The sequence below is a fragment of the Emydura macquarii genome, unplaced genomic scaffold (genome assembly GCF_026122565.2).
Source record: "Emydura macquarii macquarii isolate MOO-44397 ecotype Brisbane River unplaced genomic scaffold, CSIRO-AGI_Emac_v2 contig_67, whole genome shotgun sequence".
Lineage (NCBI taxonomy): Eukaryota > Metazoa > Chordata > Testudines > Chelidae > Emydura > Emydura macquarii.
In genome coordinates, this window is record NW_027130204.1 from 3691429 (window position 1) to 3835607 (window position 144179).

General features: G+C 45.0%; 2 protein-coding genes across 4 annotated transcripts; one reads left to right on the top strand and one right to left on the bottom strand.

Annotated features, from left to right (window-relative positions):
• Positions 1-31186: 31186 nt before the first annotated feature.
• LOC137146906 (uncharacterized) lies at positions 31187-102654 on the top strand. 2 transcript variants are annotated; one of them, XM_067538556.1, is made up of 8 exons: positions 31187-31368; positions 47016-47842; positions 60461-60622; positions 65151-65337; positions 67568-67722; positions 70847-70965; positions 74958-75077; positions 102505-102654. In XM_067538556.1, the coding sequence occupies exons 1-7, from the start codon at positions 31320-31322 to the stop codon at positions 75052-75054; spliced, it is 1596 nt and encodes a 531-aa protein (XP_067394657.1). In that variant the 5' UTR covers positions 31187-31319; the 3' UTR covers positions 75055-75077; positions 102505-102654. The 2 variants fall into 2 exon arrangements, with proteins under 2 accessions (XP_067394657.1, XP_067394647.1); XM_067538546.1 differs by lacking the exon at positions 102505-102654 and adding an exon at positions 76198-78770.
• PLAU (plasminogen activator, urokinase) lies at positions 98577-110256 on the bottom strand. Of its 2 annotated transcripts, none has more exons than XM_067538577.1 (11): positions 110159-110256; positions 108375-108494; positions 107517-107574; positions 107211-107315; positions 106387-106561; positions 105852-105949; positions 105192-105387; positions 104061-104206; positions 103025-103165; positions 101457-101605; positions 98577-99993 (listed from the first exon to the last, which is right to left on the bottom strand). In XM_067538577.1, exons 2-11 carry the CDS (start codon positions 108432-108434, stop codon positions 99805-99807), a joined length of 1317 nt encoding a protein of 438 aa, XP_067394678.1. In that variant the 5' UTR covers positions 108435-108494; positions 110159-110256; the 3' UTR covers positions 98577-99804. The 2 variants fall into 2 exon arrangements, with proteins under 2 accessions (XP_067394678.1, XP_067394671.1); XM_067538570.1 differs by having other exon boundaries at positions 108336-108494.
• Positions 110257-144179: the final 33923 nt, after the last annotated feature.

The following is a 144179-nucleotide window of genomic DNA, read 5'->3' on the forward strand; positions in this document are numbered from 1 at the left end:
GAGCAAGTCTGATTCCATAGAGCAGAGGGTAGAAATATACCCACACGTGCTGTCTCACCCTCAAATAGCAATCATAATAATGACCTATCAAGAATGAGTTTCTCCTTGAGTGAGGTGTAGTTGCATGAGTTCAATTCAATAGTCATGCTAATTTATACAAATTATTGGCCTCACACAAACAGATATCTGAGTTGTAAAAAAAAAAAACAATGTCCATGCATCAAGAACGATAGAATTAATGACCTTTAGTGCAAGAAAAAGGCCTTTGTTATTGGCGCTAAAGCAGGAGCTTTGAAAACTCACACTTTAGGCCAACTGCCAGCATATGGAAAAACTACAACCTGATAAAAGTTTGAGCCATTTCAGAGAGGGCCAGGGGTGCAAAAAATTAGGTCTGTACATTAGTTATGCACTAAATATCTGAACCTGTGGGAGCTTGTGGATAGCGCATAGGGCTGGGAGTCAAGAACTTGAGTTCTAATCCCGGCTCTAACACACACTTGGAACCTGACCTAAGGCCCATTGAAGTCATGGACTTTGGATCAAGGTCTTCTTTTGTCGCCCAGGGAATAGGTTTCTGTTAATCATTACAACCCTTTCAGTCCATAGGAGAGTTGGTTTACATCAACTGCTAAAGTCTTTTTGTAGTTGCTTCGAAAGGGGAAGAATTAATATTGTCTAGATTAAATAATAGAAGGTAGATCTATACACCCTCACTTTATATGTTTCTTTGCCCACTGATTGTTTTTACAAACATTTCCCATTAGAGTTGGCAATGTTTGGAAATGTCGATGCCTTAGGGGACCATGATTTAACCCTGATAAATAGCTAGAGACTGATTCTCATTTACACTAAGGTCCCTTTATATCACTCACTTGAAGACCCCTTTACACTATGAGAGCAGCCTAAAGGGGCCTTAAGGAGAATCAGGTTCCTAGGCTATAACTTTGTTCTCTAACACACTTTTTCTGGCAAAAGAGGAAACGATAAGCCACATGATTTTTGATAAGCTAGAGAGGACCTAAAATTCACCTGTTTCACACAAATAGGAAGCTAATAAAGGCGAGCCACCACCTGTTTAAAATTCCATTCATTTTGATCCCTCCCTCCTAGCATTTTAGTGATTCACAGGGGTTCAACACTCCAAGAATCAGATACGCTTCCATCCAGCAATGCAGTTCACAGAGAAGAGAGCCAAATTCCCTGGCCTGCTAATACTCCTTTGTGTCACCAAAGTGGCGGCATGGGATCAGTCGGAGAGGAGGTTGGGTGGGGAGAGAATCCAGCCCATAATATAGAAATTTTTTTCAAAATCTTCTGACGAATGAAACTTGTATCCCTCACACTCACCTCAGCACGAAGGCACTTTGAACTCTGAGAATGGTATGCAAAAAAGCAAGCTCTTTTCTAATCATAAGAAAAAATGAGGAATGCAATGTATCTGGTCTGTTGGGCTCCAAGGGGGAGATGATTAACTACCAAAGAGGGAGTGACTGAAAAGTGCAAGTCAGCATTTCTGGATATTTTGTTTTTGTTCTCTCTTTTTAAGAGAATCTTTCTTGGCTCAGATTCTACTGTAAACAATTCCAAGAGCTTTGGAATCTTATCCAAAGTCAAGGGCTCCCACCTTCTCTATCAGCGTTCAGATACCACACGTAGAAGTGCCTTCCTTCAAGACTGGACAAAGAGCGCTGCTGTCCACGAGTCATGTGGGACAAACCTCAAAAGGCTTGGAGGTTCCAGCAAGCACTCAAAAGTTCTGGGCTGATATCCTGGCCCCATTATACTCATTGACTCCAGCCAGGGAGTCCAGGATTTCACCTCAGGTATTTATCTCAATCTCTGGGGCCTGCCGTTTTGTAATGGAAGCTTCTGCTGTAATCCTGTCCGATTGCACAAGCCAAGCATGACTGAGATGGGTAGGTATGTGCATGGAAGACAACTAAAGCTGTGTACTACAGCAACTGATGTTGGTAGTAACTCGGTGGCAGTCTTCTCTGTGAGTCAGTATTGAGATAATTGTCCTAAGCTGTGCTGTGCTGCTGGAATTTAAATGTAATCCTGAAGCCCTAAAACACTCATAGTCACTAAGGGTCTGGTGGTATTTATTGGAAGGGTAGAGATGTTAACCTTGGCATCCTGGCCAAATTCCATCTCAGGTTACTTACTACCTTCTGCCTTCCTAAACATGCCCTGTAGTTTCAATTGGATACAAAGTTCTTCCTTTCCTGTCCTAATCTATTGACTGGTATTGATGTATGCTGTTAAAAAGCTGCTGCGTTTGATCCAAGAGCCGCATGGCTTGTAAAGCACTTTGGGATAGCAGGAAAGGTGTGCTACAGATGTGAAATACTAAATCTCCCAAGATTCCCAACACTTTCTGCTTCTAGTGAGGCCAGAAAAAAATTTCTCTCCAGTTAGTTGGTGCTTCCCCTTCTGTCCTGACCTCCAAAAAAGGAAAGTTCAGCTTTTAAGAACAGCTCAGGTTTAGTTCACACTTTGGGTGAGCGTTTTGGTCTGGGTCTTATATTATTAAAACAGTTTTTTATATTATCTACAACTGTCTCTAGAGTAAAATATCTCCTCTCAACTTTTTTTATTGATTCCTCATTCAGCTCTCCCAATTAGAGCTGTGCAAATAGTGGATTTTTGCGTTCACTAGCAATTCTGGGGAAAACAAACAAACAAACAAACAAACAAACAAACCCTCCATTTCAGGTTGACATAAAAATGGTAATTTTTCAAAATTTTTGAGGAATCAAAAAGTTGGGGAAAAAATCACTTTGGATCAAACTAAATGTTTTGTTCAACCTGAAACAAAATGTTTCATTTAGATTAAGCATTGTTTTAACATTTTTTGTTTAAAAAAAAATAAAATTAAAAGAAATTTTGAAACGGAAGGTATTTTGAATAGAAAAATGTAAATGTTTTAAAATGTCAAAAATAAACATTTCAATTAGTTAGTGTTTCAGTTTTGGTTTTCAACTGAAACAATTCAGCAAAATTGACACAAATTTCTAAAGTGTTTCAGTTGACCAACTGCATTTTTCACTGAAAAATGTTTTGGTCGAAAAATGTTGCCCAGCTCTACTACCAACAGCATCCACACAAATTCCTTGCATGGACTGAGCATAGAACTTGCTGTAGAGAGCTACAGCATGGAGAAGAGATTCCCTAGTACAGATCAAAGTAAATGTCTAAGTGTATATGTTGTAACGAACTTGCAGCTACCTAGGATTTTGCAGTTGCAACTATACTGCACTGCTACTGGGAACACAGTAACTATAGGGCTAGAACTCAGTTCCTGCTGCTGCAGAAGGAGAGACCTCCATCCCATGAGCTGAAAAAGAATTGCCTTCAGCTAGCACCAGTATAGCATCTATAGCACACAACTGAGCGGTCTTGTTAGCTCTGGCTTAGAGCAGAAGCCAGGGAATTCTGATCATTGTGGCCAAACCTGTTTAGGCCCAGACAGGACAAAGTGTACAGAATATTTGTAAAAACACGTTCCTGGAATTCGGAGCCCTTAAATAACATTTCTTAGAAGGTTATTCCATATCTTCGCTAAGGGCTGGCAGGGAATTAAAATAAGCAGACCAGAAAGGAGCTTAGGCACATTCCAATTTGGGGAGGAGAAAGAGGCTGTAAAGACATCTCCAGCTGACTTATTATAGTTTCTTTATGGTACTTTTGCTTCACCCAGAGGGTAGAGAAAGAATGAAAACAAAGTGATTCCTTTCTCTGACAATGGTTCAGACATGAAACTCTTTCCTGCTCTGAAATGCTCCGGGAAAGGTGTCTTGAGCTAGATTGACACTAGCCAGAGGGTATTCTAGCAATTGCTCATATCACAGGGTAGTGACATTTATGTGAAGCAATCAGATCATTTTAAGCTTTGGTGAAAACGAGTCACAACAAAGTGGAAGATGTTCAGGTTTGCACAAAGGTATCTATGTTTGCTTTATCCATATTTGCCCGGTCAGTCCAGGGTAAGATCTGGGCTCCCACATGGGGGGCGGAAAGGGCACACTTTACCGGGGCCTGGAGGCTCTGGAGGGCCTGACCCAGGCTGCAACCCCCATGATATGTGTGGGATGGGGTCCATGTTACAAGTTTGTACTGGGCCCAAAAAAATTGTGTTTGGGCCCTGGGTAAAATGTCATCACTTCTATGAAGCAAAGAATAGAAGACTGAGGTCTACAGATGTTCCCTTCATGATCCTATATAGAGGCTTTAAACTGCTCGCTGTAAAAGGAAATTGATCCTGACAAGGGATATGCTCAGGGCCCAAGTATAATTTTTTCGGGCCAAGTACCAACTTGTAACATGGGCCCCCTCCCACACACATACCACAATCCTTCATCCCATACATACAATCTCATGAGCCATGAACATTTTTTTCCTCGTGGTAATGGGGGTTGCAGCCTGGGCTGGGCCCCCCAGGGCCTCCAGGCCCCGGTAAAGTGTACTCTTCCCCCCACCATGTGAGTCCCTGGATATGCTCATCAGCTCCTAATGCACCTTTCTCAATAGCTACAGAAAAAGGAACAACAATCTCCTCTCTGTGCCCCTCCCCCAAACACTCTTTGCTCAAATTCAAGGGCTCATCTAATATCCAATAGAGAAAAAGTTCATGCAACCCCATATTCAGTGATCAGTTTAATTGTGTGCATGTGAACTGGGTCCATTTTCATTCTTGAATCAATTCTGACAATGGGGGTGTTAACCTGTGAATTCAGCCCGGTTTATAATAATTAAATCCTGCCTTCCTAAAATGTCCCCAGTCATATGAATTAGCTGTACTGGGGTGATCTTTCTGTGCTAAACTGTTACATGCTGTTCCTGCCCACTGTTGAACAGCTGCTGTGTTCCACCCCATAATCAGCTGCATTTCACTGAAGCCTTCATATAGTTCCGTATCTTTTGTTAGGAAAGGTACTATATCAATGTTTATTATTAGATTACTCCCCATGGGGGTAGAGAATTGCAAACACCAAGCAGGTGCTGGGCAAACAGGCCCAGCCATGCATTTAATCAAAACATGGTTTTGTTCTCTTTATAATTATTTCCATCCAATGCACAAATATTTTTGAGGGTGAAACCAGACAATCACTACACTCTTGAATGAACTCAGACAGAAAATTGATGAGAGACAAAAACACTCTATCACCTCTGCATGAACGCTTTCCGCAAACCGATAGCTCCATATCTGGCTCTCAGTCCTCATCTGCGAAAGGAAACCTGCACAACACCTTCAAAAGATGAGCCTGGAAGCTTCAATTCATAACTTTGCTAGACACTAAAAATCATGGACCCAATAAAAACTGGATTTATGGCTAATTACAACAATCTGTAACCCATTAACCCTCCCTTTGTCCGAAGAGGTGTTAACTACCCACTTTACCTTGAACTGTCTCTTACAATGTGTTAATTCCTATTGCTAAACAATCTGTTCCACTTTAGCTGTGACACCAGGAGTACCTTTCGCAGACCTGAGGAAGATCTCTTGGTAAACTCAAAAGGTTGCCTCCCTCACCAACAGAAGCTGGTCCAGTAAAAGATATTACTTCACCCACCTTGTCTTGCTAAAGATTTTAATAGTAATAGTGGCAAAAAACTGAGAATTCTTGTCAGTTTTCTTGCCCCCAACTCTCACACACACAAAATACCTCCACATTTCCGCCGAGAAACTGCCCTATTTTCACAGTCTTGTGTTGCAACATTATTCTATTTGTACTCTGGTAGTCAGGGATTGGGTCCGATTGTAGTAGGTACTGTGCATATGTATAATGCTGCCATCTACGAAAAATCTAGAAAAAAACCAAACCACCAACTTCATTTTCTCACACGATTGATTTTATTAGCAGCCTAGATTGAGGCAGTGTGAGGAGAGACCACTAGACTGAGACCCATGTTCTACTCCCAGCTCTGGCGCTGACCTGAGCTACCTTGAGGAAATCATTTCACCTCTGTTGTAAAACATTTATCCGCTGCTGTAAAATGGGAATTATAACACCAACTTCCTTTGTAAAGTACTTTGAGATCTACTGATGAAAAGTGCTAAGTAACAGCTGGGTATTGTTATTTATTTGCCAGTTTCATCAGTCACGAGAGACTTTTCCCCTACAGCTCTCTGAAGACAGCAGAAACCACAATTGTGCTTTCCCTGATAGATTATGCCAAACATTCTCTCCAAGTGTGATACCAATCAGCTGGGCTTTTCATTACCTAGCAAAGTGCTTAGAGCTAGTCTACCCTTAACACTTACAGCGGCACAGCTGTATCAGTACAGCTGTGCCGCTGTAAGAGCGCTTGTGTGGCCACATCATGTCGACGAGACAGAGCTCTCTGATGACATAATAAAACCACGAAGCTATGTCGGCGGGAGAGTGTCTCCCTCCAGCAAAGTGCTGTCTACACAAGTGCTTATGCTGGCAAAACTTATGTCGCTCAGGGGTGTGTTATTTTCATACCCCTGAGCCACAAAAGTTTTGCCAGCATAAGTGGTAGTGTAAACAAGACTATAGTTTATGTGCCTAGTTTGCAGAAAGGTGCTCACAACTGCAGGATTCTTTACTTGAAAGAAAATCGCTGTCTTCTGCACAGTTTCCATGTAAATTACACTTGCTGATAATAACAACTTGGTGCCTCTTTGATTCACTGAAACAGGCACATTCTCAGACCTTACAGCAGTGGGCAATTTCAAAAGATGTGAGAGTCTACCAAAAACATCAATTAATGTTGGCCCATGTCCATTGCCCGCTCCAATTCAAAAATGATCACACAGAGACCCACGTACTGGCCATTGAACCTTAAACCAGTTAGAAAAAGTGACGGCTTTAATGACAAGATCAAGACACCATCATTGCCATCCAGTTGTGCAGCCCTGAGCCACTGTGTAAAAGTGCACAGTAACTCAGGCTCCCTGTTGTCATGGAACCAGTGGGCCACAGTACATGGGGGGGCCCAAGTCCTGCCCACGTTACTAGAATGGGGTCACAGCCTTATCCTGAGACATGCAAGCTAACTACTGCTGGGAGGGGGCCAGACCCCAGCATAGACACTAGCTCACTCATCCCTGTGCCAAGATGACATTATAGGCTCCCTGGCTCTCCAGACATCTCCCCACCATACAGTCTTTGAGCTAAAGACAGTGACTCCTCTAGCAATTCTAGCAATACATGGAGCTTCTGCGTTTTAGCTATGCCACACCTATCTGCCCCACCTCCACATATACATTCAGTCTGGCCTTGCACAGAACCTATGCCTCCTCTGGAGCTTTCAATAGTACCTAGAGATGGGTCTGAGTTATAAGGTTTCGATCTGGATCCATACTTCCCCAAAATTCAGGGTGTCCACATCTAGGGCTTTGGTTCAGTTAATCTACAGGAGCTACCAGATTATTAGACTCACTGATTTGGAGAAAACAAGTGAGTCACTAAGGCTACTCCCATACCTGCAGCTCAGTGGGTTTTCCTTTATTGGTTCCCATCCAAGTGCTCAGCAGGCTTATAAACACGCTTAGTTTATAAGATTTGAAGATGCCAGCCATTGCAGACTTGTTTTTATATAGCCAGAGAGATTACAGCCAGAAGAGGTATTCATCCATACAGCACATCAAACCAACCAGAGCAATTCGAATACAGGAGTGAGAAGCCGTGAAGGTTCAGTATCAAAGGACATTTTCACTCTCTTTAAAATACACAGATGAACATATAAATGCACCTGTGAAGCTTGTGGTTAAGGAGGGAAATTCACACTGGGTGAAACTCGGCTAGTCTTTGGCTGTCTTTGGCTAGCTGGAATTTAGGAATATTGGTGCCTATAATTTTTTATGCTTAATGTTTTTGGGCTGTTTTAAAAGAGCTTGTGGTTGGGGGGAGGTGGGTGCCTCCCTGAATCGGAGTCTCGTACGGGACTCATGTAGGGTCTAGAATTGGGTCACTGAAAACATTGTTTAACGTTAAGAATCCATCCTAGCTCCAAAGAGCAGCCCTTGTCCCATGTGCGTATTGAATATCACCATCAGGGCAGATTTTCAATAGCACCCACATGCTGAGGTCGCTTGAACATGTGGCCCTTGTTTAGATGCCTAAATGGGAACAATGCTCTAGTGGCCATGGCGCACGGATACTTCATGTCCTTGACGCAGCAGCGACGTCTGACCCTTGCTGTTTTCTTTTCACTCCCAGGTTTGCAGATGATTCTTTTGCCCTTTAGTTGCAAAGTGTGCTCCCCGAGAGCTTTGGGTTGGGTGAGAACAGTGTTAGGACAGATGAGGGAGTGCTAGCTCGCACGTTTCAGCCTGGCTGTTACAGCAAGAAGTTACATTTTTACAGCTTTGTTGCTCAGACAAGGTCATTTAAGGAGATCCCAAAAATAAACAAATACAGCCATACCATCTCCATCTTCACAGAGATTACGGACACAGACCGTCGCTAATACAGTCGGTGGCAGAATCTGGTGGAGTGATGCGTTCAGAAGACAATTGGCTCTAAAGAATTTATGACTTAGCTTCTCCCAAGAAACAAGGATTTGTCATACAATATCCAGTGTAGCCATTAGCCCAGGGATGCTGGGTCTCCTGATGCTTAGCACATAGTTATGACATATTTGGTACGTCTTTGTATTGCTGACATTTTAAGTTCTTCCTCCCATCTCTGCTCAGACCTGGCAACCTAAAACACAAGGAAGCCCACAATCAGTGGCAACGTAAGTGGTAGCTGGTGCCCAAGATAAGTGGCGGGACTGCTGGTAGCAGGCTCTTTTTTCATCCCTTCCCTGCAGATTGATCTTTTCAGAGTGAAAGACAGGGGCACTGTAGTGGAAGTTGTCACAGGGTCCTGTTTGGTTGGGGGGTGGGTCCTTCTTCTCCTTTCAAAATGCAAAAGTGGGTCATTTGACTGTGAAAGATCTTTACCCATTTGTGGCCCTTTTATAGTTCTCTCCAGTTCCCACCCTCTACCACTGCAAGTTAGCTCTGACCCTACCATCCCTTCCCTGTTTTCTGATGCACAAACTTCAGCTAACCAGTAGCCTCCACTGAGTATGTCTCCCCCACCACCCACTCCCTGCCCCTAATAAATAGAGATGGAGGAAAAGGAGGATGAAGACAAGGGAAACTACTGCCCTCCCCACATTTCATCCTCATATCCTCCCACATCAGTGCTGATCCTTGTTCCTTTCTCTTCTTCCTCCTCCTCTCTCTCTAAATCCCTCCTCTCTCTCCCATTTCTTGTAACATTTTATTCATTCCTCAGATTGCCTATTGTACTTTGAGTCTCTTCTGAAAGCACAGGCCAGGTCAGGAATTCCACACAAGCTCCTAGTCATGCTTATCAGTTTTGAGTGAGCCCCAGTTACCACATCTAAGACAACTGGTTCCAGGACAGCTGCCACTAAACTGATCTGGGGAAGTACACACCCCAACAGCCACAGAGCTGCCTGGGATATCTGTAAATACTCTACTTGATTCCTTGTACCAGATGTAACACAATCATTTCCTTAAATGCACCTGCATTTATTCCCCCATTGTTTTTTGTTTTGTGATCATTTTTATTTCACTCAACAACTGCAAACTGACATCCTCAGCTGCTACCATATTTACATGGAATAAGGGTCAGGGTTTCAAAACAGCTCAGCAGCCACAACTGGGCCCAGATTTTTGAAAATGCTAAAATCTTATTTGGGCATCAAAATGAGTGGACAGATTTTTCCAGAGAGCTCGGCATGTTGGGTGCTGAGCTGCTCTGAAAATCTGGCCAAAAGCATAATGGGAATTGCTGTTTGCTGGTCACTTTTGAAAATCTGACTATTATTTAGATGCCTAACTGGGAACTGATAGCATTTGAAAATCTGCCCCACAATTGTTTAGAGAGATTTTCCCCTCCATCTAAACCCACACAGATTTGGGTTGTTGGGACCAAATGAAGTCTCGATCCAAGCTAATCCTGATTTTGAAAAACCAAAGCCCCAACTTCCAAGGTTTTGCAAAACCAAACCCATGTTCATCCTATTTTGTGCTGTCCTTTGTATTACAACTAAAGAACTGGGAGTGAGGAAATGGTGCAAATGCAATTGTAAATAGTTGAAATTCAAAGCTGGGTCATTTGCAGGTCAATATTTTCTCTCTCTTTTTTTAAAGCACTGCCAGGAATTGTTTTGGAAGGCACCAAAGGAAGCTGACTTGATGCAAATCCAGTTGAAAATGCCACATATTTCAATTGCTCTTTGTTTATTTTTTAAGTTGATACAGGAAAAGTGGTTGCCTCTAACACAGCAGTTATCTTATTGCATTGCCATTGAATTTGGGTCACCTTGTAGGATTAATCTGTCACGCTGACTGTGTTTGTGTGCTAGAGTGTCGTAACATTTTGTCTATGTATCGCAAGGCAACTGCTGCTTGTTCTTTTGGGATGGGTAAGTATCTCACCAGCTGTGCGTGTAAAGTGCGGATTTGGCATGAGTCACCTGGGATGAGCCCAGAACAATCAGGATGAGTGCAGCCTTAAATTAATAAGCACCATTAAGTTTAAACTAGAATAGCACAAACTGTCCCATTGTTCTTACAGGAAAGGGAATTCCAAACCAAATTGCACGCTGGTTTTATAAATAGAAGTTCAGCAACACTATTAAGATGAAAAACCAGACAGGTCCAGATTCTAAAGCCTCTGAAGTCAATGTGAGTCTTTCCATTGCATCCTTGGGCTTTGCATCAGGCCCGAATTGAGGGCAATCACTGCTGATGCTAAGCTGAGCCTGGTCCCTGAGAAGCCCCAGATGGTGAAAGCCATAATGTCACTTGCTGATGAGCTAGTCAAGTTCCTGTTACATTGCTACGTGACAGCATTCCCAACGCGTTGTTGAGTTCAGGCCCCCGTACCTTATTTACTGTATAATATCAACCCATGTTTTTTTAATAGTGCGTATACAACAGTATATATGCCCCAACTTGGGAGGCAGTAAGTAGTTATTCAAGTTCTGAAAGTAGGAGAAAAACTAGTCCTATTAGGGTGAACTCTTAGCCCCGTTGGGAGTTTTATCATTAATTTAGGTTTCACTCTGAGTCTCAGATGATCAGTTATTCCATTTAATAATGCTTCACGGAAAAAACATGTTCTTCAAACAAGCGCTAGGACAATCTCTTACTGTCATGATCCCACATTCAGGAAATGTTTAGTTTACTCAATTCTAGTTAAATTGCTACACAAGAAAAATATTTAGTTTTACTGATCTGTGTCCATGAGCTCAAGGGACAGCAATGCAAACTGGCCATGAGCTCATTAATTGGCATTTGTGCTGCTTATTGGGTTATGCCCTGATGATGTACTCAGCTCTAGCGTATCTGTCTGCACCAGACCTAGTCTCTCTTCTCCAAAAGGCTAGGTGAAACATGGAAAAGAAGGTTCCCAAATAGAAGTGGCATAATCTGTAATGGGACAATTGAAGGAAAGGTTGCCAAATCCTCAGCAATCATTAAGTCTTAAATGGCATTTCCAAGAAAACTATGATTGACATTTCCTAGCAGTAAAAACCATACGATCCCAGCATAAAAGATGCACCCAGATATTTAGGCCTGGTCTACACTTACAGTGTAGGTCGACGTAATATGACTTCCGTTGACCACATAAAGTATGCGTCTCCACTGGCATGTCAGTTCTGCCGAACTAAATCGCGGTAAAATTCAACTGACTAAAACCACCTCTGCAAGTGGCAGAGTGCTGAAGTTAAATTTCTGTGGATGAGCATCAGTATAGGCAGAGCGCAATGTAAATTGATGTCATTGGCCACTGGGAGAAATCCCATAATGCTTTGTTGTGACTGCTCTGCATATTCGCAGTCCTGCTTACGACACTGTTGCTATGGGCCTTGGGCATCCGCAAACAGACATGTGACAGCCTGCAGCAAATGGGAATTGTTTTGTTCTATGGCTTGTAGCAAGGCAGCCTCTGTAACATTGCAATTTTCAGCGCTGCAGTCCCTGTCTCATCCCTGAAAATACTGCAGAATAAGTTGTGAGGTGTTTGAGATGCTCCCAATAATAGTGCAGAGCTGAGCGTGCTCCATTTCTCTCAGGCAATGGCATGCGTGCGGCAGAGGGTGAAAGGTTTGAAAAAATGGTGCAAAAAGGCAATTGTCTATTTCTTTGGACTGGGACAAGAGGGGAGGGGGAAGGGAGCACGTTGCATCATGGGAGGACGACAACCTTCCCGAAAGCCTCTATGGCTAGTTGCACTGTGGGATAGCTACTCACGGTGCACTGCTTTGATTGTCAACCCAAGCACAGCTAATGGAGACGCTCTCCTCCGATGCAATGAGCGTGGTGTGATCACGCTCCTCCGACTTCTAAAATTCGGCGGGTGAAAGTCAATTTAAAATAAATCGACTTCACTCTGCAGTGTAGACATACTCTTATATACTCTAACTTCTGTCTGCTTGCAAGGAACCTATTGAAATGTACAAGTCAGACTCCACCCATCACCTTTCGCCAGTGCTGCAACCTCATTAAACAAGTCGGGGAATTGAAGAGTGGGAGAGAAACCAGGAGACTACATTAACCCTCTATAGGTGGGATGGTCTAGTGGCTAGAGAAGTGAGCTAGCACGCAGGACGCCTTAGTTCTAATACCTGCCACTGACCTGCTGTGTGATCCTGAACAAGTCACTTTGGCTCTGTTTCCCTCCCCTCTCATCTCCCTTTGCTAATTAGCTCATATACCCTTTGGGGCAGGGAGTGTCTCTCTTAACATGTGTTAGGGCAGCATCTAGTACCATGGTCTAGGACAGGACTTCTTGGCACTACTGTAATAACGCAGGCACAGTGAAGGAAACAGAAACGGGAGAGCGCAGAGTATATTTTTGGGGGGGTAGATCAGGCAGGCCTATTCCCCCAGCCACCACTACACAAGTCATTTTAAATAATTCCTTCCTCTCAGGTACTGATAGACAGTTATTATAGTTCCTGTGTCATCTTTTCCCTAGCTAAGGCATAGCATACTCCCTTACACACACCTCACACCCTCCGACCCTTTCGGCATTTTGTTTTAGCCTTTGGATTCCCGTCTCCTTTCACCAGCCTCCTGTTAACAATGCTGAGTCACACAGAAAAATATCATATCTCCAGCATGGCCCAGCCAAGGCCCCGTAGAGCGGAATTATTATTTCTCCTTCTTAACACCTGATGCTGTCTTAACACCTGATGCTGAGGCTTTTCTACTGTGCCCTCACATGGTACCTGAGCACCTTCCACCTTGCAACTGCATAGGTAAGTTCCAGTGCAACAAATCACTCTTCTTGCAAAAATCTGAAATGTAAGACGCAGTCGCATTTATTCTTTCAGGGTGGAGTTTTCGAAAGAGGCCTGGGAGAGTTAGGTTCCGAGCTGCCGTTGCATTTCAAGGGGGGGTTGGGCATCCACTCTGGTAGGTCCCTTTTGAAAATTCCAGCCTTGTTTTATACCGCGCCTGTCTCTCAAATGCCAAGGGCAGCAGCAATTTACTCTTTAAGAACATTTTCCAGAGCAATTTGCGCTGACCCCGGTCAATCCGCCAAGCTCCACTGCAGCCTACAAACACGATGTGAGTCCTCCTCCCCGACCCCCAGCCCCTAGCTCAGGCCTCCTCTCAGAAATAGCTTTGGTGGGGAATTGGACTTTAATGGTGTATCTGTCCGATGATAAAAACATGCGGCACCATGTCTCAGAACCCGAGTCCACTGACCTGGGCCAGCTGCAGCTGTGCCGGGGTCTTTTGGTGCAGTGTAGACGTACCCTTCCACACTCTGAAGTTGCCAGACCCAGTCTGTGTCTAACCCCAATGCACATAACCAAACCCTGGTGTAGAGTGCGAGCCTGGGCTACTAGTATACATTGCAGCTGTAGACTGCAGAGGCTAGGCTTAATTTTGCCTTACGGCCTGTTTTGCTTTCAGGGTAGCTGCTACTACACTTTGATTGGGATTCAGAGCAGAGCAGGGCAGGGTGGTTTCTGCAGCTCTGGTGTGTTTCACATTTTCTGCTGCTGATACTGGCTGTCAGGAGATAACGGCAACGCTTTTCATAAATTGCCTAATACTCACCCACAGCAAGGATTCCTCTGGCCAGAGAGCCAGACACTGCTATTGCTTGTGGGGCTAGGATTTCCCTAGGATTAGCAGTCTGCCTGTTGTGTCTTTACCCATGAGGATTAATAAGAGGACAACTCAAGGGAAAATTCTCCCTCCGTTAGGCCCAAAGTCCACCCTCAGTATCAGTGGGGCTCTGAAGAGGGACATGGGAGATGGGTTAGGGGTTAGTGGTGTGCTGGAGGAGAGTTAGGATGTAATGGAGACCCGTTGTCTAAGCCTAAGAGACTGGGGTTGTTCACATGGAGTAAGTGCATAGCATATGTGTGAAGGATGGAGTAGTGTCCCTTTGTTTACTGTGTTAAGTTCTGTTTGACCTAAGCAATGAGTATGACCAGCTCATTTCCTGCTAACCTGGAGCATCACCACAACTACATGTTATAATTAAAGCTGTGGAAGGCACCTCCCTAAAGCAAAAAGCTAAAGAGCTTAAAAGAAAAAATTAGCCATTTGTCTGAATAAGAACCGCTGCTGTCACATGAGCGAGGGTAGCATTCTAAGGGCTATCAGGCTCGGGGTTCATAGTTCAATCAGGGTCAGAAATAGAGCTGCGGCGGAGAACAGAAATTCCATTTCAGGGATAGTTTCCACATTTTATTTTTATTCCAAAATGAACAAAAGAAAATTCCAGAAAAGAAAATTAATTTCGGGTTGATCAAAATGTTTCGTTTCGACATCAATGTTTCATTTGAATTTCAGCTCTTTTATTTTCTATGTTATAATACAAAACCAAAACCATTTTGAAACGAAAAGTTGTTTCAAAACCAACATCTGGGCTGAAAATGTCGACATTTCCACATTGTCTCAGGCACTTTTGAAGACTCCACTAAATGTCTAACTGCTTTTAAAACTTTAAAAATCTGGCCCCAAGTCCTGGTTTCCTTGATTTCGATGGCAGAACTCTCATCAACTTCAACAGGGGCAGGAGCTGGCCTCTTCTGAAGGAAGATCATGTCATGGACAAGAAAGGGGAGGGCTTGGGTCAGAGGACACCTGCTGAAGAATAATCCATGCATTACCAAGTACTTTAATACCAGAAACGGGGAGAAAACTGGTGAAAACCTGGAGCAGAACAAAAGGGGAAAATGAAAGTCTTGAGGAACTGATTGTTGAGAAAAGAGTAAAAGAGCAAAATATGTGCAGTTGTGATGAAGTGGAGATATTCTTCGTGTTTTCTCTGGGTGCTGTGTGTGTGCCTCAGTTTCCCCCATATGTTACTCATGTATTTTGGTGATGGGATCCGGGTGTGTGATCATTGCAGAGGCCACTAGAGGGCAGATGGGTCTTCCCCAGTCACAGGTACACAAACAATGGCCAGGACAACCAGTTGCAACAGGTTGTGACAGGTTGTGGCAAGCAGAGACAAGGAAGGGGTACACACCTTGCCTGGGAAGGAGACAAAGCCTGGGGAGGGGCAAGGGGCCAGCTCTGGGGGGTGGCTGGCTGGAAGGGAGTCCTCCGTAAGGGGGCTCGGGAGCAGGGCCTGAGAATGGGCTCTGAGGCTCCCTAGTTGGTGGCTGCTGCTGTAACTTCTAATTAATCGCCTAACAAAGTCTTTCTATGCTGTGATCCTGAGAACTGATAAACCCTTCTGATTCCCACGCTGGCTGTGATCGCTTCTGACTGCACTGTGGGATGCACGGCCCTTTTGGGGGCATGTAGGAGATTTCCAGAGGGACTCACAGGGGGAGCTCAGGCGGAGCAGGGGAGCTGAATGATCTAAGGCCAGATTCTGGAGGCGGCTGCACTGGTGTGTGGAGACTCGGGGGTAGACTCTGAGCACTAGAGTCCTGACAGGCTGTGCCCGAGTGGCTCCAGAGCACTATTCCTGTGGGACTCCATCACAGCAGTGTAGCGGGGTGGGGGTGGGGGGATGAAGGTATTGCAAAGGAACAATAACTGTTCTCCCATATTTGAAAGATGCAAACCGCCAATTTTAAATTAATCCCAGAGAAGGCAATCAAGCTATGCTGTAGGCCAATACAAATCAACAGGGAGTTATAGAGGTATACAGATGACCTGATTCCCTTCCAACTCTAATCTTCTATGATTCTATGACGTCTGGTGGGATGGAGTGGAGAATCAAACCCTAGGTTTTTTGACCAACATAACCAACTAAGCACTTCTCTGCATCCTGCATTTATTTCCAGGTCAAATGTTCCTGAAAACTCAAATGTGATCAAATTTGCTGGCAACTCTAAAATTGCTTGTGGTAGCAAATGCACAGAAAGACAGAACAAAGTGACCTGGAGAGAATACAGCTAAAGGACACAGGCCGGTGAGAGGAACTTCAGCCCTAATAAATGTATAATCCTACACTCAAGAGGAAATAAACATTACATATACAAAACACAGGGGCTTCAACCATAGCCAACACTGCTGGCTACAGAAGAAGGCCTTCAGACCATAATGGATCTGACTGTTACAGTTTACCATGTGGATGGAAAATTCCTTCCTGACCCCCAGGCAGGAGTCAGCTAAAGCCCTGAAGCATCATGGTGGAGATCCTTTGTAGTTTTTATCCTAGCTAATATAACTGCATATAATACAGGTATTCTCATCCCTTTCATGTCTCTTAAATCATCAAATATGTTCAGGAAATGTGTCACTCTTGGATCCAAACAGCAACTGGTATGTCTTGACCTACCTCTTATTGGAATGGCTGTTTTATATTATAGTGACTAGGAATAGGGAATTATTTCTTTTAGTAGTTTGTGAGCCCTCTGGTGGTGCTCACTATGTTCTATGTTCCAGAAACCAGCCAGAGCAGCAGTGTATATAGATAGCTAAGTCTTGTATGTTGTGTATATTTAGTGAGCACGGTTCTTTGGATCTCTTGTATCATCATGTATTGACTGACACATGTAGAAATTAAGGCTTTACAGCTACCAGACTTGAGATATGCACAGAAATTCCAGGAGTCTATATTTTGCACTGCCATTGGTTTGTACTAGAACAAACCTTCATCTAGACACACTATACACACGAGGGCCACTGCCAAGTTAGCAAGAGAACCAGTCCACAGGAAACCAATGTCTTCCGGAAACCTTTTGTTTACAGGAATGAATTCTCATTTTATTTCCTCTTTATGATTTTTTTTTGGAAGTTGACCTCTGAGAGAGGCCACAACATGTCCCAGCTCTGATGAGCTCAGTTGTCAGCTGTTGATACTTACAGTCATCCTGAGCTTTTTCTCCTAAATGCCCAATGGAGATTGCAGCCCCATTGCATGGGGCACTGTACATACACATCAGTGACAGACAGTCCTTGCTCCACAGAGATCACTTGCTAAATAGACAAGCCAGACAAAAGGTGGGAGAGAATATGGGCACAGAGAGGGGAAGTGACTTGCCCAAGATCAGCTGCAGAGCAAGCAAAAAAACCAAAGTCTTCTCCATCCCTCTTCAGAGCCCCATCCATTGGACTACTCTTCCTCTCTAGATGTATCATCGGTTCCTCACACTGAATATACTCAAAGAGTAGTTATCAGTGGTTCACTGTCAATCTGGAAAGACATATCTAAGGGGGTCCCACAGCGGTCATTCCTGGGTCTGGTACTAGTCAATGTTTTCATTAATGACTTGGATAATGGAGTGGAGAGAATGCTTACTCAAGTTGCAGGTGACAGCAAGCTGGGAGCGGGTGGTCTGAAATCTACACACTGAAATTAAATAAAGACAGGTGCAAAGTATTACACTTGGGAAAGAAAAATCAAATGCACAACTACAAAATAGGGACTGATTGGCTAGGTGGTAGTACTGCTGAAAAGAATCTGGGGTTAAAGTGGATCACAAATTGAATTTAGCCAACAATGTGATGCAGTTGTGAAAAAAGCGCCTGTCATTCTGGGGTGTAACAACAGGAGTGTTGTACGGTGAGGCCTAGTCTACACTGCAGTGTTATGGCCACATAAGACAGTGTACATGCTGCAGGCTTACGCCCACGGATGTAAGTGCCCTACTACAGCAACAGCATAACTGCACCTCCATGCTTCTGTGGGTGGAGTTAGGGTGGTGCCGTGTCCATGTGCACACTGCAATTGGCTCTCATTCTTGTCAATCTCCTGGCTCCATGCTCCCTGCTGGCCGCTACCCAGGGTCCCCGCTTGGAGCTGGGCTGCCCCTGGGGTTCTGGCTCCCCGCTCCCAATTGGGCTGTTGCCTGGACTCTCTGCTCCCCACTGGGAGCCCGGCTTCCCCGAGGCTCCCCTGAGGCTTCAGACTCTCCACTACCCCGAGGCTCTCGGCTTCCTGCTCCCTGCCAGGAACCAGGGGCTGCCCCCTGGGATCTTGGCTGCCCGCTTCCCACAGGGTGCACGGTAGCTGTCCAACCAAGAGCCTGGGGGGGGGGGGGGCCGTGGTGCTCCCAGCGGGGAGTGGGAAGCCGAGAGCTGTTGGGAGGCAGCCCAGCTACGAGTCAGAAACCTGGGCAACTGTCCGGTTGGGAAGGGGAGGCCGAGCGGGTGCAGCCAGACTCTGAGTGGGGAGCCTTCTGGAAGCACCCAAGCTCCCAGCGGGGAGTCAAGAGCTGTGAGTAGCCTCAGCCCAGGCCCCAGTGGAGATCCCAGGCTCTGAGCCCCTCCCTCTATTCCTCCCAAGGCGGCGGAAACGCTGCTGGTGAGGACACACGTCATCGATGGAAGGAGGGTCGTGTGGACATGAACCACCGCAATAAGTCGACTTAACATAGGTCGACTTCAGTTTTTAGACAGGCCCTAAGACGGGGAAGTAACTGCTCTTCTCAGCACGGAGGAGGTCTCAGCTGGAGTCCTGTGTCCGGTTCTGGGCACCACACTTCAGGAACGATGTGCACAAACTGGAGGGAATCCACAGGAGAGCATCAAAAATGACAAAAGGTTTAGAAAACCTGACCTTGAGAAAAGGTTAAAAACACTGGACATGTTTAGTCTTGAAAAAAAAGAAAACCGAGGGGGACCTGATCACTGACTTCAGATATGTTCAGAGCTGTTCTAAAGAGGACAGTGATCAATTGTGCTTCTTGTCCACCGACTGTAGGACAAGAAGCAATCAGCTTAATCTGCAGCAAGGGAGATTTAGGTTGGATATTAGGAAACACTTTTTAACTCTCAGGGTTGTTAAGCTCTGGAATAGGCTTCCCAGAGGGGCTGTAGAACCCCCACCACTGGAGGGGGTTTTTAAGGACAGGTTGGACAAACACTAGTTTGGGATGGGCTAGGTTTCCTCACTGCGACCTCAGTGCAAGGGCCTGGACTTGGTGACCTCTCTCTTCCATCCCTACATTTCTCTGATTTCAACGTCCCTGCCACGGCTGCATTCCCCACACAAATCAATGAGCCATTATTGGCATGAAAAGCTGTATGGATGTTGTCAAGATGTAAGAAAGAGACTGACCCCATCCGGTATTTGTCAGAGTCAGGTACAGCTGGCCCATGATGGAGTTACACAGTGTTTGATCTGTGTCTGTCTGTCATAACCGTCCATTCCTGGTCCGGTGACAGGTTGCTACACAGTGTGAGGTTGTCTTTGCCTCTCTCGGGTCAGGCAACACACTGATCCAAATCTAGCAGGCTCATATAGTCCACAGCTTTGCCAGGGGAAGAGGTTTTCATGCGGAATGGTGACAACATAAATACAAGTCAAAGATGTACTGTGTGACGGATATACTGCCCTGAGCCCTCTCCCTGTCTCAGTCAGACCTTTACAGTGCCCTGGCCCAGCACCACCTGGGCTGGCCACAAAACTCTTTCAAAATAAAATGACTTCAAACACAAACACTTGATAGCAAAAGTCCTTTCTGCCCGTCTTCTTCCAAGGGGTAAGGGAGTTCCAGCCCTCTGTCACAGCCTGGGAAGGGGCTCCCGGTCACTCTTTCCGTCCCAAGCTTCACTGGCAAACTATTCTTCCTGCTCTCCTGGCAGAGTGTGTGAACAGGGAGATTGTTGTCCTGTTTTCCCCCCAAGGATTTTTTCTTGATTGATTGATTGATTGATTGATTGATTGATTGGCCAAGGCTTCCGTCTCTCCCAGCTTGGCCCCAGGCTCCTTAAAGAAACAGTCATCTCTTCTCCATGAGACAAGTCTTCCCCCAGGCCTCTCTCTCCCCACACCTGGTGGAGTAAAAAACCCCAGCAGCAATGGCTCTCGGGGAATGCCCCTGCCTAGCTCCTCTGGTACCCACAACAGAGCTCAGCTCCAGTGTAGAGGTGAACCAGGTGCTAAGGCCCACCAAGAGAAGGGTGCAGCAGCTGTGCAAGCTGCCCATAAATCCTATTTTGCTGGATAAACTATGGTAAGGAAAGGTTACGTGATGTGCCCAAGTGACATGCACAGAGCGTGGCGGCTGTGGAAGCCTTGTTCTAACCCTTATAGCGCATACTAGAAATGCTATGAAAATATGGGTTTCCTACCATTACTATACAACAGGCCCCGGCGGCTTTTTCAAAGTGTGGATCACATTTTAATTCAGAGATTGTCCTGGACCTCCTGCCCTCATGTTTACAACTACATAGCAGCCCTGTGGCAACTGCAGCAATTGCTGCTTGCCTAGAAAAGCCCAGGAAAGCAGTCAGCCATCCTACTGCAGTTTAGTAGCTGGCGCCTGCAGCATGGCCTGCGTTTTCCAAAGTGGACACCAAATTTAGATGCTAATTTTTTACGTGCCCAGCTTGCGACACCTTGGCCCTGATTTTCAGGCGTGCTGAGCACCCAAAAGGCCTATTAAAGCCAGCCAGAGCTGCAGGAGCTCCTGGCACCTCTGAAAATGAGTCCCAAGATCTCCAAATGGGGCATCCAAAACCCAAGGCACCCCAAATTATAGGCCATGTGTGAAAACCTGGGTCTATGTGACTAGCCAGCTCTTTGCAAGAATGTCAGCTAATGCTCCAGGGAGCACAGTCTGTGAATCTCTGCCGCAGAATGTGTTTTATTTCAGTCGACACGTTTTGACTTTGGGGATGTCTGCTCTTGTGCTTGCTTCGTACCTGCTCCAAGACACACAAAGGTGAAGAGAACAAGAGGATGCAGCTGTATACCCATGGGATCCAGGAACACAACCATTTTCTGGGTTCAGTGGCTTCTCTGGGTGGAGGGGTTTCCCATAGCAGAGGAAACTGATGCATTCATCAGAAGTGCAGCAGGAGCTGACTAAGATTTTTCCTCTTCCTGTTACAGCCTATAAGATCTAAGAGTGAATTTCCTGCCTGCTGTGGCATTTACAGAATTCATCACACAGCAAGAGCCCAGAGGTTATGAAAGGAAAATATTTCAGGCTCAAGACCTGCCCTGACTAGTAAGAGCTCATTGGGACTGGGTAAAAAAGAGTAGTGAGTTTCCCCCTGGTATGTTCTAGTAACCACAGCATGCTCTCTAGGTGGCTGGAAACCTGACCATGTTCCTTAACCAAGTTGTCACCATCTTGGGGCCATCAACTGAGGTACCTGGGTCCCCCTGATAGCGCTTTCTTGAGCAATCACTACATTCTCTTACCCTAGCACACCAATATGCAGTTATGTTTACTTGCAGTACATGACTTTACCACTAGATGTCACTGCATGGTGTGAAGAGTTCCAGGTGCAGTGTGGTACCTGGCCAACAAAGAAGACCAAGCTGGGATTCAAAACATGTGGGAACCTGTTTGCATATATAGTTGTAGCTGTGTCCTTCAATAAACACCTCAACTTCTGGAGATCTGTGATTCCACATATCATGACACTATGTGACCCAGGGTACCAGCAGGCCCCAAATATGATGGCCTGACTTACCTTATATTTGAAAAATTTGTTTCTGTTATATGAAGTGGCATCAAAGTATGGGAATGGAACCAGGCATTTTAGCCTACTGGCTCCAAGGCCTTGATTATGTGCATTGCTGAAGTTCTCTCTGTTTTTTGCAACTCTTAAACTTGCTCCTTAAAGATGCTGAATGGACAGCCCTGGAGATGGAAGCCCTGTGAAGAGCTAAATCAGTGGATGTAGTATGTGGGTCTGTATTAAAAGAGTTTATTAGAGAGATGCTGTTGGGAGACTAAACAATGATGGACTAGATTGTGCTACTTAGGATTGGAGGAGGGTGGCATTGCCCCAGGGGGCACTATGGGACTGTGATGGTGCCAGAGGCATGCACACCTCTCTGAGCTTGTGAAAAATGCAGCCCTGCTACAGCGCTAGAGGCATGAACATTGGTTTCCCTGCATAGCTACATGGTTATGTTAGGACCCCAGCTCCTTCCAAGCCTTTTTGCTGTGGACAGCACCCAGCAGGGCAATAGGAAGGAGCAGTTCCTGGACTAAGAAGAGAGTAAGAACTGCAACTGTGCATGCCTTCTGCAGTAATGCCAAACTCAAGAGTTTGAAAATCAGGAGGCAGAACCCAAAATCATGAGATTTAATTAAAATAATAAATGTTTTCTTTTGATCTGCCTTCTGAGTTGTGACCCTTTGGTGTGAACTTGTTTCTAGAGCTGGTTGGAAAATTGTTTGTGAAAATTTTCTACAGGAAAATTAACTATTTTTTCCATTTTCCTCAACATTTGCCTGGGAAAATTTGAGTTTTTGGCTATATATGTTGGCCAATAAGTGAAATATTTCAGCCAAACAATGATATATTTGGGTTTTCATTTTTTGATGAAATATTGAAGATTTGGGGGTTTTTTTAGAAACCAGATACCCTTTGCAATAAATTTAATTTTTAACAGAACCCAATTTCCTGTTAAAAAACAATTTTGACGGAAAATTTCCAACCAGCCCTACCTACTTCACTGTTTCCAGCTTTTCTCTGAGGCCATGAGGGCTAGAAACTTGCTTTAAAAAAAAAAAAAGAAAAAAAAAGAAAAAGAAAATGGAGGTTCTCATGCAGTCTCTTGATTCCAGCAGCTTGGGCTGCAAGAAAACAAACAATTATTGCAAGAGTAACAAAAATTGTGGGACATGGCCAGTGCTTAATTTGTAATGAAAGAGCTACCGGTGCTTAAGCAATTAGGTGCAGGGGCTCAAGCTTACTTTCATAACTGATGCTGCAAACCCAAAGGCACCAGGGCTATGAATTGCCAAGACTAGAGGTGCCAGGGCTTAGCCCTGGTAAGCCCTGGCACAAGGTAAGCACTTGACTTGGCAATACTGTCTTTGCAACGTGGCTGGGCCCCACCTTCCACTCCCCTGCAAAGACTGAGCAACAATCTGGCCCTGTATATTTTATTACAAACCAGAGAGAACCTTCCCCAAGGTCAAGGACACCCAGAATGGTTAAAAATGAAATATTTTAATAATCTGTTTCTTTTCTGCACTTTTCTCAACTTTGAAAAGAGATAAGTCACTTTCAATTTTTGTTTGTAGGCTGTTCAGTTAAGAGCTAGACTCAGGACTTGTCTTTCAGCACGTAAAAGTTTTGCTGTGTTAACTACATCAGCATGATTAAAATTGCAAAAACCCTAATGTGGATGCAGTTGTACCAGTATAAAAGCTTAGAATAATATTGATTATTCTGGTTTGGGAACTAAAAATAGCTATATCCATTTAAGTCTCCTTTACACTGGTATAACTGTGTCTACATTAGGTCTATTAGTGGTATAAACTATGCCAGCAAAAAAAATCACTAAACACTTTTTGACCAACATAATTTTATTGATTAAGTGTAAATCAACCACCAGAAAGGCATTTACAGTGCACAACAACAACTTTATCAAACCTACTAACGTGCGAACAATGTTGCACTGTATATGCCAGTAGATGATGCTATTTATATTAACGATCATCATTTACCCATACATGTACCTTGGATGTAGACCATTCCCACTAGTGTCTAGGCATTTTCACTTTCAGGTTCTCATGCACTAACCTAGTGCTGAATTGTGTGGGGGAATATTTATTGTTGTTTCGGTTTTTAAAACCTAGTGCCACTGGAACTTAGAAAAAAATTTAATAATTTCTCTTGGTTGTTAGGAGCTTCTTAGACATAAGGGGCAAATCATCAGGGCTAAGATTTTCAAAGATGATTAGGGATTTTGGATGCCCAACTTGAGACACCTTAAAGAAGCCTGATGTCCAGGACCCTGATCACCTGCCCTTTGCCAATCAGGATCATTGGTCTCAAACTGGGCACCCAACAACTGCAATACCCAAATCACAAGTCACTTTTGGTTCTTGGCTGAGGTTCTTAGCACCTCTCCAATTTGGCCTTGAATTTGGGGCTAAGTGTGACCACAGAGAGTGTCTTTTTAAGAAGGGCTGGGTGTGACTTGGAGAACATTTGCAAGGGAAAAGTCTTACAGTGCTGTAGCGATGTAGTGCTTAGTGAAGATGCTTTTCCCATCAGTGTAGTTAGTCCACCTCCCTGAGATGCAGTAGCTATGTTGATGGGGAAAGCTCTTCTGTTGACATAGCACTGTCTAACCTGGGGGTTAGGTTGGTATAACTGTGTCGCTCAGGGGTGTGATTTTCCACACCCCTGAGCGATGTAGTTATACAGACATAAGTTGGTAGTGTAGTGCAAACCTAAAGATTATTAAAAAGGCATTATGCCCTCTGTGTTTATTGCCCATAGCCCTTGGACTCACAATCACAAATAGACGTCAGCAATGCAGCTCCTTTTTCAAGCTTCTTGCTTTGCAAGTAGGTGCCTGATGCTGGTATTCACACTGTGGAGGAAACAAATGAGCTTTATGAAGCTATAAATGGAGTGAGTGAGGTGGGAAAAGGGGAGGTCTGTGCTTTCATGGGGCCGCTTTGTCTCCAGAACTTGTCTGGCAGTAAACAATACTAGTGATGTCATTTTATGGCATCTGGGAATGAGCATTCAGCTGCTCAGACAACTCACTTCTCCCCACCTCCCTGGAAGAGACACATCATCTTACACAATGGAGTGCCCAGTAGGCTGCACCATTCTAAACTCTGTATGCCACTCCGAAGGTCTGGCATCAACCTGCCATGTCTGGAGCCAAAGAACAGCCTTCAGAAAACTGGCTAGCAATGCATGAACGCACCGGGCAGCTTTTACATCTCATAAGCCACTGTATATTTCTAAGTTCTCCCTTGCCAACTTCCATTTGGATCCAACGGGCCAGATCCTCAGCTGCTGTAATCAGGGTAGCTTCAGCAATGTTGGCTGAGACATGCTGATTTGCACCAGCTAAGGCTCTGGCCTGGTAAGTTATAACCTCTACTCACTGCTCAGGCAATTGTCACAAATAATCCCCTGCATTCTGGGGTCCTTGGCAGTGCCCATGCAACTCAATGGAGGTTGAAAGGTGCGCATAGTGAAAGGGATGGGTGGGGGTTGTGGGGAACAGAACGGGTCAGCCCTCTTCAGAGGAAGAGTATATTTTCACTTGTTTCTGCAGAATCTCCTCTGACCGATGGTACAATCTGTACCCACACAAAACAACAGGACTGGAGGAAAATCACTGAGCCCCACATCTACCCCTGTTGCACCCCTAAAGAACCATTACCAACGTCCAAGTCACAGGCTCTTAGATGTTTGACCCCATCGGCCCCGGGTCATGTTTGTGCCTGAGGGCCAGCTACAGAGAGCAGCCAGAAGAGCTGGGGTCAAAAGAAGCAGCACCTGTAACAAAGCAGAGAAGTGGTGAGCAGCTCAGCAGTACGAGGCAGCTGTGCAGTCACGTGATGTGTCTGGGAGAAGGTCAGCACCAGATCTGGGTGAGGAATTAATTTCTATTTGGTGGGAAATTCTGTGATTTCAAAAACTTTTCCATTTCAGAACAAAACCAAACCAAAAATGCCAAGTTTCCTGTGAAACACATTTTTTAAAAAAGTTTCATTTTGGGTTGATCAAAACATTTCATAGAATCATAGAATCATAGAATATTAGAGTTGGAAGGGACCTCAGGAGGTCATCTAGTCCAACCCCCTGCTCAAAGCAGGACTAACCTCTGCTATATCATCCCAACCAGGGCTTTGTCAAGCCGCAGCTTAAAAACCTCTAAGGATGGAGATTCCACCACCTCCCTAGGTAACCCATTCCAGTGCTTCACCACCCTCCTAGTAAAAAACTTTTTCCTAATGTCCAACCTAGACCTCCCTCCCTGCAACTTGAGACCGTTGCTCCTTGTTCTGTCATCTGCCACCACCGAGAACAGCCTAGCCCCATCCTCCTTAGAACCTCCTTTCAGGTAGTTAAAGGCCGCTATCAAATCCCCCCTCACTCTTCTCTTTTGCAGACTAAACAAGCCCAGTTCCCTCAGCCTCTCCTCATAAGTCCTGTGCTCCAGCCCTCTAATCATTTTTGTTGCCCTCCGCTGGACTCTCTCCAACTTGTCCACATCCTTTTTGTATTGGGGGGCCCAAAACTGGACACAATATTCTAAATGCGGCCTCACCAATGCCGAATAGAGGGGAATAATCACTTCCCGTGACCTGCTAGCAATGCCCCTCCTAATGCAGCCCAATATGCCATTGGCCTTCTTGCCAACCAGGGCACACTGCTGACTCATATCCAGCTTTTTATCCACTGTTACCCCCAGGTCCTTTTCTGCAGAGCTGCTGCCCAGCTCGTCGGTCCCCAGTCTATAGCTGTGCATGGGATTCTTTCTTCCTAAGTGGAGGACTCTGCACTTTTCTTTGTTGAACCTCATTAGATTTCTTTTGGCCCAATCCTCCAGTTTGTTTAGGTCACTCTGTATCCTATCCCTACCTTGCAGGGTATCTACCACTCATTTCATTTTGGTCCAATTTGTTCCAATTTTGAACTTTTAAAATTTTTAAAAAATATGTATATAAAAATGATCAATTTTATTTCAAGGTGTCATTACAAAATGAAAAATCAAGACATTCCATTCCAAAAATGCCCAAATGGGACATTCTGACATGATCAAAATATTTCCTTGGGTGAGGGGGTGGGGGAGTTCTAAACAAAATTTTGTGGAAAAGGATGTTTGGATTTTGACAAACATTTTGTTTGTGTTTTGGTTGAAAAAACATTTTGATGAAAAATTGCCAGCCTGCTCTAGCCAGGGAGCCTGTGGATCTGTCTACCTGGCTGTGTATGCCCAGGGTTCAAACTCAGGCTCAAGGCTACCTCCCCTTCCATCAACACACACATTGAGCTAACCCAGAGCTCAGACCCAAGGTCCCAGGACCCCACAGGGGTGGAGGGTCTGAACCTGAGTCAAGCCAGGACCCAGGTCAAACCCTATTGCTATGCAGTGTAGACGCAGCCCACTGGAGTCGCGCTCTGGGAGTCTGCTAAAAATATTTTACAATCCCACAGGATTGTGTCCTCTGGCCAGTCAAGTTTGTTGGCCAGTCAAGTTTTCCACAGTGCACCATGAACAAAGGGCTAGAGCCACATTTGGAAGGGTGCTCGGACGTCTGGGACAAGGGTGGTTGGACTTGGGCCCGCATAATGTGGTGTAGGTGCTGGAGCTCCAGGTCGGGACGCAGGGTTCAACAATTCCTAACTTGGGGGCACAAATGGGTGTAGACACTGGAGCCCTAGCTTAACAAACCCAGAGTTTGCTAACTTGAGTTCTACTAACCCTAGGCTTACACTGCAGTGTAGATACATCCCATAAGGGTATGTCTATATTGTACACTAAGCCCAGGCTGACTCAGGTTTGAGCCCAAGACACACTTTTATCCACACACAAACCAGTGTAACTCAAATCAGCAACACTGAGGCCTCATGTCCTAGGACTTGCTGGGAGTGGGTCAGAGCCTGAGTCCCTCTGTGACTCAGGTCCAAAACCTGTCATTTTGCATTGTGGATGCAGGTCAAGCCACAGACTTGAGTCAGGTCTGTGTAGTGCTGCAGTGTGGATGTGTTAGCATGGCTGTGAGACCCAGGTCCAGCAATTGTAAGCCCAGGTTTCCGATGCTGCATGTATGCTCATGCGTGGGCTTGGAAACACCTAGTCCACAAGCCTGGGTCCCCAGAGCTGGGTTTACAATGCAGTGAGGACAGCTTCATAAGAAGCAGGTACTGTCAACAGCAGGGATGGGCTGGGCAGCTGGGCCGAGCAGGGTGTGGGAGGAGCTTCCCTCAAAGACTCTGAAGAGCTGTGTAGCCTGTTGCCCACAGGAAGGGAAGCTGTTCAGAGAGGGAGGCTGCACCAACAGCAGAGCAAGGTGACGGGGAGACAACACAGAGCAGGCCTCAGTGACAAGATCCTTCACCAAAGGCTCTTAAGCAAAGTAAGCAGTCATGGGATAAGAGGGAAGGTCCTCTCCTGGATCAGTAACTGGTTAAAAGATAGGAAACAAAGGGTAGGAATAAATGGTCAGTTTTCAGAATGGAGAGAGGTAAATAGTGGTGTCCCACATGGGTCTGTACGGGGACCCGTACTGTTCAGCATATTCATAAATGATCTGGGAAAAGGGGTAAATAGTGAGGTGGCAAAATTTGCAGATGATACAAAACTACTCAAGATAGTTCAGTCCAAAGCAGACTGTGAGGCATTACAAAGTGATCTCACAAAACTGGGTGACTGGACAACAAAATGGCAGATGAAATTCAATGGTGACAAATGCAAAGTAATGCACGCTGGAAAACACAATCCCAACTATATATACAGAATGATGGGGTCTAAACTAGCTGTTACCACTCAAGAAAGATCTTGGAGTCATTGTGGATAGTTCTCTCAAAACATCCACTCAGTATGCAGCATCAGTCAAAAAAGCCAACAGAGTGTTAGGAACCATTAGGAAAGGGAGAGAAAAATAAGACAAAAAATATCCTAATGCCACTATATAAACCCATGATGTGCCCACACTTCGAATACTGCGGGCAGTTCTGATCATTCCATCTCACAAAAGATTTTGTGCAGAGAAAGGCAACAAAAATGATTAGTGGAATGGAAAAGCTTCCATTATGGGAAGAGACTAAGAAGACTGTTAGAAAAGAGAGGACTAATGGGGAGGAGGGAGGGATATAATTGACGTCTATAAAATCATGAATGAGGTGGAGAAAGTGAATAGGAAAGTATTTACCCCTTCACATGCACAAGAACCATGGTTCACCTGATGAAGTCAACAGGCAACAGGTTTAAAACAAACCTTCACGCTGTACTTTATGCAACCCACAGTCAGCCTGTAGAACGCGTTGCCAGGGGATGTTCTGAAGGCCAAAAGTACAACTGGGTTCCGAAAGGAATTAGATGAGTTCATGGAGGATAGTCCATCAGTGGTTGTTAGCCAAGTTCCTCAGGGATGCAACCCCATGGTCTGGGTGTCCCTAAACCTTTGACTGCCAGGAGCTGGGACTGGACAACAGGGGATGGATCACTCGATAACTGCCCCATTCTGTTAATTTCCTCTGAAGAATCTTGCACTGGCTCCTATTGGAAGATGTGATACTGGGTTGGATGGACCATTGGTCTGACCCAGTAGGACTGTTCTTATATTCTTCAGAGACAGAGTGAAGGAGCACGAAGGGACTAGCCTCACTCTGTTTGGACTGCCCCTTAGGTATAGAGCATGGAAATTCTTTACTGTTGTAACTAATCTCTAGACTTGTGCCTAGGTTATCTGCACCCTTTCCCTCCTGTGGCCTCTGTAGAATTTTCCTGTAGTTACCAGAAGAGAATGCGCCCATCGGTGCTTCGCGCACCTACACCATTGGCCTCCCTGGTCATGGAGCATAGATCTTGTGCCACGGATTTTGAAAGGGCCTGGTATATGAGAGTGCTTTGAGGGACACTCCGCAATCAGGTCTGAGAGGACAGAATAACCTCATGTCTGGGGGAGAAAGGATGCTGTGCTGATTAATGATGCTCTGACATCTGTTTGGGAACAATAACAATAATCAAATGAGATTTGCTTGGTCCCTGTAACTGAAAGCAATGTTCAATTTCATGTAAGGGCCTCTTTCGAAATGTAGCTGGTGTAAACCAGCACAGCTTCACTGACTTCAATGGAGATAAGCTGATTTCCACCAGCAGAGGGTCTGGCCCATAATGTTTATTGCAAAGGAAAGGGCTAAAGAAAGGCATGTGGGGGAGAGGAGCATGAGAGCTGGGGGGTCTGCTGGACTAATCTGACAGCTGGGAAGGAGAAGAAGGAAGCTGAGCGGCAGCTGGCCTAGCTCTTTTCTGACAGCACCGGCCTGTTTGATTTTCTCCATGCGTTCGCAGCTACTAATTCATCTAAGGTCCCCAAACAGATTCCCCCCAGATTCAGCAACCGGAAAAACACAACACCTAGCAACAGATCTTGTCTAAGCTTGGACCCTGCAATTTTCATTCAACATGGAAGTCAACAGTTACTCTGGTTTGACACTGGTGTAATGGCAGAATACATCCCAATGACTTTGAACTGAAGAGGAGTTTGGCTGGGAGAGGTATGTGGGTTGGGGCACTGTCTTATCAAACATACAGGAGAGGTTTTTGTTTGCATCGGGGTGGTTTTTTGGTTTTGGTTTGGTTTGTTCACTGCCTTAACCCAGCGTATGAGACATTTACCTGGGCAACACCAGGCTGTAAATCTAGGTTTGGTCAGGTACAAAGCACACAGCCCTGTGCCCAGGGAGGCAGTTCTCCAGGAAAGCTGTGGCTTAGTCCCGTCACTCTTTGGTTGTGAACTGAGCCCTTCATCTCCGCTTGCAGCTTCACAATCATTCCACAGCCACTGGATCATCGGGCTTCAATCAAAGCCAGTGGAACTGGAATGAATTTAGTCTTGCTGCCTCCCCCCCGCCCTTTACCTAGTGCTCTGTAAACACGTCACATTCAGGCAGCGATTTGTATTAGTCAGTGACACAATTACTGTGGAGACTCCCCCCTCCCCCTTTCCAGGCTTTCCCTCCCTGCTCCCCACTCGAGATGAAATTTGTGTGTGGATGTTATGCAAGCGCGCAGCGTTCCTGGTGCGGGCGGGGAAGGGGAGAGTCGAGCTTTGCTTGTGAAGGTAGCTGCCCTCCAGGCACCCTGGCTTATCAGCCCCGGGAGACAGCCAGGGCCGCGGAATGCAGCTCAGCCGAGCGCGGCCCTTCGAGCTCGTTTCCTCGGAGCTCGGCTCCCGGAGCTGAGCCCGCGCGAGGGGCGGGGTTTGCGCAATCCCCTCTCCCCTCTCCCCGGCCCCCGCCCCGCAGCGAGGCGAGGCCAGGGCGCCTGCCCCGCCCAGCTCAGCCCGGCCGGGGGATGGCACCAGTCCGCTGCCGGGCGAAGGTAGAGCGAGCCCGGCCGGGACACGAGCGAGGCCAGCCGTGCCGCGCGGGGCGGGCCCGGGCGCAATGAGCGGCCAGTGACCGGCCGAGGCGGGGCCCAGCCCCCAGGATGTTCAGCTGGCACAAGAGCTTCACCCTGGCCGCTCCCTGGAGGACAGGTGAGCCCGGCTCGCGCCGCGGTGGGGCGAACTCGCCAGCCCGTTGGGGGCAGCGCGGGGACACAGCGTGGCCGCGCTCAGGTAGCGGCGATGGGAGGAAAATCGGGACCGCGGCCGGCTGCCCCAGGCTCCTGGGGCCGCTGCAAGGAGCCGCAGCGCGGGGGTAAATGGGGAGCGGTTCCGAGCGCCGGCAGCCCCCCCGCCCCATTCACTGGCTCCGCACCAGCACCTGTCGGATCGGGTCCGTAAAGGAGCGGATCGCAGGCTTGTCCTCAGGTCGGAGAGCAGCGGGGGCAGGGCACACAGAGCCCCTCCACCCCCTCCGGCTCCAGTACTCAGCGCTTGAGCCAAGCCCCTGGACCAGCAGGACCTCTCATTCCCTGGGCTGCCCCGTGCCCTGCTATTTGGATCAGGCTGGTAAAGAGCCAGAACCACCTTTAACCGCAAAGTCACCCGCGACGAATCGGATCGGGGCCGCGGCACTGCTAATAAACCCTCTGCCTGTAGCTCGAGTTCCCAATTCACGCTGCACTTGCCGCTTTCCGCATGGCTTGGTGCTAGCCCGGGTGAAGCCCTGGCCAGGGCTGCAGCGCCGCTCTCCTGCGCTACCCTACAAACGGGAGCTGGCGGACACCGGGTGAACGCGGGCCCAGCAGTACCAGATGAGATGCTTTAAAAAAAACAACTTGCTGAACAAAGTATTGGTGGACCCCGAGCTCCCCCGCCGGGAAACACAGCAAAGCATTTGGCCATGTTAGGACCCCGCTGGAGCAGGGGGGAGAAAGACAAAGGCAAAAGGGTAGATCTCAGATGCTTTGCAGCTTAAACAAAAAACTTTCTATCAGGGTTTTGTAATTAAGCTCAAAATTAAAAGGGAGTGCGTGGTTAAGGTTATTCAGCACGGGTGAGGCCACATCTGGAGTATTGTGTCCAGTTTTGGGCCCCCCACTACAGGAAGGGTGTGGACAAATTGGAGAGAGTCCAACAGAGGGTAACAAAAATGTAGTTGGCTGGAGCACATGACTTATGAGGAGAGGCTGAGGGAACTGGGCTTGTTTAATTTTCAGAAGAGAAGAATGAGGGGGGATTTGATAGCAGCCTTTAACTACCTGAAAGGGGGTTCCAGGGAGGATGGAGCTAGGCTGTTCTTAGTGGTGGTAGATGACAGAACAAGGAGCAATGGTCTCAAGTGGCAGTGAGGGAGGGTCTAGGTTGGATATTAGGAAAAGCTTTTTCACCAGGAGAGTGGTGGAACACTGGAATGGGTTACCTAAGAAGGTGGTGGAATCTCCATCCTTAGAGGTTTTTAAGGCCTGGCTTGACAAAGCCTTGGCTGGGATAATTGAGTTGGGGTTGGTCCTGTTTTGAGCAGGGGGTTGGAGTAGGTGACCTCCTGAGGTCCTTCCCAATCCTAATCTTCTAGGATTCTGTGATTCTATAAGGTGGCTGTATCATTCCGGGTGACTGGACAAAAAACAAACAGCCTAGGGGGATAAAAATCAAGGACTGGAATCTGACCTTTCTTCCTCTGGATTTACAGTGCTTGTAACTGTATTGACTTAACTCCAGTTTTGCAGCAATGTAAGTGAGATCAGTATCTGGCCCAAGACCTGGAAAAGCAGTTACCCTGCTAGGTCTAACCCTAACTTTTTCTCTTGGGTGGTCCTGCCTGATGGATTCTGTGCCCCAAGGGGATTTGTTGGGAATCCCCAAATATTTGGCTCTCTCAGCCCCTCCCACCTCCCCCCAAAAGGTGCAGTCATCCTGAAATCACAATGCTTTGGGACTCGGGTGAGATGGCTGTGGCTGAGGCTGAATCTCGCTGTGATGTAGGTGGCAAAGAGTTTCCCAAGATTTGTTGCTGAATTTTGTAATCTTCAAGATCTACAAATAAGATCCAGGGACAGAAATGCCTTTCCACCCTCATTTACCAGGAAACCATGGGCTAAACCGGCATGGCTCCATTGAAGTCAATACATTGGACTGATAGGAGCTGACCTATCTGGTGATAGGGAAACTCTTTCTACCCATTGCATGCTTTTCACCAGCACCAAAAGCCACTTCATGTTAAAAATAGATATGAAAGATAATTAAATTGTTTAAGAAAGTGACAAAAGCCAGAGGTGGCTATGGACATAGGTTACCTGGATATAAATATACATTATGCCAAAGTACCTACAGGGCTAGTAAGTCTGACTTACACTCCCTAGGGGGCTGGCACCATTTCTCCATCCCATCCAAAGCAGCAATCCAAACCTTTGCTACTTTGCATTACTCCAGTGCACTTCATAAAGACCCCTTAATAGCTGCAGCTGCTGCAGAATGTAGTTGCTCTGCCCACTTGCTTGTGGCATTGGTTGCTGGGATGAACTTTCTGTGCTCTCCCATCTTGGTGGCTGCCAGGGACCAGAACTGGACCTGATGAAAGTTAGGACCCCGACGCAGGTCAGGCTGCTCTAATAAGCACTGGTGGATAATAGCTCCAGAGCAACTCTGCTAGCTAGGATTGCTGGAGCCACCCTATATTAGAATGGGTTTATCCAGAGCTAGAAAAGCTTCCCTAGAGCAAATGCTGTTGCTGCTGGGAGTAGGATCCCAGCCCCACCCATAAACATGCAAAATGGGTGAAACTGTAAGTGGGGAGATGGTCCCACTATTGTGGGGAACTTTCCTGGCTCATACACTGCCCCAGTGGAGTTGGCTAGCGACAGGATCTGAGTCCTTGCTTCCACTCCCTTTATCCAGAGGCCTGCCTGACCTTGAGGGTTCTCCTTCCACTCTCCTGTGTGGTGGGATCCGTGTAATCAGGGCCCTCACATGCGCGGGGGAAAGAGTACACTTTACTGGGGCCCAGAGGCCCTGGGGGGCCCAGCCCAGGCTGCAACCCCCATTACCACGAGGAAAAAATTTTTCATGGCTCATGAGATTGTATGTATGGGATGAAGCATTGAGATATGTGTGTGGGAGGGGGCCCAAGTTACAAGTTGGTACTGGGCCTGAAAAAATTATGCTTGGGCCCTGGTTGTAATCCTGACAAGGCTGGGCCCAGGATTCCTGTGGGGCTCGACCCCCAATTTTGTTGTGGTCACTTAGGGCAGAGGCTTGGGTGTCCCCACGCCGGGGTACTAATTATGCACTGGATGCTTCCCTGACCCACTAATCATTGTATATAGCTGAAAGCAAATACAATTTATTAAACAGCAATCAATAAAAAAAATAAAGAAAAGAGGAGAAAGGTTAAAGGAAAACACCCAACGCTGCTCCCTGGCCTGGGGGCACCACACCCAGCGTCTCTGGGGTGTAAGGGAAGTTCACAGTCTGTCTCACACGTCGCAGGCCCCCTGCCCAGGGACGCAGAGAGTCGGACACGTGCTCGGGCGGTGGCCACATGCCCCCAGGCTCTAGGGAAGAGGGCCCTTCTCCCCAGCGTCAGCTGCCCTGTTGGGGTCATGATCCCCCTCCGAGTCTGGTCTCTGCAGCCTCTTGGCTGGTGGCGTCTCCCTGTGCTGGGCCCAGCCCAGGGTCCCCCTCGCTCTTTCTCCAGCTGTTCACAGCACCCAGCTCCAGACGGCTCCAGCCCCAGTTCCACTCTGCTTCAGTGTGGCTTGGCTCAGCTTGGCTCTCTGGGATGCTCCTCGGGCCCCTCTGGTTCTGCTACTGTGGGTCAGCTCAGCTCCCTGGGCTTCTTCTCTGGCCTCCGCACGCAGCTCCAGACGGTCCCAGTCCCAGCTTGCTCAGCTCAGCTCCCTGGGCTGGCTTTTCTGGTTCTGCTGCTATGGGTCTGCTCAGCTCACCTCGCTGGCCTGGCTTCTCTGGCCTCCCTCCCTACTGCTGGCTGCTTTGTCCTTAGCTCGGCCTGCTCTCTGCCCCAGCAGGCACAGGCAGGCAACTCACACAGAAGTCGGGACCCTCCTGGCTCCCTCATTGGCTTGCCCACCCTGTCAATCAGGCTGACTTGAGTTGGCCTCTCCCCACTGGCCTTGGAGGCTGTGTCCTTTTCAAGGTCCTACTTCCTCAAGAGATGCCAACCAAAGAGACCCACTCAGTTTCAGTAAGGAGCTAACAGACCCCTTACAAATTATTGTCACTTACAATGTTGTATGAATTATACTTTTTTGCTTGGGATGTAATTTGGCCATAAAGCAGGTTTTGTTTCCCCAAACGGTAGTGTGAACATATCACAGCCTGTGGTAAGGGAATATTACTAATCCCCACAGAAGTGCACTCACCACATGGACACGTGAATTACTGTCGCACGGGTGGGTGGAGACCCTGGCAGAAGAACAGACACCTCACATAGGGCATTGACGAATCAGAAAGAAACCCGGTCAGAGTTTCTGAGAGTTACAGACAAGGCCTGAAGTGTGGAGTTCATAGCCAAGGTGAATTTCTCTATGGTTTGGGGACAGCAGTGATTCAGATTCAGTGCCCTGTTTTGGGCCCCATCTTTGCTAAAAGCGGCTAAGGATTTGCTTTATTTCTTGGAAGTTTTGTGGCAGGGCTTTAAAGCCACATCAGTGAGCACAGCTTAGGAGAGATAAACCAAACCTCTCATTTGTTGCCAGTATTATCTCTGCATGTCTAATGCACCCGTCAACAGCTAGATGCTGCTGGGTGAGAGAAAGTGAGCAAGGAACTTGGAGAGAAAGATGAAAGGGTGTGTGAGGAGCAGAGAATGACAGTGGGAGGAGGAAGGTAAAAGGCTTTAGCCCTCAAACTCCTGAATGCAGTGAAGAAAAGCATGGACAGATCCATCTGTCTCTGCCATACAGCAGTCTCACCTTCTATCACCATTGCAGCCATCCTTTCTAATGAACAGGATCATGGGTGCAGACGGGGCGGCAGTGGTAATGCTGGTGGTACCCTCTCAAAAGGCAGTTTAGTGGCAATTTGCAGTGGTGGTGTAGCCATGTCGGTCCCAGGATATTAGAGAGACAAGGCGAGTGAGGTAATATCTTTTATAGCTCGAAGGAGACCTGAAGAATTGCTCTGTGTAACTTGAAAGCTTGTCTCTTTCACGAGAAGTTGATCCAATGAAAGGTATTACCTCGTCCACCCGGTCACTATAATGGCAATACAGCTACAGCAAAAAAGACACTAAGAATCTGCTGGTTGGCAAATAAAGCATAGGGGTTGCACTGGGCTCCGCTCAGCATGTCACTGCTCTTCCAGTGCCATTACCATCCAGAATAGCTTTGCATGCAAAAATACCCTTGCCTGGCTGCTACTCCCTGTTGGAGCTGGGCAGGGAGCATTGCAATGTGGCATCAGCAGCCATCACATAATAATGACATGTAAAGACAGCTTAACGGCCTGATGCCTCACCCATTCAGGTCAATGGAAGAGTCCCATTGATTTTAGTAGGAGCAATATCAGGGCCTGAGTGGCCTCAAAGGGTGGTGCCAATGGGCAGTTGTTTTGCCTCTTGCATACAATAGCCACCTGCCATCAGGGCTGGCAAACTCTCCATCTATGGGAGGTGCCCTGTGTCCTGCTCTGTACCTGCTTATTGCATTTCTGGCTGCACACAGCTCTGATGTGCGGTCAGCCTGCAAAGGCAGCCAGGAAGTGAGGTCCCTTGTAGATAAGGGAGTTTTTCCAAATGGAGGAATAGGAGTTCAGATTATTTTAATTTTCTTCTTACGTGTATTGGCAGGCTGTGTACAGGGCAGCCAGGGGCTATTGGGTGGTGCTGTTTACAGAACACAGACATGGAAATATACATCATCCCTTGTTTTAAGGATGCCAGTGTGAGTGAAATCAATGGAAACTAAGCCAATTAATACCAGCAAGGATCTGGGCCCTCTTAGTCATCCAGGTGGAAACCAACTCCAATATACAAACTCTCACTATGGCACCTATGCGTGTCCGGGTCCTGACTAGGACTGTAGGCAGAAGTGCTAAGCACAGCACAGACCATGCCCTCACTCCTAAAGGTAGGCCAGAACCAAGGGTGAGCCTGGGGATGACCCGAGGCAGCGCACATTAGCCAAGGAGCAAGTCAAGGAGAGGAAGAGGGCCTGTCAGTGTCCAGCAGTCTCAGTCAAGGATCCCCTTTGTGCTCATGAGAGCTGAGGGTCTGGTTCTTCTCGGCAGTAAGCCCACACTGAGGCTTGGGCTCCACTGCCACCTTCCCTCAGCAGAACTACATTGCTTAGAGGTGTGGAAAACCTCTCCGAGTGACGCAGTGACACCGACTGAACTCCAGGTGTAGGCAACGCTATGTGAACAGGAGGGCTTCTCCTGCTGTCATAGCTACCTCCTCTTGGGGAGGTGCAGTACCTGCAGCGATGCGAGAAGCTCTCCCTTTGGCATAGTAGCTTTCACTAAGCGCTGCAACTGTGCCACTGAGCGCTGCAAGTGTAGACAAGCCATGAGGCTCTTTGCAGGATCACTCCAGAAAGCTCCTTCCTGTGCAATTTCTAGCCCAGCTGTGCAGGTTCAAGAAGCTCAGAGGCAGCATTCAAACTTTTTAGTGCTTACTTGACCTGAACACAAACTCCAAATCCCCTCGGTCTCACACCTGCTACTGGTCTAGTCCGTCACACACACAAAAGGCGGAATAAGGCGATTTTGCTGTACAGCAAGATCTGTGGGTAATAAGAGATGGAGTTTCAGAGTCCATTAATGGCTAACCAGTCTGTGTTTAAGCAGAGTGGAACACAACCATGGCACTGTACGGAGGGAGTTGTAGGAAGGCGGTTCCTGTGGCATTCCCAGTTAAGGAAACAGACTGTTTGCTTGCACAGATTTCCTATTTCTTAACCTTGGAAAGGACCCTTATTTATGATGAATGCAGGAAGCTTTAGTCATAGAGGGCTGGCAATCAGAAATCAGATTGGCTAGATTCTCTAGCCCTGGTATCAAGCACAGAGTAGGAGCTTCATCTGTCCTAGTCTTTTATGTGCTCCTCTACTTTCTTCTAGCAATGGTGCCTCACCCACCTTCCTGGGCAGATATTCCAGGACCCCTAGTCGCAATCCCTGTTCCCCCCCAACAGTCCATTCTGCCCATTTACTTTGTTTAAAGTAGTAAACCCTCCCTTAGTGGAAATTCCACTAAACTCCACGGTTGGAGAGGCCTGTGTGTATGCTTCCCACAACAATGAATAGGAACTGCTGTAGACTGGGGACCAACTGGCTATTCAGCAATTCTGCAGACAAGGATCTAGGGGTTACAGTGAAGCTGAATATGAGTCAACAGTGGGCCCTTATTGCCAAGAAGGCTAACGGTATATTGGGTTGCATTAGTTGGAGCATTGCAAGCAGATTGAGGGAAGTGATTATTCCCCTCTATTCAGCACTGGTGAGGCCACATTTGGAGTATTGTGTCCAGTTTTGGGCCCCTCCTACAGAAAAGATGTGGACAAATTGGAGAGAGTCTAATGGAGGGGAACAAAAATGATTAGGGGGTTGGGGCACATGACTTATGAGGAGAGGCTGAGGGAACTGGGCTTATTTAGTCTGCAGAAGAGAAGAGTGAGGGAGGATTTGACAACAGCCTTCAATTACCTGAATGGGGGTTCCAGGGCGGATGGAATCAGGCTGTTCTCAGTGGTAGCAGATGACAGAACAAGGAGCAATGGTCTCAACTTGCAGTGGGGGAGGTCTAGGTTGAATATGAGGAGGGTGGTGAAACACTGGAATGGGTTACCTAGGGAGGTGGTGGAACCTCCATCTTTAGAGGTTTTAAAGGTGTGGCTTGACAAAGCCCTGGCTGGGATGATTTAGTTGGGATTGGTCTTGCTTTGAGGAGGGGGTTGGACTAAATGACCTGCTGAGGTCCCTTCCATCCCTCATCTTCTATGATTCTATGAAGGGAGTTTTTGTAGCTGGCTGGCTGAGCACCTGTTGAAGTTGTCATGCTGCTGGCATTTTCCTGTATGGTTAACAATGAGCTATGGCACCTAAGAGTCTTTTTCCATTATTATTTAAATCTAAAGAAAAAAATGAAGCGGAAGTTATTGGGTGAGGGTCTGTGCTGTTATGCAGGAAGTCAGATTAGATGACCAGGCTATACCCTTCTGACCTTAAAAGCTATGACTCTATTCATCAACAAATTCTGGATTATTCCAGTAATAAATAGGCTAATCCAGTTGAACAGTGTTTGTTCTTGCTGGGCACTGATGGCTTCAGCTGGAGGGCAGTAATGCAACAGACCATTGCCCTGTTCCAAGGAACTAATTGGCCAGCTGCAGTGAATAGCAACAAGCTGATAAATCTCCAGTGGGTTTTCCACTCAGTAAGCCATTTCCTCTTTTATTCCAACATCTCTCTCTGCCTATAAACTTTTCATCTCCCTTTCCCGTGTCACTGCCTCTCCAGTGTTTGTATACAGTCTTTACTCTCTCTGTCTCTTGTAAGCTGTACACATTGTTAACTTAACTCCTCATATATAAAATCCCCTTATCATTTTTGTCGTCCTTCACTACTTTCCCCCTCTAATTTATCAGTGTCCATTTTACACTGAGTTTAATGCTGCCCCCCGAGCATGGCTCTGTTGTGAACCAAGAGGCACCATCATGTCCCTGGATCTACGAGAAATTATAGAGGCACTTCAGAGAGCATCCTTCATCTCCAAGTGCTTTGTGACCTTCACTGAGAGACCAACTGGTCACACACTGATTCAGTGACTTTCATCATTCACCTCTGGGCCGTGAATCAATCACCGTCTTCTCAAAAGGATTTATTCTGAATCTGAAGTTTGAGCTAATTAGACTGAACCGGGGTCACATGGTGTATCTCAGTTTCCTGGTGGGATGAGTGTAACTCTCAGATTCAGATTTCTGATGTAAATATTCACAGTTCTGAATCTGTAGTTTGCATCCTGCAAAAATACCACACTGTGTGCTTGAAACACACAGTGTCAGTAAACACTGTTGTTAGACAGTGGTTCTCAAGCCTGTTCCCATTCTCGGCACACACAGCGAAGGCTGTCAGAGGCAAAAAATGTCTTTTGTTTCAGAAAGGACGTGACCCTTTCCGTTTAGATTTTAGGAAACGCAGATCTCATTGTTGGATGGGGGGAGGGGGAAAAGTCCCCTTTTTTCTGGTGAAAGGGTTTTAAATGAAGGGAAATGCCACCTGTGCCAAATCCTGACAGGGAAATTACAGAACACAGAACAGGGAAGAAGAAGCTAAGTATAACACGTGTTTGAAAGGGAATAGGGAAATGGATGGCTGAGAGAACTGTGAATGGGAAATGGAGCCTTTCACTTCTAGGTCACCCGCCTGAATCTAGGTCACTAGTGACTGAAAGTCCTCACCATTTGATGGCTGCTCAGAAGCCTGTGCACAACAGAGGCAGTGTGGCCTAGTGAAGAGAGCACTGGACTGGGACTCAGGTGACCTGGGTTTTAGTCCTAGCTCTGCGACTAGCTTGCTGGGTCACTTGCCCTCTGCACTGCAGTTTCCCTATTTGTACAATGGGGATAATGATATTGATCTCCTTTGTAAAGTGCGTTGAGATCTGCTTATGTAAAAGCTAGGTCTGCTTTAAGGTGGTACTGGGGGCATGATATAGATGAGTTAAGGGGTCTTAGCTCAGCTCCTAGTGGGCAACAGCCATATCACAGGCTATGCCATAATGGCCAAGGAGCGACTAGGGGATAGAACATGAAGCAGCCCCCACAACCCCCCAGGGTCAGTTCCTGCAGGAGAGGAGTGAGGCAGGATGGCATGTGGGAAGCTGACAGTGCTGTACTTGCTCTGCAGCTAAGAAGAGTGCTTCCCTCTATGGCTGTGATTAGTAGTGTTAGTTCTGATTTGTATTAGGGTAATGCCTGAAGGCCCCTGTCGGGGATCAGGCCTCCTAGCATTCTAGCCACAAGGAAAAGATGGTTCCTGCCCCAAAGCACTGACACGCAGGGTAGGATGAGAGACAGCAGGTGGACAGAGCAAACAGATGGGGTGAGCACAAGGCACCCGGGAGATAATTATGAGCACTTATCAGCCTGTCCATCTGGTACCTTTCACCAGGGCCCGGTACACACATGCAAAGTGTAGAGCTGAACACGCCGATCTGTGGGAACCAAGTATCATCATTTCTACATACATGGCAATGTTTAAGGAAAAACAGAGGTATAAATAATGGGGTCCCAAGGAAGAAGTGCCCAAATCGAGCTGAAGTGTGGACTTTAATGTGGTCACCTCAGTCTTACACATTCAGGTGCACATTCGCCTTCCCTATCCAGACGTTTAAAAAGGGATTTCATAGTGTGTGAGATAAGCTCTGAGTTTTTGCATCAGGGGCCAAATACTGATCTCAGCTCCCCTAATGGAACTCCATTAGCTTCACTGGAGTTGCACTGGTGAAACTGGGAGCAAAGTTTGGCCTCTATTTTTCCTTTAGAAACAGACGGAAGGTGCGCACTGGGATCTGGATTTTGAACACTCCAAGTTTGTGGGTTTCAATGTGGGTTCTGGCTTGGCCCAGTATAAAGCTAGAGGCCATTTGCAAGAGTTGGATCTGGGCGTGGATTCTGCGTGCCTTGGTGCCGGCAGACTGGGGGGTTCAGTTCAGGCCCATGAATCATTTTCCCCCTACATTTGAAGAAATAAAGAACACAGCTTGACAGGTTTGCCTGCTTACACTGTAGGAATTCCATCATTCCCTTGCTCAAAGTGCACCGAATGCTCTGCCCCTCCTGTCACTGGTTATTGTTTAAGAGGCAAAAATGTGCTTGGAAAAGGAGATTAATAAAGGAGGGGAAAGCCTTGAGGCTGAGTTGTAATGAGGGTATCTACCTTGCAAAGTCTCCACCTTATCTTCCAGGGGTTTACAAACTGCCTGCCTGCACGTAGGCATCCCACCTAGTTATCTGAAAAGGACAGCAAGGTAAAGGTTTAGTGAATTGCCTGAGAGAACCCGTTCTTTTCACTGCAGGTTGCACAGGTTTGTCAAGAGCCTGTTGCCATTGTTATGCTCAATATCTTTAGTTATTAACTAATTAACCCTCATCACATCTCTGGGAGGTAGGTAGCTAAGTATCACTGTCCCCATTTATTCTACAGATGCAGAAGTTTCAGAGTTGCCCAAGGACATATGTATCAATAGCAGATACAGTGGGAGAACTCAGGAGTTCTTATTGCCCAGCACTGGACTTCAGTCACTAGATCATACTGCCTCTTGGGCTATAGGCTTGACAGATGGCACAAGTGAGGCTTAGACAGTCTGTGGCTAGGGGCTTTCCTTGGAAAGCCAGCACCACAGGAAGGGGTATTGGTAACTAGGTACAGACATGGTTCAAACATTTGGGGTTTGACTCTAGCAGTGTCAAACCAATGCCCCAACTTCCTGGTATAAGGCTTGGTGTGTCTGGCAATGCCTTCTTTCCGATGAGATCTGAAACCAAAACCTCTTGGCAGCTGTCATAGGAGTGTTGATCGTGGTGGCCTGGCCAAATTCCAGCCAGGGTAATTCTCTTCTACCACCCTTAATTCACTTTGTAGAACTAACTGGAGAAGTTGTGCTTCACGTCCAGTGTGGCTGCCTCACTCTGTCCCAGAGGCGCATTGCTGAAGAGGCAAGTGAAGAGAAGAATGAGGGGGGATTTGATAGAAGCCTTTAACTACATAAAAGGGGGTCCCAGTGAGGATGGAGCCAGGCTGTTCTTAGTGGTGGCAGATGACAGAACAAGGAGCAATGGTCTCAAGTTGCAGTGGGGGAGGTTGAGGTTGGATATTAGGAAAATGTTTTTCACTAGGAGGGTGGTGAAGCACCGAGGTTACCTAGGGAGGGGGTGGAATCTCCATCCTTAGAGGTTTATAAGGCCCGGCTTGACAAAGTCCTGTCTGGGATGATTTAGTTGGGGTTGGTCCTGCTTTGAGCAAGGGGTTGGACTAGATGACCTCCTGAGGTCCCTTCTAACCCTAATCTTCTAGGATTCTATGATTCTATGAAGGATCCACCTCTACTTTACTTTGGAGGCTTAGGAAGGTTACTGGGCCAGATCATCAGCTGGTGTTAACTACTACAGCTCCATTGACTTCCAGGGAATGATGTTAAGTACACTAGCTGAGGGTCTGGTCCTCTGCTAAAATTCAAACACATGAGCTGTAATTGTACCACTCTTGCAGGCCCACTGACAAGAATTCTGGGCCCCAGGGCAGAACTCCAGTGAAACAAATGCATGGCCTGATTAACAGTGAGATGCAATGCAGAAGCCTATGTGAAAGGAATGTTATTGTCCATGATAATGCTTTCTCCCTGATGGAAAGATGATAGATTTGTTCTTAAAAATAAAACCCAGCACTGACTCTCCTCTCTTCCTGACTCTCACTTGGTTTTTCTAGTTGGGTTTCAGCACAGTGCCATCAATCATGCCCGCTACCCTTTTCTTCCACATGCGATAAAGGTGCAGTGTCATTGGGTCAGGACAGAGGTAGCTGTGGTTGAGAAGGTGGCACTCTTCCGACTCAGCAGTGAACCAACCTTTCCCCAGCACAGCGACATGAGGCACTCTCTTGCGGGAAGTGCTTTTATTTGGGTGAAATGTAAAACTAAGCCCCTGATCTCTTGTGGTCAATGAAAGTCCTAGGGCACTTGTGACAAGAGTAAGGGTGCTAGCCCATAGCCCACCTCACGTAGCTCCCTAGCTAAGTTTCCCCCAGAGTTTCAATAGGATAGAACATTCCTCTTGTCCTAAATCATTGTGTAATGTTGCTGTACATTGCTGCATAGGTGCCAGGCTCCACTCCAGAGCTAGCTGCATTTCAGTGGTGAGTGAGAGAAATTCGTGTAAATACAGGGACAAGAAGCAAAACCCCTGTTGCCTTCAATAGGTATAGGTTTAGTTCCTTAGTTAGTAAGTACTGGCATTTTCATAGAGAACTAACATAATTTAAGTACCCAACTCCTCCTGAATGTCAATGGGATTTGGACCCCATACACCCTTAAACTCCCATTTTTAAATGACTGAAGCTGCTACTACATACACAATGTCAGCTGATATTACTGAACTGAAGCAGGGAATCCTGAAGGATTCTTTACAGCAAATAGAAGGAACATCAGAAAAACTGAAAAAAGTTCTTGTAAGATCCAGCTTTGCCTTATCAAGGCTCAGTGACTCTGTTAGTAGGAAATGCTGGAGCGATGGGACAAAGCAGGAAGAGGAATGAATGAGAGCAGGGATAGTACTGAGAAAGGGGTCTCTGGGTCATTCTGAGCTGTGTCTGCAGTACTGACCTCTCCTCCTTCTAGCTGTAGTTTTTTGTTCCCTTCCTTCCTAGTGAAGAATCATCACATCATCAGGAAAAGCAGTCTGAAGCGGCTGATAGTTTGTGAAAAAAGGAAGGAAGACAGTAGGGGGAATGGAAGGAAATGAAACAGGATGTAAAATGTCACGTGTATATATGTGTGGCCTTGGCAGGGGAATTGTAGCCCCTTTGCTGTGCTGTGTCACAATGACCTAAACATTGTATTTCAATGAGTGATGGTCCCAAGAGGCAAATCTGAGAGACAGATGCAGATCTAGGCTTTTGCAGAGTTCACGAGGGGTTAGACTCAGGGCTTCAGTTTGCCTCCATCTTGAATTTAAATGGGCACCTTGGATTGTGAAACAATAGCTGGAAAGACACAAAAAACAGATCCTTGGCTGGGGCCAATCAGCCTGCTCCCACAATGGGCTGTGTTGATCTGCACCACTGGGGGACTGGTGCAGAGGGGAAGTGAAAAATGAGTGAATTTCGTTTTTTCTTCCAGCCACACCGTGCTACAACGGTCACTATTTATTATTGGCTCTGTAACCCTTAGGAACCTCAGTCATGGCCCGAGATCCCACAGTGCACACAAAAAGATGGTTCCTGCACCAAACAGCTGACAATCCTAGTGACCTCTTCATTACTCAGGGTGGTGTAAATCTGGAGCAAAGTGAGAGGAAAATCAGGGCCTAAATGTCACTGACTGGCATTAAGAGGTATTGTTCACTCTCTAAAACAATGACTGGTATCGAAGGCCAACAGGGACCCATGGAGCTTGCCGATTGCCAGAGGTAATTCGCCAAGGGCAGGGTACCCTGACACCGATCGGGAAGTCAGTGGGATTATCTCTGGCATATGGTCCTATTCAGTGTAAATACAAGTATCACAACCTGGCCCCATGTCTGGGAACAACAATCCTCACTTCCAATGGGAATGGTGTAGGGCTCTGCTCCCAAGGCTCTGTTCATGTGGCACTGGATACATGAACCATGGGTTTTCTGGCTTTCCCGTACCCGATCCCCTCATGTGGGAGGAGATTACACCTTCTCCTTCACAGCCTGTATGTAAATTTCCTTAAGGCAGTGATCTATTCCCGCTTGCTCAAAGATCCCTTCTTCTATTCCTACCTGGATTCTTCTGAGATTCTTGCAAGGATTAATACTGCTGTCTGCCATTGGAGAGGTTGGGAAACTGCCTTAGGCATAGCTGGCGATCATTTACCTGGTCATGCTTCAATGCAGAGCCCAGAGATGATACAACAGCATGTAAAGTTAGGCTCCCTTATGTCAACAAATGGGTTTAACTGAGCATAAGGGAGCCTGAGATGGTGTAAGGTTCTTTCATGTATTTCCTAGCATTTAGCCCACCTTTAAATGACTCCTGAGATGGGTTTCCAGTAGGGTCCCCAGGAGACAATTCCACAGTCCAGTAAATCTTGCTGCTAGGATGTTCTTACTGTGGGAAACATTCTCCATGAAAGCAAAGCTTCTTCATGCATATGAAAACACTGATGGTCATGTCTGCTCTCATGTCGTTTCTCTTTAAATGAACCACTCTAATGCCAGGGGAGAACTTCATACCTAAACCATATAGAGAATAGCAAGCATCCATAGCGCACGGTTCATTTCCCCAGTCACTGCCTGTTACTGCACACTGCCAACCAAATGGCTTGGAAATTATTCATTTTAACCCAGAATTCATGTGAGTGGCCAGAAGAACCAGATTTGGTTGTGCTCGTGCCTGCTATGCATGGTGTGACAAAGTCAGAAGTAAATAGGAGGAAAAATTCTGAGCTTAAGTTAATACTGGTCTCAGCTGAAATAACCTGAGCTCTTCATTATCTGCACATGTATAATCACTAAGGGGTTGTCTGGATTCATGTGTTTTTTTCACAACTGTCAGCTAAGTCAGATAGCCACATGAAAAATTCAGCATACAAGAACATTATGTGCATTTATGACCCTCCCTGATGGACTTTGTGTCCATAAAACACAAGACTGCTGATGTAGCAGGGTGGTAAGAGGCTTGCTGATAGACTCTAGGCACACAAATCTGTGCTGCCCCTAATACTGCGTCGCTGTGGGCAGCCTTTGCATTGCATACTGATAGCCTGTATTTGTGGAATGGGACATTTTCTCTGTGGATATAATACAATTTGCTGGGAAAAGTCTCTCTCTCTCTCACACACACACACGTGCAGGCACACACACTATTATAACTTAAACTCAGGCTTCTGAAGTTTGTCTAATGCCTGCGCAGGCCATGAATGAAATGACCAGTCATGCCACATTCTGTAGGTGTAACTTTCAGGATAAGTGTTGCCCACTAGCGATTTGTTTTGGAAAGAGTGTAAGGAGAAAATTTGCCATAGCTTCCCTACAGTGGAAGCTTTATGGAGCAAACTGAGCTTTGCAATTCTGTGTGACTGTCAGCTTGCTTGTGTTTTAGCAGGCAAGAAGAACCACCCATCCAAGGGGACGGTAGTGCTGACGAACATGAAGATACTAAGCAATGAAGGGAGTCAAAACCAGGGGTTGACAGCAGAACCACCTGCAGCCATGGATTGTGCAGAGGAATCCAGGCTTCCCAAAGTCGACATCCCATTAGAATGCCAGATAAATCTGAGCACAAGAGACACCCCCATAAAACCAGACTATGTTGCCACCCTGTCTGACCTCAGCACCTTACAGTCCAAGTGCCAGCTTCACAGATTTTCCAAATTTGAATCAGAGGATTCCGGGGTTGAATTGCCGAGTGGGGCTAATTCTCCATCTACACCAAAGGGCTCCGAGAAGAGCTTTGTGCTTCACACCAGAGACTCGTCTTGTGACTCTGGAGTGCTCAGCGCTTCTTCTTCTCCAGGGATTGACCATGTCATAATGAGAAAATGTAAAGACAGCAGCGAGGCCAGCCAGTGTGCTTCAGACAGTGAAAATCCAGTTGAGTATTACAGCCAGGTGGCAGACATGGTGCAGATCCCTACAGCTTCCCTAGAAGATTTCAGTGACTCTCAGGAGGGAGAAAGTTCTGATCAACTTTTTGGCCAAAGTGAAGGCCAATATTTGGAAGAGAAACACAGCAAAGAGATAGACCTCTCCATTAAAGACAAGTCTCCAGCTGCTGCCCCTAAAGAAAAGCAAAGGCCCATCACCAACCATTACAAAGAGACCTTTGGGAGCATGCAAGATCTTCAGCTCCATGGACATCAGCTCAAAAAATATCCCACAAGTGACAGCCTGGATGAGTACATGGATGAGTGCTGTCGATTAAGTGAGGTAAGAAAGCAGCCATGCAAATTGGAATGCTACAGGTGGGATTTTCAAAAAGTGTTCCATGTCAGTCTAAGCCGTGCAGGTAAAAATCCCATCAACTCCAATAAAAGCAGAGTCAGGCCAACTCTGAGTGCTTTGGTAACTGGCACCCTGATGTAGTATGGTCTGCAGAGAACTGCAGCTGATTTTAAGGGACTGTAATTTACATGAAATGACATTTCTGAAGAACTTATGAGCATAAGGGCCAGAGCCTCAGCTGATGAAGATCAAAATAACTTCCTGGTGTGCATAAGGGCTAGGCCGATGTTCGCCAGCTGAGGCATTGAAAGCTAGCGTTGCTGCTGCTATTATACCCACGCCCGTTTTGAAGGGGTAGTGGAGTGGTGATCACACTAGCCCATTTCATGCTATAGCACCACCCGTGGTCCTAGAAATTTGATAATACACTGCAACTTTAGGGCCAGGTCCTGCCTATTATTGGAAGTGGTGGCTCCTTTGTATAGTGAGTGAGTGTGGGCTGAATGCACGAGATAAAACACTCCAGAGCTGCTTGCATTCATGATTTAAGACAAAGATCCCATTTTAACTAGTGAATATCGCACAAGAGCAGCAGAAAGCTCAGTGCTTTGAGATCAGCAGGTGGAAGGTGCTGTGTAAGCATAGAGCATTCTCCTCTTTGAGAGCTTGGCCAGTCTCATGGACTTATTTGCTTCTCCGTCATTGGGTAGAATGTGCACCTGCTGAGTCTGAAATGCAGCTAGAAAATTGTTTCAGTCACTGACAGGAGAATAAGAAGCCTTTTTGTGCAGCTGCTCTGTGTTGGCAAGAGTTTGCTAGTGATTTGCTTATTGTGCTGACAGACTATTGACTTGCTATCTTGTGCGGCTGCTTTTAAGATCCAGCAATGAGAAAATATAATCAAGTAATTAATTATTGAGAGAGAGACCTGAGTGTACCATGACCAAAAGGAAGGAGCTATACAGCCTTGTCAAAAAAATAATTCTGCAAACACACTGAGCATGCTGAAAGGTGTGCAACGGGAACACTCATCTACTGATGCCCTTCTCTTCCAACAGCTTGTCTATTAGGCCTGGTCTGCACTACACGGTTAGGTAGATGTAAGCTGCCTTGCGTCAACCTAGCCATGGAAGTGTCTTCACTTACATTTGGCTCCTGCTGACTTAAGTGCCTCTCTACACAGATTTAGTTACACCACCTCCTCGAGCGGCATAGTTACAGTCAATGTAATTAGGGAAACACAGGGTCAGTGTAGACGCTGCATTGCGTACGTCAACTGTTACTGGCCTTCCGGAGTCATCCCACAATGCCTCCCACTGAAAATACAAGTGCCTATGGTGAGGAAGTGCACCACCGACAAAAGAATCCAAGCGTGCACACCCACAGGTGATTTAATAATGGTGTTGCCTGTATGCCGAATTAATGAGGACATGGCCTTAGAATAGCACCAGAGCAGTGCTAAGGACTGCCACTTGCTGACTTTCATTGATTGCAGTGGGAGTTGAATGTCTAAATCCCTTTGAGATCTGGGTTTAAGCAGTTAGGCCAAAATTTTCGAGTGGGACTAGTGGTTCTGGGTGCCTCCATTTTTGGGGTGTGTGATTTGAGACACAAAAGGGACCTGAGATTGTCAGAAAATGCTGTGCACGCACTCTCTCAAATCTCGCCCCAGCAGGCAGCTCATGGGGGGCACCCTAAATCACTAACCAATTTGGGGGAATCTTAGTCTTCAACTTAGATTGTAAGGACCTTGGGGCTGTCTTCTCATGATGTGTGTGTACAGCAGCTAGCACAGTGGGGCCTCCAATGAACAGACTAAATGTCAAATGAAAGACAGTGATGGGTCAGTGCCTTACCCTAGACCTGCTCTGTCCCCACCACTTATATGCTGTGCACATACACTGTAAAAACACTTTATTTGGGACCCTCCTAAAGATCCTGTCTTTTGACCTCTAAGATCTGAACTCAAACCTCCTAGCAGTCTCCTGTCTCCATAATGAGCCTGAAAGTCCTGAACATTGAGGAAGTTTGTAACAGGACCGACCTATAGGGCCCAGCTACGTTCATGGCATAGTTGCAGAGAAGTCAGATAAAAACATTGACTACTCCTGCAGGAAAGTTGCACCTACAGTAACACTACTTTATCTTTTAGATTCCAGCAGTGGCGTACCGTAGGTCTCCAGGAGACACCGGTGCCCAGGGGGCCAACACTTACAATTGCACACACCCTACCAGCAGCGGTGGCGGCAGCACCCTGTGGAGGGGGTAGGATGTCTGCAGGCCATTTCCCGCACTCCCCCTCTGTGAGGGCGGCGGGTGCAGCGGGGAGTGGGAGCGACAGGGCCTCCCTGCAGCAGGGAGGCAGGGCACGATGGGCTGTGCCCCAGGGCCCCGCCTTTGGCTGCCTGGTCCCTGAACAGCTGGAGTCCCCATGGCTCCCTCCTTGCACCCAGCGCCGGGGCCGGGAGGACATTTGCTCCCCTCACAACAGGAGCCCTTGACTGCCGGCAGGCCTGTGCTGGGGTCTGCACAGCCACCGGGGATGTTAAAGCTCAGCAGCTCCTGGCTGCCTGTGACAGAGGGGGTGGCTTCTCTGAGGAGGGCCCAGCTGGTGCACCCCCGCCATTGGTATGCCACAGCAACCCAGTAACCAAAAGCAGAGACACAAAGCTGGATGCTTCCTGAGGCAGTGAGGCACAGCTTTCCCCACCTTATTTTAGGCTGGGTCTTTCCAGACTGATTGCTGTAGATTGCATGCTTGCTTCAGCTCCCTGGCCTGCAGGTAGACCAGGAAAAGCGCCCCATCTCTGCCCACTCTTAAAGTCATCGTTTGCAATTCCGGCAGTCCTCAGCACAAGACAGGGTCTATCTCTGATGTACACAGCATATATGCCATAGGGTAGGACTGAACATCCCTTCCTCCTCTGTGGCTTGGCCTTCCTTTTTAATATCCTCACTGGCTGAATGCCCAGAAGCTAATTTTTTGTAGCTGCACAAAGGCAGCCGTGATTTATACTAGAAGAGGACACTATGCATATTAACGCAGCAGAAAAATACTACAGCATACAGAGCAGCAGCTACTAGAACTATGATGACACAATATAAAGACTGTCCAGTACATTAGGCCAGAAGTTAGGTTTTGTACAACAAATGGAGGGTGGATTGAAAACCTTTGAAAAGTCACAGCCCAGATGTCCAGCTGCTGTAAGTCAATGTGGTAAGATAATGGAGCTGTGCTGATTATACCGAGTCTCCCGGCCTCTATTCTGTTTATCAAAGCTTTGCACAAACCTGTCTTGGATACAACACTGAGCTGGGGATCCAAGCCCCACTCTAGATCCAGGCTGACCTCCAGGGCCCAAAAAACTTTTTCGTGCAATCTCCTTGTTTGAAAGATATCACCATAGAGGTGTTCAGTGTATCCCCATCTGCTTGGACAGCGTGGCAAAGCGACTCCCCAGTTCATTCTAAATATAATGGGGTTTGTTTTGTTTTTCCAATTTCATGCTGGTGAAAAGTGCCAAGTTGACAGTCTTGCACTTCGCTGTAGCCACAAGACAAGCATAATATGGGCAGTGGCAGCCCAAACATCCTCCCTTCTGCAAACCTTCCTTGGAGGGACCACTTCCAAGGAATGAGGGAATCATCCAGTATCTATAGCCTGTTCATTCATGGTCTTTCTACTGCAGTACAGGGGGTAGTTGTGGTGATAGTTTTTGTGATATGGACACCAGGCCACTGGGAACTGGGCTGCAAGCCAGCAAACAGCCATCAGAGGGTGACAAATTTTGACTTTGGCTGGATTCATCTAACCAACTCAGGGTGATTACACTGTTACCAATCCCCTGAGTCAATCCAGTCCGCTGGAATATTTCTCTTTAGATACTGGTATGGTACAGTGCAGAAGGAGAAAGCCATGGGAGGCCATCGCAGTCAAGTACCACATCCATAGCGTGTGTGTGTCACACAGGAAGCTGCAGGCTATCAGAGAGCATGGCTGTTCCTGGAAAGCAGAGTAAAATACAGGGTGGGGAAGATTAGAAAAGTACAGAATGATTCCTCTGTTTCCTGTTATTCAGGAGTCATAACAAAGCTGTCAGCTTCCACTGACAAGTGCTTCCCACTCAGCCTCTGACATGGCTAATTGATTATTCCAAGCCCAGGATGTGCTGTGTGCAGTAACATTCCAGGGCTTTTGAAATGTTGCCTTACACATTCTTGGGATCCTGGAGCATTGTGGGCATAAGAGCCACCCGCTATAGAAAGGGGTGAGACAGGCAAGACGCAGAGGAGAACTGCAGCCTGTATTAAGAGCACAGCCTCCAAGTGAATCCTATCTGACAGCAAGAGCAAGACAGCACCTTTTATTATGTTAGTACCTAGCGACCCCAATCTTGCTTGGCGCTCTATTGTACTGGGTGCTGTACAAACACAGTGATGAACATTCCCTGCACGAAGAGTTCATCATAGAATCATAGACGATTAAGGTTGGAAGGGACCTCAGGAGGTATCTAGTCCAACCCCCTGATCAAAGCAGACTAAGCTAAATCATCCCAGCCAGGACTTTGTCAAGCTGCACCTTAAAAACCTGTAAGGATGGAGATTCCACCACCTCCCTAGATAACCCATTCCAGTGCTTCACCACCCTCCTAGTGAAAAACTTTTTCCTAATATCCAACCTAGACCTCTCCCACTGCAACGTGAGAGCATTGCTCCTTGTTCTGTCATCTACTACCATTGAGAACAGCCTAGCTCCATCCTCCCGGGAACCCCCTTTCAGGTAGTTAAAGGCTGCTATGAAATCCCCCTCACGCTTCTCTTCTGCAGACTAAACAAGCCTAGTTCCCTCAGCCTCTCCTCATAAGTCACGTGCTTCAGTTTACAGTCCCAAGACACAAGAATGGCAGTGGGAAGCAGAGCCTGACTCCCAGGGCAGTTCACACCCTATCGGTGGGACACACTGCTTCCCCAGAGGGCGACAAGCTCATTGGTTTTACCATCTTCCGACACACCCACATATTTGACTCTGTTCTCTGGGAAGTAAGAGAGCAGAAGCACTACAGCTCACTGCAGTGAATGGTGCCAAGCACTTGACTTTGCTTGCATCCATATGTAGCCTTCATTCACACCCACCCTACACACAACACACCATGCAACGGTTTACAGGATTTTGGTTTGTTCCTGAGTTCAGTGGGCGTTGAGGGACAGAAGGGGCCTCAGAGCATCTCGGGGACACTTAACACCTTGCATGGGAGACTTTTAATAAACATAAGCCTTCTCTGTGAGCTTTGTAATAGCTGGTGGCTCAGGACTCCAGAACAACTGGAGATCAGGAAAAGTCCTCCTTATGCCAACTTCAGATCATGTCATGAGACCAGCTCGTCCCCATAGCGCTCTCCAAAGAGCCATAATGAAAGAAAATCCCAGGGCATGCGCCAAACTAACAGCCCATCATTGAACCCAGAGCAGGATGCAGTGCTGGTGGGATGGTCAGAATCATGAGTCCTGATTACACCTCTACTAGACAAGAAGCTCTTGTCCCCTGGCAGCTCCACCTGCACTTAAAAACTTCTTACAGCACTTAAATACTAGCTATAGGTGCTAGGCAAATAGCTAGAGACTGAGGGATGGATTCTTAGCGAGTGGAGCACTACCGATGCCCAAGAAGCGAGGCTGATTTGCACCCATTGAAGATCATGCCCAGAGACTGTAGCTATCACCTTAAAAGTTTCCTCTGTAGATGCTCAGTCCTGCATTTTCAGATATTTATAACCTTATTTTAAAAACAAGGGCCAGATCCATGAAGCAGGTCCTCAAGAAATCCATTTTGAAGCACTTAGAGGAGAGGAAGGTGATCAGGAACAGTCAGCATAGATTCACCTAGGGCAAATCATGCCTGACCAACCTGATTGCCTTCTATGATGAGGTGACTGGCTCTGTGGATGTGGGGAAAGCGGTGGACGTGATATACCTTGACCTTAGCAAAGCTTTTAATACGGTCTCCCACAGTATTCTTGCCAGCAAGTTAAAGATGTATGGGTTGGATGAATGGACTAGAAGATGGATAGAGAGCTGGCTAGATCATCAGGCTCAATGGGTAATGATCAATGGCTTAATGTCTAGTTGACATCCGACATCAACTAGATAGGAGTGCCCCAGGGGTCGGTGCTGGGGCCAGTTTTGTTCAACATATTCATTAATGATCTGGAAGGTGGGGTGGATCCTCCAGATCATTAAAGAATATGTTGACAAAAACCCCTCAGCAAGTTTGTGGATGACACTAAGCTGAGGGGAGTGGTAGATACGCTGGAGGTTAGGAATAGGATACAGAGTGACTTAGACAAATTGGAAGATTGGGCTAAAAGAAATCTGATGAGGTTCAACAAGGACAAGTGCAGAGTTCTGCACTTAGGACGGAAGAATCCCTATAGACTGGGCACCGACAGGCTAGGCAGCAGTTCTGCAGAAAAGGACCTGGGGGTTACAGTGAACAGTTACATCAATCAGTCTAAATCTGGAGTAATGCCACTGAATTCACAGTAGAGTCACTGGGTTGGCTGTTCAGCTGGTGTAAATCATAGAGTCATAGAATCATAGAAGATAGGGGTTGGCAAGTACATCAGGAGATCATCTAGTCCAACCCCCTGCTCAAAGCAGGACCAATCAGCATAGCTCTGCTGAAGTCAATCAACATATTTACACCAGTGGAAGATCTGACCCACTCAGTATTTAAGCCGATGTATCTGAAAGCGGAATCTGGTCCTAGTTACAGGTCATATCTAAATTTTGAAAACTCAGCTGTTTTTTATTTTGTCTCTTGTCTGCCTATCCCTGCCTCCTTAACCAGAAGAGCAGTGGATATATTTTTACTGCCATATATTTACCACCAACTCAAAAATGGCTTTTGCTCAAACATTATAAAAAAATAATCCCCTTCAGGAAGGAACGATGGAAAATTTCAGTCCTGATGAGGAAGATTTCAGGAAGCTACAGTCATGTGGAATTGGAAGTGGGGGACTTACAATGGAATCTGTTTTGCAGCCGTACAGTGGCACAGCCTCCAGCCTCGCTGGCTCTAGCATTCCGAAAGAGACCTACAGCAGGCTGTCACACAGCAAATTCTGGGCAGCACGCTGCACGAGCCAGATGATGATATTTAGGGAGTGCTGCTTAAATATTTCCAGCCTATTGAAAGGAATTCCTGGAAAAGGCCTCATGGGGTTTCTTGCTGAGCAATCGTTAGGGAGGCAACTTGCTCAGTTGCCCCCCAAAAATTTGTGTTTGGACATCGACTCTGTCGGTTTCAGGCACATCAAAAATTAAATTAGACATAACCCTGATCCAAATCAGGTGTATTGCACAACAGGCGCAGTGAAGGTGCCCATTTCAAGGCATATACACCACTGCTGAAGAAGGACAGAGGCAATGAACTTGCACTGTAACTGCAGGGCAGCTGCAGTACATTTTAGGGCTTGCCTGATGCTTAAAATCCTTCAGTCCTCATTTTCCCCTCTTGTAAGATGAACATGTGTTTTGGGAGCTCTGGGAGCTATAGTGGAACCTCAAAGATATGAACATCTCGGGAATGGAGGTTGTTTGTAAATCTGAAATGTTAGTAACTCTGAACAAAACATTATGGAACTGTACCCTGCAGTCCATGTCTCCCAGCTGGTTTGCAAGCAGGACATTTCAGAAATATTTGGTTTTGTTCTGATTTGGACCAAAACCAGTTTTCAAAATGTCAAAATTTCCTGCAAACTACAAATTCCAAGTGTCAACCAGGTCTAGTGCCCAGCAATTTTGAGGAGTCAATCTTGGGGTACCTTAAAGGAGCCTGATTTCAGAGGGAAGGCACTCAGCACTTTCTGAAAATTGGGTTTCTTAAGTTGGGCACCCAAAAATCACTAGTCACTTTTGAAAACTGTGGCTGGAGTACAGAGAACACAGGGCTTTTTCTGTTTTTCAGAAAGGACAAAACACATTGATCCTGTGTTCTCTGAATGCTCTTGGATCCCTGTCTTCCTCCTGCTACACGTATTTTAAAGATACATTTTTATATTAGAGCAAAATCTATTCTGATTCTTTTTTTAATAGTTTTGTCTACAAAGGAGCAATGGCAATCGTAAGGAAAGTGAGTTCATTTATTCAGTGTCACATAATTTAATATGATTTCATGGGATTTACATCACAGATTCAGACCTAAAAACTGCTGAACATAAGAATAGATTTTATAAATAACATTGTATCATTGTTTATTTAAAAAAATAATCCTGATGTTGATTATTTTTTGAACCCACCAAGAGCTTTTTGACATAATGGAAAGACAGGAAGAGACCCAAGGCTAGTATTTCCCCTCAAAATGTGTACTGCTCTGAGAAAGGACACAAAGTGAGCTTCCCGCTTTTGTAGAGGCAACTAACTTTCTGACGTGAGAGAAACTTGAGAGCAGAGCTTTTCTAAAAAGCTGGGTTTATTTTGTTATGGCTATCACATGCCCATTGATAGGCAGAGCCAATGTGGAAATGTGTTTCCGTATGTATTTGTTAGTGGGATGTTCAACAGATTAATCTTACAGTAAAGAGTAAAGCGTTTGCCAGACAAAAGGGTGTTAAAGAGGCAGAAGGCAGAGAGATGCAGAAAATGCAGCTGGACAATATTGTTGCCCTTCTTTCAACACCAGTTCCTCATGGTAGCACCAGTGTGGCCCCTTTGCTGTGTGACAGTGGAATTGTGGGGCCTTTCAAGTCAGCTTCCCAGTGGACGAGAAATCAGTAATGCAGCATAGTCTGAGTGTAGCTTGCTACACAGATACCATCTGTGAAATAGAGGTCATCACAAACAGCATGCAGCAATCCCCTCTTCCAGAGGTTACAGCTCACCCACCACTGCTTGCTTCACAGGGAGCTACTCTGTCCCAAGAATTGCCACCAAATATAAATAAATACAATAAAGCAGAGGGCAAACACTTTGCTGTTGATCACAGTGTCTCCCAAAGAACAAATGCATAACAAAAACTAACAACAATACAGCATTTCTTCCAAAGACTGAACATTTGCTCATATGCTAAGAAACAGAACTCCTAAGTCTATGTACATCAAAGGGTGTGCCTCCTCTGTAGTGAACCCTATTAGTCAAGTGTGGCTCTGCGGCACCCTGACTCAATTTCCCTTTCAAAGTCCCTGGAATAATTCACAGAGATTTATATACACTAACAGACCTCTTTCTTGAGGACTGGTTTGTTAACATAAAATAAAGCTAAAGCAAAGTCAAAGCCAGAGCAAAGTCTCTTCCGTCTCTTCCTTCACGGTCTCTGAGTGGATACAGCCCCTCCGCCTCCCTGAGGTCTGGCTGGATCCAAGCCTTTCCTCAAAATGGTCCATTTTTTAGTCATCCCAGGACTCTTCCTCTCAACTCACACACGGGGCATCTGTTCCCAGCCTGTAGTCTCTCCTCTTTGCAGTCAGGGGGTTGCACAGGACTCCTTGGGCCAGTGTGCCTGGACTCTCAGCCTCTCCTCCAGCAGCTCCACCAGCTTCTGTCTTTATGAGGCCAAGGTGCCTTCCCTTACATCCAGTTGGGTGGCAGGTAATTAGTCATAGGTGCACTGGACACCTCTGCCCCACCCATTAAAGGGGCCAGTCACCTTGTGACAATGGAATAGATCCATCTAATTCTTGCCATAACCATATAAGGGGCCTGTGATGTTGGCCTTCAGGGGAGCCGTGCTGAGATAGCTTAAAAGGGCAAACTGCAAAGAATGGGGCAGGCAAAGCCCTAAGTACTGGTGGTTTTTCTTCCATAAGATATACCAAGCCAGCAACAAACAGGTTCTGATGACCTCACTGGTCATACAGTAGACAAAATACAGTTCCCTTAAAACTATCCACCCAGACAGCCAAGTCAAATATGATGGGGATTACTGAAAAACTTTATCCATCATACGTAAAAAAGTTTTACCAATCCCAAAGGATCAGACACATTACCAAACAGGTCAATGAATAGTTCAGATTTTAACCAAATACACACTTAAAGCCAATGCTTATTAACTAAACTAACATTTATTAAAAAGAGAGTAATGTTTAAAAGATCAGTATACATACACAAATGCAAATAAAGCTCTTAGTTGAGTTTCAAAGCAGAGATGATAACTGAATTGCAAAGTTCTCAAATTGCAAAGTCTCTGAAATTACCCAAACAGCTTGGAAGTTGTCAGTCCTTGTTTAGAGCTTCTTTGTTGGAAATCCAGTCCAGAGAAATGAAGACTAAATAGTCCATGCACAGAATTCCTTCAAATTCTCCCATGAGAATTAGCAGGGTGATTCCAGGCTGGTGCTGGGATCTCAGTCTTGTGATCCAAACTTTCCCTGACAAGCTTGGACAGATTTGACATAAAAAAGGACCAGTCCATTAGAGTCTTTTATAGATCCATGCAGGCTGACCGATATTTTCTTGACAGGCCGTATCTCCTTGAACAATTAATAGATGATTACTTGGGACTCTGAAATGCCATCTTTTATGTCCTGAGCACACTGGTAACTAGTTACATTAGCACAAGGTAGTTGGTCATTTACAACCATTTACAGGTATTTACTTCAAAGAGAAATACAAACAATAGTATTGTTACATTCAAAGTTCCATCTAAATGTTCATATATTCCTTTTGAACTCTTAATCAATAGAACAGTGATAGACAGGAAATCAGTTTATCTACATTGCTAAACTGTAACAAGAGATACATAAACAACATCAAACAACTACCAACAATACACTTGCATATCAAAGCTCTATCTACTTATGAGGAATGACCCTCGCTATCGTATTGTCATAGAATCATAGAAGATTAGAGTTGGAAGGGACCTCAGGAGGTCATCTCCAGCCCCCTAATCATTTTTGTTGCCCTCCGCTGGACTCTCTCCAACTTGTCCACATCCTTTTTGTAGTGAGGGGCCCAAAACTGGACACAATACTCCAGATGTGGCCTCACCAATGCCGAAGAGAGGGGAATAATCACTTCCCTCCATCTGCTGGCAATGCTCCTACTAATGCAGCCCAATATGCTATTAGCCTTCTTGGCAACCAGGGCACACTGCTGACTCAGATCCCACTTCTTATCCACTGTAACCCCCAGATCCTTTTCTGCAGAACTGCTGCCTAGCTCGTCGGTCCCCAGTCTGTAGCTGAGCATGGGATTCTTCCATCCTAAGTGCAGGACTCTGCTCTTGTCCTTGCTGAACCTCATCAGATTTCTTTTGGTCCAATCCTCCAATTTGTCTAGGTCACTCTGTATCCTATCCCTACCTTCCAGGGTACCTACCACTCCCCCTAGCTTAGTGTCATCTGCAAACTTGCTGAGGGTTCAATCTACCCCCTCCTCCAGATCATTAATGAAGATGTTGAACAAAACCGGCCCCAAGACCAACTCCTGGGGCAAACAAGGACACAAGGTCCTATATCTTTAAAGGTCATAGTTAGGCCATGCAACTTGCAAAGTTGCTTGGCTTTTCCAGGCCTAGCGTCACAGGGCCTAATCCTGCATACCTTCCTTAAGGCAAACACCCATCACTGCCTGGGTAAGGAGCTCAGGGAATCTGTTCCAAAGCCTGCTGGAGCCAATGGAAAGGCTCCCATTGACATCAGTGGTTTGGCTCAGGCCCGGGATCAAGTCCACTACCTAACTAGTGACATGAGGCTAAATCAGCAGTGACGTAAATGTTGGCATTGGGACCACCCCAGGAGCCTGGTTCTTTGTTGTCTTTGACCTTGTGTCCTTGTTTACACCTATGCAATGCCACCCAGTCAGACTTCCCTGCTCACTTACCACGGGGGTGGTGTTTTGCACCCACTCTGCACAGCCGCAAATGACTCTGGCAAGGTGCAAAGGCAGCAGAGATCTTGTCCCCTGGGCTCTGTTAGTCCCAGAGCAGCAAAGCACTACAGCATGCACCCATCAGACATTTTATGGGGCCCAAACTCAGTCCTGATGCAAACAGATGCAACTCACATTGATGTCAATGGACTAAATTCCTCCAGGGTGCAGCTCCATTGATTTCAGGGGATGAATTTGGCCCCAGGAGTGTTGGGGATAGTGATGGCCTAAGTTCTAGTCCCAGATTCTCACTTGTGCTCTGGGACCTTTACACCACTCTGCCAGGGTAACAGTGGGTGTCAATGAAATATATGGGGTTCAGATGAGCACCTTGTAGTTTGGATGCCCACTGGAATCTGCTCCATCTGAATCTTGAATCTGAAGGGTGGGGCTGGAAATAGCCTCTCCGCCTGCTATTCCAGTTCATGCAGAGGCATCTTCATGATACCATAGGGTGAGATTTCATTTTACTGGGATTCCGAAGGTAGCATTGAAAACCTTAACGCTGCTGGCTCTGGATGGAGCCAGATGGGAATGGAGCATGGTCTGAAAAAGTGACCCAAACAGATTTTTTCTAACCTAAAAGATTAAGATTTGGGTTTGGGCTAAAGACCTGAGTCAGGTCTCATTTTAACCACACTGCCCAGCATACTTTTGGTGGCCTGTGACGCTGAAATGGGGGAGATAGGAATGATTTTGCCACTGTTGATCTGTGCTTTGAATGGCTTGTCACTGCAGGTGAATCAAGGGAACTCCAAGGCTCTTGGCTCTGGCCTGGGGTATCTGGAACACATATGCCAGCTGATAGAGAAAATCGGGCAGCTACAGGAGCACAACCTGCGACTCCAGAAGCAAGTGTGCGGTCTGCAGAAGGAGCAGAAGATGACCCAGCTAAAGGAGGTAAGAAGAGGTAATCAGGCACTGAATCACCTGTCTGTCTGGGCTAGGGGAAAATGCTGCCCACCTCAGCTCTAGCACAAGCATTCCCAGGCAAGTATGTATATGTGTGATGTAGGGGACAGGCTGCTGAGTCTGTACCTGCCCATATAACAGAGTTCAGCTCATCTTTGGGTGCTTTTATCCATCTTCTTTTGTTCTCACTGTTTTCTAGATTTATCCACTTCCCTCTTCATCCCAGTCTTTGTATTGATTAGACCTGGTTTCTTCCATTGAGTGGGGTGGGAGGGGCAATAGCTTTGACCTCTTCCTAGATCTCTTGGTTAGGGATGCTGAATACTTGGGCTGGTTGCCTTACAGACTGGTTTCATTATCTGGTATCTTGCTGCCCATCCATGATCATGTGATGATTAAAGGTGCTTGGACAAGTCTCACAAATACCAGCAGAGGGGCTGTTTGCAGCCCCCTTCTCCCCTCCCCCTCCCCTTCTTCGCAAGAGGTAGCAGAAATCTGTCATGAAAGATCCTCCCTTCTCATGAGACTTCCAGCTCAATTTTGCAGGAGCATTCTAGCTTTGGGTATTTATCCAGACTGAACCGCCAGAATCCTGGCACTTATAACACCACCAGTCCAACGGTAGTTACTGTGTTTTTTCCTTATTTACTTCAGGCTGATAATACTTGGTAGAGATGGTTGAAAAAATGTGTTGAAACTTTTATTTTTTGGGAGGACAAAAATGGCTTTTTGACTAAGTGGAAATTTTTGGAGAAAACATTTCTGTTTTTGTTAAAAATGCTTGGGCATTTAACACCCTCCCCCACAAAAAACCCTGCTCTTTCAGAGGTTTGGTTTTAAACCTAAACATTTTGGTTTTCGGTTGCTGTAAACTGAAGACTTTTTTGGTGTTTGGCTCCCAAACAAAAATGAAATATGTTCTTTTTCATCAATTTTTTTTTTGGGGGGGGGGGGGGAGATGACATAATTTCCCAACAAGCTACATCAATCACTCCACTGTGAGAATCTCAGTGTGATTTGCAAATGGTAATAAATTAAGCTTCACAACTCCACTGTGATGCAGGTTAGCATTATTGTCTCCATTTTAAAGATGGGGAAACTGAGGCAGGAAGCTGACATGACCTATCCAGGGTCTCACAGGAAAGCGGTGTCAGGGGAACAGACCCCAGATCTTCTGACTTCCAGTACCATGCTTTAGCCATACAATCATCCTTCCACCTTTTTTTTAAACTTCTCATCAGCAATTCAATAGAAGTGGTTTGTCAGACTCAGCGCTCAGAAATTTGTTTTCCTCGGTAGGAGGGTGATTCCTTTGTTCTTTTGACAACATTCTTTCTCCCCCTCATGTGCTCCTCCCCACCTGCTTGGACTGCATCTGGAATAGCTGACTCACCCCCTTTCAGAAACAAAGCCACGGCGGAATTGTGAGTCAGGCCGCAAATGGCAGATCCAGTAATCTCCATGTGCCCATCTCTCACCCTCAGAGCAACGCTGCCTCCTACACAGGGCCTGGGAATTGTTAGCACATTTCCCGAAAGCTTTAACATTGTGAGTTTTGTTTGCAACAGCCTTACCTTCTGCATGACCAGGGCAAAATCATCAGCTGGCATAAATCAGCGTAACCTCTCTTTCGACAACAAAGGAGCTACCTGATTTCTACTAGTTGAGGATCTGGCCCTAAGTTTTAACCTGGATGCATTTTGTATTTTCAAAGATCCCTTGGCAGAATCTCCCTGTCTGCAAATGTAATGCACCTGTCACTAGGGTATCTAGGTCACAGTAAGAATGTGGAGCATTTTCAAAGCACTTTACAAACATTAACTAATGACCTGCCCTTGGTATTTAAGTGACCCCCCAACACCATCCTCAATGTGTTAATCCTCACAATCCTGTTGTGAGCTAGGAAATACAAGTATCCCCAACTGAAAAAGGCCCAGAGGGCCAGATCCTCAACGGTATTTAGACACCCAACTCCCAAACCCTTTGAGGATCTGGGCCAGAGAGACTAAGGGTCACATTTTCAAAAGCACCCAAGTGACGTAGGGATCCACATCCTATTGACAGACCTCTGCTGATTTATTCCAGTTGAGGTTCTGCTGGGAGTTGAGGGTGCTCAGTAATTCACAGGATTGGGTCCTAAATGCACAAGAGATCTGACAGGAAAGCCCCCTTTTTAGCATAAAGCTATTAACATCTTCTTCCCCTGAGAGTCTTTTAATCTTTTGGAATTAAGGACCGAGAGGTTCAAAAGAAACACATCAGTTAGAGGAAACATGGACTCCTGGAGAAAGAGAGCTGTATCTCCCAGCGCAGTATCAAAGGGCAGGCAGAATGCTATCTGCACCACCTACTTCTATGACCCTAGCAGCTCTCACCAGTTGAGCAGCTACAAACAGTGCTTGTGGGAGCTGTGTCCAAGGGCTAGCCATAGCATGTACTGCAAGGGGTGGTGTTTGAGCTGGGATTTCCAAAGAGGGCTAAGGAAATTAGGCACCCAACTCCCACTGACGCGCAAGGGATGCCCTTAAGCCCCAGTAGAAAATCCCAGTCTAAGAAGGCAGTACTCCCCTCTGCTTTGCAAAGCAACATCCCAGCATGGAGGCATTATAGAGCACTATGCTTCTGGGGAAACAGCTTTCAGACAAGATGATTAATTTAGGGCCTTGACTGCTTGTGGTTCTTAAAAGGAGCATACCATGGTGTCCTGGTCAAATTCCAACACCAATAAGGATCTACTGAGTTATATTCCTCCTGCAGTTTCAAATGGATAAAGTACTCTTCACTTCCTGTCCTAAACTCTTGTGCAGCATTCCTGCACATTGTTAAACAATCACCGCATTCCACACATGTGATAAGATTAATGCACACACGGAACAAGATTAAGCAATAAAGTATGGAGAAAACTGTATTGAATTTAAAATCACAGTTCACTTAGGTGCAAAATGACCTTACACTGATACATGAAACTTCCTCATAGAGTCAGTCACAAGCAATCAAGATGTCATTGCTTTGGCAAGAAACTGAATGCCACATACAACTTATTTGTTTAGCAACATTTAATCTTGACTGTGGCATCCCGTCAATAAAAACAAGATACTATTGTTTGTGCATGTTCCTTACAGAAATAATATTATCTTAAATTGTGAGTCACTTTTATAGTGGGGAATGTTTATTTATACACAAAATGTCTTGGCTGAGCAGCTGTGAATTTGGAAACATGAATTCAATTCCCTTTTGGAAGAGATCCTAAAATACGTTGACTATAAGTGAACGTCTATAAGTTTTCAATAGAGTGCTGATGCATGGATCAAAATATTAATCACTGATAGGTACGCTTACACCTTCCAGCCTTTAGTACAAACCATTATTTTCAAAGCACTCTAGGTGCTCTCTCAACTTTATGGATCAGCTGCAAGGGAAAATATGTTTCAGAACAAAGCCACTTTTGAAGTGTGAGTCAAAATAGGTGAAATCATAAGATATAATGGACCAGAAGCTCAGCTGAGGTAAATTGGCATATCCCCACTGAAGTCAATGGAACTACACTCATATACACCAACTGAAGATATGGCCTAATGAATTTAAATGCCTCCATTTGGGCATCTAAAAATTGAACCACCATAAACAAAAGATACTTTAGAAAATGACAGCTTTACATTCTAAAAACACTTCAGAATTTATCACAAGTCAAAAGTAGTCATCCAATTTAAAAGTGAACTACAAAACCAAGCTAGGAATGTACTGAAATCCTGGGAGACAGTTTAAGTAACTTTTGCCTAAGCTCTTTTAAAATTAATTTTAGCCTTCACAAAATCGGAGTTCTCTGTGGATTTTTTGGGTTACTAAACAGGGTCTGCAACTACAGATTGGATCAATCCACAAAACTTGGATCCAAAATACTGGATTGTTTGTATTTGATTTGACCCATTATAAAGATTGTGCTCATTTGCAAAATTGAGATATGGATCCAGATTTGGATTCAAAACTCTCTAAAGTTTAGGGCTGTTTGGATCTGCAGGTTTGGTTCTGATCCATCTTTAATCAAAATGCATCATTTTGGGATGTCTAGGGACAGATCCACCACTGGTATATTTCACCAGAACTCCTGGCCCCAACTGCTGATTCTTCTGGTCTCTGTGTTTCCATGTTGTTACTACAGAACCAGGAGCAGCCAAGATTTCACAGAGGCTTAAAATAATTTTGAAGAAGGCTAGTGAAAGCTTATTTCTCTGCTGGAGGCCCAGGGAGCATATTAACAAGAGGCTGATATTTGAAATGATTCAAAATCATTAAAGTATGAAACTCCATGCTATGAGGAAACTTTGCTCCAGCCTCCCTGCTGCTGGGCCATTTAGAAAGAGGTCGATACATTTATCTGGACCCTGACAGGTCTTGGAATAAGACTGGACATCTCTGATTTGGAATGTTTACAGTTTGTCCGCAATATCTCCCTGCCCCAGTTACCTTAGACCATTGCAATGTAACAGGCTGCATACCTTCTCCTTGTCTGGTGTAGGAGTATTTTCTGCAGCACTGTTCCTGTGGAGCTGCCAGCATCTTGCTCAACTCATACCAGAAGGCAAAGAAATGTTTTACTGGGAGGAGCAGACCGCACAGTCTCTTGGTTCAGAGTGGAAACCAGTCCGACCTCTCGATCATCCCGGAAATAGGGGGGAACAGTGAAAAGCTGAGCAACTACAGAGGTGGGTTTCAGTACTGGTGTTGATGTCTCATGGCCCTGGTTTACTGCAGCTTGTGTTGTCAGCTACCCCTGTGCCAAAGGAGGGTAAAATGCTACTAAATCAGATGGGTAGGGTTTCACTCCCACTTGGCACTGCTTTTGCACAGATGTAAATGACTGCACAAGACATTGGAGAATGAAGCCCAAAGCGCTCTCACCTGCCTTCATGCTCATTACCCACAAGTGGGAGAATCTGAATTTTATGGATGTTGGAGATCCCTGAATCCAGTGGCTTTATTTTCACTAGGAAAAATGGTGTTAAAATCCGAGTGCAGAGCTTCCCAAGCTTTTTACTGCCAAGGACCCCTTTGGCATCTAATTTATTGTCCTAGACCCTTTCATTTGTTATAAATACGTTCCATGTTATTATTATTCTACTTGTCACTTTATCTGTATTTCTGTTTCCCCTGAATGGGGTATTACTTTCCTGTCTTGTAGAAGGGTTACGAGTCTTAACACCAGTGGCAGAAAAATTACTTCTAAACCTCCCAGAGGGTGTAGTCTTGAATGGGCAAGTTCTGGTACCATCCAAATGGCCCTTGTCCAGCTTGACCTCTCACACCCAGTACATGCGAGGACACACTGCCCGGAGGACACCATTTTGAGAACAGAAGTACCGGAACATTGTTCTGATGTGTTCCGGCCCTGAATGGACCTCCACATAACCCACAGCAGATACCCAGAGTTCCAGGGACCCCTCTTGGGAAACCTAGTGCACACAAGGTCAGGGGTAGTTTTAACACGTTAGCTGCTTGGGGTAAATTCTATGGGGAAAGCTAGGTGTTACCCTGACCAGTTAGCATGTTTTAAAACTACAACTGCCGTGTCTACACTAGAGTTTTAATATGGGTTAACTAAGGTATTGAAACACACTTTTTTCCTAGTGTAGACATGATGAGAGGGGCTAAAGGAAGTGTGCTCACTAAAGTGTCTTTTCAAGCAACCTGGCATCCCTTAGCCCATGTGTTAGGATAGTTCCTCACAGGGGCCTTAAGCTACCCAAAACAAGATGTGACTTGACCGAATGTGGGAGTCTTAGCCCCATGTCCCAGTTATGAGCATGCTATCATCGCAAGCCGGCACAGAACACATCTCTAGGGTGAGTCAGGCTACAGATGAGGCAGAGATAAGCCCTCACTGGGCAGTTTGGATTCCAATCCAAAGTTTCCCAAAGGTTTGGTGGGACTGGTCAGCCTGTTACAAAGAACACAGCCAGCTGGGAAGTTTGGATCTATAGGAGGATCTGAACTAACCGAAATTCTGAGGCTCTTTGGTTTCATTGTGAGGTTTGGGCTCAGGCCTGTCTCTCATACACAACAGACATGAGCCTTCTCAGATGAAGTTCAGGGAGAACAGCCCTTTTAGCAAGCTCTGCTCTTCTCCCCTGATTTGGAAGGATGCTAGTCTAGATTAACACCACAGGAGGATGAATCAGTTTGGAAACAACTGAGAAATCTCCCACATCTTCACCCATCTCAAGAACTAAACTTGAACCAAACATTCTGCAAGCAGGGATGGGCCCAAGACACAACATATGGACCCAGGGGTTGTTTGTGTCTGGGGTTTTGGTCCAGGCCCATCTCCAGTTTTAAGGTTCTGAAATGCTCCAGTATCACCCACCTCCTCTCCCCACACATTTGTGATTTCTGTCCACTAAAATCAATGAGAACTTGGTCATTGACCAGGAGCGTGCACAGGAATAAAAATTTGGCTGCTTTTGGAGGGGCATGTTCTGTTCCCCCATGGCTGTAGGAGTTGGCTCTCCCCCTGTGGCTGGTGGAGCTGGCACTCACCACAGGGCCAGTGGAGCTTGCACTTTATGCCCCCCACCCCTCCAGCAGCCAGAGGAGCTGGCTCTCCCCCCACGGCCCTGGAGATGTTCTGTGCCCCTGGTGATTGGGGGGCCCATGCCCCTGCTTTGTACATGTCCCTGTCAGAGGGAAAAATGGGCAGGATTTCACAGCTTATATCCAAGTGACTTGCAAACCCCTCTGAGGGTGGAGAAGAGCTATCCAGATCTACCCTGCCTCTTTACATAGGGGGTTGCAGCAGCAAAGCTAGGCCAAGGAACTCAAGTACTTAAAATGGGAAAGAATGTCTCCAAAATTAGCAGTTCCCAGCCTGCTGACAGCACGGCCCATAAGGATCCCACCAGGCCATTTGTGTGAATAAATGTGAGCTCTGAATTGCAGGAAGTGACACACACCTGGAATCAGGAGACAGCCAGCTGGTGTTGGGGCTCAGGAAGACGTGGAGTAAAAGGAGCAGTGGGGAGAATGACCTCAGAGATGCCTATAATCTGACCGATGGCCGAGCTTTCCTGCTAAAGGACCCACTGATGAAAAAGGTGACTGAGATGGTAGCACTCAGAGAGACTGACAAGGCTATGATGACAGAGCTGAGACAGCAAGGGGAGCAGCCATCAACCAAATGCTAAGGGATCAACATGGAGGTTCAGAGACTGTACAAAATTAGGGACTGAGAAAAATCTCTGACAGGGATCAGAAGTGCTGGGATGCTGGGCAAGAGGCTGTAATCGCAATATTACAGCTTCACAAGAGAGAGGAAGCGGTGGGAAGCTCACAGGAAAGTCTGCCTGCGGGAAGTTTCCAGCTCAGTGTTGCAAACCTAAGTGGTTCAGATTATTTGCATAAACCTCAGAGGCTTGATCCTGCAAGGTGATGAGTGCTCTGGCCCTGATCCAGCAGAGCATTTAAGCACATGCTTAGCTTTAAGCACCTGAGAAACTCTTGTGATTTCAGTGGGTTGCAGGATTGAGCTCTCACAATTTAGGTGCCTACTGAAATAGAACCTTTTGAAGCCCCTACTATCATTGACACGTGGACGCCATTAAAATAAATCACCTCCACATTTCACCTTTCCCAGGGATACCCAGCAATCAGAACAGGAAATGGGAAATGCAGCATTAACTGTAACTGCAGGTGGTAAATGCTGATCTTCGTCAATCACACAAAAGTACTTCATCCTCAATCTAAGTGAAAGTAAAGAGAAAAATCAGAGTTAGGCTACAATTATGTTATTGCCATTATGCCAGGTGGAGCCAACCAAGACGTGCTAGGCGCAATACACTTGATCTTATAGTCCTAAGAGACAAGACAGGCAAAGGGGTGGGAACAAGGATGAGATATGATCGCCACTTTACTGATGGGGGACGGAGAGATGGAGTGTCTACCTATGGCAGAGAGTGTGTGGCAGAGCTGGGGAACTGAGCCCAGGCTAGTGTCCTGACCACAAGATCAGCTCTGTCCCCTGCTAATTATGATTTTTCTTGGCCTTTGTTTTCTGGGGGCTGACCTCAGTAAGAGTAGCTCAGTAAGTACTGACATTGGTACATGCATTTCCCTTCCACATAATATTTCCAATATTAGCATTTATTATTTGCATTATCAGACTGCCCAGGAGCCCAGTCATGGCCTAGGACCCCATGGTGCTAGGTGCTGTACACACACACAGAACAAAGGGATGGCCCTTGTCCCCAAAAATTTACAATCTAGTAACAGAACCAATAGTGCTACACTCCCATCTAGTCACTTTTACCCCTTCTGAGTGATCTTCACTGGAGCTGGCTCAGCTGTCCTCCATCTTCACTACAGATAACACCGTTGTCCAAGGTATCCTTCACAAGGAAAGAGACTGAACAATTTGTATTGGGACATTCCTTAATATAGACAGTGTAATCTTTTCTGAGCAGAGGCTGTCTTGTGCTATATGTTTGTACAGCGCCTGACACAATGGGGCCCCCACCTGGTTGAGGCCTTCAGGCCATACTGCAATATAAATAAATAATAATACATACAGTGACTTGCTGCTGTAACTATTAGCTGACCTCATTTAAGGAAAGGTGACTTGATATCATGAAACTAATATTTCAGTCATCAACCGAGCCTATGATAGACGCAGGGTTTGATATGAAACTTAGTAGACCCTGACTAAGATTAACAGCGATGAATTCTCCCATCCTAAACTTGTTGCGCACCACTGGTGTGTGTTGGTGAACAATTGTCTGATTCCATTCCAGAGGTGGCTGCAATCCAGTGGTGGGTAGAGGGATTGCTTACATAGAATATTAAAGCACTTCAGGAGCCTTTCAATTTACATAGGAAACATCAATGGCGTACTGAGTTGCGGGGCATGCCCCTGGGTGCCGGCCTGGGGAGGGTCGCTGGCCAGGCCCTCCTTGGAAGAGCTGCTGCCTGTCGCAGGCAGCCAGGGTGTCCTCCTGGCCCCTCTGCCCCTGCACTGGGTGCAAGGAGGGAGCCGTGGGGACTGAGCCATGGGGACTGAGCCCATCATGCCACTGCCAGGTAGGCCCTGCTGCCCCCACAGCGGGGGGAGAGCGGGACACAGGCCCACAGACCCCTCCCCCAGAAAAGGCGCTGCCGACGAGGGTAGGGCGCCAATGTAAGTATGGCCCCCAGGCGCCAGAGACCCACAGTATGCCACTAGGAAACATTTTTTCTTCTGTTCCAAAGTTTCCTAGCAATGGCTCTGGGAATTTTAGAACCAAGTGGTGCTGGACATCAAAGCTTTTGAAACAGGAGTAACAAACATACCTCAAGTGAACTTAGGATGAGTTCAGCCCCAGATGGAACATTAGAAAACTGCTAGCAAGATGCCTTGGTTTGTTAAAAATAAAAACAGATAGTATTTAGTATTTAAAAATGAAGTTTTGAATGGGTGTTGGTTGCTGATATGAAAGGAAACAAATCTAGGCCTGATTCTCATCTCACTTACATCAGTATAAACCAATAGCAGTTCCACTGAAACCAGTTTAGTTACACCAGTGTAACTAAAACTAGTGTAAATGAGACAGGAATCAGGCTGTGATTTTTAGGATGATTTTTTGTAACACCCCCCTAGATGCAAGTGGGTAAGGAACCATATCAGTCTTACTATTTTTGTCCTTCATAGACTTAAAAAATGAGGTGAAATGTGCCTTTAGGCAGCTGCTCACACCACCCACCAAATACCTTTCACTCTAAAACGTTAACTTGGAAAGATCTCTTATAGGGACAGCAATGTTACTGGGGGGAAAAGGCAGTAGTAAAAGCTTATTGGAGGCTATTGAAACCTATTTTTCCATGTCTTGTTCAAGCCACACTATATAATGGTCATAACTGCAGAATGAATCCCAAGGGGGGAAATTGCTAACTATAAACTCTGTGGAAAAATCTCCCCAGGACTATTAGAAATCTCTTTGTTTGACCTGAAACTAGACTGAACTAATTTTTTTGAAAAAAGAACTATAGATTAATAGTCCTGTATTAGCATCAGGAGGGACGAGAACTCTGATGTTCTGGCTAAGTTAGTATTTTAAGCAAAAATCTCCCCTCTAAATCAGTCATTCTGGAAGAACCCTTTAGAACTGCCCACTGTAAGGAGGTTGTTTCTCTAGGTCTCATCCTGAATTTGCTTACCATGTAAATTGTGGTTTGGTTTGCACTGCCCAGGGTGAAAGCGATGCTTGGGGCAAAATGAGGGAGCTCATGAAGAAGACCAGGCTGAGGAACCAGAGCAAGTTGGGGCTGTCATCAGCAGCTCTGAAGAGGTCGTGCCCCCAGCTGTACAGGTAACACTGGGATGTTAATGGGAGTCTTTGATTTGTAATTGAAAGGATGCGCTGAGGGGGCTTAATGAAGATTTCTTTATGATAGCTAGTGGCAGGAGAGTACTTTTCTGAACCAGACAATCCACTCCTCATCTCTAGCCATTGTAGTTTGCTGCTAGTTCTGGCACAGGTACAAGCTATTTGCTTCTTCCGTTGTCTAGCTGATTGAAGTTTCCAGCTGGCCTGTGAGGACTTTCTGCCCAGCAGGGGAAATGCCATTGGATAACACTGAAGTTCTGTAAAAAAAGATCCTTCTCCCTCGCAGGGAAAAGGAAACTTCAGACCTCCTGGACAGTTCATCTGAAACATTCAACACGGAACGGGCCATGGCCAATTCAGATCCAGCCCAGATATCAATTTTTATTCCAAATCCTTTTGAGCTCTATGTGGTTCTCAGTTCCCCCAGGCACCTCCCTCCAAGAGGAATGATAAACCCATGTTGAACCCAACATATTTGGAAATTCAAGGTGGAAAAATCAGAGTTGGCATAAAGATTTCCATTCAGTGGAGAAGCAGATAATCATTTGCTGACTGCATGTGTGCTTGGACAGTTTCTATTCATTGTTATGGCTGGGTAATTGGGCAGAAAGCAGAGCATCTCACCTCTGCTAGGTTACCTGTGCTGGTCCCTTGCATGGGCTCTACTAACACATCTCACTTGGTATTGCATGGCCTGGCTCTACACATCACTAGGGGGTATGGGTGATTCAAAGACTATGACACCACTGCCAGTCATCTCCTGCTCAGATGTTCTTTTAGTTTTCCAACTCTCTCATCTGTCCCAAGGACTCTCTATAGCTTTGTGTATATAATCGGGTAACAGGAAAAGCCTGAGTATCTTACTCACCAGAGTGGGAGGATTACATGGCACTGTGTAACCCTCCCGTGTTTTTCCAGCTGGGGACTCTGTAGTATTGACAGCAATTGCTGCAATGAGTGCAGGCTATTTTTAATTTTCAGCTGGGATAGCTGCTATTTAACTCAGGAGTGTCGCAGTGTTCCCCTAGGTAGGGTGCACCTAGATTATGAAGACATATTTGAATTAGGATACATGTAGGTACAGCTGGAAAAACCTCTAATGGTTCACAGAGTGGCTTTCCCAGCTGGAAGAAACTTGGTCTGGGACCAAATCCATACAACAGTCAAGCTTCCTGCTATTGTTTGGGAAACTGAAACAAATACAAAGCAGAAAGAGATCACACAGCTTTAGCCAAAATAGGTGGCATGGGCAAATCAGCCAGGGAGAAAACACAAACCATCTCGAACGTTCGTTCCAAACTTGAATTGGACCCAACCTGTATTTGGGGTTCAAAAGAGTTTTGGTTACGTCTGTCTCTTTCTGACTGTAAGATCCTACCTAGTCTTTGCTGTGCCCTGTGCAGTGCTGAGAATGCTCCCCAAATAAGAACTATACTTAGTCCCACTTGAGTAATTCAGGCAAGAAAGGAAAGTTGTTTTGTGTTTGTTTTTCTATCTAGGTGAAAGTAAATCCTCTGTCATGGTGCCGCTCTGGTTATGATGAATGATCTGGTCTGGGGTGTTTTCACATCCACAGAAAAATTATTCTATTAGAAAAGGAACCCATTGCTTCACCCAACAAGAGATGGGCTTCTGGCAAGGCAAACCCATGGTCACAAGCAAGGTGGTTTGCCTCATAATGTCCAAAACAGGCTGATTTTTGTATGAGGAGCTTTCATGCTGATTATTTACTCATAGGGTGAAATTCAGCCCTGTGCACATAGTCTAGCCATCACTTGTGGCCCTAGGCAACTCAGGTGGTACAGACACCTGAATCTGGTCCTCAGCAAAGGAGTGAATTTCACCTTGAAGTCATAACTTAGTGGTCCATCCACTTAGAGAAAGCAACTTATTCCAGCCCTGGTGCCCCCTGAGGGTAGAGATCCTTCCTAATCCATTTCTCTGTGGCTGGTTTGTTGGATTTAAGATGCTCTAAAGTAACTTGTGGACTTCAGAGAGTCAAATATTTGCTCCAGACAAACATCTAAACTTTGGTGCTTCTTCCAACGTTGTGGGGAGCATCCAAGCTTAAGTGAAGAAAGCTGGGCTGGAAATCTGTCTTGGTATTTTTACTGTCCCCATCACCACGGTATCTGAGCACCGCACAGCACCGTAAAGCTCTTCAGAGTAATCTGTGATTTGATCTGAATATTTCCCTCTTTCCCCCAGTCCAGGGGCAGGTAGAGGCTCACTGAGGATAAGCAGTGGCAGAATAGGCTCACACAGTATCACCAGTACTTCCTGCTGCTGGGAGAGCTATCAGTACAGCAAGAGCAGCTTCTCTCAAGGCTGCCATGAAAATTAAAAGCAATGGAATCTCCCCAGCCTGTTTTCAGGGTCCGCCGAGTTTTTCTGACGCAAACTCACAAGCCTTTAGAGGTGCACACCTCCCTAATCCTGTCTAGAGCTAGATCTGAGCTGTGAAGTTCAGGGTGGTAGGACCCACTCACAGCTGATTTTTCTGTCTATATGGAGAGGTAGCATGGAGTTGGGTAGGAGCAGGCTGTTTGAGAGCTTGTTAGGTCCTCGTTCATTGCCAGGATGTCAGCGCAGGTTGATAGCAGTAGAAAATTGCTACTACTTGATAGCCGTTTTGTGGCCAGTGGGCTGTGTGGGGGGGCCAGGAGTCAGTCCAGTTCCTAATAAATGGGTGAGGTGACCACATCACAAAAACAACCCTCCTAAGCGGGGCCTGTGCTGACACAAAGCCTGAGGATAGAAAGGGCCCTGGAGCCAGAAACCTTTCACCTGCAGAGCAGGATCTATGCTGCTGCTCGTATGGTCCTTGTTCTCGGCGGGTATGTCTTGTCTGCCATCACAGGGTGTAACTGGAGCTCAGGCAGACACACCCCAGCTAGATTTAGTGCTGGAGCAGTGAAGACGTGCCTGCACGCATGTCAGTTTGGGTTAGCCAAATGAGTAATTACCCAGGGCTCTGGATAGGCGTATACAGCTGCTGCATATATGCTGGGTGGGCATATGCATTGCCGCAGCTTCTCTGCTCTAGGACCCAAGCTAGCTGGATTAAAGGTAGCTCAGGTGTGTCTGCACGAGCTGCGCTCACACCTCGTGACTGCACAACAGACATACCCTGAGAGCACTACATGCCCCAGAGCAGCAATTGGTCAAAACATTAAAAATACCCCAAAATGGGGGAGACATTCCATTGCTTTTATTTTGAAGAGTTTGAAACTGATTCATTTTACACCAACATTCAACATTTTAAACAAAATTGTACCAAAATGGAGGCTTTGGGTAACAAAAAAGGTCTATAACCACCTTGATAATAATTTTGAGTTAAAAAGTCACATTTATGTCAAAAAAGTTATAGGAAAATTTTCCTTTTTCAGAAAAGGCTTTAAAAAAATGGCTCAGCTGCGATCTTTCACTAGCCCCTCCCACCTCCGTCCCCCATGCCTGAGCCAAAGACCACCAAAATCCATGGGAATCTTCATGGTGACTTTAATGGCCTCTTCAGTCAGGCTGTACACACACATCAAAACAACTGAAGCCAAGACTGATCCGAATCATCAACTGTCTCGCCCCTCCAAACATCACTTTCCTACCCAGCAAAAGAACTGATTTTTAAAGGTGAAATCTCCCAGTAATAGGGTTGATTTAATATTTTCTGTCTGTCACTCCCCACCCCCATCAGTCATGTGGGAGACATATTGTGTATTCTCTCCCGCAGATGGTATTTGTGTCAGCTTGTTTGTAATGCTGGGACTCAGGGCCAAGTGACATGTTTTATAGCCTCCCTTTTTGGACGCTACCACAAATACTTTGACAGCATCTGTTCTGGAAATTTAGGCTGGAGGAAATAACAGATCTGGGTAAAATTCAGATGTGTGAACACAGGTCCAGTGTAATGTGCAAAAACACAACCACATGTTCCGAGTCCTATAAACATTAATAGCATTTTCCCATTCGTTTAGGCCAGATCTTATGTCTTCAAATCAGAGGAAGACAGAGAGGAACTCCATGATTGTTCTGGGGCAAAGCAAAAAGAATGAAAACATCTGGCCTTTCTGAGCATCTGAATCCAATGGACCAAGGTAAAAGAGTTTTCAGGGAGGAAGCTTTTTCCTTCCCCCAGCAGAGAAGTGACGCAAACCCACTCTGTTACCAAGATTTGTTTCCATGGGCGAAGTCTGGGGTAGGGTCTGATTGGTGCAAATAGCCCCTGTAACTAAGCCCAGGCAGCTACGGTCATTTACAAGTGCTGAGGATCTGGCCCATGTGTATTTATTTTAACATGAGGACTAATTTGGGGTAAAACTACCTAGATTTTTCAGGCCAGAAAGGAACATTTTGATCATATTGTCTGCCCTTCTCTACAACTCAGGGCTGAGATCTTCATCCAGCAATTCCTGCATTAAGCTTATTAACATGCCGTTGAACTAGAGCTTATATTTTAGAGCAGCGGTTCTCAACCTTTTTTTCCCCGAGTACCACTCCGGTCAGGTAGAGTCAGGTCAAGTACCACTTCACCTGACTGTACCTGGCCAGAGTACTACTCGGAAAATAAGTGCAGTAAGCACTTTCAATCAATGCCCTCCGCCGCAACTCTACAGCCATTTGACCGTTTTCGGGGGCAGCAAGGGGGCATGATTCAGCCGGGGGGAGGGAAGAACGGCAGTGGCGGCTTTCTCAGCAGGCAGGGGAGCAGCGGTGGCAGGTTTTCTCGGCAGCGGGGAGGGGAATCGGCGGTGAGGGGGGGAAATCGGCGGCGGGCGGGTTTCTCGGCCCTGGGGGGGCGAGGGGGGAATCAGCAGCAGCGTTTGTCGGCGGCTGCGGGGGGGGGGGGGGATCGGCGGCAGCAGGGTTTCTCGGTGGTGGGGCGGGGGGGATTCGGCGGCGGAATCGGCGGCGCGGTTTGCCTCGCGTACCACCGAGCCGGCTTCCGCGTACCACTAGTGGTACGCGTACCACCGGTTGAGAACCCCTGTTTTAGAGTGACATCCAGGTTTGCTTGAAAGATTCAAGTGATGGAGAACCCACCCCATCCCTCCACACTTGAGAGTCTCCCTGGATTCAAATCTGAATAGAAACAGATTCAGCCCAGCCTCTAAGTCTGTGATGGAAAAGCGATCGACTGTGCAAGGGAGAAGAATGCCTCCCTCTCTCATCTTCCCCATGAGTTGCTACATTCCACAGCCTATGTTCTTGTTTCAGAGATGAACAAGCAGGGGTGCTGCTGGACATGAAATTGAAAACCATGAGGATACATTGTGCAGTCTATGCTCAACAGCAGGATCAGCGTCGTGGCAGTGGGGCGGGAGGAGAGGTAAAAGAAAGATTTGCTGAAGGGCAGGGTGCTCAGCTGTACCAGAGTGTACTCTTGACATGAATGAAGTGAACTTAAAACAATACTATGTACCAGGGATATAGTTACGGTCTCAGCAATACAACCAAGCAGGTTTGATACAATTTTATAAACAAGCTGCCTTAAGTTCTCCTGTTTGCGATGTGTTACTGATCACCTGGGGCTTTATTCAGCAGAAGCAGACTACACCCTCCTAGAATACCAGTGCCTTAAGGGAAAACCGAGATGCTGTACTTACAGCAGACACTGCTGGGTGTGGGCTGCAATGCTAGTCACAAGGGGTTTTTACATCTCCACTTGTGGGTATTCCTAATAAGGCTTCACATTTTGAAGTTGTCTTCATCCAACAGTGACTGGCTGGGGAGTTTTACTGACCTCCCATGCAATAGCCAAGTCAATCAAAGCCCCCAGCCAAGATTTTCTAAAGCTGGATTTGTAAGTCCATAGTTAGGTCCCAGTCTTGTGCGGATGACCTCCTTTGCCCCCCTGGAGCTTCACTGACCTCAGCGGGTGTCCATGCAGACAGAGGGTGACAGCCATGTAAATGCCTGATTTTCAAAAGCACTGAGTGAGCTGCCCTCCCACCCACTCAGACAAGCCAGCCCACTTTATTAGGAGCCAAATGCAGGGCCCCCCACTTTTCAAAGTGATGGCCACATTGGGTGAAGGATCCTGGCCTGTTGTTTGGCTGCCTGTCCATCATCAGGTGCAGTAGGATTTAAGAAGCAAAAAAGTCAGATGAATTAAAACCTATGCCTGTGGCTCAAGTGCTGGATTGGGGCTCCCTCTGCTGGAGAAAGTAGAATGATAGGGAGATTGGGGATGAAAAGGGAAGTTTGAAACCTTTATTGCAGGACAAGGTAGTTCTTTTTCCAGCTAAGGTCTATAGCCCTTCACTCTGTTATCTACTATGTAGCTTCAGGGCCATGCCCAGCTGTTTGGAAGCTGCACTGTTGCCACTCATCTTTTGTCCACCCTTCAACAGCTTCAGAGGACACAGACTATGGTTAGAAAGGTCCCACTGAAGCCATGACTACAGCAGCATTTCTGTGCATGCGCTATAAACCCACAATTTTTGCTACAAGCTCAGAGTCCAAGGACTCACCCACATGGGGTGAAAACTAGCTGTTGCCTATTGGGGGAAGGCAATTCTGTCTGCTAAATTAGGATTAGTCAGCAGAGCTGTTTAGCAAACAAAGCCCACACAGAGTCGTTACTACTGACTAAAGCCCCAAGTTCACATCTATCAGGAATCCTAGGACACTCTCAGAAATTAACAGTGCTAGGTGAACTTCAAAAGGTTCAGAGTTTGAATAACTCTCCAAAAGTGTAAGTGAATTTCCTCTGCTCATCCGAGCTCTCAGGAACCTCTTGGTTCTACAAAACTGGGTTAGAACTTTGTGGAGGACAGGATCACTCATGCTATGCCCAGTATTTCTGCCCAAGTGCATTGCCGAAAGTGTAAAGAAAGAAAGCTAGCCTAGCTAGAGCTGGACTCAAGCTGCAAAAGTCAAAGCAGTATCCAGACTTGGAGGATGTTAAATCCAGGCAGTTTATCTGGATTTAGAACCCAGTAATAAAATTCAGATCTGGACCCAAACTTACTCCAAGTTTTCGGCTGGTTTTGGCCCATTTCTAATAAAAACACTTGAGAATATTTTATAAAGAATTTTGTTCTCAGGACAGACAATGACCTGAGGTGAAACAGCTGTTATTTATCATAGCCTCTTTGGACATACAGGCCAAAAATTCCAAGAGTGTATTCTAATTTTGGGGGAGGGACATCTTGAGACACTTTGCTCTTCAAAGGTGCTGAGTACCTTCAGCTCCAAGGGAACTCATATGAAGCTATGGAAGCTCAGTACCTCGGAAAATCGGGCTCATACTGTCTCAGATTGAGCACCCAAAAATGAAAGAACCCAAAAGAAGGTGCTATGATAGATCATTGTTCAGCTGTGCAACAAACTCAGCTGCTGCTTTGGTTTTCAGTTATTCGGTGTACATCCTGCCAGCTTCATCCAGAGCTGGGGAGGTTTATATCATGATTATTCTGTGAATAATCATTGTATCTTCATAAATGCAGTGGACCAAACCCTACATTAATTTACAGTCTCTGTAATCTCACTGACTCCATGAAGACTGCATGGGGTGTGAATCAGTGCAGAATTGGGCCCTACATTTTATAATAAATAATATCATGAACTGGTATTTTTACACTTAAATGAATTATGTATAGTTTTTATACAATGAATTATCACTCTTCTGTTATGCTGTTATATGAAATATATCCCTACATTTTCAGCAATAAATATATTTATACCATGTAACATACTGTATATTTCCCCACCCAGGATGCATTGTAATACAAATGTAAGGAGCTTAATAAAAGCATCACTATTATGGAATACATTTGATCATAGCATTTTTATTTAAAAAAGGTACCTGGGGGCCAGATCCCAGAAAGACCAATGGGAACAGGGTGAAAGTGTTGGAAAGCTGAAAGATATATTTTCTAATTCTGAGTGCCTCATCTGAGATTCCCACTCTGAGACACCTTAGACCTGATTTTCAAAAATATGAAACATCCATAATTCCAAAGGGAGTGATGGATGTTGCTGCACACTTTGGAAAATAAGGTTCAAGAGGTCTTACAGGGGGTAGGTACCCAGAAATGGAGAACGCTCAAAATTAGAAGCTACTTTTGGAAGTTTGGATGTTACTGCTCAGCTATGGAACAGCCTTTTACAGCAAGAGCTGCAACAAGAAGCAATAGTCTAACAGGTTTCTGTTGGCTGATGTCACAGTACCATTTCTGAGTTATGCAAACGAGGTTGATACATTCACATGAATGCCGCTTCCCTTTCTGTACACCCGCCTCCATTCTTTCTGTCCCGCATGAAGCCCAAAAGCCCTGACGAGCAGGCAGTCTGCGCCGGGCACTGCTGCAGACACACACAGAGCGCTCACATCACCCCTCTGCTCATGCAGCTCCACTGCCTCCCCATTCATTTCATGAGCCAACTCAACCTTGTTTTCAAAAGACTCCACACAGTTGCTCCAGCCTCTCTCCCCTGCTATCCCTCTATTTCTACCCCTGCTTCTTGTAACATTGACCAAATTCTACTGGAAATAATATTAAGCTGGAACAATATGGGAGGCTGGGAATGGAATAATAAGTCTCTAATTCCAATACTGAATCAGGTCATGAAGTGGGAAGGCTCAAGGCACTGGGATAGAATGGGGAACTAGTCATCTCCAGGCCAGTGGTTCTCAGACTCCTTGAATCTAAGACCCTTTTATGAAAAGTGTTTTAATAACCCCTTTAAACACCCCCCCCCTCCGTGCCCAAGATGGGACTCAAGTTGCTGACATTTCTGTGGGGAGCTCAGACTACAGCTCATCCCCCACCAGAGATGGACAGGCAGCTGCAAAGCATGTTGGGTCATTGCTTTAGAGCAGCCTACAAAATAACAAGGACTCTATTGGTGCTATAACTTTTTCAGCACAATCCCCTAGTGAAACCGATGGGGGTTTGCTCATAAGTCAATAGTCCGACATACCCCGAGTCACTGGGGAATGAAGCCATAGTGGTTAAGCTCTGGGGATATTTGCCCACAGGAACATAGCTAAGAATGGGAGTCATTTGGAGCATTCTAGCACACGCCAAGAGGTGAGACTATTAAAGCCCTCCTCTGAAGTAGTTTCGATGGACAGAGGGAGAGTCCTCCGAAATGGGGAGGGTTGACTGATATCCAATAAGAGGGAGTAAATTCCAGCAGAGCCAGAAGCCAGCAGCCTTCACCAGGGGCTATGCTGTACTTTAAGAGCTCTTTGTAATTTCCTGTTTCCTTGTGACAAGCCAAAGGGGAATGGTGAAACCACGGGAGGGACAAGCAGCAGCACTCTCAGGCTCAGTGCCTGCTTCCATGATCACCTCACTATGTGGGTGGGGGGAAGTCATTCACACCTCAGTTTCCCTCACAGCTAGGCCAATATACTTACCGGCCTCTCAGGGCTGTTGTGAGGCACAGTCGATGGATGTAAAGCACTTTCAGATCTTTGCTGATCTGTACATGATTCTAATAAAATATCATGGCATCGGAGCAGCTCTCCTTTGTTACATTTGTAACCCCCAGGAGCGGACGCAGATCCCTGGGAAGAAAGGCACATCGCCCCTGGTAGGGAGGGGCAGCCAAGGGCCGTGAGGCAGAGAGGAGAGACACGGGGCTTGGGCGAGGATTGCAGATGCCTGCTCAGGAGGGGGTGGAGTCAAATTATTGACAAGGGAAAGCGCAGGAAGAAGAGAGAGCCTGACCCATAGGGAGCTTGATGCCCTCCCCTGGGAGCACTTGTCAGAGGGGAGAGAAGAGGGAAGCCATTTTGGACTCTGGAGCAGTCTGGAGCCAGTCAGGGCTGGCTGGGGAGAGCTGAGGAGTCCTAGGCCCGCATGCAGACTTCCCTGAGAACCAGCCTCTGGGGATCTGGCAGCAAGATCCCTCAGCTTGGCCCTTTCCCTCTACAAGGTTACTCCCAGTTTGTAAAGCTTTGTTGGGAAAACTTCCCCCGCCCCCCAGCCAGGTGGACTCACCCCCCAGCTCCCCAGGTGAAATCAGTCACCACATGGCCAGCTCTGCTTTGGCTGCTAGTCCAGGGCTGCTGCCTGCTGGGAGTGTGCCTGGGCGCTGGGGTTTAGTCAAGTTTTGTAACCTGCACCCAGAGGCCTGCACCCCTTTGTGGGAAGGGGAAATCCTGGCAAAAGCAGCAGTCTGAGTCCTGCATGAAGAGGATGCCTGCCAGCAGCAACCATCAGCCCCTCTACAGTGACTGAAGAGTCCAGAACCCTCTCAAACTGAGGATCCATTACTGAGTTGTGCATCCCTATCCCTTAGTTACCTGTTCAGGGAAATTGTTTGGGGGACCCCTGACTCCTCAAAGTGGGTGCCCAATTCAGGGGACTATGGCACAGCAGATAGGGTAGTGGCCTGGGAAGACAGGGGTTGCCAGTTTGAATCTCATCATGGCTCGGTCTCGCCAGGTAACTCACCTTCCTTCTCACATGTTGCCACTGCCTCCACCCAACACAATCTCCTTCCAGTGCTGAGAGCAACGGTGCCCAGCCATGGGTGCAGCATTTAGGACAGCAGATTTAGAAGCCAAGGGTTGCCTCTCTGAATCCTGCAGGGGACCCTAGGAGCAGTCTCCCCAGATGACTAGCCTCCCTGCTTGCACATGACTCCTGCCTTGCCAGCTCTGCCAAAACAACCTCCTTTCAGTGCCAAGGGCAGTACGTGCCTGGCGACATAGTGCAGTGGATTGGGAAAGCAGTGGTCACTGGTTCAACTCCACCCAGGGCCCATGGGAGCATTTTTACCAGGAGACTCTAGTCACATGATGCATGTTGCCCCTTTTTCGCCAGCTCCACCCCAAAGCAACTTCCTGCCATTGCAGAGAATAGCAGGGGCCTGGCCATGTGGCACAGCAGTTAGGGCAGCGCCCTGGGAAGCCTGGGATCACTGGTTTCGTATCCTGCGGGAGCACCCGGGGTCTGTACCCCAACTGAGTCTAGTCGCATGTTGTAGGACCTCTCTGGCTCTGAGAGCAGCAGGGCCCTGGCCAAGTGACACAGCAGTTAAGACAGAGGCTTTGGGAAGCCAAGAATTGTCTGTTCAATTCCCATCCAGGCCCCGGGGAGTGGTTGCCCTAGATGTCTCTAGTGGCATGTCACAGGACACCTCTGCCCCACCAGCTCCTCCCAAAACAACCTCCTCCCTGTGCCTAAAGCAGAGATGGCCTGGCCATGTGGTGCAGCAGTTAGGGGAAAAGCCAGGGTAATGGTTTGAATCCCACCAGGGCCCCCAGGAGCAGTCTTCCTAGATGTCTCTAGTTGCAGAACATCACTGGCTTCTCCCAAAAAGAGCAGTGAACAGCGACAGCCTGGGAATGTGGCCGAGTGGAGTACAGCAGCAGGCCGGTAAGCTAGAGTTGCTGGTTTGTATCCCCCTGGCACCTCCGAGAAGCAGTCTCCTCAGACAAATCTAGGCAAATGTTGCAGGATGTCCCTGCCTTACTGGCTCCACCCCCAAACAACCTCCTCCCAGCGCATAGCCGAGCAGGGACCCAGCCATTTGACACACAGGTGAGGAGCATGGTGTGGGAAGGCAGAGCATGCCCCTTTGCATCCCACCAGGGCCCATAGGAGCAGTCCCTTTGGATGACTCTAGTTGCATATCGCAGGATGCCACTGCCTAGGCAGCTCATCCAGAAACAACCCTCTCCCCCAGCCGAGAGCAGCAATGACTGGGCTGTGTGGTGCAGTGTTTTAGAGCACTGGACTGGGAAGCAGAAGGGACCAATATGATCATCTAGTCTGTGCCACAGAGCCTCACCCACCCACTCCTGTAATAGACCCCTGACCTACAACTGAGTTATTGAAGTCCTCATATCATGGTTTAAAGACTTCAAGGTACAGAGAAATCCACCACCAAATGAGCCGTGCCCCATGTTACAGAGGAAGGTGAGAAAACCCCAGAGCCTTTGCCAATCTGCCCTGGGGAAAAATTCCTTCCCGACCCCAAATATGGTGATCAGTTAAACCCTGAGCATGTAGGCAAGACTCACCAACCAGACACCCAAGAAAGAATTCTCTGTAATATCTCAGAACCCACCCATCTAACATCCCTTCACAGGCCATTGGCATATCTACCACCAGTAGGCAAAAATCAGTCAATTGCCAAACTAGGCTGTCCCATCATACCATCCCCTCCATAAATTTATCAAGCTCAGTTTTGAAGCCAGCTAGGTTTTTTGCCCCCACTGCTTCCCTTGGAAGGCTATTCCAGAACTTCACTCCTCTGATGGTTAGAAACCTGTGTCTAATTTTAAGTCTAAACTTCCTGATTGCCAGTTTATATCCGTTTGTTCTTGTGTCCATATTGGCACTAAACTTCCTCTCCCTTCCTGGTATTTATCCCTCTCATGTATTTATAAAGAGCAATAATATCTCCCCTCAGCCTTCTTTTTGTTAGGCTAAACAAGCCAAACTCTTTGAGTCTTCTCTCATAAGGCAGGTTTTCCTTTCCATGGATAATCCTAGTAGCCCTTTTTGAATTCATCTTTCTTAAACATGGGGGACCAGAACTGCACACAGTATTCCAGATGAGGTCTCACCAGCGCCTTGTATAATGGTACTAACACCTCTCTATCTCTACTGGAAATACCTCGTCTGATGCATCCAAGGACTGCATTTGTTTTTTTCATGGCCACATCACATTGGCAGCTCATAGTCATCCTGTGATCAACCAATATGCCCAGGTCCTTCTCCTCTGTCACTTCCAACTGATGCGTCCCCTACTTATAGCAGAAATTCTTGGTATTAGTCCCTAAATGTATGACCTTGCACTTTCCACTCTTACATTTAATCCTATTTCTATTACTCCAGTTTACAAAGTCATCCAGATCTTCCTGTATGATGTCCCGATCCTTCTCTGTGTTGGCAATACCTCCCAACTTTGTGTCATCCGCAAACTTTATTAGCACATTCCCATTTTTTGATCCAAGGTCAGTAATAAAAAGGTTAAATAAGATTGGTCCCAAGACCGATCCCTGAGGAGCTCCACTAGTAACCTGCCTCCAGCCCGACAATTCACCTTTCAGTATGACCCATTGTAGTCTCCCCTTTAACCAGTTCCTTATCCACCTTTCAATTTTCATATTATTTCCCATCTTTTCCAATTTAATTAATAATTCCCCATGTGGAACCGTATCAAATGCCTTACTGAAATCTAGGTAAATTAGATCCACTGCTTCCCTTTGTCTAAAAAATCTCTTATCTTCTCCAAAAAGGAGATCAGGTTGGTCTGGCACGATCTACCTTTTGTAAAGCCATGTTGTATTTTATCCCAATTACCGTTAATCTCGATGTCCTTAACTACTTTCTCTTTCAAACCTTTTTCCTAGATCTTGCATACTACTGAGGTCAAACTAACAGGTCTGTAGTTACCCGGATCACGTTTTTTTCCCTTTCTTAAAAATAGGAACTGTGATAGCAATTCTTCAGTCATACGGTAGAGCCCCGTAGTTTACAGTTTCACTAAAAATTCTTGCTAATGGGCTTGCAATTTCATGTGCTAGTTCCTTTAATATTCTTGGATGGAGATTATCCGGTCCCCTCCAATTTAGTCATGCCTAGATTATCCTTAACCTCCACCCCATCCTCAGTGTTTAGTGGTCCCACTTCTTCTTTCTTTGTTGTCTTCCCGTTTATATGGCTATAGAACCTTTTACTTTTGGTTTTAATTCCCTTTGCAAGGTCCAACTCTACTTGGCTTTTGGCCTTTCTCACTTTATCCCTACATGTTCTGACCTCCAAGAGGTAGCTTTCCTTGCTGATCCCTCCCATCTTCCACTCCTTGTAGGCTTTCTGCTTTCTCTTAATCATCTGTCTGAGATGCTTACTCATCCAGCTTGGTCTAGAACTCTTGCCTCTGAATTTTTTCCCCTTCCTTGGGATGCAGGCTTCAGATAGTTCCTGAAATTTTGACTTGAAGTAATTCCAAGCCTCCTCCACCTTTAGATCCATGAATTCTTCAGTCCAGTCCACTTCTCCAACTAATTCCCTCAGTTTTTTAAAGTTAGCCCTTGTGAAGTCAAAGACCCTAGTCACAGATCTATTTTTGTTTATCCTTCCATTTAGTTTGAACTGAATTAGTCCATTGTCACTCCAACCAAGTTTGTCCCCTACAACCAGCTCTTCTGTGAGGTCCTCACTACTTACCAATACCAAATCTAAAGTGGCATCCCCTCTTGTTGGTTCAGTACCTATTTTGTGGAGGAATCCATCAGCTATCACATCCAGGAAAATCTGGGCCATATTATTAATACTAGCACTTCTCCTCCAGTCTATATCTGGGAAGGTAAAGTCTCCCATAAGCACACAATTCCCAGCATTTCTCTGTCCGGGAGTGGTGTGTTCCTCCCACAGAAGATGCCTACCGTGTGGCTGGGGGAAGATGCTTTGGAGCTTAAGATAATGGCTCTTTGTAATTTTGAGGGGCAACTCACAATTAATGTCACCAAAATGAGTATCCCCCCTACCCCCACCCCGAGAAGAAGCCAGCCCTGATGATTTGGTTTATTTTACACAGAGTGAATTGGACCAGAGAGGAACAGAGCAACACACTGTAATGGTGTCAAAATTGGTCTGAAGTAATTTACAACAAAGCTGATTTTAGCTATTACTACATGGGGATATTCCACCTGATAAAGGGAAAGACACCTGTTACTGAGCTAAAGGTATATTATCCGCAATGGGTTTTAGTGAGTCCCTCTGCCAGTGTAGTGATGTACATAAACACCTATCTGAGTGTAGTTGTACATTGTGCTCCCAAGCCCAGAGACTACAATGTTGGGAACTTGGCGTTAAAAGAAAATTATAAGAGCCAAGTACTGGAGACCGCAAAGGTACACCTTGTGAAAATACATGTAGGCAAACAAAATGTTAACATATCCTGCCTCCATCCCCATTGTGCACCCTTTGTAACACCCCTACTATGAGAATGGCTGCACTGGATGGACATCTAGGTAACACAATGCTAACATACGTGCACATCTCAAGTGAGACATTGGAGGAGATATTTTGGGAGGTACAGGAGCATCAGCAGGAGTAATGAATGCAATTAAAGAAGAAATTTTGACAAATAAGTTAAGTATCCTAGGCAGAAGCCTTGGAGCCCTATCAGATCTCATAGTACACACACATTCAGCCTTGGGATATGGAGAAAAGTTACTTGGAGGTATATTGGTACCCTGGGAAATGAATGGGGGCTAGGCTTCGTGGGGAGGAGGGGAGCTCTGGATGCTGCTTCCAGATGTGCGTTGTGTGACCCCTCTATGAATTCATCTCAATGCCCTTTCCCCATCAGAAGGAGTTTCACCCTCAGCAGAAACTCCCTGAGGGCAGATTGACACATTATGGGAATTTATGGGGGGGCTAGGCTTCAGAGATTACTAGGGGGGCACTGTGTGTCCCATCCAGAAATGGGTCATATGACATTATTCAGGACTTTGTCACCTGTGTGATTTCCAGTCTCCTGTTGGAAACAAGATTAAAAAAACCCAAAACAAAACCAAAAGCACATGCTCCATTAGCTCCTCATTCAATAGCCTTCATTTTTAAACCAATGCTGCTGCATAGACTGTAGCCAGTGTCTCTTTAGGGTAGTATTTGACATCTGCATTATGATGTGTGGAATTATTCAAAGCCAAATTGCTATTCAGGCTGGCAGTGTGGAACCAGTGAAAAGGAGGCTGCATATAATCTCGCCTCTAGCCACAGTTTGCATAGGTTGGAAGGAAAATGAGGTTTGCTTGCAGAGCCACTGCCGCCTTGTTAGCATTCTATGCTCAGAGTTTAATGCTGGAAGAGAGCACCAGATCACCCAGTCTCACCTTCTGTGCATCACAGACCACTCAGCACCACTCAGCCACGCCTCCCCTCCCCCCTCCAAGCCCAACTACCAGAATTAGACCACAGTATTACAGCCATCAGGAGACTAAATTATTGCATGCCACAGGCAGCAAAAAGGAGGGATCGAGCGCTCACAGCCTGATGCCACTGCGATGGCAGGGAATTGATTAAGTGAGCTACTCAGTGAAGCATGCTAAAATAAATAATTTGACACATGGTTATAGCAGAGGATACAACACACGTGCATGCGCTATGGGCTTACTGAGCTGATATGGTGGTATCATTTGTGGCCCTCATTTGAAATCCTCTAAGAGCAGTAACCATTTGGCACAGGGACATGTCCATACCTGTTGCAGCTGAGTGAATAATTTTCACTAAAAAGTTCAGTAGAATTCAAATTGCCTTTATTTTCTGTCCATAAACTGATCAGACAGACTCCTCAGTTTATTTATTCAAAATCTACTCCTGAATTTTTTCACTGAATACGTTTTGCTTTGTACATGTAGTTCATTGTGGGTATTCAAAGCTCATGCACCATTGAGCTTCAGAGCTCGGGACCCTGGGGTCTGTTTCTGTATTGATTGCTTCCCAGCTAATCAACAAAGCATGACTTGTCAATGGTGAAATCCAACATATGGCTGGAAATTAGTTTTCAGCCATGTATGATTGTCTTCCCCTCATGGGGTAGTTGCAGTATTGTATGTTGCCAGAGTTTGTCCTGAAATAGTTCCTTGTATGTCTAATGTGTTACCATCTGCAAAGCAAGTTCAGATGTTAGTTATTAGCTGGTGGGTCCCAAACAGAACTCTACCCACTACCTCCAACTACTCCACTCCTTTCAGAATCCTTAGTAATGTTGCTTCCACATCCCACTCCTCCTAGCTTCTATGGAGCTGTCCCCTCTTGGTAACTCTTTGGCCTGGCCTACACTTGAAAGTTGTACATGTATAACTATGGTTGTTAAGAGTGTGACACATTTATTAACTGATAATTACACCAGTACAACTCCAGGTGTGGATGCAGTTATAACCATCTAAAGGTGTCTTGTACTATTAGAGCTTATTCCCCTTCCCATACAGGAATAAGCATACTTACACCAATAAAACTGTGTCCACATTAGAGAGGTTAACTGTGTTAACTATACTGCTATAGTTAAAGTGGTAGAATTTTTAAGGGTAGACAAGTCCTTCGACTCTCTTTGCTTTCCCCTTATGAAGCTGGTATTGCACACTGCAAAGGGAGCAAAGGCAGGGTTGACCACTTGAGTTGGTTGCACTGGGACAAGTGGAATAACTTATTCCTTTTAAAAGTTGAGCTGTATACACAGAATTTGGCATGTAGCTCCCTGAGGTCAAGGGTGAGGGAACTCCTTGGACGCGCTTCCCACACTGCTTCCACTGAATTATGCTGCCTGATGCCCCTGCCATAACCCTCTTGGCTGCATGCTATGGTCTAGTTCCCTTAAGTGGTTCTTGGCAAACAATGCCACTGGCATGAGTGGAGCTCAGTGCCGCCCCCAAGAGCTATACAGAGCGCTTGCATACGTGTGTGTGTGTGTGTGTGTGTCTGTGTATGTGTAGGGAGACTGAGACAGAGAGACAAATACGAATACTGTGGCTTGTGAAATACCAAGAGTTTTGTAGTAGTTTTCATTACCATATATACAGTATAAGTATTTATTATTTATATTGTGGTAGCACTAGGTCCCCATTTATTGTGGACCCCCCCAAACACACACAGTGGTCCCTGTCCCAAAGAGCTTACAATCTAACTCTAAGTCAAGGTGAATACAATAAGTAGATGTGAGGAGCAAAAGGTAACAGTGGGACAGTTATGAAAAATAATATATAATACACCTTCCATTCCTCTTAATAGATACTGGTCGGTGTTGGATCTTAATGACTTTTCTATATGATTAGATGTAATTTGCTCACTTGTTAGATTAGAATACTAGGGGTTAAAATGGAAAAAAAAATATTGTAGGAAAATCATCAAATCATATTTTGGGAATAAAAGCAATTTATAAAACCACTCATCAGATATTCCCTCCCCAGCCCTCCTGTACTTCTCTGTGTGTGTCAGTATGCAGACATGGCTGCTTTCCAGTTTAGTGATATTCTGGATTGATGGGAAATTTTGTCGTGACAGATTTGTCGGGTAATTCTGCTACAACTGAGTGCAAATCTAGGCAAAATCAGCAAGGTGTAGTATCATAACAAGCATGGAGGATTCAGCCGGTCTCTTCTGTCAGAGGTTATGCTCATGAGTGCCGTAAATTATAAATGAACAACTCAGTGTTTTGTGGGTGTCCATTGTTGCCTTTTTTCCTTGACACTGAAATGAAAGAAGAGCAAAGGAGCAGTATAAATATAAACACTAGACTGTGATTTATGTCTGCAGCCATAGTGAGGTCACACTTAGCACTGACTGTATGGAAGGAACACATCTCATTTTCTGAGGCTGATGCTCCACCTAGTGGCAACTTCTTAAGTCTGCTAGTGTAGTGGAGAGACAGGAAATACAGTTGCTCCCAAAGATCTAGGAAGGGTTATGGTTTTTTAGAGTTACTTAAACTAGAAACAGATTTGAATAAAAAAGTGGGGATTCCCTCAAAGTTTGGTTATGTTTGCGCCCAAGATTTTGGTTTTGGCCACTCTCTGATGAATTAATTATAGTAAGTAGGTGGCTCCCCTTCAACAAAGAATATCTCAGGATTTAGGGAAGGGTAAGTCCTATATGTTGGGGACTTGACCCAGTAAATCCAGAAATGGGAGTTCGATCACTTGGGAGATTATTCTGAAATTTAGCTACCTTTATTTGGTGGTTGTGGTCCCTTATTCTTCTGCCCTCATGCCAGGGGCTGTGCACACTCCCCCTCCCCCCCATTATTCTTCTGTCTGGGAGATATGTCAATCAGGGGGTCTATGTGTTATCCTCCAGGGGGAGGATGAACAAAGATGAGCTGGTGTATCGTTCTGCTGGGAGGTGTTAATGAGTGTTGCAGGTGTGCCTGCATCTTGGGGAGGCCCTGCTAAAAATAGCAGTGAAGATGAAGCAGTGAGAGCTGGCCAGGTCTGCCCAGGACTCTTGGTACATACTTGTGGTGTTAGCTCACGCTGGGGTCCATAGCACCAATCTTCACTGCTATTTTTTGCCAAGCTAGCTAGATTAAAGCTGGTGCGGGTATGTCTACACATGCTGTAGTCACATCTCCAACTGCAGTGTAGCCATTCCCATGGACAATTGCAGAGGTACTTGGGGCTGTGACTGTGTTAAAGAGCTAACAGGGGCTTCAAGTGTCACCCATTTTAGTTTTCTGGTTTCTCTCCCCAAATAACCAATGGGGTTTACCATGATGCCTTTTTTTTTTTTTTTTTTGGTGATGCATTTTTTGCAGTCGCAAAATAAATGGAGCAACAGTGTGATCAATACAAAATTAGGTCGCTACAAAGGGTCATACAGACAGACATTTGTAATGTTTGCATTACTCATGAGTGAAACAATCAGTGTTAAGCAGGTCATTCCAAATGAGCGCAGATAAACTTTTTTCTACACACACAACTATATCTACTTTTATAAAAAGTATACAAATATTTAAGGGTGCAATGACTAGGATTGTTTCCCTCCACATGTAAAGCCAAGTGACTTATTAGCATCAATTCAGCTGGAAAGGATTCAGAGAGAGAGAGAGAAATCCTCTAAAATGACCTGAAATGTATCTCATTTCTGTTAAGTCACAGTTGTAAAATGGTACCTTGGGTCCTTCCAGTGTTAGAAGTAAGAGCTGTTTATCCACCTGGGAAACTAGAAATTTCCTGTGCCTGAAGGGAACATGGGACCTTAAGGTATGTTACACTTTGAGCTGGCGTGCAATTCCTGGCTCGAGGAGACATACACGCACCAGCCCTTATCAAGCTAGTGTGCTAAAAGTAGAGTGTAGCTGCACTGGCATGAGCAACGGGAGGGGCTCACCACCACAAGTATGTACCGATAGTCTGGAACAGGATTGTACTCAGGGTGATAGACCTTCCCATCCCGCCTGCTGCCATGCACTAGTTGGATCAGAGCTAGTGTGGGTGTGTCTTCTAGAGCTGGGAATCTCACCCTTGTCACAAAGTGTAGACCTACTCTGAGTCTACAACTGATACAGGTCTGAATACCGTTTGTCATGTTCTTCTGACCAATAGACTGAGAGCAAATTTTGTGGCAAATCAATTTCAAATAAATGAATGGCAGCTGTTTGAAGCTGCTCATTGTTTTGTAAAGTTGGAGGTAGTCCTGGTGGAGACAAACTATTGTGCAGAATGCAGCTGAGATGGTCAAAGGTGCCCATTTAAATGCAATTTTTCATATGGCTGTGCTGTTTTGCATGGATATTACTATTGAATATGAATGTGGGTTTTCAAAAAAAAGATAGGTACACAATAGTTTGATCTGAGTCATCGGAGTTGGCCAGCTCTCTCAATGATAAAAGAAGTTTGAAGAATAATTTAGGATTTTAAAAATGTCACTTCTAGAGGCATTGATGTGCTGCATGTTAGGTCATCTTTTGGAACAGCTGCAAACTCCACCACTAGAGTGACACTTTGATTTATTGCGTTTTGGTTGTTTCTGATAGTTTAACCTTACTTATACTAAAATATTATCAGGACTTCTATATAGGGAGTCCAGAATGAGAGACTTGCTGAGCAGCTCTGTGGATCACCAGGAGTTCAGACCAGGCCTTGTGCTTTGAAATGTGGGGAGACTTTAAAACACAATTAGAAGGACAGCAGCATTACCCAATGGCCAAAGGGCTCTACGCCACATGTTGGCTAACTGGTTTCTGGTGGTCAGGTTGTGTTGGTACCAAAACACAAATGGAAATAAGCGGAGGAGGAAAAAAACAAATATAACAAAAAATTAATAACGTTCCAAAAATTACTGATGCTCTCCAAAGAAGCTAAATTTAGCTCATTTGAGATCTGGTCAGGATAGACACCACACTCGTTTTTAATAAATGATTAAATTGTCCATGGGAAAATTTACTGGAAATGCTTCCAGCTATCTTACTGGCATTATGTCACTGAAAGGGCAATAGATTCTAAAGTGCAGGTGTCCATGACTGACGAGTCTTTCTGCTTGCTCAGTCTCTGTAATGTCTTCCCGGATTGCACATCATACTTCTAGTCTTGTAATTTGAAACCTCTTGTGGCAATTCACACCTACACCAATCATAGTCTCTTTTACACATGCATGCACACATATTATTCTGGTGATCTGATGGAGGAATAATGTCCCAGCTGTCCACTACGGGGCGTTCTTTGACTTCCAGTGCCAGTGACTAATGCACACAATTCATTCAAACAGTTTTGAGCCACAGCTCATGTGAGATGGAAACAATTAATTAGCATTCCATTCCATGTAGAAAGTTGCCTTGTGTGGCTCCTAACAGAGTTTTGCTTCTCACTCTTATACATTGTTTGTTAACAGGTTTGTCTGAAAGTTAATTCAGAGATTGAAATCAAGACATCTTTCAAAAGTTTTTCCTAAATGCTTTTAAAAGACAATTACATGCAAAGTTGCTTAATATCACAGTCAGTTTTAAACTTCCCTGTGATGTCCTTTTTTTTAAAAAAAATGTAGTCATCTGTGCTATTGAGACTGTTCATGTTTGGTTTTTTTCCTAATGTTACCATTTGTGTAAATAAGTGCAAGTTGTACTTGATTCGTAAGGTCTTTTCCTTGATCCATAATTTTTCTGAAGTTTTCTCTCACAAACCTGGAGTTCTTGGCATTTCATAAGGATTTAAACAGGATGTGCTAAATTCTGTGGTGCTTCACAGCTTGCGCAATCCCAATGGCTTTGCAAGAGGTATACGCTAGGACAAAATTTGCATCCATGCATTTATTAATGAATATATCATATCTGAGTTATGTCATTATGCATTTGAATCTATCCAGGGTGGCAATAACCAGCATTTCATGTGAAGGTGGGTGTGTGCAAAGTGTCCATTTCTGAGTGAATGAGTACACTAACACCACAATAGCCACTCTGGTTAGCAGTCCCAGCAATGAGCCCACAGCTTAGCAACTGAGCTACCATCGTGCTCTTAGACACAGTTCCCCAGCTCAGGATTCAAATGTATCAGTGGGGTGAAATTTTGCCTGGGAAGTGCCTGACTGCACAGATGTGTTATGTCATGAGCAACAGATACGTGACAATGTCCTCAAATGCAGTTAACTGGCCATGTGTCACCTTACTTAAAAGCCATTTTATTTAAGTTTGAATCACTTTTCACTTCCATTTTTAGTAAAAATACTCCAACTATATGAGGTAAAGCATTCTATTTATTCAGTGGTGTCACTTCCTCTGACATTAACAGATTCAACCAGCTTCCTATGCCCTTCAGACGCTGGAGCCTGTACAGCTTGCTGTATTATGTAGACTTAATACATGTGTTATGTGGCAGCATAAAAGAGAAGTAGGTAAGCGTGAGTTATAATTAGTCACTTTCACAAGCTTTTGTTTGATCTCTTCTGTTACTCTGTATCTATATACGATCTGTTTCCAATTCTTAATGGTCTCAGTCCTATCAGCGCTTTCTGTTGAAGTAAAGGGCAAAGTAATGATGTCAGGATTTGTCCCACAAAGCTTTGCCCACATGTAAGTATGCCTAATATCTTTAGAAATTGTCTTTATGCACATACACCCACACACAAGAGTGTGGAGGATCTTTCTAGAGGAAGAGGATCCATGTGTATATTTTGCCTTTGCTTACAACATCTTGTTCATGAATTTTGAAGTGCTTTACACGCATTAGGACCTGAATCCTTGAGGTGTCTTTTGTGCTATCTGGAGGGCCACAAATAGCTTAAAAGCTTCAAGTTTATTGTATTGTGAAGGACAAAAGCAACACATTCCAACAAAAGGGTAATGCAGAGGGAGAAGAATGCAACTCCCTTGCATGTTGAAATGTCTGAAGTTGTCTGAAGAAGAGCAAGAGGGTTGTGGTGGTGTGTGACTTAGACAATAGTATCTCTCTGCACACCCATCGATAATAGTGCTGAGAGATTAACATTCTATCCCCAGGGCTGCCTGTTCTTTCCCTGCACACTCCCTGAGGGCAATAGGTGCCAGACACAGGCAGGGAAGGATGGAAGTCATGCTATCCAGAAGAGTGAGAAGATCATGGAGTACTGTACAAGGACTAGACCACTACACAAGCTGCTAAGCCTCTGCGATGTGCTGAGATTCACAGGGTTCAGTCGGTCTGTTGTGTTGAGAGGGACATGTCTTTGTTCATTTAGATGGTTGTTAGAGCAATCTCTAAAAAGCTTTATTTACCTGGTTACAGAAAGAGAGCTGGTGAAATTCAAATCTAGTTGTGGATTTTGCCATCTGATTCCAAAGCTAAGGGATATATGGATCTAGGACTGGTTTGAGTCCCTCTTAAAAATGAATAAATTACACAAACCTCCTTGCATCAGTGTGTCCCCTGTGAAGCACAAAATAGTTATTGATTTATGCCATTTTTCAATCTACAATAACGAGAGGAAGAACCATAACCAGGACTTATTTGCTGCTTGTGTGTGCAAATGCATCTCCTCTGAGACTAAAATGATTTATATAGATGAATGTTTACAGAGTTTCTAGCCTTGTTGGTCCCAGGTTATTGGAGATAAGGTGTGTGAGGCCATATCTTTTATTGGACCCACTTCTGTTGGTGAGAGAGACAAATTTTTGTGCTGAAGAAGAACTCTATGTAGCCTGAAAGCTTCTGTTTCATTAATAGAAGTGGGTCCAGTAAAAGATATTACTTCACCTATCTTGCCTCTCTTACATAGACTAAGGCAAACACATCCCTGAGAAGGTGACCCAACTCATTGTGCACTATGCACAATCATAGATTCTCACACAGAACTGTACTTCTATGACAAGTGTAGCACATGGATGGTGCTACAGGGGGAAGAGGAGGAATGAGTTCCTTAGTGGAGTCACCTCCTTGCTCCACACCCCAACTTTCAAGTAAAAAAATATACACCATTGGTCTCCCGCCCCTCCATGGCCCCACTTTTTCCCTGTAATTGCACCTCTGGCCTGCAGCAGTTTTGGGGACAAAACACTTGCTGTCTCCATACACAGGCCAGGCTCTTGGCAATGTAAGGTGCTGATTAATTTTTTTTTTTTTTTTTTTGCATTCTTTCCTTTTCTGCTTCTCTTTACCAATTCATGTCTTGACTAGGTTTGATTCAGCAAAATGACATGGTTGCAGTACTCAGGGAAGCCAAAATCATTTCTATCAGAGACCTGCTTTTGGAGGACTTAATTCATACCTGTCCATCCTGACCTCCTCTGACCTGATAGCCATTAGAATCACTTGGCTATGTTTGGAATAACTTTGCTATCCGTGTTATATGTCACAATATCTGAGCTGTCTTCAAGCAAAATTGTTATTCAGTGTAAAGGTTTCTGAAGCATTGGGGCCCTAAGACTTTTGGTCTTTTCACATACAGCAGTAAAAACGCACCTGATAGTTGTGCAGTAATTGAGCCTTGCCTCTACTAGAAAGGGTTTGTCAGTATAGCTATGGCTAGCATGCCAAAAAGATGATCTGCTGTATAGTGGGAAATAAGGGGCTAAATCTTGCTTGCGTCTGAGAGTCATTCTATTAAAGACAATGGAACTATTCACTTAGTAAAGCAAGCAGTGTTTGTTCTGGGGTGGTAATTTCACTGAAGGAAATCAGTGTGTACTGCAGAACACTTGAATTTAAGAATGGCCACACTGGGTCAGACCAATGGTGCATCTAGCCCAGTATCCTTTCTTTGAACAGTGGCCAATGCCAGGTGTTTCAGAGGGAATTATTAGAACAGGTAATCATCAAGTGATCCATCCCATCACCCATTCCCAGCTTCTGACAAACAGCAATCCCTGACCATCTGGCTCATAACCATTGATGGACCTATCCTCCATGAACTTACCCAGTTCTTTTTTGAATCCCGTTATAGTCTTGGCTTTCAAAACATCGTCTGGCAAGGAGTTCCAGAGGTTGACTGTGAGTTTAATTTTAAACCTGCTGCTTATTTTCATTTTGTGACCCCTAGTTCTTGTGTTATGAGAAGGAGTAAATAACATTCCATATTTACTTTCTCCACACCAGTCATGATTTTATGGACCTCTATCATATCCCCCCTTGGTTGCTTCTTTTCCAAGCTGAAAAGTCCCAGTCTTATTAGTATACAGAAGCTGTTACATACTCCTAATAATTTTTGTTGTCCTTTTCTGTATCCTTTTCCAATTCAAATATCTTTTCTGAGATGGGGTGACCAGATCTGCGCACAGTATTTAAGGTGTGGGTGTACCATGGATTTATAAAGAGGCGATATGATATTTTCTGTTTTATTATCTATACCTTTCCTAATGAGTCCCAGCATTCTGTTAGCTTTTTTGACTGCCGCTGCACATTGAATGGATGTTTTCAGAGAACTATCCAAAACGATTCCAAGATCTCTTTCTTGAGTGATAACTAATTTAGACCTCACCATTTTATATACGTAGCTGGCATTATGTTTTCCAATGTGCATTACTTTGCATTTATCAACATTGAATTTCATCTGCCATTTTGTTGCCGAGTCACCCAATTTTTGGAAGATCCCTTTGTAACTCTTTGCAATGTGCTTTGGACTTCACTGTCTTGAGTAGTTTTGTATCATCTGCAAATTTTGCCACCTCACTGTTTACCTGTTTTTCCAGATCATTTGTGAATATGTTGAACAATCCTGGTCCCAGTACAGACACCTAGGGGACACTTCTATTTATTTCCCTCCATTCTGAAAACTGGCCATTTATTCCTATCCTTTGTTTCCTATCTTTTAACTAGTTAGTGATCCAAGAGAGGACATTCCCTCTTATCCAATGACCCCTTACTTTGCTTAAGAGTCTTTGGTGAGGGACCTTGTCAAAGGCTTTCTGACAATCTAAGTATACTGTATCCACTGGATCACCCTTGTACACATGATTGTTGACTCCTTTCAAAGAATTATAGTAGAAATGTTTTGGGTCCCAGAGCTCAGGCTCCAGTCCCAGTCTGAACATCTACACCACAGTTTTGCAGCCTGAGCCAGGTGACACAGGCTGGCCATGGGTGTTTAATTGCAATGTAGATGTACCTGTAATGACATTCTTGTGTGTTGCCTTCACAATTAGAAATGTCACACAAATGCATGTGTGTCTCATTGGCAGCATTTACAACTATCCCCTGGGTCTGGAGCAGACATGCTAGTTTATAAAGGTGGCTTCATCCAGAAGTCTCTGGATCAGTAGTAATTTTGCTTAACTGTCTGCAGCTGGAGGGATCCATGTGCTATTGCTACCCAAATAATCTTGTTCTTTAGGCTGCAGAAACAATGCCAAAGAGTGGGGTTCCCTTAAACAGCAAAGACAGAAGACCTTGAACCATGTGCTCTATCCCCACTATCTGTGCAGTCCCTAGGTCTTTCCAGTGAAGGTTTTCCTTCCTTTCATGGTAGAGGAATTTTGTCCATGATGAAAGTTAAAAGGGCCATAAGGATCTTCTTGTTCTGAGCCCTTTCCTACCTTGGTTCCTATTGTTGCATCTGCTACTCCTCCTCATCCAGTTTTAAGAGCTGGAGCCAAACTGAGGGGAAGTGTTAGACTACCTTGTACTCAGATTCTCTTGGATCCACTTACTGAGGTGGAGGGGTGTCAAATTTTTGTATCATGCACCTTCATTTGCCCTTTTCCAACATGCAAGTCCCACTGCCTAAAGTTCTCTCCAGGATTACTTAAGATCATCTTTGAATGTAGCCTTTGTCTGAAACCATTGGCTCCAGAGGCAACTGTAGGTGAAGCTGGACTGCAGCACCTTCCTGGGAATGAGATGAGAAGCGATCTCCCATATCCACTATGTCCTCCTGAAATGTTGCTGCTTCCACTTAGAAAAAGGTTGTACCAGATTCTTACTGAACTCCAGCCAAAAACTGATGACCTTTTGTGCATACGGGTGTCTGACATGGAACAGTCATACCAACTGAGGGCTGTTACTTTGTAAAGAAAAGGAAGAGGGAAGGGAGGATGAGTACAGAATAGTTATTGGATACAGGCACCAAAGGGACCTTATTTTTCTGTCAGACTTAGTAGAAGCTCCTGTTGGTACCTTGAGGATAAAGAATCTGTGCCTCTCTATCTTTTTGGCATCTATAGTAGCACCAGAGGATAAAAGTCTGAACATAAGGTACTAATGTCAGCTTGAAAGCGGAGCAAGATTGTGTTAGTTGTCTGAGTTGCACATCATCTTCCCCCCTCTGTTCTCTTAAGGTCCATTTCTTTCCTTTCCACAGCCAAGAGTCAGGAAGGAAGGACTTTGTTATGCTTCTGTTGCCTCATAATTGCTGTGCTGACACTTCCTCTGCATACTGGGAACATCTGGTTCTGTTTGCTTCAGTGGCTAATGCTCAAACAAAAGTCAGAATCCTCAGTGAACCTTCCTGCATTAAACTGAGCCTCAGCATTCCCCAAAGTTGAAACAGCTAATCTGCTATTGAGCATTTTTTTCTATCTTACATGCAGTATAAACCTGAAGTCCAACAAGTCTGAGTTGTTTATCCCCACTTAAAATACTGGGCAACTGAGTCAGAAGTTGTGACTTGCTCAAGGCCAGAGATGGGATGAAAACTGAGATCACAGCTCCCAGTCCTGTGTTCAGACCATGCCCTTACAACTGTAGTATAGACAAAAGAGGGGAAACATCCAGCTAGGAATAGCAATTTTTATTGACAGTTTTTACCCCCCAAATATAAACAATAAGTTAAACAAAGTAAAATAATTAAATAACAGTTGAGGTTCCCGCCCTCATACAAATATTGTATTAATAAAAAAAAAAAAACTAGTTAAAGCATAAAATGAATTGGCATACTATGAGTTTTGGGAAAGAGGTAGCTCCCAACCATTGATTTAAGAGTGGGGACCAAGTTCTGCCATCTACCCCCCTGCAACACAGAGTAGGCATATATTCAATGGCAGCATTTGGTCACAGATTTAAAGAGTGATTGTGAATCCTTAAACCTTTCCATCAGTCATCACGGACATAAGCAGAGATGGCAGGATCAGGCCCTAAAGAAGGGAGCAAACATTCCTGAGAGATGGCCTGAAAGTCAACTTGGATTATTTATAATAATTTGCTTTCTTGCAGCACAATCCCTAATTAACCTCATTACACCAAAACATCCTTGTAGTGCTCCTTACATAGGCACAGCTCCCAGTGATATCCATGAGCATTCAGCATGTCTAAGGAGTACATGACTGAGCCCATATGCCAAAAATTGCTTCATTATCTTCGTTCTAAGCCAAGAGGATTATTTTTGTGTGTGTGTATCTAACCAGAACTGCATTCAGGCCATGGCAATGCATTGATAAGAATCCTCTTTCTCATGTACTAGCACCAGTTGATCACTGTGTAGGGTTCCTATTGCCTAGTGGTTTGTATCCTGACATTCCTCAGAATTTTAAAATAAAAAGATTATTCTTTTAGGCAAAATATTTACAAAATACACACTTGAAAAAAAGGTTAAAATTAAAACCAAGAACTGGAAGGTTGATAAAACTTGTGTAGGTACTTATAAAAGTGACGAACAGTGATTCCTATATAAATTAAGCAGATAACTTGGCACGAACAATATCTTGATTGGAAATATGCATTTCAATGTTAAATATTTGAGTCTTCCATGGAATGACTTTTTCAGGTACTCCATGCAGTGGCCAGCAGAGATACAGATCATCTATCTGCTTAAGATACACTGCTATGAATGTTGAAAACAAACCACATAGGCATTTAAAATGAAGCCCCGAGAGACAAACACAAACAAATCAACTCCAGACTAACTTTCAGGGTTTCAATGTACTGCATCGATATGTGGCTCAGTTCCGTTCATTTGAAATTAATCCTCTAGACCTCCTTCTTTGGGTCTATGCTTTGAGGAAAGGACACTTTCATTTAGGGAGGCTACGGCTTTTGAAATTGACGCCTCTCATATGATAATCAATCCAAGAAAGGTATCGAGTGACTCTGGTGTAGACGCCAGGCCTGTTTTCTTTAGCACAGCCTTCTCCCCAGCTGACGATTCCATACAGAGACATCCTGCCATTGTGTTCACAGACCAGTGGTCCGCCAGAATCTCCCTGACAATGCAAATAAAAAGGATCACAATCTGTTTTTTGAGAATACTGGAAAGCCAGGGTATAATGCTCAAGCATGTATTGTCTTGCAGGATCAGAAGCCATTCCTCTCCCACCCCAACTTGGAAATGAAGAAATAAATATTCAAGTCTCTGCCCACGAGAGACTTTTAGTGCTAATGGCAAGTCCTCCTCCAAGTCGATACTGTGCGGGTTTAGGGGAACGGAGCTGGATTTGAGGAACCTAGAATCATAGAAAATTAGAGTTGGAAGGGACCTCAGGAGGTCATCTAGTCCAACCCCCTGCTCAAAGCAGGACTAACTTCAGCTAAATCATCCCAGCCAGAGCTTTGTCAAGCCACAGCTTAAAAACCTCTCAGGATGGCGATTCCACCACCTTCCTAGGTAACCCATTCCAGTGCTTCACCACCCTCCTGGTGGAAAACTTTTTCCTAATATCTCCCCCACTGCAACTTAAGACCATTGCTCCTTGTTCTGTCATCTACTACCATTGACAACAGCCAGCTCCATCTTCCGTGGAACCCCCTTTCAGGTAGTTAAAGGCTGCTATCAAATCTCCCCTCATTCTTCTCTTTTGCTAACTAAACAAGCCTAGTTCCCTCAGCCTCTCCTCATAAGTCCTTTGCTCCAGCCCCCTAATCATTTTTGTTTCCCTCTGCTGGACTCTCTTCAACTTGTCCACATCCTTTTTGTAGTGGGGGGGCCCAAAACTGGACACAATACTCCAAATGCGGCCTCACCAATGCTGAATAGAGGGGAATAATCATTTCCTTCGATCTGCTGGCAATGCTCCTACTAATGCAGCCCAATATGCTATTAGCCTTCTTGGCAACCAGGGCACACTGCTGACTCATATCCAGCTTCTTATCCACTGTAACCCCCAGGTCCTTTTCTGCAGAACTGCTGCCTAGCCCGTCAGTCCCCAGTCTGTAGCAGTGCAAGGTGTAGCTGTGCAAGCTGTGCAAGGGATCTGCATTTTTCTCCAGCCTACGGAAATCAGCTCTGCTATAGCTTCTTGCACATCCATGCACAGCTGGGTACGGTGGAATGAAACTAGAGTGAGTCGGGGAAGAGCTGGGGCAGAGCCACTATCCACTGCTGTATGTATCCACCAACTGTTGTTCCAACACACTAGCCATACAGTAGCTGCAGAAGCTATTACAGCCCCAAGCCTACTGTAGTGGGGCCTACAGGCCTGCAGGCTGGAAGGAGGTGAGGGAGGGAAAGATTTCTGCTCCTCCATCTCCAGCAGAATATTTTCTGTGCCACAGCTGGCTACTGCAGCATAAACTCCACTGAATAACTGAGTTCTTGTTAAAAAAATGACATACAGTTCCTCTGTGCAAGGCCAATGGACTTTGAGGATTCCAGCAATGTACCATTAACACAAACCATGTGGATTATTTTAGAGCAAAAGGTTTTAAAACAAAATATAAGCACTCCTACCTTGCAGGCATCAGTCTTCCACTGCACATCCCCAGCACAGATCATGTTGTCATTCACCTTGTTTTGGTCATAGTATTCATCCCGGCACAATGACTGTGATATTACGTTCACGTTGGCTGACTTCAGTATTTGGGAGTAGTAAATGTCCACTGCAAACAAGAAGAGATCGATTAAATTGGCTTTTTCCCTAGATTCGCATACCGTTATGTTTCCCTTTTCATACAGCAGAAGAAGTTAACTTGTCCACACAAAGTATCAGTTTTGAGACTACTACATCTTTGCTATACAACAAATGTTTTTATTTTTACTTGTAGCAGATGAATAAGGTGCATATTTGTTTTCATTAGAATTTGCATCTGTTTTGCTTATCTGATTCTCAGACAGAAACAGGGCTTAATAACTTCTCTTAGTGGAGCCAAACCTGCAGTCCTTATTCATTCAAAAGTCCAACCTAACGTTCAACTCTTTTGCCTACAGCAGGAATGGAAGACTGGGCACATCTTGTGTATCTTATATTAATTTGTATAGTTTTATAAAAATGTGAGGTAATTGTGGTAAGTGTTCTTCCTACAACTGGGGTATATCAGGGGAAATTGACATGGATAGTCAGAGATGGTGCTGGGATTCAAATTCCCAAAAGGATGTGTGCAGAATAAAAGGAGGGAGACACTCTTGAATTGTGCACAAAGCAGCCAGTTTGCATGACTCATTGACTTGTGTAAATGTGCTTGTTCATCTGAGTTTGGTGGGTTTCAGTGGGGACTGGTAGTATTGCATGGCTTTCTTCTAAAATTCTTTAATGTACACAAGCTGTGCTGCCCCAGACATGTGTCTCTTCTGCACTGCAGAAAGCTGCAGTTGTTATAGGGTGGAATTTTTAAAGAAGCCCAAGGGAATTAGATACCCAGTGAAAGATGAGCTCCAGTTCTCTTAAGCCCTTTGAAAATCCCCAGCCATTACTCTTCATAGAGTCACCTTCTGTCTTCCTGTATTAAGATTTTTATACTTCTCTTCTAGTACAAATGCTTTATTCCTCATTCCTGTCTAGGTTTTAAGAAGAAATCTCCTGAGACTGAAAGTTCCCAAGACCAATTCGTGCTAGAGCTTTGAGGAGAGGGATGGAAACCTATCCTGGTATGTGGCAGTGGTGGGGAGAGACCAAACAGTGTATGGACAACGGCAACAGAAGAGGGTGTGAAGAAGAAAACTACTGATTGTTAGAATAAAGTCAGACTACTCAGAAGTAGACTGTTGTTTCAAATACATGAATTAAAATATATTTTGAAGACTATTTGGTATTAATATACAAAGCACGGATTACACTGACTTGGTCTGCCGTTCTCAAGACCAAAAAAATCCCCTCACCTACGCTTCTAACTTGTATTAAAAAATGGACTTTGATCAATTCCCCCCCATAGCATAGTGCCTGGCTTTGTATACTGGGCAGACTAATAGTTAATATATTTGAGTTGTCACAGTGAAAAGTTGAAATATAAAAGATTCCCAAATTTGACTAGGTGCATATGCCCTCATTCCATCAGTATAAGTTTAAGAAGCTATTCACTTACGGTTATCTTCTTTCCCATAGCCAGAAACTTCACACTGGGAGTTGTCTCTCATCACTAGGTTTTCAGGTGGCAAACAGATGGTTTTGACATAGTCAGATTCTACTGCACAGCGTCCAGAAGCAGACTTTATTCTCATGAGAGCTAAATAAAAATCAAAGTGAGTACAGTTAATATTGTGAAGTAGGAAAATAATTTATTTAATAGAATCCTCTGGAATGATACATTTCTAACAAGTGTTGTAATTCTACATGCGTTCTATAACACCCTTGGGGCCTGATTCTGAGGTCCTTACTTAGAAAAACTATTATTTTAGTTACGTTTTCACACAGATCTTTGCCAAATTGGAAAGGGCAAGTTTTTTTTTAAACCTTTTAACTTCATCCACCTGCTTGTTGGTGAGTGAAAAAACTGAGATGCGTCTTCTCTTGAGTGGAGAAGTTAATCCCCAGGTGCTCCTTTCAGCATTTTATAAGTCCACAACTCCCTGACGTGCTTCTCCAATCTTTCAGCTGAGGCTCTGCTGAGGATGATGTGCTATGTTGCACTACAGCACTCAGCCACTAGATGCTGCCTTCAGATTTAAACATTTGTTGAAACTTTAGCTGTTTTGAGCCTGGACCTGTGAAAACAAGGCTTTTCTAACTGGTAATTGGAGGAGGGATGGTGGAGTTGAGAGTATAAAACTAGCAAAACTGTATTGCATACAATGCAAATATTAACTTAAAGCCTGTATTTTGGGGAGGGGACAGGGAGGGAGGTGTGAAATCTATTTTTATCTACAGTCTGGGAAAGTGCCATGTAACGATACTGCACATTTACATTGCACTTCACATCTTCAAAGTGATTTACAAACACTGACTTGCCCAAGAGGAAATTCTTGCCAAAAACAGGCCTAATTATCAGCAGTGCTTGGCTCCTAATCTCCCCCTGTTCTAACTACTAGGCATCGCTTCTTTCCGTATAAGTGCCCTTGTTATAGCAGAGTGTACTTCATGTGTGCTCAGGATTCTAAAGGTGTATTTTAGACACCACTTACCAATATCATTGTTATAGCCACCCGTTTCATCCGAATAGCCATCATGAGTGATGATTCTTTCCACCTGAAATGTTTGTTCTTTGTCATCAGTATCATCCAGCTTGGACTTTCCAAGAATAACTGTGTAGCCTGATGAATCCTTGTCCCTGAGCAGAAGGTAAAGAAAGGAGACATGAAGAGTCTTTCTGAAGGAGACATGAAGAAGTTTCTAAGATAGCTTCCCACATTGCACTGCTTTCTAATTCGAATTAAGGCTGGCCAGTGTGGACGCAAGAAACCAGCACAAACACTGTAGGGTGGACAGTCTGCAGCGCTTTCTATAAATCGCTTTCTGAAATTCGAATTAAGCTAATTCGAATTAGTGCTGCAGTGTAGACATAGCCTCATGAGAGTAAGGACAGTTTTTTGTCATTCTTTTAAAAATTTTGTTCGTGACATAAATAACATCTTAGATTCCTGTGAACTTCTTCCCTCTCATTCCCTGTTTCAGAAGTCTTTTGTCAACTACAGCAATTGCTAATGTAGAAAAGTAAAGCTAGGCAGCTTTGAGTCTCAACCTAAATACTTTTCTAATGGATTTGGGCTCTTGAGGCCCTCATTAAAATGAATGGAAACTGGATGTCCAAATCCCTTCAGATACTTAGATTTTTCTGGAATGTATTTCTAGCTGGCTCTCTTGTTTCCAGCTGGTTCTATAGGTTTTCAGGGATTTCTTGGTAATGACACCTCTTGAAGCAGTTAGAATTCAGAGAGAAGTCAGCCTTCCACAATCACCAAATGTTCTGTGCAGGAGGTCAGAGGATCTCAGTCAGAGAACAAGTTCTGAGTTTGGAGAATAGCTGACCTAGAACAAAATCTTGGCTCTAAGGGAGGGATAGGTCGCTATCTGAATTTGTTTGAAACTTCACCCACAGAGCTCCACTCTCTATAAAAAACAGCTACATTCTGCTATGAGGTACAATATTTAGGCTTCCAATGGCTTAATCTGCTTAAACCTGCTCTGCTTAAAGAGAAGAACAGTCCTGCTATGACTGAGTTACAAGGGTGTGGTTTTTAACCCCAGGGCATTACCTGACGGGGCAAAGTGAAAAGAAATCAGCAGTTGACAAAGGAGTGGTAATGAGTGCTTACATTTGGGAGAAGCAGTGTGCTGCAGTGAGCACCCAGCAAGGATCAATGAGGCTGCCCCCACACACAAAGAAGTTCTTCGTCGTTCTCCTTGAATAATAGAAGATGGTAGCTATCCAAGGCTGAGACTCAATAGCCGCAATGCTCCCGCTAACAATCTTGAAGTTCTTGGTGGAACTCCTCTGGCCACACATGGTATCTGTGAAAGGAAAGAAAACCCTTGTTGGAGGTGTGCTCAGATGAAGTGCACTTATAGTATGAGAAGGGGCTACCAGTCCCGGTGCTGAAAATAGCTTAAATACCACTAAGTCTGTCCAACAAGTCTTCAAGAAAATATGTTGTGATGTTCTCACTCAATCACACCATCTAGCCCTTAAGAGCATATACAATTTGAAATGGTGGGTGTTATGGTTTGAATTCTGCTCGCAGATGATCTATGGAAGCTGTAGAAGTGTAATGGAGAAGAATTTGGGCCCCAGTTATACTAGAAGTCTCCAGTTTGAAATTTACCATGTACTTGAAATGGTGCCTTAAAACCAAAAGGATCCCTCCCTCTTCTCTGTTTTGCATTGAATATATCTTGTACCACTCTTTTATGTAGAAGTCTGGGGGTTAGAGTCAACTTCAGATCTCCAAGTGATTTTCAAATAAATTCCAGCTTACCTATTTCTCTGGGACACAGTTGTATGTCACAGGCTGTTGGCAAAGTCTGATATCCCCTCTTAATGTAACACCAGGGCTTAGCTTTTCCATTTGGGTTTCTGGAAAATGATGGAGATATGCTTTTTGTAAACACTTTTTCTGAGTGCTAGTGTCTCAATAAAATCTGAATTCCCTTTGAAGAGGATTGTCAAGGGCCTTCTTTTGCAAAGGAAGTCAAAGGAGTACATTTGCAGAAGGACAATAGAAAATATTTTATGTATAAAACCTGCAGCTCATCGATACTATTTGCTGCACTGGTACTTCTCTATAAGGCTCTTGAAGGAATCAAGACAGCAAAATACAGAGAATACCCAAATACCATTCACTTTAATGGAAAATAAGGGTGCTAGGCGCTTTGCAGGATCAAGTCCAAAATATTTACAATCACATTTTAGCAGGCAGTCTTGGAAACTCCTGGCACTCCACTGAATGCATCCTGGCACTCCAGGTGCTCAGGGAAATAGCCAGCCCAACAAGCGTGAGCTATAGGAATCACCTGCAATAGTTGTGTTTCCCCAGTCCAAGCTCCAGGGCATTGCTCAGGTCAGCATGGTAAGCCCTCCTAATTAGCAAAGGGGAGTCCCACGATAAGCATTCTTCATTTTTCTCGTTCTTTGACACAGTCCCTCTATAGTCCTGACCATCTTCCCTATAGCATTGGCTTCCAGTGTCTGAAATATGAACACAGTGTTAGCAGCCTATTCTGGACTGTTAATAGTATGCCAAGGTAGAAAGAAGCCATGTGGTACAGTCTAATGAGAAGCAGCATGAGAGTCTTGTCACTGCCAACAGACAGGTCAATATGTGGACTGGAACGTCATGTTGTTGCCATGTTCAACACATGCAGAGCTGAGACTAAATGTATGTGGGCTTCAGTTCTTCCGAAAGTTCAAGATGTGATTGTTGTGTATCAGATATGTCACCTCTTATGTAAGGATCTCGGCATACTTCACAATCGATGGGTCACGCTACTTCAGAAGATGAATGTAAAACAAATCTACTGTGTTTTACAAACTAGTAAACTGAATGAGAGAGGTCATGATGTTCTCAAGATTAGCTAGCGACAGAATAGAGAACAGAACCCTGGAGTCCTGGCTGTCTTTGCTCTAATATTTAGGCACCGCTCCTTCCTCTTATGCATTAATAAAAGTTACTAACAAATACCCATTCATTTTTCTATCAGTGCTACTTTCATTTTTATTGGTGCATAGAAACTGAGATTAGAAACACCTTAAATTTAGAAAATGGATGGCAGGGGAGAAATGTATGTGTGGGGAAGGAGTTGGAATATCAAATGAGATAGGAACCACTGTATCATACCTATTTCACAGTGCTGTCCACTGTATCCTTTTGGGCATAAGCAACGGTTAATCCGTGAAAAGAGTTGATAAGAAATGCAGGTTCCTCCATTTAAACAGTTACAATCTGCAAGCAAAAGACACCAATAACCAAAGTTATAAATCTTTCAGTAGATCCATAAAGTGAAGGAAGATTGAAGCATGTTTAGTATGTAAATATTCGAAAGGAGTGTTGTTGTCTAATATGTACTAAGTGTGGTTACTTTGTATTGGGTGTATTTTGGGCACAGGTTTTAAACACATAGAAATAGAAATGACAAGTATTTACCCTTGTGTCCTGATTTATGTTTGCTTGGTAGCTTGTGCAGCTTCTGCCAGGCCAAAACCTAAGGGGGAAAAATACAAAGTTTATTTTTAAGGAAACTGTTTCTTGCAAATTGTTCCTTTATTTATGTACTCAAAAGTCTGTCTCTGGAGGGTACACAGAGAAGGCCCGAGCTCTGTTCCTTCTTGCATGCCTGCAACCCTAATGACTTTGATAGAGTTACATATATGCAACTGACAGCAGAACTTTGGGGCATTCAGTACGATCCATGTTCTAAAGCAGAAGAAGATAGGATTAGATTCCTAGTACATCCCCTTAAGGGGATTGGTTGGTGCAAAAGCAGGACTTGGCTACAGAAAGCTTCCGCTGCATCCATGTGTATGGATGGCATTGCCTTATGTGATGCAAGCTGATAGGAACCAAAATATCCAAAGTCAGAATGGAGGTCATGGGGGAGGCATTCAAATAAAGGCTAATATCCTGCATTAAATCTCTGTTAATTCCTTGTACTTGACACACTGCAATTTGTACTAGAATTAAGAAGGAAAAAAAAGTAAGAGCAAAAATTTTGGAGGCTGTTGCTCTTTCCACTTTGTCTCATCTAAGTTCTCTCCAGAAAACCACCTTAGTGTTTCCTCTATATTTATATGCAGTAGAATCATAGGTGACAACTACAGGAAAAGAAGGTTCAAACCACAGTCACTTCACAGAAAAAGGCCTGGTGTATACATGTAGCAGAAAGCAGAACACTATTAATAAGCCTAGTTCAGTGATGAAAGGAGAAGTTTTTATCATATAGTCAAAAATGGAAATAAACAAGACCTGTGTTGAGTGGGTGGCTGTGCTTGTTGCGAAACTTACAGATTCTAGGCTTGTGACGAGTGCGCCCAGCATTAGTGAGATAAGGATGAGTAACTTCATGGCGTTGGGTAAGTTGTGACTTGGTTGGTTCCTCTTCTTCTACCTGCAGTATGTCTGCTTCTGAAAATAAAAGAGGAACTTAAAGTGTGTTGTGGCTTGGAGTGCTAGGTTACAGTTGTTCATCCAGCTGTTTGATCTTCAGCATGAACCACAGTGCACTTAGGAGAAAGACTAAAGAATAGCTTAGCATGGACTATTTGCCCTTCCTTCCCACGACCTAAAAGAGAGCTTGTTGTCTGAAGCTGGTCTCTGACTCATTTTTAAAGGCTAGATTCCCTGTAGATTTATTTTGCCAATGCTCCTTAACTCCTTTCCTGGCCCTAGAAAGCCTTTTTTTTCTTGAGACCTCCATCATAGCAGTTGGACCTGAAAGCTGAGCAAGTCTAAAGAGACCCACTCTTGTCTGTGAAGACTTGTGCATTCATGGGTGAAACACAAGGACAAATCCTGCTCTCAGTTAACCTTCACCTTGAATCACCTGGCTGTGGTCAGTTCAGTACCATTATCTTGCATCCTTCTCAAAAGATTGGTGCAAATTTAAACTACCATCTGTAGAAATGCAAGTAAAAGAGTAAAAGAGGGGAGGGCTAGTGGAGGGCTCGCCCCTTTAACCGCCACTGTAGAGCAGAGCTGCAAAGCTATCAATACAAACTTCAGTGACAATGTTGTTCGGTTGCTGTCCAACTGTGATTACCTATTCTCAGTGGATGTTTAATAGTTCATGGCCAAATTTACAAAGTGCTCAGCACCCAAAATTGGAGTCACAGTCTCAGGAGAATTCAGCTCCCATTTAAGTAGTTAATTTGTTCTCTGTCACAACTACTAAGCACTTCAGAAAACCTGGCTTCTTCTGTTACGTGGCTGTATGGGATACTTTAAAAAAAATAGCCTTTTTCTCCACCCTACCCCATTTATTTACAATATAAAAAGTTGACAAATAAAAGAGACTCGGGGACATATTCTGCCTTGGTTCTGCACATGCAGTTGCCACTGACAACCAGGGGGTTTTTGCATGTGTAGCAAAGGCAGCATAGCATGTTAATGGTAAGCTGCCCATAAGCGACTATTTATTTAAAAAAAAAAAAAACTGGCTTACAAAACATGATGGAGGAAGAAAAAAGTGGTTAACCACAAAATGGCTGTTTTCCCCACTCTAAGAAAATCAGCACAGCTAATTGGAATGTTTTTTCCCCTCCCTGCGATCAGACATTATATACCCCAAATTCCAAAACGGGGGCATATATCTAAAAGTAAAAATGACTAGAGCACCTTCTCTATAAGCAGCACCCAGTATGCTACTGCAAGAAATAAACCATGCCTCAGGTATCTAGACAAACACACATTTCTCAAATCCATTTTAGATTGCAGAAGACATTGTTCTGTTTATAAACAATATTTGTATTGAACTAGTTGACTGCACTTCTTAGCAAGTTTAAAGTGAAACATCGGTCATTGATATTCCAAAATTCATTTTCCAAGCTCAGTTATTTAGCACCACAAATCATGAAATCTTGCAGGCTTCAGTGATAGATAGATATTTTGAAGTTGCATTATATGATATTGTATTTGGAGTGGGAACTAGCAATTGAAACAAAACTTTCAAATGGCTAAAAATATAACTTATGCCTGTGGGTTCAGTCACTCGGTTCTACAATTCCAATTCACATGGCATGCTACATGTGTGTTTATAAAATACAATTAAATTGTAAAGGCATTGCACTTACCACTCCACTAACAATGCCGAAGGCTTGCAGTGTTCTGTGCTATGACAGCAGCAGGTTTAGTCTTGTAGATCGTTTAGCAATCTGAGCCCTGTGCTCAGTTTCTCGCTGTTCTGCAGAGGAAGTGCATCTCTATATAAACCCTTAGCCTGAGATATGATTGGCTGGCTCCAAGCATTCCAGCCCGATGACAAGATTGATACCGGTTAACGTTGTCTCAAGCTTTGCACCCTTAGGAGAATTCTTTTTTTTTTTTTAGAAAAGAGGATGTTTAACTCTTTTCAAACAAAAACCTATCAGAATGACTCAGGGTTTGAGGGGGGAATTCTAACTTCTTCCTACTGTAGTTTCACACAATGAGAACAAACCATTTATAATCTAACAGTTAAATGTACTCTGTAGTCTGTTAGCTCTTTGTAGAGTTCCTTATCTTCATGTGTCCTCGGGGCAGTCAATAATCTCTTACAGCAGTATCTAAATCTGGAGGAGAAAATGGGTGAGGCTTTTGATAATGGAGGAAATTTATTATTTGTATTGTAACAGCATCTAGTGACTGTTGTATATTAATATGTAAGTTTATACAGCACCTTCTATACTGAAGAATCTCACTGCTTTACCATTTGAGTTCAGTTAGGGCACATATGTAGACTAGGGAAGAATTTGGCCCTATATATTAAGGAAATAATTCCTTTGGGTGAAACACAGCCACCAGCAAGAGGTAAAGGGCACATGTTGGGCACAAGCAGAACTACATAAGCTTTTAGAACAGAGAATCAAAAATTCCATTTTTAGATGAAACTCAAGGGGTAATTTTGAATTAGCAGAATACATGACCCCAGCTGCAATTTGGTGGTTAGAATACAGGATTCGGGGAGTGGGGATACATTGTTGTTCTATCAAAAGTGATTTTTTCCATTCCTACTCGGCTCCCCCTATTCCTGAGAAATATTCCATGGGATCTTTCTAATAATCAGAGGGTTTCAGAGGTTCAGCTTTGTCACGTCTGAAAGAACATGCAAGAACATGAATATTTCTTTAGGTGTTGAACTGGATAAAAATCTAAGGACATTGCATCTAAGAAAGCTGGCCCATGTGAATATCCACATTTGAAAAGGGACTTGTGGCTGTTACTAACTAACCAGTAGAATTTGAGCAACATGCTATATATGTCTGGTCTAAAAGATAGATGAGAGTCAAGGATATATGATCGAACATCGCTGGCAGAGCTGCTGCTTGGTGCCAGCAGGTTAACTGTTGGAACAATGAGGAGGGCTTGGGCTCTCCAATGATCTATTCTGAATAATATTGCCCCTTCAAATATTATCCCACATTATATTGTGATTTTGTAGCAGGCTGGTGAATGGCAACAAAACCAGCACATAACAGTATTGTGCAATGATGTAATGACATGGAACAACACAGAACTGCTCTCCTGTACCTTCTAATCCCCTCAATTGCAGTTCATAGAGGGATTTATGCTCTCAAATCCTATACTCTGTTTATGCATCCAGGGTTGCTAGTATTAGTGCTAGGTCACTTGTGTGAGGAAAGCAAGTTGAGTTCATGGTTACTGTATTGAGGGGAGATGAAAATAGATTAACTTGAAAGCCCAAAATTGAGGGGGAGTAGAAAACCAACCACAATTTTTAAGTGTCAGACTCACTCAGTTTTCTTGCCATGGTGATTTAACATAATTTGAAGAATAGTCCATCTTGGAAATCCATGATGGAACTACCAAAAGTAGAAAAGAGCCAAATTCTACCAAGACACAATCCCTGTGCAACCCTGTTGGCTTCAACAGGCCTTTACAGGGTGTAAGTCAGCAAATACCTTGCTCTACATTTTTAAGGAAACCCAGAAGACTGGTATACTTGCTGACTTTTAATACGCCATTTGTACAGTTGGGACTGGATGCAGGTCACTCAGATAGTAGGAAAAGGAAGAAATGAGACCTTCATTAAAAGCCTTTCATAAATCCTTTTTTTTTTTGCCTTCTTCACACATCTGACAAACTGCTTCAGATCCCTGCTGCAGTCCCTGAGCTAAATCCATCCCTAGTGTAAAACCCCTGCGGTCAGTGAAATTACAGAAGAGATTAATTTGTTGCCTGGCGTTTAGCACATGTCCACACATCATGAACTACCAGCAACCACACAATTACACTTCAGCTACGTCACCCCAAGCCACTTGCTCTTTTTCTGGATAAACAGAAGATTTAAGGCTCTGATCCCATTAATCTTATACCTTTTACAAGGGCTAAATGTTTTTATAGTAGTCAATTAGTTTCCTTTCCCTTTTCTAACTATGGCGTTAGAAATGGGGTAAATGATGCTGTAGATTTTTTTTTCTTTTCCCCTTAAATTCTACTTGTTTGCCACATCTCTCCCTTCATCTGGGAAAATATAGGTATTGATGTTCTGGAGTCAAAAACCTTCATAACCTCCCTTAGGGCATGGCATGCAGCAGCACCCCGGAGTTCCACACTTCAGCCATTTTTCCCACGCTGCACTGGCTTGTGTTGCACGTTGATAGGCGTGACTTTGGAAGGAAACCTCGGCTGAGGAGGCCACATCAGGGGGAAGTTGTGGCCTGCTGTCTCTCCATTTGAGACATATTGAGCAACATTCACCCCAGTAAAAGCTCGGCAAGACCTTCTGCATCACAACAACCCCTTCAGACCAAATTCTCATGCCCCTATGGTTGAGTAAATGTTGCTGGGGAATGAGGCTGTAGTGGGAGTAGCGCTGTGTATCCGTTATGCCCCCTGTTATGGGGCAGAGACTGGGAGGAGGTGCATTGTGACACTTCTGGCCTTGCCCCAACAGCTGATGCTCAGGGAGCACCCCACAGAAGGGGTGTGTATGGCACAGGGTGGCAGTGCACAGCTCCCTGGAGGCTGACAAGGGACCTTCTGCAGCCACAGAGGCAGGGTTTGTCCATTATCACATGGCTTAAGTCATGGGGAGGCCTTGCCTACGACCACTGCATAGGGTTGATTTTTCACTCGGCAAGAGCCTGACCAACTAGTCTGATGCAAAGGCTGTGATGGGACAGAAAAATAAGGGAGGCCTTCAGAATCCCAAATCTGCGTTATCTGGGAACAATAGCGAGGAAATGAAAGGCCTGCTGAAGAGATCACCAAAGAGCCAACTCCATATTGAGCTGATGTGCCCAGGAAAGACTGACTAACGACTGAGAAGTCATGTAGTTGAAGAAGGAAGCTACAGTACTACAGGGCAATTGAGATTGGTGACTTGTGAGCAAGTCTTGATCTCTGGCCTGCTGCTTCCTGCATGATGCTACATTGTTCATTATCTGTGCTACGTGTCTGACCATTTTAAAAAAGCATGGGCTCGATTATCTAGTGGCATGGGATTGAGAGGGATTGTAAAGGCAATAGATCTCCATTTGCTTTCATTTCCCTGCTTGGATCTTGGGAAATTTTTGTTTGGGATGTTTTTTTTCCACAAGTCCTGGGCAGATATTGTTTTTGTGGCTTCTATTTAATGCCCAAAAGATAGAATTCTCAAATAGTCAGCAAAATGACCCATTTAAGCATTATTTACAAAATAGAAATTTTCTGTGGAACTGCAGTTCTATCCTGAAAAGAGCCTCTTAAAAATGCTATCTTAAGTTCCATGGTTAGCGTCTCAGGCCTTGATTCAGCAAGGAACTTTGGAACATGTGTGAAGTTAACAAGATTACTCACATCCTTTAGTTACATATGTGGTTAAGGTCTCTGGTGAACCAAGGCCTCAGTGATTCCCCATCAGGCTTCCAGTCCTGCAACTGCAGCTGCATGGGCAGACCCTTCTGCAGCACCCAGTGAAGCTAGCAGGTTGGCACGGGTGCAGTAGGCCCACTATATGGATGCAGTTTCAGGACCAGGGCTCAGTATTTGCTCTATGAGGGCCTGATTCTGATTTCTCTATTTCTGGCTTTATGATAGTGTAACTCTGTTGATGCAATGGAGTAGCTTATGATTTACATCTGGTGTAACTAAGATCAGAATCAGTCCCACAACCAGTACAACTCTGTTGTGTTTTGGACAAACAACCTCAACTTGGAATATGAAAGTCAAACTGGGTTTTTCTCTGCTCGTGACCCATAGAAATCCTGCAGGACTAAGTACGCCCTCAGTTGGCTATGTGTAAAACTCCACTGTCTTGTCTACACAGCTACATGAATGCAACTGAGGATTGGATTTAGCCTGGCACCTGACACTCAACCAACAATTCTGAGGATGAGCAAGCCAGGGTGGAGTCCAGTTTATTCTCCCATAAATTGTCATCTCTGCAGAATTCACTGGAGTAAAAAAGGTAAAAACCCATGTTTTTTGTCAGTGAATTAAGCAGCACTGATGCTGAACACACAAATACATACAGTCCACAGATTTCCTGAAAGTTCTATTTTTACAGTGGAACTACACTTTAAAATTAACCAATAATGGGTTATGCTAAAATACAGTGGAATGGATTTCCAGGTGCTCAGTTGTAGTCTTAGACAGTGGCACATGTGTAAAGGGATTTGCTCTTACAGATGCTATTTTAGATTAGTCTAACTAAAAGTTCACACACTTGGGCACCTTTCCAGTAAACCATTTTGTTTTCTCCCTTTATCAGTTAAGTTTATTTTTCAAATCAGTTCACTTCTGGCTCTTACAAGAAGGACAATTATGTTTTAATAAACCAGTAGAGTTTGAAACATTACATAAGGTGATAAACAAATATATATGATTTTCCTTTTTAGCTCCTATACTCAAACTACAGCTCATTTGTAGCTGTCAGGAATTTCCAAAGAAGTTGATTTTAAAGTAAACATGAATCATAAAAAATCTCATGCTTTAGTGACTCCAGATTACTTGTCAGTTGGTTATGGTGTTAATCAAGGAGTGAAAGATGATTTCATTTCCTCTAGGTATAATGCTGCTGCTCAGGTTTGTCTTCCTGTTCTTTTCTTAGCCTGCTTAGTACTGTTTCAGTGATCTTTTTTTATTGCTGTTGGTGAAAGTAGCAGACTTTATCAGCTGCGGGTGCTCTCGGGAAGCTGGTTGACGTTGCATGTTTCTCCCTGAATAGCTGTAATAGTCTGCTTTTTATCCCTGAACAAATGCCAATGTAATCAAAGTCTTAAAAACTTGCTTCACTTGAATCCAAAAACCAATTACTCTTTGCTCAGCTATTCTCGTTCAGTGCCCAGATAGAAACGGGCCTTGCAAAATCAAAACAATATAATCCTGCTCAAGTACAATGTTGCTAGATACTTCAGCTGGGATTGTCAAATGGGCTGAAAGGGTTAGGAACCCAGTTCTATTGGAAGAAGTTGGGTGCCTAAGTTCTTTGGGAAATCTTTGAAAATAAATCCCAGCCATCATTCTTACCTTATTCATTCATTTTTGGAGCTTGGGAGTATGCAGTGGGTATCTGAGATGCAATTTTTCTTCCTTGTTTTTCAATGTAGTGTTGCTGTGTGCTATCATGCTTCTGCCTGTTTTTTCCCCTCAGAGGTGGCTGCATTGGTTGGTTCCTACATTGGTGTGTAGTATATCTATCTCTAACCTATGGTACATGGATTGTGACAAATGCCCAAAGCAGATTCAATCTGTGTACACCTCCAACCCTCTTTGGGTTTATTGGGTTTGCTCAGATGCCTGAAAATGTGCGGAGCTGGGCTAGTCATGGGTTACCTGTTTCTGTACAAACAGATCATAGAATCATAGGGCTGGAAGGGACCCCAAGAGGTCATCTAGTTCAGTCCCTTGCACTCATGGCAGAACTAAATAATATCTAGACCATCCCTGACAGGTGTTTATCTAACCTGCCCTTAAAATCTCCAGTGATGGAGATTCCACAACCTCCTTAGATAATTTATTCCAGCGATTAACCATCCTGACAGTTAAGTTTTTCCTAATGTCCAACCTAAATCTTCCTTGCTGCAGTTTAAGCCCATTGCTTCTTGTCCTGTCCTCAGAGGTTAAGAAGAACAATTTTTCTTCCTTCTCCTTGTAACAACCTTTTGTGTACTTGAAAGCTGTTATGTCTCCTCTAAGTCTTCTCTTCTCCAGGCTAAACAAAGACAGTTCTTTCAGTCTTACCTCATAGATCATGTTTTCCAGACCTTTCATCATTTTTGTTGTTCTTCTCTGGACTTTCTCCAGTTTGTCCACATCTTTCCTTAAATGTAGCACCCAGAACTGGACACAACACTCCAGTTGAGGCCTAATCAGCGCGGAGTAGAGCAGAAGAATTACTGCTCGTGTCTTACTTACAACACTCCGGCTAATACATCCCAGAATCATGTTCGCTTTTTTTGCAACAGCATTACACTGTTGACTCATATTTAGCTTGTGGTCCACTATGACCCACAGATCCCATTCTGCAGTACTCCTTCCTAGGCAGTCATTTCCCATTTTGTACACGTGCAACTGATTGTTCCTTCCTAAGTGGAGTACTTTGCATTTGTCCTTATTGAATTTCATCCTATTTACCTCAGACCAATTCTCCAGTTTGTCCAGATCATTCTGAATTATAATCCTATCCTCCAAAGCACTTGCAACCCCTCCCAGCTTGGTATCGCCCGCAAACTTAATAAGTGTATTCTCTATGTCATTATCTAAATCCTTGATGAAAATATTGACCAGAACTGGACCCAGAACTGATCCCTGCAGAACCCCACTCATTATGCCCTTCCAGCATGACTGTGAACCATTGATAACTACTCTCTGGGAATGGTTTTCCAACCAGTTTTGCACCCACCTTATAGTAGCTCCATCTAGGTTGTATTTCCCTAATTTGTTTAAGAGAAGGCCATGCGGGACAGTATCAAAAGCCTTACTAAAGTCAAGATAAACCACATCTACTTCTACCCCCCCATCCACACGGCTTGTTATCCTGTCAAAGATAAATTAACCAAGTGCCTTTGAAATGGGCCCCAATCCAAACTGTTAAAGAAGTAAAATATCTAACAACAATATGCAGAAAAAATATATATTTATTATTTGTATTACCATAGTGCATGGGGGGCCTACTCATGGACCAGGACTGCATTGTCCTAGGTACTGTACAAACGCAGGAGACAGAGACAGTTCCTTTCCCAAAGAGCTTACAACCTAATTCTAAGATGAGACAAGAGTTGATACAACACAGGTTGATGGAGTAATTCAAAGGAAACAATGAGATGATATTGGTCAGCATGCTTGACAGCTGTCTCCATATACCAGTGCCCTGATTATTGACATGTTTATTTTGTCGGCTTCCCAGAATAGGAAGGTTTTGAAGAAGGGTAATGAGGCAGCTTTGCAGCTGTTGGCAGAGAGCTGCTCCCAAGTGTCAGCTGCAGCATGGGAGAAAACATGAAAGTGCTTTTCATGTGTACCCCTTGTGCCAGGTACTATTGGCAGCACAAGGGCCAGATACAATTGTCTAGTTATTTAAATTCAGCACCAATGTGGACACAAGCACTAATGGGTATAAACTGGCCATCAGGAAGTTTAGATTTGAAATTAGATGAAGGCTTCTAACCATCAGTGGAATGAAGTTCTGAAACAGCCTTCCAAGGGGAGCAGTAAGGGCAAAAAACCTAACTGGCTTCAAGACTGAGCTTGATAAGTTTATGGAGGGGATGGTATGATGGGACAGCCTAATTTAGCAATTAACTGATCTTTGACTAATAGAAGTATATATGCCTAATGGCTTGTGATGGGATGTTAGATGGGGTGGGTTCTGAGTTACTACAGAGAATTCTTTCTGGGTGTCTGGCTGGTGAGTCTTGCCCACATCGTCAGGGTTCAGCTGATTGCCATATTTGGGGTTGGGAAGGAATTTTCCCCCAGGGCAGATTGGCATAGGCCCTGGGGGGTTTTCACCTTTCTCTGCAGCATGGGACATGGGTCACTTGCTGGTGGATTCTCTTTACCTTGAAGTCTTTAAACCATGATCTGAGGACTTCAATAACTCAGTCATAGGTTAGGGGTCTATTAGAGGAGTGGGTGGGCGAAGTTCTGTGGCTTGCGTTGTGCAGGAGGTCAGACGAGATGATTATTATGGTCCCTTCTGACTGTAAGTCTATAAGTCTAGTAGTTGCTTCTGAAAATGTATCAAATAACTCCAGTTCAAGTCCCATCCCAGAAACCTGGGAAAACTGAACCCCCCTAGACGCTCTTGACAGACAGTATTGTCCCTGTGCAAGCTCTGAGTTCATTGTACAACAAAGAAAACTTTATTATAGAGAAAAGGAGCACAGAATAAACTTAGGACAGCCAGAAATAGTTAATAAATGTAGACAGATATTGTTGATTAAGTAAGGCTCGCACTCTCTCCTCCACTGCCCCCAGGAGTTATGGCAATATTTTTAAACTCAGTCCTTCACTTGCAGTTGTAAAGGTCCGACCTGTTTATGCATTAGCCACTTCCCTCCTGCTGCACCCAACTTACTATATGTTGTGTGGAGGCTGCAGAGTCCATAGTTCAGGCAGGTCCATCTCTGGCCCCTGTGGGAAGTGACTCCTGGTCTGCTCCAGGGCCTCTTGCACCTTTTCCAGCATTAGTGATTACAGCTTGTATTAATTGCCAGGTTATCACCAGAATTCTTCAGCTAAGCTATTGCCCTCTGCAACTTCAGCACAAGCCACCCCAGTGCCCTCATCTACCTCAAAGCTGCCTCAGCATAGTCTGCGAAGCCACCTCTTGTTTGCAAAAGTTGCCTCTGCACCACTTCTTCAGAAAGGCTTCTGCGAGCGATCAGTGGCATATAGGACCCTAAGCACTAGCTGTGTCGGGCCTCAGTACTAGGCAAGGGATGGTGGGGGCCCTCGCCACAGGCACACTTGGTGTGGTTCTCTAGTCCTTTCATTTCCCAAACAGGGTAATGATTTATTACTTCCAAATTTAAAACAGCCCAGTTTTGACCAAAATGCCCCAAATTGTCATCTGACAGGGCCTGCCTGGCCTAGTCAGTCTTTTTCCCATGCTCACCAATAGATGTCAACAGAAAGCTCCCTTCCCTCTGTGGAATTTCTGTCCATCTGGAGTTCTCAAACAACTCTGGGCCACTTTTCTCCCTGTTCACTAACTGGTGTCAATAGCAAGTTCCCTATGCTCTAGGGCTTTGGGTCACAGGACTTACATCTGAACATTGAACACGTGGGCAGTGGAGGCTGGCATTATGAACGGATCAGAGATGGGAGTCAACATCTCTATAGCGAAGGAGATGATAGGGAAGGTCACAGGTGGGGATAGAACTTGAAAGTGAAGATGAGCAGTTTATGTTGGTTATAATAGAGAAGGGGGAACCTGGGAGAGGGACTTATTTCCCAGAAATGTCCCCACTGCAAAAATCTAATGTCGAGAGCCAGGCGGGACAGAGACCTCTGCTTGAAACTAATTCTAACGGAGAAATCTCTTACACCTGCCTCCGACCCTGGTCTGGAAAAACTGGTCTCAGAACATAAGACTAGCATGAAAAGGCACTTAAGCCTGCTTGGTTCCAAACACAAGCAAAGAAAATCACCGACTCCAGCGGCCAAACGACCGCGTACCAAACAGGCTACAGGTTCCTTGGGTACATTATCGAGCATGGTGACTAAAGAAGGATAAAATCATGGCACCCCACCCTGACACGGCTCGGCCACACCGAACGGTCCACAAAATGACAAAAACCATTCCAATATTGGCACCATCAGAAATCTTGGCACCGACCAGAGTCACGGCACCGACAACTGCCAAATCTCACATTCTGACGCCGACGGTGCAAACGACCCTTTCTGAACCAATCTCCGGCACCGAAAGGATGCTGGCACCAACTGCATCGGTACCGGCACCGAAGAAACATACAGAGAAGTGCAGGTACCATGAACATGAGGTGGAATTTCTAACGTCCTCCCCCATATCTCCACCGTATGGCACGGATACCTCTCCCTGCGCTTTTTTCTCATGATGAGCCCATCTTGCCCATATCTTTCTCAAGCAATGAGGACTATGATGGAGAAGAGGCAGCATTCTCCCCCCAGCTATCCTCTCCTAAGGGACAGGTTGCCAAACAACATCCACACCCCAAAATACCATCACACCTGTGGTTTGGACTCCCATGGTTTGCGCCACCCGAGCCCTACCATATGCAGCGGCCGAGATGAGACACGTGGTCCTCTTCTTCTGCTTCTAGCAGCAGACCGCCTACCTTTCATAGGCATAGATCCAGATCACCACCCAAGTCTGCCCCAACAGCAACTGAGCCTGAGATATCCGAGTTACGCAGGGGACCATACAGAGGGAAACAACATCACCTCCTCACAATTCATCCTCCTCCCCAGATGAGGCCATAATCCCTCTGCTGCCCACCACTGCTGATGATTTTTGACAATTTCAGGACTTATTTAAATGAGTGGCCGATAATTTAGAAATCCCACTCCAAGAAGTAGCAGAGTCACAACATAAACTCCTAAAAATTTTACAAACTTCAGCCTCTTCCAAAATCACCCTCCCTATGGATGACGCCCTGATGGAGCCTGCCATTAACATCTGGCAAACGCCAGCTATCATCCCTCCCACCTGTAAAAGGGCTGACAAAAAATATTATGTCCCTGCCGAGGACACAGAATACCTTTTCACCCACCCACCACCAAACTCCCTGGTTGTCAAATCTGCCAAACAGAGGAATAAGCAGCAATGCCACAAGTCCATATGTAGGAAGGTGCTGTGGCCTCCCGCAGAGCCAGAACCTGAGGGAGGGCCCCAGCAGCCTGAGCGGACCAACCCCAGCCCAGCAGACAAATCTGCCCAGTAACAGAGGGACCAGGCCACGATAGGACCGCCCAGCCAGCCCAACCAGCGGCGGCGGGGCAGAGCCCCTACAGGAAGGGGCAGTATAAAGGACAGGCCCCAGAGCTCAGTCTGGGAGAGACCGCCGCCAGAGACAGATGTGCTGCCCCACAGGCAGAGGCCTAGGCCAGAGCAGAGCCTCTGACCACCTCCGGCCCAACCCGGACCTGGAGACTGGGTGGGGCCTTCAAGGAGCTGGACCAGGCAACCCAGCCAGAGAGACTGGGCTGGGTACCCGAACCCCTGGACTGGACTGAGCCACCGGAGCCCCGGGACTGGGCAGAGCCCCCGAAGCAACCCGGGGGAACACACCCCCTGAGGCCGGACGGGACCTGGAGGAGCTGCCGGCCGCCGAGCCCCCTGACCTGGGACAGGACCTGGATGAGCTTCCGGAAGCCGAGCCATTCCCTGCACCCAATGACCTAGAGGAGCTGCCCGTCAAGGAGGAGCTCCCTGCATTGCCGCCCGTGGACGAGGAGGGACTGGCAGGCCTACCCTGGACAGAGTGCCCCAGCGACCCTGAGGAGGCAGGTACCTGGGGATACGGGGAGGAAGTGGCCCAGGGACAGCCATAGGTAGTGGCTGGGACAGGGGCAAGCCCCGTCGGCGTGTTGTGGCGGGAGCCCCGCCGACTGGGCAACGCCTTTGCCACTACTAGGGCCTTGGGCTGGGATGCAGTGGAGATGGGTGGGCCTGCGTCCCCCTCCCCTCCCCCTTTCCCTAGCCACCCCAGGAAAGCCTCCTCCTCCCTATTGCTCCGGAGAGAAGGAACCCACTGCTTGCTTGCTCACCCTGCCTGAGGGTCAGAGCGATAGACTGCTTGCTCGCCCGCCGCCGGAGGGCTGGGCTAAGCCCACGAGAGAGCTAACAGTTCCCCTTTGTTTTGGAAGGCGCTGTGGCCTCCCCCGGAATCAGAACCCGAGGGAGGGCCCCAGCGACTGGGCCAGAAAGGACAGTCTGCCACACCATACCTCAAGACAAGGAGGATAAGAGACTTGATTTACTTGGGAGAAAGATGTATATACTTCTGCAACCCTGCAACTGAGAGTTGCAAATTACGCGGCGCTGTTAGCGAATTACGACCACAACAACTACGGGAAATTATCAGAATTTATTGAACATATCCCAGAGAACAAGAGGGAACAATTTCAATCTATGATAAAGAAGGGACAATTGGTCACAAGGATGGCTCTACTAGCCTCCCTCGATGTGGCCGATACAGCCACAAGGACAGTGGCAACAGCAGTGGTCATGTGTAGAACTTCGTGGTTACATTCAGAGGCTCTGCCCAGGCAACTCCAGACCACCAACAAGGACCTTCCTTTCGATAAGAAAAAGTTGTTTGCGGAGAAGACCGATGAAGTGATGCACACCATAAAGGGCTCTTGTGCCAAGCTCTGCACCTTGGGCATCTAATCAAACCAACAGCCATCAACATCCCAGGCTGCCCCCTCCAAACCTCAGTTTTGAAGTTTTGGTTGAGGATCTGCCCAACCTTCCCCAGCTTCCAGAACCACACACACAATCATCCTCTTCAACCATCGACTACGCCCTTTCTATCCATGTCGGGTGAACATCACAATGGACAAATGGGTCTTGGAGATTGTTCAATCTGGATAGGCTATCCCTTTCATCTCCACACCCTCTACTCACCCCCCTTTCCTGTCCCTCTTCAGGGACCCATCTCATGAGCACCTATTGAGACAAGACATCAAACATCTACTACAAATAGGTGCTATAAAACATGTTCCATCCTAACACAGGGGCAGAGGTTTTTCTCCCCGTATTTCCTGACCCAGAGAAGATTGGAGGTTGGAGACCTCAGAATCTCAAACCTCAGAAAGCTGAACAAATGCATAAAGGTGCAAAGATTCAGGATGGCCACGTTGTCTACTATAATCCTGGCATTGGAACAGGAGGACTGGTTCACAGCCCTCGACCTCCAAGGTGCGTATTTCCATGTTGCTATTCATCCCGCTCACAAAGGATTCCTCAGGGTTCACCCTACAAACCAATCATTATCAAAACACGGTGCTACCCTTTGGCCTTTCCACCACCCCAGAGGTTTTCTCCAAGATATTTGCCATTGTCGCCACAGACCTACACAGGAAAGAAGTCATCATATTCCCCTACTTGGACGATTGCCTGATAAAGGCATGCAGCCAGCTTCAGGCCAGGCAGGTGGTACAAATTACAATCTCGCTTTTTCAAAAGCTCGGGTTGATGATAAACATCAAGAAATCCACCATAAAATCCATTCAACTAATAGAATTTATAGGGACACACCTGGACTCCCTTACAGCCAGAGCATCCCTACTGTGATAGATTCAACGCTATAGTGAGCCTGCACGCTGTAATACAGAACAGCCCAACCATAACTGTTCACATTTGTCTTCAAATGTTAGGACATATGGCGGCAATTACCTCTGTAATACAAGATGCATGGCTTCATATGCAGCCCCTGCAACTATGGCTCTCAACAGTGTACAAACCTCACAGACATTCACTACACAAGACAATAGCAATGCTGAACAAGATCAAACAAATCTGACTTGGTGGACACATCCCAATCTAATTGGCAATCTAACATCAGGCATTCCATTCGCACAGGAAACACCCTTGATTATAACAACCACGGACGCATCCCTCATAGGCTGGGGAACACACTTACAGGAACACATGGTTCAGGGGAAATGGTCCACACACGAAACAACACTACATATAAATCTTTGGAGCTACATGCAGTTCACAACACTTGCTTCCATTTCCTACCCATGATAGCAAACAAATCCATAAAAATAATGACAGACAACATCGCATCCATGTTTTACATCAATCGACAGGGAGGAGTGAGATCCAACTCCCTTTGCACACAAGCAATAAAATTATGGAATTGGGGTACATACCACAATATAAACATTTCAGTGACTTACTTATCTGGAATCCACAACACCACTACAGACATCCTCAGCAGGACCCCACTGACCAAGAGTGGGAGCTGCACAGCAGAGTCCTGGAAGACATTTTTCAACCCCACAATAGATCTGTTTGCCATGACCCACAACTACAAATGCCCCCACTTCTGCTTGATAGCGGGGCTAGGAAGGGGGACAAGAGGAGACGCATTCCTCCTCAGTTGGAAGAGGGAGCTCCTTTACACATTTCCACCCATCCCTCTAATAAACAAAACCCTAAGCAAAATAAGACCAGACAAAGCGAAGGTAATAATGATAGCCCCAATGTGGCCCAGACAAATATGGTTCACTTACCTGACGCAGATGTCAACCCGCACACCAATCTCTTTGCCTCTCCTCAAGGATCTGCTATCCCAGAACAAGGGATGCATCCTTCATCCAGATCTGAGGAAGTTACATCTAACAGCCTGGTTCCTAACTAGTTTCAACAAGTGGAGCTAGAATATTCAGACCCTGTTGAATATGTACTACTAAACAGCAGAAAACCATCAACCAGAAAGACCTACCTCCAGAAATGGCGCAGATTCGCCTCCTAGTGCCAACAGAGATAGATCCCAGCCTATCCGCACTGATTGCAGTCATACTCAAATACCTTCTCACCCTGAAGAAAACAGGGTTATCCATTAGTTCTCTTAAAAAACATCTGGCATCTCTCGCAACCTTCCATGACCACATTGATGATAATACAGTCTTCACCCATCCAATTGTGAAGTGCTTCATGTCTGGCATTCAGAATTTATACCCAGACATTTGCCCTCGCACACCACCGTGGGACCTGAACCTAATCCTAAAAACCATCACCAAACTGCCATTTGAACCAATAGCCACCTGTTCTCTAATGCTATTGTCAATGAAAGTAGCGTTTCTAGTGGCTATAACATCGGCAAGGTGTGTAGGGGAACTCGGAACACTCATGGCTCATCCACCATACACAGTATTCCACAAAGACAAGTTTACCCGTAGGCCTCACCCAAAATTTGTTCCCAAGATCACGTCACCTTTCCACCTAAATGAACCTATTCATCTATCCACCTTTTACCCGAAACCACATGCCAATCCACAACAGACACTTCTCCACAACTTAGATGTTAAGCGGGCTATAGCGTTCTATCTAGATAGAACAAAGCCATTTAGAACATCAGCCAGACTGCTCCACGGTAGAGAAGGAACTGAGGGGGGCTGGGTTGCACGCGCCAAAAAGGGTGCCAACTGCACCACGAGACCGGTATGGCGCATGCACAACCCAGATAAGCACTGCTAGCAAAAATCTCCAACCGACAACACGGGGACGCACCAACAGCTAATGTGGAGCACCCACAGGGACACACATCTCCAAGAACCTCAGTTACTGCACAAGGTGAGCAACCCTGTCTTCCTGTCTCCACAAACAATAAAAGAAACTTTATAATCCATACACTCTTAGCATGACAGAGTGTGCTACATGATAGAGAACAGTGTACTAGAATGGCTCTTCTTGTCAATGTATTCCCAGTGCCAGCTATTCCCATGCCAAGAGACGGCAATGTAGTGATGGACTCTTACCCAGTCACCTTCCAGCTGAGAGTTCCCTTTGAAGAGGGAGAGGAGCAGGAATAAACACAATGTTTTATAAAAGTGTTGCTTCTCTCATCTCCTTTGCTAATGTTACTGTTTCAGTTGCTGTGGAGTTCTCTTCATTGAGAAGGAGGATCATTTAGGAGTTGCGTTAACACTGCTGCTCCAGGTGTGTGGCTGGAGGGTTTTCTACTGCGTTAACAGCGGAGCAGCATATTATAAAACTCAGTAGAAACTCTTCCCAAAGCTTATAGTTTAATCCTAAACAAATAGTTACAGCCTCATGCCCCATTATGTTTTTACAGAAATGGCAAAATCAATACAGGAACTTGGGGCAACATTTTCAAAAGCACTTATGTCTGAGGTTGCGAGACTGTCACGGAGGTTGCAGAAGTCACGGATTCCATGACTTCCCATGACTTCTGCAGGTGCAGCTGACCTCAGTGCCACCTGAGCAGCTGGCCCTGGGGCCCGCCGCTCAGGCAGCCCTGGGTCCACCTGCGTCGGCCACTGCTTGTGTGGCCAAGTGCCACTGGCCCCAGCAACTGCTCGAGCAGCGGTCCCAGGTACTGCTGGGGCAGCAGCGGTCCCAGGGGCAGTCTGAGCAGTGGCCAGAGCAGTGGTTTGGGGACAACCCTGGAAGCTATCGGAGAGCGGTTCCTGGGGGCCTCGGAGCAGTGGGCAGCCAGAGGCATTCAACCCCTGCCGCCAGAGCAGGGGCCAGCCATCACCCCTTGGGGCCCCCATAGCAGGTGCCTGCCAGAACCCCCACAGCAGTGGTGCCCCAGGAGCAGCTAAGATTAGTATTTATAGTAAAAGTCATGGACAGGTCATGGCCATGAATTTTTATTTATTGTCCATAACCTTCCCATGACTTTTACTAAAAATACCAGGCTACAATTCAGTCATTGCTTATGTCTTGTTTTCAGATGTGACTTAGGCGCTCGAAAGCCAGATTCCATTTTCAAGTCAATGGAATGTACGCTTCCAAGTCACATGGACATTTTTGAAAATTTTACTTGTCAGCTTTTCTTGCAATGCTTGGCATTAACTGTCTAATGGTGTTTTCTCTGTCGTTTGCACTGTGATTCATATTAAAAAGAAATGTATACTGTCTTTGGATCTTGTGATATATACAGGATGTAACTTATATCATTTGACATTTTTTCCTATCTTAAATGATCACTGAGAAGAAGTAATCCTGCCCCAAGTGAGTGAGAAAACACAGGAAAAGAGGATGATCAGACACATGTTGCAGAACACAAGGAAACCAGAGTTCAAGTGTATAGTATTAAGCAAAAAGAATATTCATGCTTTTTGCTTTTGGAAGCAGTAGGTTCCATGGAACAGAGCATGGAGCTGAGGTCAGGAGAGCTGGGAGTTGTTCTTGGTTTTGTCACTGACCCAACATATCTTTTGTGTGCTTAACCTCTCTGCACATCACTATATCTACCTGTCATATGGTGACAATGACGCTAACTCTCTCTCATGAAGGTCTTTGAGTATGGAGCTCTATACTGAATAATACTGAATAAAACTGAAGTATTAAGGTATTCTTACACAGATTGGGAAGTGACTTCACAATGGGATATGGTGAAGAGTGTATCCTTTAGAGAAGGCTGTATCTGCAAAAAGCTGTCAGAACAGATGCCCCTGGCCTCAAACACACACAAGTACCTGGAACATAGAGGTGTTGAAAGGTAAAGGAGGTACCTCATATCATGTTCAGGTTTTTAATAAAGGCTATGGAACCTTTCCAGCAATTTCAATTAGAAGCTTTGAAACAGGGTGATGCGTGACTCTACAAGCAGATGTTTCCAGATGGTGCACTTCCAATGCTGTTAGCGAGCCAATTTTGCTCTGATGCAATTACAAACAACTCCATTAGAGCCAAACGTAGTCCAGAAACTGTAGTTTAGCTAGTTAGGAATTACATCTTGCCAGGAACTTTGTAAACACCTGTTGGTATGATGTGTAAATTCTCAGGAATCACGGTGTGAGATTTGACTTGGAGATAACAAGGATGTTGCAGATAACAATCCCATCATTTCTGTGGTTGATGGCAAGATTGCTTTCTCAAGGAAAATTTTTTAAAAAATGATGCCACCTTTATGAGGCTCTGTTGGCAAAGATGCTAAAGAAGTTCCCACTAAAAGAGTCTTCCAGAGAGTTGATCCACATTTCTCAATATTTTCAGAGAGAGGAATATTTCTCAGAAAACGTTGAAGGATCAACACTTCATTAGGACCTATCGGACAGCTGAGAAGAAACAAAATCTTCCTAGAAGAGCAGAAAGGAAATATAACTACAGGAGAAGATGGAGTAAAGACCAAAGAAAAAGAGATTGATATTCAATCCTTATAAGGAAGAACATGTTTGGAAGCTTTTAAGTGTTTAGAATAGCTGGGAAAAGTCCCCTAAGGTCATAATAAATTCCCAGGCTCTAGTACTACAAATGCTGCTGAAAGGGAGCAGCAGCCCATATTTCTACCACATGACAGGGTCTTTTGGCCATGGAATAGTGAGCTTATCAGGATATAGCACCAGCTATTTGTCTTTCCCCATCTTGGAGATCTTGTCCCAAATGTTCTCACAGGCTCTGTCTAGCAAGGAAAGGCTTTTTGTTTTTAAGTGTGAACTCGCCACATGGGATTGTAATAACAGTGGCTCTTATCCATAGATAGCGTGGGCTGAATTCTTGAATGGATTATTGTTTTATTGTATTACCACGGTCCTACTTAGTGGAATCTGTATTCTGTAGCAGTGACTCTTTTGACGCATCATTCTGGGTCCTTAGGATTTCTGAAGGCTAAAGTATTTTATTTTAGTGGCCATGGAAGATGCCCCGTTGACCTCGCTGGAGGCTGACATTCTCAGTGCACTGGTGCATCATAGGCAGTAACACTTCAGGCTCTCTCACTCTGCCTGCGTAAGCCCAAATCAGCTTCTGGCTGAGATAAACTTGGCACAGCTTCTAAGTGGCTCACATACAACCTGCTCCTTTGGCTCATTTTAGGCTTGAGTCTCAGCTTACGGCATCTGCAGGGTGCACACGCATAGTACAGTCACTGGCTGGAGGAACTCCTTAATTGGGTTATTTCAGCATCGCTGATCCTCCGATGCTTGTGCTCCAGAAATTCCCATTGACTGCAATGAGGAAATCAGACTGCACTAGCACTGTAGGATTGGGCCTTACTGTCTGGCCACCAGCTGGCAGACCTCAGATGTCCCAGACATCCCACAGCTCCATTTTTGAGGAACCTTCGTTATAAATTGGGTTAGCTCAGTCTTCGGCTGATTCAGTCCTTCGTCTCTCTGAGACTGGCACAATAATTAGTAAGTGCCGGTTCCAGAAGATCTTTTGGGGAAGTTTTTAGATTCTTCCCCAGGATCTCTTATGGAGACACTTCAATTGATTTCAAGGAAACCAGAAAAGGGAACAGCTAGAGCTGGGTAAACAGTGAGAAATTCATATGCAAGCATCTCAAACACTCCTAATTACAACTTCATTTCAGACATGTTCCTAGTTTTCCAGCTGCTACTTGTGCAAACATTTGTGTGAGCCAATTTTCTTCACGGGAATAACAACAGGGCAGTCATGTTCCAGGGGAGGCTGCCTGAACTTGGCAGGATTACAGGAGCAAGTTATATATCCTGTACAACTGTAGCTGTTTGTGCTGGCATGCCAGCACCACCTCAGTGAAAATGTGCTGTTTAAACTTTTAGAGCCAGCCAGCTACCATGCAGGGAGTCAAAAAGAGTGATCTTTCCTTTTTCATATCAGGGGACAAATACATGTATTAGCATCAGTAACCAGAAACATTTGAGCTGGGGAGTGTGCACATGTGTATCTAAGAATTATTTAAAACGAAGAATCTTTCAACCAAAGTTACAGATGAAACTACAACTTTCCCAAAAAAGTTTGGCTACCTTTTCTTTGTAATATGGGATAAGCATGCCTAGCTGTTAAGTAAGATAGCTACTCTCTTAGAAATGCATCCCGTACAGTGTTCTGGAGAAGACACGGAACACAATCAAAGGACAGAATGTTGCCTTCCTTTGCTTTTTTTCTGTATTTGAAATGACAGTTTTCCTTGCTGTAAAAAGTGAATATTAATACAGAGCAACACTATTTGTTTGCACAACCGTCTTCAAGCTTTTTGTGTAATATGACAGGATATTTCATTTCAAACATTTCTTCTGTACCTATGCAAAACCTATGTGTCTTGCAATCATACCATCTCTGTGATGTCCTAAGCTAAGCAGCCTCAGATCTAATCAGTACTTGGAAATACCACAACCAAAAAACCAAAGTCCTGCAGGAAGTGGTGTTGGTGATTCAGTGAATGCAGTGTGAGTCAGCGTTGAACCAACGCCCCAGCATGGTTTTAGGGGGATCAGTCAGATGTAAAACTGAGGCCCTGACCACATATGATCATTGGGGGATTCATCAACAGTACAGATGACAGCAGGGATATTGGCAACAAAATTCTGGCCAAATTCCAGCTTCTTCTTTTCCCTCGGTAGCTTTACTGGGAAAATTACTCTTCTCCTTCCCCTTCTAAAACCTGTTGCTGATGCAGAATGTATACCACCTTCTGACACACAGAAGGCTACCTTCCTTCCAGATATACTGGGAAATTAGTGTCCTGGTTCAGGGTAAGCTAAACCTTTGATCTCTTTTTGTCTCTCCATGGGCACTGCTTTAAGTGACTAGCCCAGCACCTCAGCTTCTCGCGGGGTGAAATCCCATTATTCACCCCACTTTTATACTGGGTCTCCAAATTACAGCAGCCCTGTTTGCCTTCCATGTTTGTTTCCTTAGCAGGTCCAACTAGGTTTGGTACCTGCAATAGAGACTTAAATGCAGTGACTCAGAACAGACTCTTCAGTACAAAGCATTACCTGTTAATCCACAGGAACAGAACAGAGAAGAAAAAAGTGTGAAAATAACAACGGCCTACACTCATCCTGTCCTACCTAACAGCTTTAGGCAGTTGTAATTTATCCCAACCCCCAAATGGGCATGGAGGTGCTGTGTCTCTGTGGCAGTCATTGCCTCTCTTTGCCTCCCTCTCAGCTCCAGGGCTGAGACTTTCAACCCTTCCCAAGTCCCTTGTTTCACTTTTCCTGCTTGAAAGGCCCTGGAGGTTTCAAGTTGGCATTCCCCGCTTCCTCCCACACCTAGTAAGGTCTGCCACATTCCTGATTCCACTCTGGAGGAGGTAAGAAAAATTAACATGTGCGTTGTCCATCTGAGTACCAGCAATTGAGTTAAAGTCACAGTCTGTCTTCCTGGCTGGGCTATAAGCCAGCCAGGACTGAGTTAACCCTTAGCTCTCCATACAGCAGGACATCATATAATTATCAAGCAAATAGAGATACACATAATATTCATAAAAATGATAGCCATCTCCCACATTCTTCATGCACAGCTTGTAAAGTTCGTTGAGATCCTTGGAGGGAAGATGCTACCAGAGAGTAGAATATTCTTGTCAATTAAATATTATAAAGCCTGGTTCTGGAAAGACTCCGTATCAGGAGTAGAGCTTACATCCATTAGTAGTCCCATTGATTTCAACGAGACTTCACAGGAGTAAACACTGTGCCTGCTTGCCAGCTCCATAAATAGCTTGTGGTGTCTAGGGACCTGATTGGATATTATTAGAGGCTCAAACATGAATTCACCTGCACACATATGCAGGGGAGTAAGGGGGTGTAAAGAGCTACCTACCTCACCAGACCTGGTAAACTGCTGTTGCTTCTCCCATGCAGGTGGACATAAAGTAGGTGGTGCCCTGGCTGCTTGCTATCCCTCTCCTGGATGCACTATCCCATTCTGAGTTATAGTTTAATTCCTACCCTGCCCCTCGGAGGGCATTTCTACACATGGTCCCTCACACTAGGTGAGCTGCTACCGTTGGATAGCAAAGCTGTGATGTAATGTCACAGCTTCTGAAGTTGCATGTGTGGGGCCTGGGTAAATTTCATAAAAGTCATAGGGACAAATTCATGGAATCAAACCAGGGATGAATTTGGCTTGTACTGTACATATCCTAAGCAGCCCACAAGAAATATAGGTTGGAAATAAACTTGTTGGAAAGTTCCACATAGGGTCTCTGTACCACATTGTACAATTATATCTGACTGCATTGCATGAGGAACTGGGGCCATATTGTGTGCTCACAACTGGCACCGGCTGACTTGACTGCTGATCTCCAGAATTAGAGAGAATCACCCTTTGTACGAACAGCAAATTAGATTACTGAGCCTTCAGTCAGCACTGAATAAATTAGCAAAAACAATAATAGTTATAAAACACTTGGATGCACATGGTATGATAGGAATTAACCAGCATGGCTTCAGTAAAGAAAAACATAGTTCCTTACCAACTTAGGAGAATTCTTTATAGGCATCAGAAAATTGAGCTGTTAAAGAATTGACAAATAAACTGCTTGGACTTGGAGCTGGTTGTGGTTGAGCTGTAAGTACACACAAGAAGAATATCTGTTCACCAACGTTTCAGCTAGCCCATGATGTGAATATCCCAGCCAAGGTACCACAAAAAGTGTTTGTATTGGCTCCTGCCAATACAACAGCATTTTGTTGAAACTGTTCAGAACATAAGATGTCCTTGTTTGCAGTTACAACTAAACAGTGGTCATAGCTGGTTCAGCTGCAACTGTTATTTGCAACCATTATCGGCAACAGCTCTATTTTGTAATGTAGACATGGCCTGAATGAAGTGAAGTTTCCTCTCTCTAATCTAGAACAGATATTTATAATTCAACTTCTGAGTCCTAAAACAGAATCACAGAGGAAAGCTTACTCCTAGGATGATTTTGCTTTAAGCTTTGTAAAGTCTTGTAACTGATCAAACAAACTTAGTGTATATTCTTATAGTATTCATCTCCTCAGCCATTGTGACTTCCTCTGTTCTAACCAGTCACTAAGAGTGCAATATGCAAATCAGATGTGGACAATACCTGCTAAACCACTTTGTTCATCCTTTCGCCAGTGCAGAATTGTGCCCTACACAATGTTTTGTAGTGTGTTCGTCTAGCTTAAGTAGAGACACTTCCACAATTCTCCCTTGGGAAATAAATAATTTCCAAAATTTAAAATTTGTTCAAAAAAATATATATATATATTTTGCTGTTGCAAGGCGCTGTTGCCTACCTTGGAGCCTGAGCCGGAGGAAGGGTCGCGACACCCCCGCTGGACAGAACAAGGCTCTACAGGCCAAATACCCTGGAAGCAGAGGGAGGGAGCCAGGACAGGAAAGGGAATTATAAAAGGCTGGCCTAGCAGCTCAGTCAGGGGGAAGTTGTTGGTGACAGATGTGTCTTCTTGGTGGCTGTGGTCTCGGCCTGACTCATGCCCCACAGAGCAACTGCTCCACTGACTGGAGCCTCCAAGGCCTGCCTGGGCCCCCAGGCCCTAGTAGCTGAGAAGAGCTTCCTGAGACACTGTGTGGGAGCAACCCAGAGGAGTTTCTGGACCTGCTGCTGGTTGATGGTGAGAAACTTATGGGGCTCCTGCTTGCTATCTACCCCAGTGACCCAGAAGGAGACACCTGGCTGCAGGTACCTGGGGAAAGGGTGGGAGGAAGTAGTCCAGGGACAGTGATTAGAGAGTGGCTGAGTCTGTGGCTAAACCAGTCAGTGTGTTGCAGCTAGATCCCTGTTGACTTAGTGGCAAATTGCTTTGCCACTGTTAGGGCCCTAGGCTGGGATGCAGTGGAGTCAGGTGGGCCTGTGTCCCCCCACTTCCCTACTGGCCCTGGGATTGCTTGGCTTCCTCAGAACTTGCCTACCAGAGGATACTGAGCTTTGCCAGCCTCACCTGCCTGCAAGGCTGGGGGCTGTAGACTGCTTTATGTGCCCTGCCTGCTTGAGGGCTGGGGGCTATTGACTACTTACCAGCCCTGCCCTGCCTGAGGGCTGGGGTCAGCCAACTACTTGTCAGCCCTGCTGGTTGGAAGGACAGGGGCTATAGACTACTTTGCCTGCCCTGCCCTGCCAGAGGGCTGGGGGCAACAGACTCTTTACCAGCCTTGCCTGGCCTGAGGCTACTGACTATGAGGACGCCTGGCCCACTGGGGGCTGGGGCTAAAGATTTGTAATTTGCAAAGCTTATTCCCCTAGACCAAGGCGTTGTGGCCTTCCTCAGGCCTGGGCCCAAGGAAAGGTTGCGAAGCCCTGACTGGACCATGCCACCAGCCTACACTTGCCAATAATGCCTCTTATCCAAAACACCAGTTAGTAATAGCAGATGTTGGCATCCAACTTTACAAAACCATGCCAAATGCTCCTGCAAAAGATCCTGGGTTCAAATCCCACATCATCCAAAATGTGATAAGTTTGTGTTCTTTTGTTTTTTATGACTGTGAAAATTGTCAAGATTTTTTCATGCTGTAAAGAGTTTGTAGAAAATTTTAGGGTATTTTGATGGCTGTCATTTCCAATATGATTTTTAAATTGAAATTTATTTGATTTAGCTTTTAGATATTTTTATGGGATTCTTTCTAAAGTTTCATCTTTGCTAACCATTAGCATTGGTAAAATTATGATGTCTAGCTACATGTGAATGGTTTGGGTTTGATAGTAATAGGAGTATTTTTGTACCATTTGATGAATGGCCATAATTTAATGTTTTGGATTTTTACTGGTTTTATTTCTAGAGTTGTAGGAAATTTTTTTTTTTTTTTTTTGGTGGGTAGATGAAACAAAGTTGTTTGTGGTTGGAGTTAATGAGGTTTTGTGTTTGAGTAATTCCTGGAAATAATTACACACGCTTAGTTTTAAGCACGTGAAAAGTCCCATTGAAGTTAGGGACATGCATAAATGTTAAATTCATAGGCTTGGCAAGATTGGAGACTGTAGTGCATCAGGGGAGATATAGCTCAGCAAAGGAACCTGGCCTGCAGAGGAGTGAAAGAGCATGAGGCATCAAAACTACAATTCCCATCAGGCACTGAAGCACCATTTCCAAATCAAGTGTGGTTTTTTTTTTTTTGTTTGTTTGTTTGTTTTTTGGCATTTGATTTTTTTTTGCTGAAGAGTAGAAATTTTCTCTGGGGGTGGAAAAGAACATGGTCTGTATGAGCATATTCCATTGCATATCTGGGATTTTGAATGTTAATATAAGTGACATATCCCACAATCTCCAACAGTGTCTGTATCCTAAAAGTGTGTAAAGTTTAAAAAAACAAAAACAAAAAAAAAACCACTTTTATAAAGTGAAAGACCACCTTCCTTACACAGGCATTGCTGTTGGAGCTTCAATAATGTGCAAGCAGAAGTATCCATGTTGTATGTAAAGCAGTGCTCTTTATTTAAAAAAAAATGCAACCTGCAAGTGTTTAAAAATAGTCCTACAACCAATAATTATTTATATTGCAGTAGCTCACAGAGGCACCAACTACTCAGGGTCTTGTGCTAGGTGCTGTACATATATTGAGAGATCCTTCCTCAAAGAGCTTATAATGCTAATAGGGAGAACTGACCAAAGGAGGAGGATTATCATCCCCATTTTAGATGAGGTATTAAGTGACTTGCCAAAGGTCACACAGGAAGTCTGTAGCAGAGCTAGGAACTGAACCCTGATATCTACATCCCAATCTGGTGCTTTAATCATGGGACTATCCTCCCTCTCTTAGACTTCAGTGTTTGCCAGCTAGTCTGAAAGTTTGTTATTCCTAGTTCTGACCTTTTGGACTCTCTTACTCTTTGACATTTAACAATCTTCATATACCTGCAGATGGAAATCCTTGCACAAAGAGCCCTCTAACGTCTCTGCTATCAGCCTACATAAAATAGTCCTCACAATGGCTGTCTTTCTTTTCCTTCACTATTTAATAAGAGCCCCAGTCTGCCATTCTTCCTAACACTGTGTGCGCCACCTGACTCCTTGAGCGGTCCCACTGAAGTGAAAAGGACTGTGAGGAGTGGGGCTACTACTTAGCATGAAGAAAGGTGGCAGCATCTGGCTCCAAAAGACCACTGTTAGAATTTAAAAGGTTCTGATTCTGCTGTGTTACATGTGGAACTCCATCCCCTTGCCTTCTCCTACCCACCCCAAAATAAAATTCCTCACTCAATTATGAAGGAAGGGTGGGGACTCTGTGACAGGGGCTTAGCCAGGGAGAGGAAGTCAGAGGAAGGGTTGGGCAACTGAGTCAAGCCGTGCAGAGGAGAAGGAAGCGATGACTGAAAAATAAGTTTCTAAGTGTAGTTCTCCAGAGCAGAAATCTGTTAGAGCGCTAAAGAGACCTTTAAAGAAACCAGGGCAGTCTCCCTGGAAAAACCATTGAGTCAGTCACAATTTATTGTCAATAGTTCTTCAGTATTGGCTGTAACTAGCCCCTCGTGTTAGACCATTTACAACACCAACAAAATCAGCAGAATGTCTTGGTTTTATCTGTACACTATGTCAGCAATACTAGCCTATTCTGAATTCATTCCTGCAATTCATAGTTAGCAGCAAACCCCACCTGAAATATCCCAGCTGTGCCTCCGTAAGTGTGCTGGAGTATGCCACAATTCCACCCCTGCTGGAATCCACATTGCCTTCATCTGCTTTCCCCTTGACTACTACAGCTCCTTTCCCTAAGGCTTTCCCCTCCCAGTTATCCAGACTTCTGTGTAAGCAGAAAATTGCTACCCACATTCTGACGTGTGAAGCAACATGACCGCAAAGGATATCTTGTATCTTATTATAGACTGATATACATCACTTGTGCATATTTTGATCCATTTTCAGAAGGCATCAAATGTTAATTGCTGGACTTAAGGCGAGCTAAAAGGGAATCAATCCATTAGTGAGAGAATCTGTGGCAACGTAATAAATCCACCCTCAGAAAGAGTAATGCTGCATCGACAGGAACGCAGCATAGTGGAGATGGTGCACAGAACAGACTTTAGGAAGTCGACGAAAGATACCCAAGCTGCTCTACATAGCTTGTGTTTCTCCCGTTGACTGCCGCCAAATTTGCTGGTAAGTGTAGACCAGGCCTTCCACACTCCTGAGTTAAGTAGATTTTCTTTAAACTTCTTTACCTTTGCATGTTTGTGTCTTGCCCAAAAATTAACCTAAGAGCAACTGTCTGGGGAATCAAACTTTCTAATGATGCTTATTTGGTTACTGGGAGCCAATACTACTCAACTGAAGGCATTTAGAGCCTGATTCACTTTGCACTGATGTAAATAATTAAATGGTGCAGAGGGAAATGGCTGTGTGAGGCTCCTAAATCAGCATGGCAATGTTTTATATCCACTTTGCACTAGTGTAAATGATCGTAGAAGGTAATGGTGAATCAAGCCAGGAGGTGAGAGTCTGTTGGTTCCCAGGCAGTAAACACCCCAGCCTCCTGACAAACTTTGCTACTGGAGGTAGGGAGGGGGAATGGGTTCTGTTAGTGAGGTGGTCTGAGCAGAGGAACTGAAAAATGATTTTAGAGTCACAAAAAAGGAGTCTTCTGACATCTGACTTTCTGGGTTTTTCCCCCAGTTTGCAGGGATGTGCAGTGTAGTTTGCATGCCAAAGCCATTACTCACATGGAGCAGAGCTGAAGGGTTAGTAATGGAAGACTTAGCAGGAATGTGTGCCATTGCCAAGTTATTAATGCCTGAAATCATTTCCAGCTTCAGAGTGGCTCCTTGCAGGGCACTGGGTGAAAAATCACCGAGCAAACAAAGGTGTTGTCCGTGCCTGCCTGCGCTGTAGCTGGTTCATGAATAAGGCTTTTCATCTGTTCCTGTACTTTGCTATTTGAGAACCTCAAAGAATGAACGAACAGACCTAGCCCCAGGTTTCAGATCAAGGGCTTTTCAAAGGGCAGGTTCTATCTGCTCTCTTCTTGGAACTGCAGGGTGAAGGCAAAATGGATCAGACATAAGTTTTTATTGCTGGAGAACTCAAACATGTGGTAATGTTTATTTACTAGGCCTATGCACTGAACTTGCAAGAAGAGAGCAATGAGTGGCTATTACAATCTGAGCCTCTGACAGTGTTTCTTTGTAGCCTTTGGGGCAGGGATCATCTTTTCACCCAGCACAATGGAGTTCTGGTACGTGAGTGGGGCTCCTAGGCACTATCAGAATACAAATTAATAAATAGCTGATTTGCACAATGAAGGCATATTCAATGTGAACAGATAAGTTTGTGCCTGCTGTGGCCTGACCTGTAGAGCCATAGTTAGATTCTGTCCCACCTGATTTGAAATGTTTTAGCTAGTGTAGCTTAGTAAAACAGGGGCTAAGGGCCTGGTTCTTATTTATATTATTGCCCTTTTACACCACTCTAGCACTGGAAAGGGGCTTTAGAGTGGACATAAACAGGACTGCTTAAATCAATCTGGGACCCTAGATGCACTATGGTATAGCTCCACGCATAACCCTGCCCACTCCTAGAATGACATGGGCATGGTGAGAGGGATAGGAACAGCTGCACAGCCCTCCCCCGTCCCCAGTCTCTGTAGAAGCAACACCAAAAGCTCCACTCCCTTAGGGGCAGCAGGGGAGGTCCCTCATTTCTTACACTCCTTAGGTGGGTGAGCCAGCTACACTGCACTCTCCTGATCCTGCCACAGCATCCTTCACTGTAGTGGTATTGGCAGGGTTCCCCAAAGCAATGGATCTCAGTGGTAACACCTCATTCAGGTGCATGGGCAACACACCCTCAGAGCAATTGATTCAGATTGTCTGCATCTGCAGACAAAGGCTGTGTCTACACTGCAGTGCTAATTTGAAGTAGCTTAATTTGACTTTCAGAAACCGATTTATAGAAAGCGCTGCAGACTGTCCACACTATGGAGTTTTTGCTGTTTTTTTGCATCCCCACTGGCCAGACTCCCCCAATCGCCATTGCTGCAGAAACATGGAGCCAGCTGAACTGTGCTCATTTTGACTGACCAATACATCATGGCTTATCCTGGATTATTTTAGTACTTGAGCAAGAATGCAAAGAAGAGTGATCTATGCCTCCGTGGATGCCATGCTACAAGAGATCCAGCAGAACAATGACCCTGTATATTGCTTGCCTTTGATTTTTTTTCCCCCCTCCACAAACCCACACACTGTTGTTTTTCTTTAATAATCATCCCACCACCCAAGCCCATTCGATATCTGTGCCCGAGAATTCCCTCCTGACCTACATATGATTTAATAAAAAAACGTTGTGGAATAATGCAAACCTTTATTTCTTTACATTCAAGTAATGGGGGAAGGGGTTCTTTCACTGTCTCCAGGGGTAGGGTGGTAGCTTGCTGGCCAGCACTCAGCATAGCCACCACAGCTTTCTGCTCACATCTGGGGTGGAGGTAAGCACATAATGCCTCCTGGATAATCTCCTACGAGACCTATTGGGGGCTGGGGAGATGGAAGGTGGCATAGCCATCTGTTGAGGAGCATTACTGAGGGGCTGCAGGGGGACTCTGTCTACAAGATGCCATAGAATGTCTGACTGGTCCCGCATGAGTTGCAGCATCTCTAGCATGGTGCTGCGATCATTGTCCTGCATTTGTCCCATGTTATGGGACAAGGTCAGCCACCTCTCTTTTTGCTCTGTCTGTGCAGCTGCTGAGGCATTCAGGAGGTCCACAGACATGTCACCTCCTTTTCCCCCCCTCCCCCTTTTCTAAGAGGAGACAGTTTGTCAGCAGCACTTAATGGTGGGTCCACTGCCGAGGTGACTGTAGAATGAAAGATAAACAACAAGGGAGCCACAGTAGCCTATTAATACAGTGATACAAATGTTTCCATTTCACTGATGGAAAGCCTGATATAATGTATCCACATGTAGCACTGTAAATAAAACTCTTAACGTATCAATTTCCATGATTGGCCATTGAAACAATGTAGCAAAAAATTCTCACTGCAGGCATTTACAACCCATTCATGGAGCAGGGCGAGGGGTGGTGAAATCTTTCAAACCCTTAAAGAGATGAACTGCAAAGGGCTTGTTTGGGGGGAAGGGGGTGATCGCAGCTTGGATTTTAAACCCATTCACTGTGGGGCGGGGGGGGGGGGGGGATGCTGGCTGCCTTGCTTGCAGAGAAGAATCCTACAAGGCAGCCCTCCCCTGAACACTTTTTTTTTTTTTTCCTTCAAGTGTGGGAGGGATAACAGATTGACAACTTAATGTATGTAATGTGATATCAACAGATGAGAAACAAACATTGAGCCCTGGATAAGCACCCATGGCAGTCAACAAAACGCATGAGATCCCCACTCAGTCCCCCCTTATACCCCCAAAATGTGCAAGGACAGAAACATTAAGAAAGAAAACTCACCAGATGTGCCTTCCATGGGATCATTTCTGCTGTCCTGTGTGCTGGTGAACTGCTGGGGCGTCAGGAATAACTCTTAAGACCTCAGCTCAACTCCATGCTGGAGCATGTTTAGGCTTTTCAGTAGCCATGATGAGAAGAGTGGGAAAGCTCTCTCCAAGCCGGCAGCAAACATAGGAAATGATTCAAATTTTCCCAGAGTTGCTTGAGAGGCGGGGACTTTGAAATGGAGCATTATGGGATAGCTTCCGGAGGCCAATTAATTCAAATTAAGACCAATTGCATCTACACTGACACTAATTCAAATTAACAATTCAGATTGGTCTTATTAATTTGATTTAAAGGCTCCTTAATTCAAATTAACAATGAGCAAATGTAGATGCAGAAGTAATTAATTCAAATTAAGGGACTTTAATTCAAATTAAGCCACCAATGTAGACCAGGACTAAGTGTCAATGCCTCAGCTGTCATTTTCAAGCTTTTATTAAGGATACACACTACTTTCCTCCTTTTTAAATGAAAGCTCGGATTAATCAAATGTCTCCAGCAGCTGGAACCCTAGGTTTGAACCTACCATCCTATGCCTTAATGTGGCCTTGGGTGGTTGCTGGAGTGACGTAAATGGGAAGCAAGCCTTATATCTCTTATGAAGTGTCTTAAGCTTTCTTCCATTCAGCAGAAACTAAGAAGTCACCATACGCTCCCCTGCACTATTCGCATTATCTGCCTTGTGTTTAGGATGAGAAATATGCAGTGAGTTTAATTCCAGCAAGAGGCACATGTCTGGGTTTTTTTCCCCAAAGGGTGCCCCACTCTGCCTACCTTTTAAAAAAGTTCTACAAATCCCAAAGTACCCTCACATCTATAAACCCCATGATTCTGCTCTTCTCTGAAATTCTCCCAGAAGAACTTGTTATGGTGAACTGTCTAAACAGTAGAAATAAGATTTCTGGAGATGTGTACTAGCCAGCAAATAACATCAGTTAAATAGTTTGTTTGAGCTGGCATAGTCAGTGGAATCACTTTGTTGTAAGGGACATGAACTGTTGATTACTTACCATGAATGGTAACATTCCACCTGCCTGAATTTCCCCCTGAATTCTATTTCTTCACTTTGATGTACTTCTCCCTTACTTCTTGCCCTACATTGGGCAAAAGTACACTGTTAACTAGCTGCTATTATCCATCATAATAGCAACTGGACTCTTGAGTAATGGATCAAGTGATTCCCATGCAGAGAGAGAGAGACAGATATTGCATTCTTTGCTCAGTCAAAACTCCCACTGAAGTCAATGAGAGCTCTAGATATAAAAATCAGATAAAGCCCATTAAGTCAATGAAAAGTCTCCTTTGGATTTCAATGGGCCAGACCCTTGAGTATTAGGACTGTAGGATTTAGCCCATAGTTTAATATGGCTCTTGAGCAAAGATGACATAACAAGTTACAGTTTTGCTACTTTTTTATTATATTGCATCTGGCTCAGCTGCAGGCCAGCCTCAAGACCAATAACACACCCCAAATTACAGATCCAAATTCTTTTTATTAGAGTAATGGAAAATGGCAGCTAAAGCCAACTGAAAAATTCCTTGAATTAAAAAGCAGTCCCATATTGATAGTCTGCACCTGGGAGGACAGTTGTGCCACATTTTTAAAAGACAATCTGCCAATTTTCAATCCAGTACATATCCAAATATTCTGCTTATTGATCTTTTTAAGGAAATAGGATGTAATAAACTGTGGCAGCTCATTAGACGCACAATTATAAAGGCAATGCAGTAATAAGAAAATGGTCCACTTTGATGCACAGAAATAAACTGTCAAGTGCTCACCTAACCCATGCTGTCTTATATCAAATTGCTGGTGGCTCATATATACTTAGTTTTGTAGAGGTTAAGGCCAGATGGAACCATTATTGTGATGCAAGAGTAAGTCACTGTAGAAACCATGTTAGAATGTGCAGTCATGACCCATGTGTAGTCAGCAGCATAATTGCAATCTGTGAGCAAATGAAAAGCCTGTTCTCAGTGAAGTCCATGAGGGTTCCATACATACAGGCTTCCATACATACTAAATAAAGAAAACGTATGTAGTATTTTAACTCTTCTTTTCTCACAGCTTTTCAAATTTAGCACAGTGCCTCACTGAAAGCTTGGGACCTATTGGGTTTTTAAACCTTGTAGCAAAACTGATTTATCCAAGTGCAAAAATAACATCTGAACACCTTTTTCTAGAAGAGCAAAACACCAAACATCCCAAAATATCCCAACTGGAATTTTACCACGCTTTTAAAAAAATGACCTTTGAGCTGAAAAGAGAATTGAGAAATTCCACTACAAACAGTTTTCCAGAGTGTCTGAAAACCAGCACATAACATACCTATGCCTTCTTATCCATAACCCTAGTACACCTGCAATGCTGTAGGAGAGCAAAGTTCAAATGGGATCTTAATTTTCCCGCTAGTGATTCACTTCTCTACTACTTTGCCTCAATTGCTCATTTCTAAATGGCTTGGTTAGTGGCTTGCCGAATTGGATAGGGACTCTGAGGCTGAGTGGGGGATAGAACACAGCTCTGCCTTCCACTATTGCATTATGGGTATTCCCAGACAGATTCCCAAATTGTGGTCTTGTGGAAGCTGGCCTGTTACATGGTCCTGGCTGTTTTCGTGGTTTTCCAGCTCCTTCAACCAGCATCCAAGCTCTTAATAAACAAGACCTTGAAAATGTGTAGAAATAGCTGGGAGAAAGGAGAAGCTGGCCTATCTTTCTGTCATCCTTCTCAGTCCATAAAAGAAATAAGCCACTGTTTGTTAGCTGCCCCCTCCCAAAAAGGAACAAAGTATTATCATTAAAGACAATGAATGATACATAAATACTTCTCTTCCCAAGTGATCCATTCCTGTTGCTACCATAGGGACGTGACAGGGGAATGAATAGAGCTGGTCAAAGTTCCCAGTGAAACTTTTTATGTCCAAAAATGCCATTTTGTCAAATGCTAAATATTGTGCAGAAACAGCTGTGCCAATGAAAGTTTCAGTGAAGGTTTCTCAAGTCCAGGATGAGAGAAACCCAGCCCAGAATAGCCAGGTGTTTAGGGAACATACCTGTGATGTGTGAATCCAGGTTCAAGTCCCTGCTGCAAGTTGGACAGAGGTAGGATTTGAACCTGGATTTTCCATACTCTAGCCAAATGAGAGGTCGGGGGTGGAGGGCAGGGAAGTGATGGCAAATGTCAATGAAAGGGACCATAGAACAAACTATTAAGATGTGGTCCATACTAGAAATATTTAAGACTGCTACTCCACACATCCTTTTCATCTTTCCACCATACAGCATTTGAAAAGAAGAATATTAGAGGCTGAGAAACTCACACGCACTCTTTCTCTACTGGAGACTTTATTTTTGTTCTTTCCTCCTTTGATTTTCCTTGTTTCACAAAAAGCTGCATGCTGTGAAAGTGCAATTTTCCTTCTTTGTCAAAGGAAACCAAGACTCTTTTTTGAAATCTGAAATAGATTCAGTTGTTTCCATCATTTTCCATTTGTGTGAGTCTCTGCGCATCTAGATTCCAGGCAGAAGAACAGAGCCTTCATGCTTTTGGCGCTACCAGAAGTAGGCTGAAGTGGAAATTTCAGTCTACACTGTGTTTTAATGAGCTTTCCAGATCAATTAGCAGATGCAAGAGGTTCAAATAGACACAGTCCTAGCTTAGACATCAGAGTTGCTTATGCTGCACAGTAAAACTCAATTGCTTATTTTTGGCTTCCAAGAACAGAAAAAATAGCTGTCACACTTTCAGGTTAACTGCAACTGTATTCCCCTCTTAATCATTGATCGATTCTTTTAATCGTAAAATAGTAGTAGTTGTAGAAGTGAATTTACTGCCGTTTGATATCGCTGATATCTAGCAAATAAAATAACACTACATAAATATGGTTGTGCCTAGTATTTCAATTTATGGTATGTATGGCCCACTTGAAGTACATTTAATTCAAATCTGGCCCGCCATAGCAAATGAGTTTGATACCTCTGCTGTATGTGTTTGCAACCTAAGTGGTTCACTTCAGTCACTCCTTCCTCATTGTTTTTGGTTTCTGGAGAATCAGGGGTTTAACCGTCCCCCATGGAGTTGCATACAATCCCTGGCCCACAGTGGTACATAAGCTGAATATAATATGGTCACCAAAGAAACTGCATGTAGTTGCAATATCGATCACAACAGCTTATAAGAAAATGATGGGAGGAAGGGCTTCCCAAAAAAAGCAATCACTTCTGGGCAGTGGAGACACTTCCTTAAAGTTATAGACAGTGTTGAATGGGCAATAATGGGTGACCATTCTCCGCATTCCCACAGAAAGGGTTAAAGTTTCAGTAAGAACTTTGGTTCTGAG

What these genes read in the sequence shown, in the direction of transcription:
- LOC137146906 (XM_067538556.1), top strand. Translation starts at nt 31,320, where the DNA reads ATGTTCAGCTGGCACAAGAGCTTCACCCTGGCCGCTCCCTGGAGGACA. An exon ending in AGTGCTGTCGATTAAGTGAG is followed by an intron (nt 47,843 to 60,460) that starts GTAAGAAAGCAG and finishes TTGTCACTGCAG; the next exon opens with GTGAATCAAGGGAACTCCAA. An exon ending in AGATGACCCAGCTAAAGGAG is followed by an intron (nt 60,623 to 65,150) that starts GTAAGAAGAGGT and finishes TGTCTGGTGTAG; the next exon opens with GAGTATTTTCTGCAGCACTG.
- PLAU (XM_067538570.1), bottom strand. Translation starts at nt 108,434, where the DNA reads ATGAAGTTACTCATCCTTATCTCACTAATGCTGGGCGCACTCGTCACA. An exon ending in GGGAAACACAACTATTGCAG is followed by an intron (nt 105,950 to 106,386) that starts GTGATTCCTATA and finishes ATCATTTTCCAG; the next exon opens with AAACCCAAATGGAAAAGCTA. An exon ending in GCACACTGCTTCTCCCAAAT is followed by an intron (nt 104,207 to 105,191) that starts GTAAGCACTCAT and finishes CCTTCTGCTCAG; the next exon opens with GGACAAGGATTCATCAGGCT.